At 34.2% G+C, this 121,896-nt stretch overlaps 8 protein-coding genes and 1 pseudogene across 19 annotated transcripts; 7 read left to right on the top strand and 2 right to left on the bottom strand.

The window, feature by feature from the left end:
• Window positions 1-1,614: 1,614 nt before the first annotated feature.
• LOC128242812 (anoctamin-10-like) lies at window positions 1,615-40,535 on the bottom strand. Of its 4 annotated transcripts, XM_052960154.1 has the most exons (16): window positions 40,461-40,535; window positions 28,374-28,623; window positions 22,176-22,311; window positions 21,584-21,721; window positions 20,773-20,889; window positions 16,084-16,216; window positions 15,256-15,553; window positions 14,489-14,630; window positions 13,250-13,305; window positions 11,637-11,711; window positions 11,211-11,420; window positions 10,421-10,612; window positions 9,992-10,126; window positions 9,508-9,624; window positions 6,321-6,341; window positions 1,615-4,364 (listed from the first exon to the last, which is right to left on the bottom strand). In XM_052960154.1, the coding sequence occupies exons 2-15, from the start codon at window positions 28,563-28,565 to the stop codon at window positions 6,324-6,326; spliced, it is 1,959 nt and encodes a 652-aa protein (XP_052816114.1). In that variant the 5' UTR covers window positions 28,566-28,623; window positions 40,461-40,535; the 3' UTR covers window positions 1,615-4,364; window positions 6,321-6,323. The 4 variants fall into 4 exon arrangements, with proteins under 4 accessions (XP_052816114.1, XP_052816111.1, XP_052816113.1 ...); XM_052960151.1 differs by lacking the exon at window positions 6,321-6,341; XM_052960153.1 differs by lacking the exons at window positions 6,321-6,341; window positions 40,461-40,535 and adding an exon at window positions 29,770-29,788.
• On the top strand, window positions 30,203-36,061 carry LOC128242811 (platelet glycoprotein V-like). The gene is made up of 2 exons (XM_052960149.1): window positions 30,203-30,536; window positions 32,284-36,061. Exons 1-2 carry the CDS (start codon window positions 30,445-30,447, stop codon window positions 34,223-34,225), a joined length of 2,034 nt encoding a protein of 677 aa, XP_052816109.1. The 5' UTR covers window positions 30,203-30,444; the 3' UTR covers window positions 34,226-36,061.
• Window positions 40,536-43,867: 3,332 nt separating the features above from the next.
• On the bottom strand, window positions 43,868-64,511 carry LOC128242542 (apoptotic chromatin condensation inducer in the nucleus-like). 4 transcript variants are annotated; one of them, XM_052959728.1, is made up of 25 exons: window positions 64,365-64,511; window positions 63,095-63,131; window positions 62,085-62,110; window positions 61,308-61,392; window positions 59,947-60,129; window positions 59,652-59,811; window positions 59,125-59,219; window positions 57,075-57,611; window positions 56,644-56,767; window positions 56,330-56,485; window positions 55,994-56,089; window positions 55,128-55,271; window positions 54,770-54,815; window positions 52,757-52,826; window positions 51,692-51,852; window positions 50,944-51,150; window positions 50,514-50,672; window positions 49,514-49,667; window positions 49,014-49,255; window positions 48,697-48,804; window positions 47,983-48,132; window positions 47,472-47,688; window positions 46,996-47,099; window positions 46,315-46,464; window positions 43,868-45,391 (listed from the first exon to the last, which is right to left on the bottom strand). In XM_052959728.1, the coding sequence occupies exons 1-25, from the start codon at window positions 64,500-64,502 to the stop codon at window positions 45,311-45,313; spliced, it is 3,630 nt and encodes a 1,209-aa protein (XP_052815688.1). In that variant the 5' UTR covers window positions 64,503-64,511; the 3' UTR covers window positions 43,868-45,310. The 4 variants fall into 4 exon arrangements, with proteins under 4 accessions (XP_052815688.1, XP_052815690.1, XP_052815689.1 ...); XM_052959730.1 differs by having other exon boundaries at window positions 55,994-56,086; XM_052959729.1 differs by having other exon boundaries at window positions 56,644-56,764.
• Window positions 64,512-64,640: 129 nt separating this feature from the next.
• LOC128242543 (VPS9 domain-containing protein 1-like) lies at window positions 64,641-76,651 on the top strand. Its single transcript, XM_052959732.1, has 15 exons — window positions 64,641-64,813; window positions 66,656-66,728; window positions 68,419-68,514; window positions 68,853-69,090; window positions 69,415-69,520; window positions 70,378-70,440; window positions 70,769-70,821; window positions 71,056-71,143; window positions 71,408-71,493; window positions 72,246-73,116; window positions 73,253-73,371; window positions 73,759-74,084; window positions 74,381-74,453; window positions 74,819-74,923; window positions 75,637-76,651. Exons 1-15 carry the CDS (start codon window positions 64,715-64,717, stop codon window positions 75,731-75,733), a joined length of 2,493 nt encoding a protein of 830 aa, XP_052815692.1. The 5' UTR covers window positions 64,641-64,714; the 3' UTR covers window positions 75,734-76,651.
• Window positions 76,652-77,655: 1,004 nt separating this feature from the next.
• On the top strand, window positions 77,656-80,983 carry LOC128243911 (RING finger protein 151-like). 5 transcript variants are annotated; one of them, XM_052961921.1, is made up of 2 exons: window positions 77,656-77,749; window positions 79,429-80,983. In XM_052961921.1, exon 2 carries the CDS (start codon window positions 79,463-79,465, stop codon window positions 80,303-80,305), a length of 843 nt encoding a protein of 280 aa, XP_052817881.1. In that variant the 5' UTR covers window positions 77,656-77,749; window positions 79,429-79,462; the 3' UTR covers window positions 80,306-80,983. The 5 variants fall into 5 exon arrangements, with proteins under 5 accessions (XP_052817881.1, XP_052817879.1, XP_052817878.1 ...); XM_052961919.1 differs by having other exon boundaries at window positions 77,748-77,857; XM_052961918.1 differs by lacking the exon at window positions 77,656-77,749 and adding an exon at window positions 77,765-77,853 and having other exon boundaries at window positions 79,429-80,982.
• An 829-nt stretch (window positions 80,984-81,812) lies between these two features.
• On the top strand, window positions 81,813-85,596 carry LOC128245120 (uncharacterized). The gene is made up of 2 exons (XM_052963356.1): window positions 81,813-81,932; window positions 83,238-85,596. Exon 2 carries the CDS (start codon window positions 83,254-83,256, stop codon window positions 84,157-84,159), a length of 906 nt encoding a protein of 301 aa, XP_052819316.1. The 5' UTR covers window positions 81,813-81,932; window positions 83,238-83,253; the 3' UTR covers window positions 84,160-85,596.
• A 3,751-nt stretch (window positions 85,597-89,347) lies between these two features.
• On the top strand, window positions 89,348-94,848 carry LOC128245093 (uncharacterized; annotated as a pseudogene).
• A 2,253-nt stretch (window positions 94,849-97,101) lies between these two features.
• LOC128242425 (uncharacterized) lies at window positions 97,102-100,087 on the top strand. The gene is made up of 2 exons (XM_052959571.1): window positions 97,102-97,240; window positions 98,339-100,087. The coding sequence occupies exon 2, from the start codon at window positions 98,355-98,357 to the stop codon at window positions 99,255-99,257; it is 903 nt and encodes a 300-aa protein (XP_052815531.1). The 5' UTR covers window positions 97,102-97,240; window positions 98,339-98,354; the 3' UTR covers window positions 99,258-100,087.
• Window positions 100,088-103,104: 3,017 nt separating this feature from the next.
• Window positions 103,105-106,335, top strand: LOC128243516 (uncharacterized). 2 transcript variants are annotated; one of them, XM_052961324.1, is made up of 2 exons: window positions 103,105-103,228; window positions 104,852-106,335. In XM_052961324.1, exon 2 carries the CDS (start codon window positions 104,868-104,870, stop codon window positions 105,801-105,803), a length of 936 nt encoding a protein of 311 aa, XP_052817284.1. In that variant the 5' UTR covers window positions 103,105-103,228; window positions 104,852-104,867; the 3' UTR covers window positions 105,804-106,335. The 2 variants fall into 2 exon arrangements, with proteins under 2 accessions (XP_052817284.1, XP_052817285.1); XM_052961325.1 differs by lacking the exon at window positions 103,105-103,228 and adding an exon at window positions 103,503-103,587.
• Window positions 106,336-121,896: the final 15,561 nt, after the last annotated feature.

Below are 121,896 nucleotides of genomic sequence, written 5' to 3'. Positions count from 1 at the left end.
AGAGACATGGGTCTTGCACGTGACACGTCGTCTTGGTCACAGTGGCTTGAATGTTTCATGTTACAGTATAGGGTATTTTTGAATTTTGTCAAATTTCATGTTATGTTTATGGCAATGTATTATATTGAAAATATACATGTTCAAGTATGTATAAAATATAATTTTGGCTGGTTGAAATTATTTTTTGTGACTTAAATGAGTCTTTGTCATCAAGCCACTGTGGTCTTGGTATGTCAAACACATGTGGCAAGTTATTTTAAAATCTGTCCATACAAGAAAAAGTTACAGCCCGGACTTGACAACCTATACTCTATGTCCTTATATGAAGCATTCCATTGTGAATAGACACCTAAGTGTGACCTTGACCTTGAAGGTAGAGACACGTTGTCTTGGTATGTCAAACACATGTGGCAAGTTATTTTAAAATCTGTCCATACAAAAGAAAGTTACAGCCCAGACACAAGTAATTTAGCTGTAATTTTAAAAATAATTAAAATTGAACCGTCCGTCCCTTAGTCTGTTTTTCCATGTCGGTGATGTGTCACGGGCAAGACCCTGACGACCTTACCTTAGAGTTCAAGGTCACACTGAAGATTTTTAAATATAATAGAATGATTCATATATGCACACAGAGAAAAGATGGTTTTGTCCTAGCTAAAGGTAAGTTTCTGCAAGTCACTGATTCCAACAACCACACCTGAAGGCTGCTGTGACGAAACTGCAACCTTTCTTCAAAAAACAGACCAGCTAAAAAAGACCAAAATGACCATGACCTTGTCCACCTTCTGTAACTACAGTTACGGTTTCAGTTGTGACCATGACCTTGTCTAACTTTTGTAACTACAGTTACGGTTTCAGTTGTGACCATGACCTTGTCCACCTTCTGTAACTACAGTTACGGTTTCAGTTGTGACCATGACCTTGTCTAACTTTTGTAACTACAGTTATGGTTTCAGTTGTGACCATGACCTTGTCTAACTTTTGTAACTACAGTTATGGTTTCAGTTGCGACCATGACCTTGTCTAACTTTTGTAACTACAGTTATGGTTTTAGTTGTGACCATGACCTTGTCTAACTTTTGTAACTACAGTTATGGTTTCAGTTGTGACCATGACCTTGTCTAACTTTTGTAACTACAGTTATGGTTTCAGTTGTGACCATGACCTTGTCTAACATTTGTAACTACAGTTATGGTTTCAGTTGTGACCATGACCTTGTCTAACATTTGTAACTACAGTTATGGTTTTAGTTGTGACCATGACCTTGTCCACCTTCTGTAACTACAGTTATGGTTTCAGTTGTGACCATGACCTTGTCTAACATTTGTAACTACAGTTACGGTTTCAGTTGTGACCATGACCTTGTCCACCTTCTGTAACTACAGTTACGGTTTCAGTTGTGACCATGACCTTGTCTAACTTTTGTAACTACAGTTACGGTTTCAGTTGTGACCATGACCTTGTCTAACATTTGTAACTACAGTTATGGTTTCAGTTGTAAGTGTACCGTGGACCAAGGAATCTGTTAGGAAGATTGGATACAACCAAGAGGACATTGCCATTAATTGAATAAATAGTTCAAGGATGAATAAAGAGAAGACCACACCCTTTTAAACATTTATAAGATTTATTTCATAACATAAGTGTGATTACAGTTTGGTAAAATTGGTTTAATAGAATAATTAAAAATATATCAATCTATAATATTTAATGTAAACAATATTTAAAACTAATTAACACAGCATGGCTGAACATTAAAAAAATATTATTTGTTCATGTTTGAATACACTACAGACTCTATTGGATTATATGGGTAAGACTATTCTATCAGTAATGTTAAACAGTATGTGCCTTAACCAACACAATAGTAGTTTAAATTGTCTTTAAATTTATTTTGTCAAATACGGTAAGCTTTCATTTTGTACCGTAGATTAATTTGTTTCCTTGTTTACCGTAAATGCTTTGACTGCTTTATTAAATGTAAAACATTGACAAGAAATGTAACCAAGAAATGCAGAACAAGACTATGAATACATTCAGTAAATATTGCACAAATAATTGATATATTTATATAAGTAAATTTGTTCAAACCAAAAAAATATAAAGAATGAAAATCAAAACAAATTCAACCAAGATATGTAATATAATTGGAACAGAATCATAGGTTTGAATATGCTATGTTTGTTTGAATACAACTGAAGAGACCACAGCACCAAAACAATGTTGATTTTAACTCGTCTTACAAACCACCAACAAACAACTTAAATATTATTTTGATAGTGAAATTAAAAGCTTCCATTCAACATAACAGTGATGTCTAGATTTTTCACTACTCTACACTATATGTCAAGAAAGTTTATGAAGGGTAGAAACAGTTTAAACAGTGCCACAAAATCTAGTTAGGATAACAAATTCCGACAGAGGAGATCAAGTTATTGTTGTATTTTCAAAATTCTGGCCTTAAGCTTAAATATGGTAGTGATGGAAAAATGTTCATGAATACTTCCGAGGTAACTATATGCTTTGATACAGTGCAATGAGTTACAAATTAAAATGATGTATGCTTACTCTTGAGTATTACTTTAAATTTGGCGTATTTCTGATATCACAAATCATCACATACATTACAACATGCATGAATCTTCTAAAATAAGATAAACACTGGTTATGTGTGTAGTCATGTAAGATATAAAACAATACTGTGAAATCATTAATGTTCGTGGGCATGAAATTTCGTGGTTTGCCGAAAAAAAACAATTTCGTGGGTACTTGAATTCGTGGATTTTCATTTTTGAAAAAAATAAAAATCGAAGATGCGATCGTCCTAGATCGTCTGCATAATATCCACGCGTGATTTCCGTCTTCTACGTCACTCGGTTTATGACACTCACTAATGTGGTACGACATGCCAATTAGCGCATATACCCATGTCACTTATCGATTTAATTGGGAATAAAGGTAATAAAAGAAGATGTACCTGATCATAAATACAGATAGGGGAAGCCATTGAATGCCAAATAAGAATTTTGCAAACTGTGAAAACACCGAAAAGGTGCGTATATTGTCACGTTCGGTGCTTAGTAACCTTCAATATACTAGTTATCGATTAATTATTTTATTAAATAAAAAAATCGAGTATGGACACTCATCACGCACATCTTGTAAACTTGGAGATTTTCATTAACAGCACACGTTTAAACACGTGCTTATAACTGTCATTTGCTGCATAAAACACATTTAATTGATTTGGTTGATTATATGTTAAAGGCAGTTATAATATATTAACAGAATAATGATCGTAAGTTATATAGTGAGACAGGTTTTAACACTGTATACTGCGCTCTCTGTAAAGAATATACTAGAGTATGTACGTAACAAGGCAATTGAAAAAAATGAATAAAGGGTTTATATTTCGTGGGATCTTGAATTCGTGGATCACCCAACCCACGAAAACCACGAACATTAATGCCCCACGAACATTAATGATTTCACAGTATTCATCTTCACAGGAAAGAATCAACAAATCTTTAAAATGTGACATGCACTGGTCAACTACAGTTTTAAAGCAGCTCTAGATGAGTGAAAATGTAAAATATTGTTAAAAAATAAAAATAGAAACACATTCGAGTCAGTAACAACACAAGGGCTTCTCTTCGTAGAAAGACAGTTAAAAAGGCAATAGATTGGTTTAATAGACACTTATGGCAGATACTGTTGTTAGCTGTTATTGCAAAAAAAGTTGTTGTTTTTTGTCTTTACTGTGGTCATTAGTTCAAAATGCAACAGGCTGCAAAAACAAAAAGGACTATAACCCCCCCCCCCCCCCAATATAATAATCTCTGACCTATAAAACATTTAAACATATAATCGAACAAAATACCTTAATCACCTTTAGCATAGCTAATATAAAGAGTCATGTAAATTAAAGACCTATGTGTAAAATTACATATTGCAAATAGATTTTGTAACAAATCAGATCTATATATAACATTAACTGTGTAACAACCCACAAAAAAATGGATTCTAATGAATGCTTCTTTCTTTTTAACCACTTTTTACAACAACAAAACATTAGAATTAAGGCAGTGGTAAAACAACTGGGAAATATATTGTTGCAATGACAAAACTATAACAAAGTAAATACATCCTGTAAATATAAAGTAACAACTTCCTTAGTTAGTGTCGGTAAAACAGTCTCCTATTTTATATCGAGTAATACTTTGTAATTGCCCTCAAAAATGTTATTTTTTGCTGGTATAGTGTTAAACATTGATGTCACACAATTCTGTATCCCAGATGTCACAGGGTTGCTATAGGGTGCTGGTTACTTCATGGCGCTTCTTTTGCAGATTTCTTGCAAGTTGCTGAAACAGAAAGTAAAGAAATATGTGAAATATTTGTCCTGTTGCATATAAAGCAATATTAGTAAAACTGAACTTGAGGTCAGAAATAATGAGCAGTGTGTTTAAAATGTAGTTACGTAATACTACATTAAATTATCAGAACATTTATAACCAAAATAAAACATGCAAAAACAAACATAGTTCACAATAACAAATAAGAGAGTATCAGGTTTGCATACAGTTGCGGTGAACATTAGTGCATGCACATTGAGCATGAATTATATAAAATGTTGTGCCTTTACATCAAGCATTTAGGCCATTGCATATAACATACAAAATTCTTAACATTACTATCTCTTCATACAATCATATCAATGCCAGTGGTCGAAATTAACACAAGCCTGCAAGCCCTGCACTGATAAAATATCTTTCAGGTTTGCTCAAATTTTTAATTTTATATAGCAGGGCTTGTTCAAAAATTTGATGCCAAACAATACTATTATAATTATAAGAATTTGGGGCTAGTTCATCCAAAAGTCTAATTTCGATGACTGCAATGCATGGACTTGACTTTACTTGAGAGCCTTGGTACTTATGAATTTTACATCAGTGGTCAATGAAATAAAGAGTTCATGACCTTCACTAAGGTTTAAATAAAAAAAAATCCTAGCACTAAAATGGGGTAATAATATAGGTTTGAGCTATCTCCGCCATCCTATGATCCATACGATGACATTTCTATAATAATTATATAGTGTTTCAATGTACTTTCATGAAATAAGTTATGCTTAACTTAAAGTGACACTCTTATTCAAAATCAATACATACACATGTCTATCAAACATCAATTTTGAATGATTAACCTCAAACTACTTACCAAATAATGCATTTATGGAAAATATTAATTACTGATAACAAGATTGTAACTGTAATTTAATAGCAGAAAGTGCAAAAATATTAAATGATTGGTGAAAGCTAAACGATTTACTGTGGTCTACTATAGTTTTATATGGTAGAAATTCCATGTTTTATGCTCATTTCTTTCAAATTCAACTAGGTATCCTTCATAAGAACCATTGTTTTCGACATGTATTCATCCTTTTTGAATATCAAAACAATATTATTAATTGTGGTAAATCTTATTTGGGAGTAAGAGTGCATCTTTAAACTAAACATGATACAGATCATAACCTAGGCAGTGTCATTCCACATAGACAGATAAGCAGAATGATCGTCTTTTCTACGAGAGATAAGCTGATCATCACCCATTCTCTGCATACCTGTCCACTATGCAATAGATTTGGATAAAAGGGAGGTTTGACGTGTTTTTACCACTTATATTGCAATGGCTTTATATCAATTAAGGTGCATTATATAAAACGTGAGTAATATAAGGTGCATGTACATTGAATATGAAATAAAATCAACTATGGTCCATGTATACTGATTATTGACCTCAGACAATCTTTTGTTAAAAAATTAGCAATGTCGTAAAGCGCCATAAAGAGACACAAAATAGCAAATTAAATTGAAATAACTAAGAAATACAGAACCAAAAATTCAAACTCTCTTTGAATAAATTTTAAATGAATTAATATTCCTAAAATATTTCACATATTCAAGTTTGGCCAAAAATACTTAAAGCAGTCACTACTTCATAATACAACACTACATTGGTTTGTTAAAGGAATGGATATTTTCTATGTAACATGAACAAACTATATTTACAAATAAAAATGTTCTCAGGAATAAAAAATATCTTTATATGACTGTATAATTTACTATTAGGAATGTTTTCTACCAAAAAATATTCTTCTATGTAAAATATATGTATATAAATGTTTTCTTTAAAAAAAATATGTATATTTGTATAATTTACAAATAGAAATGCTCTCTGTAAAAAAAACATCCTTAGCAAAAAAACAAAGGAAAGAAGAAAAAACGGAAGAAAAAGAAATAAGAACAGTGATTACTTACAAGCTACAAATGGTTAGATCGCTGAAAGTTAGATTCAAGGAAAACAAGACATAATTGTGTTTATTGAAGGTACAATATATTTAGAAAAGAAAAAAACAAAACAAAATGCTATATTATAGACTGGTTAAAGAAAAACAAACCAAATGCTATATTATAGCCTGGTTAAACAAAAACAAACCAAATGCTATATTATAGACTGGTTAAACAAAAACAAATCAAAACATGTACAATGAGTGATAACTTTTTAGTCTTAACCTACAATAAGATACTAAAACATGTTTGCCCATTGCGAATATAAAATTCTCCCAACATATATTAAAAATATTACCTGAATTATGAATCAGAGGATGGTAGGGAATGATGATTGAAATTGTTAAGGCAAACTCAAATGTCATACACCAGCTCATGTTAATTATTTCTGTGAAGTATCAGAAAGATGCAGCATAAAGTGTAGAGGTAAGCTGCTCCACAAATTTTGACACAGCCAAACATGGCCGCCAGTCCACCATTTTGAAAGCAATTTGAGAACTATTTTTGTACGAGTTATTGTGCCAAAGAAAGTAATCCATTTGATCATGTTCTGGATATTACTGCAGACAATGACCTCTATTTTCACTGTATGTAAAAGCAATGGGCTATAACTCTCTTAAAACAGACACAACAAGGTCAATGCCAATGTTTATTTACAACTAGGTTTGGTACTTATCATTCCTGTGAAGTTTCATCAAAATCCCTTGTATAGTTTTGGAGATTTCGGACAAACTAGTGACTATATGTAAAAAAATTCAAAGGTCCATAATTATCATTCCTGAGCAGGAAACACTGATGTTAATGACCAACTTGAGTTGGTACTTATCATTCCTGTAAAGTTTTATAAAAATCTGTCCAGCAGTTTTGGAGATTATGCACGGACAAACATTGTGAAATCCATCTAGACTGCCAACATTAACTCAAAATGTCTCTACAACTATGGGAGAAGACATTATAACACTTGAGCTACTTAAGCTAGAACTGTTTCCAGGAAATACATGTTTCACTTGGTCAAGTGATGAGAGCACTGTACTGTAGGCAGGTTTCCAATATTGTGTCAACCAACTATCATCATTTACAGAGTTGTGTGTTTTGTTACACATGTGCTTAATGTTGATGGCACCATATGCACATAGTTTCATGTGGATATCTTGAACATGTTTTGAGTACCATAGTATGGTATAGGTCAAAACTTAAACCTGACATTGCCAAAGCCAACAAAACCAAAGGTCCCAATACATGGACATTTCCTTTAAAGAACAAATTAGCAAGAAAAATTATGCTTATTGCGGATTAGTTTTTGACTGTCGTAAAGTTTTGACCTCATGTGAGGCTATATGAATTTTATTACCCATTACATTGAAGTTCTATTTGAAGGGGGACATGAACAAGAGGCCCAAAAGGGCCTATGCTCTACTGGCATGGCTTTTGTGGTCATATCAATCCAGAGCATGTATGTATGGGTAAAAGGCAACAGACATATAGTTGATGTTTTGTGTTTGGGTTACCTGAAAACGTAGCACGTTCAACATCTGAGCCCAGAAAGTATTGTAAGCAGATTAGTTGCATGAACTATTTTAATATGTGCCAAGTAAAAGTCATCTGTCAAAAAAAATGCTTTCAAAACTGTACTCATAGTAAAATTTTCTGTAGTTTTAAAAGTTAAAAAAAGTTGGTCAAAAGGTCAAAGTCAAGGGCATCCTAGGACAACATTGATCAATTTGAACAAACATTCACAATCAATTGTGCTGAGATGGATGCACGAACACACAAAAAGATTTTTAAACCTTTCCAGATTTATGTTTACCAAACCTGTGAACCCTGGGTGTGGCCAGTAATGACACCAGGTGCATAACTTAAACATTCACAACCAATTTTGTTAAGATGAATGCGCAAACTACAGAACTTAAAGCTAAAAAATGGCCTTTGGGCTTTCAACAAGAACAAGGCAGAGTAATTCACAAAATCAACTGCAGAAGCAAAAAGCAAATTGTCTCTCAAAATCCTAGACTTGCAAATTGTCTCCCTTAACTCTAGACTTGAATTAATATATACATGTAAACTTGGCTAAAAATAGAATTCGCTCATGCAGACCTGGCTAAAAATAGAAAGCATTTCTTTAAAACTTTCATGGCCCATAATCTAGGCATTCATGGGCGGATCTTGCTGGTTTTCGAAAGGAACCAAGCTTTAATGGATATCTAGATACTGTACAAGTTTCATCGAGATATAATCAAAACTGAAGACTGTATCGTGTTCACAACCAATTGTTTACACAATAGCATTTTTTTATACTATCAAGGGCCATAATCTAGGCATGCATGGTCGGATCTGGCTGGTTTTCAAAAGAAACCGAGCTCTAATGGATATCTAGATACTGTACAAGTTTCATCGAGATACAATCAAAACTGAAGACTGTATCATGTTCACAAGCAATTGTTTACAGACGCACGACCGCACGGACGCACGGATGCACATACTACGTACACATTACCATCGCATAAGCTCTTCTGGCCTTTGGCCAGTAGAGCTAAAAACCATGTGACATTTCCTTTATCTTCAATATATCATTTGTTTCAATTCTAAATCTAAGCCGAAAAACAGGCTAAAAAGAGTAATCAAGGATTCTGTCAGAGTAAAAATATAACAAGAACACACAAAATACCAACCCCAGTCTTCTTAACACCAACCTTTGTCTACAATAAAGGTTTGATTGAAAAACAGGGTTGAATATATCGAAAGAAGTACTGAGTAAATGTGAATTACTTCAAATTCAGCTCCATGGAATTTGGAGCATAAAAGTGAACTTAACATTGGAGTTAAAGATTAAAACCTCAAGGAAATCATTTACTCAATTGCAAGTTGGTAGAATTTTTGAAAAATGTGCTTCAAATTTATACTTTTTTTACCGTTCGCCTGTGCAACTTATCCAGTAAATTAGTCCACAGATTTCTTTGGGCATTTTGGGAAAGATGACCCTTTCTCGTCATAATTAAATGGAATTTTTGTTTCAACTGCTAAAATTTCTACATTCTGTTTCATTTTAGAGTGTATATTCTTCAGCCAATTTGAGAAATTATGATATAAATTTTGCATGACATTATATTTTACACCACACTAGTGTAGATACAATTTTTGCTTGTAAGTAGATCTTTACCTCCTTTTGAAGAGCAAGTTTAGACTGGTATGCTATTTTGGCCATCTCAATCTCCACCCAGCCTGGCACATCGGGGATAAAGTAGGCGACACTAACTCTCACAGCTAGCAGCAGATGCTAGAACAGAGATTATGAGTTCTATCTGTTTTCAATATGTATTCAGTCTAATATGAAATATTTTTTTAAGGGGCACATGTAACATCAGAAAATAATCATAACATCAATGATCTAGAAAAAACACTTTTCATATTCTTTTATGACCTAACTATGTATTTCCTAATCAAAAACTTGGCTGTAAGTGTTTGAAACTCGGATAACTTGATAACTTAATGAAGATTTCTAAACCTGAAAAAGGGGTTTTTCAAAATAGTTTTAAATCAATAAATCGAGTTACATCCTTGCAAAACCTTTACTTACCTCGATGGCAACGAAGACAATCACAATATTGACGGCTGTGATATCGCTAGGCAAAACCTTTACTTACCTCGATGGCAACGAAGACAATCACAATATTGACGGCTGTGATATCGCTAGGCAGAAGCTTCTGTACTTCTGGGTTCATGCCGATCAGCGCACAGTTTGTCATTACAGCCATTACACTAACCACTTCAAATGCGATCTGTAATATATAGGCAAAAGGTATCAAAGTCTTTATATATTTACCAGAAATAACCTCGTACTGAAGGCTTGATTGACTCAATTAAGGACAGACATCATTAGCTCTATTTTTGAAAGTTTTAAAAATGGGTTTAAACTTTTACAATTGCATTTCTGAAACTTTTTTCAAAAACACATATACAAAAGAGCCATATTTATTTTAAAGTCTGAGTTTCTTATAATATATATGCTTTCAATGTATGGCATTGTTTCATAAACAAGAACCAACTTTACACTTTCATAGTATCTTACAAACCTGCCAAGCCCCGATATTAGAAGCCGATTCAGCAAATGGCCGTTGAAAGACGCGACACATCTTGAAGGCGTCGGAGCGTATCTCCGTAAAGTTGTTAAGGAGGGCCCAAACTGCGGCCAGTGGAAACACGGATGAGAAGAGAAATACATAACCAAACTGCAGAAACATCTCCAGGTAGTCATCTAGGGTACCCTAAAGAAAAGTTCTGTCGTTAACAATTTGTGGCTTAAAAAAAAAATGGTTCAGCTTCTGTAAAATTAAAAAGGGCTTGTTTTGGGGCAGTTCTGAGCTTATAAAATTAGAAATTTTAGATTACTGAAGCATATGGACTATTTAAGGACAAACTCCCCTTTCAGGAAAGCACCTAAAACATTTTGAATTCTATGCCCATATACTTGAGTCTAAATGGACTTCAGCTTGCCTTGGCTGTGTTCTAAAAAAAACAAATCTTTGGTACACCAGTCACTGCCAGTTTCAAACTGAAGCTAGTGATCCACTGGTAAACTGTATGAAAAGCAATTTGTTTTAAAAAGAACTCTGAAAAAAAGAAAAGAAATATTGTTGGGAGAAATAAAAAGGATTTTATTGAAAAAATAGGGCTTTTTTAGGTTATATTTTTTAACCTTTTCTTTAGGAAATTTATTAAAGCTTAATTTCTTTCGGATTTAAAATGAATTTGAGGGCCACTGGAAAGCCTGAAACACCTCAGTTAGGGAAAGGGGCACTGGGGGTTACAAACCACTGCACAAGCATGTTCGTGTTATTACCTTTCATTTAAATATTTACTCACATTGTACACATCCATTGTGCTTTCGATGCTGACTTGCTTCTGCAGGTCGGTGGAAACCTCGCCATTGTAAAACTCCACCTTTTGCAAGGTGTCAAATTTACTCATAGCCTTATCGAGACGATTAGCACGACGTCGGTGAAACAAGAATGGCAAGATCGATTCCTGTATCTGCCCAAGCAGTTGGGTTGTGATCAGCAGAGCTGCCAAGTGCTAGAAATTAAGGGGTAAAGCTAGATTAAAATGTTTATTGATGCTTATTAACTAAAACAAGACAGAGGCTGGAAACTGCAATTGAGGAACCATTTAAATTAATGAACCATTTATTTGCATATCACACAGAGGTTCTATTTGGTAAGAGGATGTGAAGTGTCAATAACATGGTCATGATAATTTAACTCATGCAAAGAATTCAGACCAAGTACTCACAGATTTGAGCAGTCTCATGTCTTGGAGGTAGAACGCCACGTAAAACAACGACATAAAGCAGTTGATGAACTCAAACTGGAAAAGAGAACCAGAGAACCGGATGTAGGGATAATCATTGGTCTGTTCTTCCCCAAAATTGATCAAGAGGCATAATGCAACTGTTAATTTAGCAATTGTAAGGTGTCATAGTACATGCAGAGAACCATATGTAGAAGAAGCTTGTCAAGAGGCGTAAAGCAACTGTTAATATAACCACTGTAGCAGTGTGTGTATACCACGTGATATATTGCGTCATAAATGCTATGTCGGAAGGCAATATTTTGATTTGAAAAAATACTTTAAACAAAGATAACTTCACTATTTCTTTATCAGTTTAAATGAAAGATAGCGCAGTCTACACCACTTACGGAGCTGCGCCTTCGGTCTTTTACCAGAGTTTAACTGAGAGTTTAGTTTCTTTAAACACTTTGGCAAACCTTTTTACAATACGGCCATCTGACAGAGCACTGTCAAAACGGATTTTGGAAACAGGTTTGTCCAAGTGTTTGATGAAACTAATGACTTTATCAAATTTCGGTGATAAAAAAAATGTGGGGCTCTTAAAGGGGCATAGACTGCCCTTTGTTTCATTAAAAAGGTGTTATACAAGAAAAGTTATCTTTGATTAAAGTCTTTATTTTAAGCAAAATGTTGCCTTCCGACGTAGCATATATGACATAATTTATCACGTGGTATACACACACTGTGTAGTGCGACATTTCTGTTATTACCTCTAATAAGTTCCAAGTTTCAGGAAGGTATCCTGAACAGAATCAGGGTCAATGCTAAGAACCATACATTGACAATTGCATACAAGATCCAACATGAAAATAGCAGAACTGTTTTATTCTAGGATTAATTCCTTTGCTGCATAAAAACTGTCAATTACGGTCCACGATGGTTTGTTAAAAAAGATGAAATGATATCACAACTATGTTGAAGCAATATATTTATCGCACGATTTTTCAATTGACATTGATTTTAATTAATACGTTAAGTCAATTTTATCATACATTTGTTAATAATAAAAAAATTGAATATAGTGCTAGGTTAATATTTGTGATCAAAGAAAATTATGCACAAGTACACGCTTTATTATTTCATATGATCCCTCAAGGAATTAAAATATTGAACTTATGCCTGTAATTATTTATATTCTCTAATTCTCATATTAATAGTTCTTGGAAATTTTCACATCGCAGGATAAATCAATACCTTTTATTAAACCTAGCCAAGAAAAGTATCAGATTCTCTCAATTTTCCTTATTTGAATCAATGAACTTTCTCGATTAAAAGAAACAATAAGTCTCTTATAGGATTTTACATTATTAAAAAGTGAAAGGTAAAAGATTTTTTTTGGTTTTCTTCTTAAACAGTTTGGGAAGTAAATTAGTACCTTTCCCTCTCAATACTTCTCTGAATTTTTAAAGACGTTTAAATACCACAAATTTCACATTTGAAAGCTTGAAAGCCTTTCCACACCGCCTGCCGCTCCACCAACCCACCAAACTGGGACTTCTCGGAGATTTTTTCCTATACTACGTGTTCATAGTTTCATTACCAAAAAAACGTACCATAATGAGCTTCAATATCATGTTGTTATCATAAGATGTCTGTAGCCGGTGATTTTCTGCAAGAGAAGTACGATAATTTAAGGTTTAAGGTGTTCTATCCACTATAAAAAAAAAGCCTGGTCAACTCTTGTAATTTTCATTTCATTTAAAATATTAAAAGTAAAAATCAAACTATGGCATAGAAACAATTTAAGATGGCTTAATGATCAACATAATTGAATAAGCGTCAATGGCCTGAACATTGCTGATAATCGATTTTGATAATTTCTTTCCTCTTTTTTTTTTGATCAATTTTTTTGTTTTACTTAAAAACCATGAAATATATGTTATAATATCGTATGTTGAGGCATGAAACAATATATTGTAGGTGTTAGGTCCTACAAATGTACACACAACAATTATCTTTTTTTATTCCTTTGTCATTTAATATGTTGGGCCAATTTTGATAGAAGTTAACATTAATGATATGAGCCGCATCACGCGATTTTGTGCCTTCGGACATATATATGCTATTATTATGTTTTAAGGTATTTGAATGAAGTGATATTTCAGGAAGAAATTATGAAAAATTCATGATGATATCACTTAAATTGTGTAAGATACGTGTTTTCAAGTGAGACCGTGTATTGTGCATTTTGAATCATTCACATGACGTCATTACAAAAGCACATCATTCAAATGATGTGCAAAATTAACGTATCAATAATACGACTAGCTTATTTAAATTATTTTCTTAACAAAGAATTTTTAAGGAAAATAAATTAAGATAAAAATGTTGAATATTTTTTGTATCTTTAATACATTTGGCCATTTTAAACGCAGTCAAAATTAGTCGGCACAAAATCCATGGTTGCTATGGAAACATTTCATGACCAATGGTCATAAATCGTCGAGAAAATGATGCACCAATGACAAACCTTTATAAGAAAGAAGTCTGGAAGAAATTGATATACACGCGTGATGTGGCTCATATTCATACCAATATTAAGTATGGAAATACTCTTCTGATTATTTCTAATTCCACAATCAATTATGGTTGTACATTTCGATTTGATAATCAATTATGTTTATCCAACATTAAACACAATGTCAGCTACAACTGAGTATTGGCTGAAAGACTGTAAACTCTGAGATCATATATCTTTTTCACGATGCGAACATCTGCGGACAAGTAGCTCTGATAGCCTTACATTGTTTAACTGCATCTATATTCGATTACATTAATAACTAATTACGTACCAAACTCGTTTAAGCGGACGGCAACTTTCCTGTAGATAGCGTTGAGTATGGCGATGACGATGGCGTACACGACGGTCGGCATGAAAGTGTCAAACAGGTTCAGCCAGCTCTTATCCTCCAGGTACCACTTGTCAACCTTTGCCTAAGATGCCAACATTTATAACAAATTGCCACATCTATATTTGTTTTTGTTTTCACAGTAGTTCAAGGGTGAAAGCATTAAATCAGCTTCTATTGACTAATGTTACTTGAAACCTACTTCACTATTTGAAATACTATTTAAGTAAAAATTAAATTATAATTATGTTAAACATTTCTAATTGTTTATAGAATGTACTGTATTTCAATGAAGCATTGGTATTTATAGCAGTGTTTTAGATTCAACAATTACAAAAATTTTTAGAACAAAGAGCCCTTCCATCATACACACATATTTGGAAGATAATTATGACAACCGACAATGATATTCACCAGCATGGAAATGTATTGAGCATTACAATGACTATATATAGTATCTTTCATGCGTTTCTCTGATACAGGTGGAAAAATCCAACACAAGGGCATGGGCGGAAGATGGGAACAAGGCTTACAGAGTTTGAACAATTTTGAAATGTTATTTTTTTCAATAGCTTTTATTTGATTTTTTAAATTTTAACTGCCATGTTGTTGTGGGTGACTTATTTTCCACTGGGGTGAAAGTTCATTTTTTCCATCCGTGGTTACATAACTGGAAACACTTGTCTGGAAAAAAGTATACATGGTCTTACCTGAAGCCAGAAGTAGCCCAGCATAGCATAGAACGCTACAGTAAGACACAAGCACAAGACAGGCACAGTTACGCCGTAAAATCTCATATACTGTTGAGATTTCGGGAAAACAGGTTCAGGTTTTCCTGTCACAGGGTTTTTACCCATTCGCCCGTGGTAGTTTGCCCTGGGCTCTTCAGAGTTGGTGGAGACAAAGTCCATACAGCCCCATTTAAAGGCAAGCTCGGCACAGTAACGCTTCCATGCTTCCAGGAATATTGTCGCCCAGACTAAGTTGAACACTGCAAACAGCGCCTCCCTGGATTCAGATATAAATGGAAAGTTAGAATTTACCTTTTTTAAATGTCCATGTAGCTTGTCAAAATAGCTATCATTCATTATTTCATACACTTTTGTTAACAACACTGGATTTAGGCCAAACATTATTTAAAAAAAATATATTTGGTGCAATTCATAACAGCACTATTAAATATTATGGCATTTCTGAATGATCATATCACTGATTTTCTACCTATTGCAGTACTGTGAAATCATTTATATTCGTTGGCATGAAATTTTGTGGTTTTCTAAAAATTTACATTTTCGTGGGTACTTAAATTCCTAATTTTTTATTTTTAAAAAATCTGAAACTGTGATCGTCCTAAATCGTCTGACCTGGGCACGTGATTTCCGTCTTCTACGTCACATGGTTTATGACATTCGCTATCGTGGGTATGACATCCCAATTAGTGCATATACCCATGTCAATTATCTTAAACTATTTTTAACATTACAGAATGGTACATGAGTCTATTCTTTTCACATACACATAAGTGACATAATCCATACCTGTAGAGGTTTTGCCATGAGGTAATCCAGTATAGCACGCCCAATATAGCTGGAGGGATAAGGGCCACTGTGTAGAAACCCAGAAAGGCAAAATACAGGGCGATCTTCTCACCAAAATAGTGCTGAATCTTCTCTGAAATGGAGAATTATATTTATTTATATAGAAGACGAATTATGGTTGCATCAGTTCAACATGACTTATCAAATCATTTGTTTACACCTTTAGTTACACTTTGCAGTGTTAAAGGCTGATTTAAACGTTGATTTTTCTCAATCTCTATATACATTTTATTGCTGTAGTCATTGTAGCCAAAATAAAATGTAAACAAAAGTGCCGCAGAACAATTATCAATGCTCGTCTGTTCTTGATTTTTCAATCGAACAAGGAGCGTAACCCAACTATTATTAAAGCCAGAGATATGAGCCTTCCTATACATGTGCATATCATAGATTAATACATATGTTACTATATATAGTAACACATTTGTACAGGGATTTCGTGATTATTTGCATGACTCAGCGATTATCAGTTTTGCGGCCCGGGCCGATTTTCGATTATTACTTTGTGGCCCGAAGAACGTTCGCACGTGAAATAAATTTTCGCCTTTTAACCCATTTCATTCGGGATACACCTTTTGGTGTAGTTACCCTTTACATGCGGGATACACCAAAAGGTGTAGTTTTTGACGTACTGAACTTTCACTTTATTTACTTTCGTTTTGACTGTATTGTTTCCGGTTTATACGTTTTCCGGAATGACCGGATGTTATGCGCAGATAGATGCGCAGAAAATTTTAATGAAGAAATAATTTTAAAACTCAAAAATCGAGTTAAATTTAAGCTTTTTATTGCGATTTTGATGCAAATTTTGGTTGAAATGGATAGGACTCTCGACCACAGTGACGATAGTGATATTGGGATGGTTATAATGACGAAGTTTATGTGAATTTGTTTGATACAAACAGAAGACATATTAAAACATCGATAGAAATCACAAACTATGACATTTGCATTATTTGGTGGAGTTTTTATGACGATTTTGAGGAGTTCTAGAATGATTGAATGACAAAGAGGATCACCCCAAGGTTTCCAAGTGGGAATACAAAAAATGGTGGTCCTAAAGAACAATATGACCCAAGAAAGCCAGGATATTGCATTACTGTCATTTATCAATAAAACTGTTATGGGGGCAAGACTTCTGGACCTTACTGGTCGAGGATTCAAACTGCTATTCCAACCAACATCGCGATGAACATCCACCCGCCCGATTTGCTCCGAAGTGGACATGGGATGATATAAACTGTTATAACTTTTTATAGATTTGAAATATATGCATAATTCTTTCTGCATTTTAAAGACAGATTAATTTAGAAACTTTCATACATTGGATTATGTGACATTTGAAAAAAATTATGTGTGCTTTTTTTGCTTTCAATTTGTGCATATTTATTTTTTGGTGTTTTTTTTTTTCATCATCACCTGGTTAACTTGCAAAAAATAATTTATTTAAAATCATTTGCTAATAAAACTTACATAAACATGTGCATATTTTTATTTCCTTTCCAAATATGTAATCTTTATTTGGTCTTATACCAATAATAAAGAAGTTATTAGTGTTTATACAACACAATGGTCATAAAAAGGCAGATGGCTTATCAGTTATTGGAAAATGCCCAGATATTCAAGGTATCATATCTAACTGGGTCTCAGAATGAAATGGGTTAATCAATTTTGGCGATTGCAAAATAACGTCTTGACTAAACAAGAGATGTTTGTCAAACATTATGCCCCCTGAGCGCCAAGTTGCCAGAAATATTTGGACAATTGAATGAAATATGCATGGACTGAAATGACAGCTGATTTGTCATTGGATGCATATGAGGCAGGTCATCTACTGGTCATACCTAATCTTCATGTCAAGTTTGATGACCATAGGTCCGGGAATTTTTGAGTTATCACTCGGACAAGCTTTGGTCTTCCAACAGACCGACCGACATGTGCAAAGCAATTATATAACCCCTCTGCTTCGAAGGGGGGCATAATTAAACTAGATGTTCACTGAAAACTGATACTTCAACTCATGCATTTAGTGACATATAAATTTCTACTGTCTACTATATAAGAAAATAAAATATGGACAATCAGAAAACCTTTTTTCAGCTTACAGTCACACTGACCTTGACCTTTGACCCACTGACCTCAAAATCAATAGGGTTCATCTGCTGGTCATGACCAATAAGCCTACCTAGTATGAGGTCCCTGGGTCAAAGCGTTCTCAAGTTATTGATCGGAAACCGTTTTTCATGTTAAGGTCACACTGACCTTGACCTTTGACCCACTGACCTCAAAATCAATAGGGTTCATCTGCTGGTCATGACCAATACACCTACCAAGTATGAGGTTCCTGGGTCAAAGCGTTCTCAAGTTATTGATCGGAAACCGTTTTTCATGTAAAGGTCACACTGACCTTGACCTTTGACCCACTGACCTCAAAATCAATAGGGTTCATCTGCTGGTCATGACCAATAAGCCTACCTAGTATGAGGTCCCTGGGTCAAAGCGTTCTCAAGTTATTGATCGGAAACCGTTTTTCATGTTAAGGTCACACTGACCTTGACCTTTGACCCACTGACCTCAAAATCAATAGGGTTCATCTGCTGGTCATGACCAATACACCTACCAAGTATGAGGTTCCTGGGTCAAAGCGTTCTCAAGTTATTGATCGGAAACCGTTTTTCATGTAAAGGTCACACTGACCTTGACCTTTGACCCACTGACCTCAAAATCAATAGGGTTCATCTGCTGGTGATGACCAATACACATACCAAGTATGAGGTCCCTCGGTCAAAGCGTTCTCAAGTTATTGATCGGAAACCATTTGGTATTCCGACCGACCGACCGACAGACAGACCGACCGACCGACCGACCGACCGACCGACATGTGCAAAACAATATACCCCACTTTTTTCAAAAGGGGGCATAATAAATCAAATTTTAATGATCTGCTTGAACAAATTTATTATTAAAATCCTAATTGCGAAAGCAGTTTAGGAAGATATGCTTGTGTTTGATAACCAGTCTGGACCATTAGGGCGGCGTTTGTTTGAGTACAAACAGTCATTCTACTTGGTAAGTGTTCATGTTTATTGAATTGAATTCAGTTATTCAGGACATAAAGAGACAGATGACAGTGATTCGTTCAGAAAAATTCGGATAGATGTGTTGTGGAATTTTCAAAGTGATCAATTGAAATTGGAATGGGAACATAAAAGTGACAACAAAATGTTGTTTGCCTCTTTGGCTCACTCTCAAAAACTTAATAATAAAAAGTAAATTCACTTTGAGAGTGAGTAAACTCATCGTATTAAAGCGTAAGCAAAATGAGAATGCACAACTCAGGGTTCGAATTTAACTTTGAGGAGCACTCGCAAAATTTTGCGAGTGCTTTTTTTAGGCATCTCCCAAAATGAAAAATCAACTTGCAATTATATTATTTGCTTTATTCCCTTACTGTAAAATTTTGTCAAATTAAAGGAGAAATTTACACCTAAGACGTATTATGAATATTAAAAAGTATCAATCTTGAGTGACTTGACTACAAAGCTGTCCAATAATTTGACATTGTTCACTTTGTACATTTACCCTCACAATCGGGTAATACACATTTGGCAAGCACGCTACAGATTTCATTAAGTCTATAAGTATTAAAAACAATAACATTATAAAATTTAAATCAATAAAAGCAACAGTAAATGTAGTGTGGATGCTTTGGACCATGAAATGTAGCGATCAACGAAGTCTATTCACTTTGATAGTTGGGCGGAAATATATTCAAAGGTTGATGGGGTTTACATATAGTGCGCGAAAGCGCTTAATTTGGCCAATGATTGAGCTAGGTGATTATGTCATATGTATTCACTTTGTATTATGCATGCCTCGGAGCATCCTGGGAAGATTCAAGATAAAACTCGGCCTTTTCCATATTTGTTCTATTTTTGAAAACTTACTAGAGCGTGACTCCGTACTGTCTTCTTTATACTGGTAGTGTTAACATCCCACTTATAGGCTGTTTACACTCGACTACGTAGCGGAGTTATTGAGTAAAGTTCATGTTTATTCTTCTTTCCTTTTTACATTTTGTGGTCTAGAAAAGCCACTTGCAGAATTTTGCGAACTTGAATAAAAGTCACTCGCAATTTGCAAATGTCACTCGCATTTTGCGAGTATGCAAGTCTAAATTCAAACCCTGCAACTGGATTGTAGGTAAACTTTAAAAGCAAACTCTCAAACTAAGAAAAACAAACTTATGTATTAAAGAGGTTAATACACAGCGTAGCCGGGCTGTCGAGTGAAAATTGGCCCTCGTGCTCATAATGTCCCTCGACTACGTCTCGGGCCATTATGAGTCACTCGGGCCAATTATCACTCAACGGACCAGCTACGCTGTGTATTAACCTCTAAATAGTGGACACCATCAACCTTTATCCAAGCACCATACACACTTAAATCTGGGGCTAGTTTGTTAAAGGATTTTACAAAATCATAAATCTGTAGGGACGTCACAGATGGAAAAGAGCTGACTTCTTTCATTTCCTCCACCTTGTTTTCATTCTTGGACTAAGATCTTGAATAAAACAGGCCCCTTAATTTCTACAGTGATCATATGAAACTGTGAGACATAAACTATACCTATAGGTTGACTGGCAACTGGCTTCTTATACCAGTCGGCTCCCATTTTCTTCAGGAACTCCTGGTCGTGGATTGGGAAAAGATTCTTGATCAGATCAGCACTCAGCAGTTTCTTCACTGAAAATAAATTATTAAAACATTAAGTAAATAATGTCTTCATCGAATATGTAAAATGTCAACCATGTTGTAGTTAGGTTGATGTGATAGGACTAAGCCATACATCAAGGTTTTCACGCTTTACCAGTCCTTGAAAACAGACTTTCAAATGAACAAGCCTGAATCCTTATACTATTGCTTGGCATCAAATTTTTGAACAAGCCCTGCTATATAAAATTCAGAATTTGAGCACGTCTGAAAAATATTTTACCAGTGCAGGGCTTGTAGGCTTGTGTTAATTTCGACCACTGGCTTTCCTAATAAGCTTTATCAGAATGTTTTGAATGAACACAGCCATGGTAAAGCATGTCCATATTGATGCTAACTTTATTGAGCTGATAATAATTCCATCACAATATCACTTTTTGTTTATAGAAATATGTAAAAGTGAATTTGTTTGCCTATCTCAAACATTAGTTCGGCACATGGCGGGCGCAGATAAAAAAAGTTACTTATTTTGAAAAAATCACTTTTAATGACTTAATGGAAAACTAGCCATGTTTTTCATCAGAGGCTTTGTAAATGATTAAATAAGAATCCCTCTGGCAATCCCATTGGCGTAGACATAAGCATAGAGATTGACAAGGTAAAATAAACATATTTTGTTCATGTTTTTCAGTTATACCTCATACCACTAAAAAGCAAAATGTCCTACCTATGGTCCTGCCTTGGTATAGCTTGATGAACTCATATCCAGGAACATATTCATCTGAATCCGTGGCCCGAATGTTCTCCAATTCCCGGAATATGATCTTTTGTTTCTCGGCCATTGTCAAGAACATGTCTGGATTCTCTGAAATTAAGCATTTAGAAAAGGTGGTAAAGTGTGACACATAACAAAAAAATAAAATTAAAAAAAAATATCAGAAAAAAACCTTGTCTGTTTAATTAAAATTTTGACCACTTCCAGTTGGTTTATATAGCATGTGTGTTTGGTTAGTGGTTGGTTTGTTGGTTTGGTGGTGACCAAGCTGGTCAAGTGGGTTTTCCCTGGGTACTCTGGTTTCCCCCACAACACAAGACCACACTCTCATGCAACATTGTGCCAACGAAAATGACTTTGTATAAGTTATCATCACTATTTTCACAATCGTTGTAAAATGTAGAATGTTTAAACTATATGGCATGGTGTAAAATTATTAAGTTTTAACTCTATTTAAATCTCACCACAATTTCACAAGGCCTACCCCATCCAAGAAAAGTTACATTATGGGGGAGGAGAAGCTAAAATACCAAACCAAACATACCTCCACCACGGAAGTTACTAATATCTTCCACAGTGAACTCTCGCTGGTTCCCATCCTTATATTCCTTCATCATGTCCATCATCTCGGCTCCCAGCAACAAGCGACTTGTTGAACCACCGATAAACAGAACTGTTTCCTGTAAACGACAGTGGGCAAATTAGCAAGCTTTGCACCAGTCAAAAGTTTGACGGGTTTGGCTAGTGTTTTTTTCAAAGCTAGTGTTTCATAGCTGAATATTTTACAATTTCTTTAGCCAATTAGAAGTGCATAAAATATAATTTACATCACCATTATGAAGGAGTGATAAAAATAATTAGTTTTATAATCATACCAAAAATGAATATTCCCAGCCTTTATAGATTACACTTACTTATTATTATTATTATTTCAACACGCATAGAGCAAACGACAGTTAACCATGAAAAAAAGTAATAAAAATATTTTCATACTAAAATGGAAGGCAATCCGCCTTTTATAAAACTTCATTCACACTTTATAACACTAGATCTATGGACAAATCACTATAAAATATACTGATAAAAATATGATCACATTCACTAAATGATAAGATATGCAAACTCCATACTAATATGTTACACTTTTCTTACATCCACATGAAAACACCAGGATGACAAACCCTGCACACCACCTTGACAGAGGATGATAAATGCTTGATTATTATACGAAGAAAAACAATCCTTATTTGCTACAATCTTCAATATAGCCAAGGAATTGCTGATGTTCAAGGGCGTAAAACTCAAATAAGCACAGGGACCTTGACCAAGCCTGCGAGTGACCTTCACCTTGAAGTGTAAGAATATGGGTGACGTATTGGTATGGTGGTCACTTATTCCAAATTATTCAATATTCAACCATGCATGGCAGTCATGGATAGGGCAGCAACTACTATCATCAGTAATGCTTAGTAACTGATAGTGTGCAGAGCAGGGCTTCTAAAAGTTTGGAACCACAATCGGTCCGGACCCGGAGAAAACTCCCTCCCCCCAAAACCCCCCCCCCCCCCCCCCCCGAAAAAAAGACCTGTTCAAAAGTCGGATTATATAGAAATGTCATACATTTTCGCGACGTGTATTCTGTCAATTTTTTTTTCACTATGTGGCAATTAACAGGGCTCTAGAACCATCAAAGCCGATTTAGATAGTCATTGATACAAGCTTAATTCAAATGAGATTCTCATCGAGTTCTGCGGCGTTTCTAACAAAAACGACTGCGATCGTAATTAACTGCTGCCAACGGGAAGCGGTCAGCTGACAAAAAGTGAAACAGTATTATGTTTTATTTGTTTAATGCTTCTACAGCGAGTCAACATTCAACTGATAATCTTGAATAATAATATATATCTCGATTTATAATCGGGGCTTCAAGCTATAAGTTTGATATCGACAACGAATTTTTTATTACTGTGAATTAAAATGACGTAAGCGGCGCACTCAGCTGTCAGACTCCGTAGTCAATCAAGCGTGTTGCTGTTGATATCCTATATGATAAGGTTAATTAATTTGGAATTTTGGTGCTTTCGCGGATTAACAATGACAATTGCATTTAAATTAATTTATTTAATTGTGTCTTCTGTGACCTACCAATACACGTGATTGGACCGATCACAAGTGTCTGCTAATAAACAGATATCGAAAGTTCAGCGTAGCGGAAAAAGCAGTGGTCACATTGGTCCGATGGTAACTAGGACACTTTTATTGGGGGTAATTCTGAATGTGTGAATGACCCAAGAATGTTTGTGTATAACAATTTTTACTGACTTAGTCGTTTTGGACTGAATTTAAAAAAAAAAATGAGAAAATTTTGGACCGATTTTTTTTACATTTTTTGAAACTGAAATCGGTCTGGCTTGGTCAAAATCAGTCCAGACCGGCAAATTGCCGGTTTTTAGAAGCCCTGGTGCAGAGGTAATCAGTGACCTTGACTATGAAGCCAGAGGACACATAGTCACCCTATGTGGCCACCAGTGAATTTTTTTTCCAAATCCCACCATGAGTGACAAATTTATGGGTCGGCCACAAGCCATTATCATCAGTCACACTTATTTTGCAAAAATTAAGATCTGAGGCAAGCAGTGCCATGACCTTAAAGCTTTGTACCCTGATCTTGGGCATGACATGTCATAATATGGTGGTCACCTCCACCAAATGATTTTAATATCCCATCATGAATGACAAAGTTATTGACCGGACACAAAAGCAGGAGGGAAGGATGGTTGTGACAACGCTCATGATTCTTATAAAGCCACGTCGGTAATAACAAAAGTAAACATACCATGCATAATATCCTTTTCCACAAAAAATCAAACCATTATTGGATGGAATTTCAGATAATTGAAAAACAAAATCATATTTTAACTCCTCAAACTTTCATGCATAACGATTACGTTATTCATCATTGTAAAAAGAAAAAGAAATTGTTCACATTGACAATGAACTAACGTACAAGGACCTAAAGTTGTCACTTTACATTACATTTATAAAAAAGGCATTGTCTGTTTTCAGTGAAATGTACCTGGCTTGCATTAATTTTATAAAGGTATCTTTCCCGCGCATTTCGGTGCTAATAATATTGAATGATTAACTATGCCGTATGTACACCAGGGGTCAGCCTGACAACCATCGGATCCATGGATCTTAAAGTTGTCATCCATGGGCTCCTTAGGTAATCAGGTTGGTGCATGAGATTTAAAATGTAAACAGTTTGGCATATCTCAGTGAAGTTATTATGGAATGTGTTTGCACAATATTTACACATAATTGAGCACAACATGTATGTATGTTGTGGTCCAGAGGTCTTCATGCATGTGGTGCCGGGTCTTGTGCTGACATTATGTTGTCACCTACTGCAAATTTCTCGTCCTTTTAACCAGCACAGTCATGTTTAAAAATATACTTTGATTTACAGCAATTTAAAACTCGATGCTGCTAATATTTCCAAAGCAGGTTCAACTAATGATTGATTGAATCTTTTTTAAATGTAACCTATTGTCATCACTCTGTACCATAAGTCATCACAGAATATATTTACAATTAAAAGGGAAAACAATTGAACTAGAATAATGTAAGATGATATAAAAAATGTAACACAAAAAAATGCATATTTTTGCATGCAAATGGCTTTTGCCCACACAAGTTATGAACAGGGCTTACTTGTTCCCGAGTTTAGGTTCAGTGAAAGAACCAGTTACTAGCTCAACTAATTATTTTGTCATCTACTCCAGTTTAAGAAATTACAATTGTAATTGAATCATGAAGAATGGTTGAGCTAAGCTTTCAATTGTCAGTGGTTTAAATGACCTCAAAGCTTTTATTAGAAGGAAAACAAGACTGTAAAAACTGATGACTTTAGGACCTAGACAACTTTAAGACCTAGGCGTCCTTAACCCCTAGACAACTGAAGGACCTAGATGACTTTATGACCTAGACAACTTAAGTACTTAGATAACTTTAGGACCTAGATGAATTTTGGATCTAGAAGTCTTCAGGATCTAGATGACTCTAAGACCTAGACAACTTTAGGACCTAGACGTCTTTAACCCCTAGACCTAGATGACTTTATGACCTAGACAACTGACCTGGATGAATTTAGGATCTAGAAGTCTTCAGGATCTAGATGACTCTAAGACCTAGACAACTTTAGGACCTAGATGAATTTAGGATCTAGAAGTCTTTAGGATCTAGATGACTCTAAGACCTAGACAACTTTAGGACCTAGATGAATTTAGGATCAATATGAATTTAGGAGCTGGAAAACATTAGTACCAAGACATCTTTAGGACCTAGATAACTTTAGTAAGAGACATCTTTAGGACCTAGATGACTTTAGGACCTAGAGGACATAAAAAACTAGACAACTTTAGGTCCTCGTAACATTACATGTTTATTCAAGTAAAACAAAAAAAATATTTCTATTTGTCCATCCTTATTCAACTGCCTTGGCAATTGTTAAGTTCATTGTCAAATTTCACATTATCAATCAAGACTGATTATTGAACTCTGGAATCAAGACATCAGTGGTATAAAACATTACAACTTCAACCTTTCTATTCTATATGAAAAGTAAGACTGTTAATTTGTATACTGTTACAGCATATTAAAATGCATACCGGGTATATTGATAGTTACATATATAACGGTGTTCTATCATACTCCAAAGCCAAATTATAAAGTGCTGTTTTACTTTTTTGTCATTTTAATACTATTTCTCTGTTAGAAATAAGACTAAATGATATATATCTTTGTACTATTCTATACAATAACAATACTAGTATAATAAATAATTGTATTGTGCCCAACATACACTATGAAAAATTATTGAACCCACAACCCAAGTTTTTAAAATTATACACAAGAGTTTCAAGAAGAGTGTATTATTTCAATCACGAGGGTGTTGGATGAAGCAACTGTTTTGTATCATGTTGTAAAGGATAACACTCAATAACTGGTGAGCCTATCCGAACAATAGTTATAGCATGGTTAAGCTCCGCCTTCTTGTTACCATTCTGATATGGGATTTAATGTATGGACAAAAACAAAAATAACACTCTCCAACATGGTACATGTATATATGCATTTTGTTGAACAATAGCCATTGTCCTTTTACTTTAAATAAATTTAATTGCAATATGATGTTAACAAAACAATTTAGTCAATAACAAATATCATAATACATGACTTTGTGTACATAGAATTAAAATACAACATTTCTTTTGTTCATGCTGTTTTATTCAACGGTATTATATGAAGAGCTGTTATGAATCCCCTTTGCTGTCCATTAGCTGGGTCAAAACCAGTACAAGTGTTACCCTAATATCTTTGCTGGAACAATTAAGAAACTTCTCACAACGAAACAAAGCCAATGTTCCTTAACTCCATAATAAGTTTTATTACGTAGGTTATGGAGTATGGAGACTTTTCACCCCAAAAGTAAATTGTTTGCTTTACTAAACGCTGATTTAAAAGTTCAGTAAAGCAAACATAAACAATAACTATTGCTCGGTGTCCATTTTGAGAGCTCAAGAACAATGACTGGAGCCTAAGCCCCTACTGGAGGACTGCCTTTTGGTCAAGATGGACATGTAACCCTAACAACTAGATATTTTTTTTATTGTGCATTAACTTTAAATATTGTACAAAATCTGTATGGAGCTATTTCTAAGTTGACTGTTAGTGCTTATACTGTAATGTATGGGCAACTTGAGCACAATATTCATGCTGGTACTTACTGAAGTCTCCTGAAAAATCATTCACCAAGAAATATTAATATTTCCTTAATAATTATCAATATCTTTATTTATACATCTTCCTTTGTGTTTTGTTGCTTCTCCTTGTTGTCGAGAAAAAAATAAACCCCTGCAAACTAGTCCCTTCATTATGAAACACTACACACTCCGTTTTAGTTCCTCTAAAAAAATATGTATGTAAGGCAAACATATAACATTATAATATATTTTCTAGATTTCTTACCTGGTATTGTATTGAAGGCGCACAAGACAGGTTGATACAAAAAATATTTATTTTTATTAAATTGCATTATCATGTTTAACTCATTCATCTTTAACGATAAAAACAACAAAAAAACCCATATGATTTAGGTAAATGTAAAACAATATTAGCCTTTATCAATGTTTTTTTTTTATTAATTAACAAGACACAAACGGCCAAGATATCGTTACTATTCTTTTATCTGTACCTAAAACATATACATTTTTGTTTTGATCATTAAATTTAAACGTTAACACAGAATGCATTAATCAAATTAAAATGTGCTTTTTTGCATAACCTATATTTAGCCCTATTAAATGCATCAAAATGCTTGTTAATTTGGTAGAAATTGAGATTTATTTTACGGATATTTTAATAATACAAGACCAGTGCCAGCTGCAATCAACACTTGTGATCGTTCATCAAGGGGCATAACTCACCAATTGTTAAGGCCATGGTTATGGGATATGCAACATACTTTAGCATTTTGTTACTTATAATATGTGTACTTCATTTATGTGAATATCTTGAATGGTATTGGTAGTTATGACCATGGTAAACATTTCTAATCAGAACCGAAACCAAGGTTACGACAATACCTTTTTCTTTTCTGAAGCTAACAAAACAAAACTTTACATTTCGAATCTTTTAGTTATTTACAAACCATTGCTACTATCTATATATATCTTCATACCTGGTTATGTTGCATGACCATAGCCGAAACACAAAGGTCCGCCCCACTCTTGTCTGCGGGGGCTTGCAACTTGGCAATCATCCATTCAATCGCTGCCTGCTTGGTGTTCACAGCAAACTCCAGCACCTCCAAAGGCTCAAATCCAGCACCACCTGCTGTCGTCGTTGTTGTTGCAGAACCGACTTCCTCCATTGTGATAATTGTTTCAAAGCTATCGGCTATGTTGGTTTATTTATTGTGGATATCAGAACTGAAATTCAAAAAGTGTAAAACTTAAGAATATAACAGTCTTTATAAATTATATTTAAAAGTGCATTAAGCCTGAATTTCCATATCTTTATGCTAGCTAAAAATGATACTCGCCAAACTCTATATAATTCATAGGAATATTGAATTTTTCTACTAGCCCCAAAACACACTTAATGGTTTTTACCTTTGAGCATGTATGCTAAAACCATATTCCATTTTTGCAACAAATTTAAAGCATTTATACAAAGGTAACACTTATTGAAGCAATTTGTGAATGTCAAAAACAGAATCTAGTATACACTGACAAAGTTTAGGAATGTCAATATTTTTATATCCTTTATTGAAAATCATGGTTGCAAACACGACCCATGATAAATAGTACTAGATTAGTATACAAGTAACACTGCATACATAATATTAAGCAATATTTTAACTGTCATTTATCTGTTGCTGAATAAAGCTTAAATCACATTTACAATCATATTATACTTATAGATGGATTTTAATAAAAACACTAACATAATTATCTTACATTTTCTTACATTTCTTTCTTTATTGATATTTTGCTTACTTGTTGTATTAATTTTCACTTATTTTTTTTGTTTAAACAATTACAACTGTGTTTTTTTTCCACAAAACCTTACTTTTCTTAAGTAACAAAACAAAACATGAAACATTTCCATCTTATGTGCAACATACACCAATATCAAATTTGGTGTATATATCACATTTTTTTTTTTTTATCAACATCAATATTTTAAAAAATATCTACAAAACCCTACCATAAAACTGCTTATTTCATACAGCATTAAATAAATGACAGTGCTATAAAATGTACATGCATAGTTTGCAACTATTTATCATATTTACAACTGTGACAGTTTAGAATGTGTTTCATGAAAATACCTGAAGAAAATGATGAATAAAACACTGCGTTAGACATTCCAATATAAATTTCACTGAATGAATATATACTTGTGTAAGCCCGCTTGCTATGATATAGATTTTCTCTGGTATACATCTGAACCATCACTAATATACCAACTTTATAGTAAATCTGTCGACATCATATTTTTATTGCGAATGTCTTCTCGTATACAAACGTTTAGTTTAGTGTTTATATGGTGTTAAAAAAACCAATTCATACCTTCACTTTGATTCTAATCAAAAAATCAAATGTTGCAATTATAGAGGTATATACATGTACACATCATCATTAACTATTTAGCATAAAATAGTATAGATAATTGATATAGCTAGTGGTAAAAATAATGTGAAAAATAAAAATAAAATTCAGTTTACTATATAAGCCTCAAAAGATATTTATTATCAAGGACTAAAAATTGGGCAGTTTTTAGCTAGAAATACACAAATATCAACTGTGTATTTATTAGTCATCCATCTCATCATACAGTAGCTTTCCACTGTAACTGACATTAAAATCCTGCCTACCCTTTCCTTAAATGGTTTAGTCCAGATGTGCAATACACAGGTGATGTGTCCTATATATGGGTCATATCATAAATATGCAATGAACAGGTAAGTCCATTACATAATAGGTTATAATGACATTGTTTAATGTGAAAGTCTACTAACACATAAATAGAACATATCTATTGAATGGTTTGTCAGTACATTAGCATAAACTGTTTTTACTAAATAGCCAAAAGGCATAAACATTAGCCACTGAATATTGGATAAATATTTATATAAATGTGACCCACATAGAGGGAAAATACCTGACTTAACCTTAACTAAATATGGCGGCTACTATCACTTACAAGGTTGCGATCTACCTTGTCAATAGAGCTATTTAGCGTACATGACTTTTTATCGGTGTTTACAATGTGCAACCATTTGGATTAAAAACTATTTAAATAATTTTTTCAAAGACATGGGAATTCTAAAAACCAGGTATTTTGCATTCTCTTGTAAATTGAAAGCGGGGTAAAAGCGTCTGTCACATTGTTTTGATTTTGATAAGATAAATATTTTGATGTAACATAATGTAACTTGAATAACTTAGGTATGTGCTTTTGGTATATCAAATTGCTGACAATTGACATGTCCTTATTCGTGTTATGTAATTGGATAAAAAATAACTTAAAACAAAAAATAACAACAAATAGAGAGTCCCTATTGTTTTAGGGTATTTTTCATTAAGGTAACTTGAATGGACAACATTTAAATTCATGTTTTGTCATGAGGTAAATACCCCTGTATGGTATATCAGTATCATAACAGAAAAACCAGAGGAAACCAGTTTAAATAGCATATCATTTTACCCACTGTTTTTTTAAAGTATCTGAAAGGGTAATCTAAGACTTTCTTAACCACTAGGTCACACACAGACAGAAAGACGGAATTTTCCCAGTCAGGAAGGCCACCCAATTTGGCAAAATGGTGGAAAAACACTAGACAGACAGATACACAGACAAACAGAAATATAAAACATTACAGACAAGACAAGAAAGACATCCATACAAGACAAGACAAGACAAGACAAGAAAGACATCCATACAAGACAAGACAAGAAAGACATCCATACAAGACAAGACAAGAAAGACATCCATACAAGACAAGACAAGAAAGACATCCATACAAGACAAGAAAGACATCCATACCAGACAAGACAAGAAAGACATCCATACAAGACAAGACAAGAAAGACATCCATACAAGACAAGACAAGAAAGACATCCATACAAGACAAGACAAGAAAGACATCCATACAAGACAAGACAAGAAAGACATCCATACAAGACAAGAAAGACATCCATACAAGACAAGAAAGACATCCATACCAGACAAGACAAGAAAGACATCCATACAAGACAAGACAAGAAAGACATCCATACAAGACAAGACAAGAAAGACATCCATACAAGACAAGACAAGAAAGACATCCATACAAGACAAGACAAGAAAGACATCCATACAAGACAAGACAAGAAAGACATACAAGACAAGACAAGAAAGACATCCATACAAGACAAAATCGTAGACAAGACATACATACAAGACATGACACATAGACAAGTCAAAACATGCATACAAACTAGACAGAAAGACAAGACAAACATGTACACAAGACAAGACAGATATACAAGACATACATAGAAGAAAAGACAGATATACAAGACATACAATACAAGCTTCATGTAAAGACATACATACAGACAAGACAGGCACTTTATATACATACATTGTATATTGCACCTTTAATGTTGAATTAATTCGTTATTGTTATGGAAATTTCAAATTCAATTCAGGCTTTTAGAAAGACCATCTGCTTGAACATGTTTTTTTACAAGTCAATTATTTAAGCAAGAAGGCTTTTTACATGCAATATTAATGAGAATTCGATGTACATCGGTGTTAAATCATCTGTTTCCACAGTGCAGAACATGGCAGTACTCCAAAAAGGATGGGGTTTTTGTCCTTATTTACATATCTACATTGTATGCCTGTGCATACATTTTAAATAAGACATAGCTATTGGACATATAGGTTAAGTAGCTAGAAATATTAGTATCGTCCTCTGCATGATTTGAATGTTTTATTGAATGCTTGGTGTTGTCATCATACGCCCAAAATATATTCTCATATCAAATGCATCTTGGAAACAACACAATAATAATTGTCTGCTCATTTATTTCCAGGCTGACAATGATAACCAGCATCGCCTTTGTGCTTCTATTGCTCCAATTTGCCCATGGGTCCATTTCATGTCCCCTGGGGTGCAGCTGCAAAGGATTCAAGGTCAACTGCTCCCTTGTCATAAACCTTTACCCCCTTGGACAGACCCTGCCCCCGGAAACCGCTACCCTGGAGATACTTCGCAGCCCATTTGAGGATGTCATGGAATTTGATTTTGCCACGACGCCAGCAGTACAATTAAGCACGCTTTTGATTAATTTTGGAAACCTTACAGAAATTCATGACAATGCTTTTTCGACACTTGGTGAATTGATGACACTTGATCTCAGCCACAATAAAATAGAAAGAGTTGGTCGAGACGCGTTCATGAATCTGAAAATGTTACGCAGACTGGACTTATCTTACAATAAGATACAGCATTTAGCCAGTGCCAACATCTTGAAGCCCCTGATTGAAGTAGTTGAGGTGGATTTTAAAAACAACCAACTTGTGGATTTTCCAAGTGGATTTTTCTCATCGCAATCCCATCTGCAGGAATTAAATATTGGCTACAATGAATTTGTGAACCTGAAGGGATCTTCATTCCAAGGTGTCCCAAACTTGAAGAAATTCCGAACGCCTTCATGTAATATCCAAACACTGGAAAACGATTTATTTAAGTCATTACGCAGCATTGAAGAATTTGATCTATCATACAACCAGCTTAGATTTCTACCACTGAAAGGTGAACTGTCACAACTTATTAACTTGAGAAACCTGAATATTCGGGGGAACAGTTTAGTATCACTTTCAGACAATCAGTTTGAAGGGCTCAATATCAATAAGTTAGACCTATCCAACAATGCAATTAGCAGTGTCACCAACAACACGTTCATGCATATGGAAGGATTAAACTACTTAGATATTTCCAACAACAATCTCAAATCGCTGCCATCATTTTTTCTTCAACCAATCGCAAATAGCCTAACAAGACTTAAAATGAACAGCAATCAACAGTTGACAAGTTTACCACCAACTTTATTCGATGGACTTAACAAATTAGTAGAGTTGAATTTATCCTCGTGTGGGTTACTTGAACTCAACTATCGACATTTTGAATATCTTACTAGTATACAACATGTTGATTTATCAGCCAATCAGCTAACTTTCTTGCCGGATAGTTTCTTCGCAGCGACCAGTAAAATATCCATGCAGTTTGTACGACTGGATCATAATCAGTGGTATTGTAACTGTCGAATAAACACATTTCGAGAATGGTTAAATGATAAGCAAACCTCATCTATACTGTTTTGCCAAGATAAAGATAAAATTTCCTTTCGTAAAGACTGTCTAATGCCAATGTGTTCAACGCCGTCTAGGCTTGTGGGTTCCCAAATTGATAAGTTGACAGAAGATGTTTTAGACAACTGTGAAAATACCGGAAAAAATTCAGCATCAGGCAATGCAGGGGTGATCGTGGGTGTGGTAGTCGGTATTATTGTAGTTTTTATGATTTTAGTTGTTGTTATCATATTGTGCCTTTATAAACGTCACAGGCAAGGTAAACATATACCCTGTGCTACAAAAGAAGAAGACAACCAGGAATTGAGAGGTCTTAAAAAGCCAAGCAATATTGTTCGCAATCCTGAAAAGCCGTTGAATAGACCCAAGAAACCAAAGAAAAGGAAGGAAAACAAATATTTTAAAGAAAAGAAAGAAAAAAGAAGCATAGATCCAGAAATAGGGTCATTAAATGAATCGGACAAAGATTACATAGTCAGAAATTATTTTAGATCAATGACACCTGACGTGGATGAGGTGTCTGAAGGCACTCAGTCAATGACTCGGAAAAGTTCCGTGGAGAGTCTTTCACAGTCTGGTTACGGCTATGGCTCAAGACATGGGTCACAAGATTCAAGTCAATACAGCCTTAATGCGGGCTGCAAGTTTGAGTCTGCTGTTTAGCGTTCTAGTCTAGATATTTACTAATGGAGACACTTGGCCATATGATATCGAACAAAAAATTCATTTACACACAAATTGTCCTAAAGCTGAATAAAGGAATATTTTGATAGATACATCAAAGACGAATTTTCTATCATTTCAAGAGGAATGTAATAAATGCAATTATTACCTACCTTGATTACTGATATATGAGTTCATCAAAGTCAGTCATATTTTAAGCATGGTGCTTTATATATTGGCAAGTGTAAAATGTCAAAATGACTGTCAGGGGTGTAGCCAGGCTTTACTGAATGTTACACACAAATGTGGGAGGGTATAGGAGGGGCATATCCCTGTAACTGTCAGGGGTTCAGGGGGGGCAGCTCCCCAGGGATAAAATGGAAAATGGAACTAACATGTTAAGCACTGATGTGTATTTGGAGGGATTTAAAGGTTTGAGGCTGCCGACTGTAGTTACCAAGTGATTTTTAGGCTCTGTAAGCTATCTAGCACAGAAAAACAATGCTTTCTATAGCTGATCTTCTCTTTATTCTTATGTCAAAACATAGCTTAGCCCTCGACTTTGATGCTATATTTAGCCATTTTTTATTCATTTTTCAAATTAATGTAACACATGTGCGTAAGTGCGTAAGGCTGGCTACGCCCCTGAAAGTGGTTAACCTTATAAATGGAAAAACATGTTGTAAGTGATTTGACAGAATATATTAATATTTTAACATAACAGTATAAGCTTTAAAAATTCAATGTGAAAATACATTTATGAGCACACAAAACTGCCAGATGCCAGAGTGTCTCTTTCATTCATTGATCATATTATCAATAAGCATATTAATGTGCTTATTCAAAAGGTGAGAGTTAATGTAGTTGCTCAATGTACAATTGTAACCTACCAATTTTCTTGACAAACAGTTTGTTTGCTATAATTGTTTTTGCATTTTTAACAAGCATGATCTATTACAAATATTCAGGGCTGCAGCTATTTTTGAATAGTGATATTATCACTTACATGTATATGCCATCATGCACAAATGTATTGATGAAATGAACTTTTAATAATTTTGTAACAATTTGTAAATATAAAAGCTTTGCACATTTATGTATTTGCTTTAAATGTTAGGTTTTAATAACATTTTTTATAGATATTGATAATGATTGATCAAATGCATTACCTAGTGCCTATATCCTATAACATACATGCAAAATCTCTTGGTGCAATACATGTATATTTTCCAGTGTGCCATAAGGTATGACCCACCTAATAGATGCCAAAGATATGAGAATGCATGAGAGATGTCGGGGCTGTCTGTCTGTTATTGCAGAAATTAGTCTTTTGAATGAACAAGCCTGAATCCATAAACTACTGCTTGGCATTACATTTTTGAACAAGCGCTGCTGTATAAAACAAAGAATTTGAGGAAAGAATTTCAGCAAGCGCCAAAAGCATTTTACCAGTGCAGGGCTGGGGGCTTGTGCTAATATCGACCACTGCAGTTGTGGGGAATAGTACCAAGCCCTTCTAAAGACAAAATGTCACTGTGAAAAGGAATTTTAATTCACCAAAATATTAGTTATTCAACAATCATGAAATCACTTTAATGTATTGCTGTATCATAGTAGAGAATCACAATCATATAAAGCTTAAGTATTGAGTGATGGCACATTGCAGAAAAAATGCCTTTTATACTACTAAAGGCAGAAAGTCACTAAAAAGACAGCCCTTAGGATATGAACATTAAAATTATTTTTATGTTTAAGTTACAATGATTCTAACTAAACATTTTAAATCTTTAAATGAGACATTAGCAAATTGAACTGGTGTATGAGGTGGGTCAGCACCTTAAAAAGCAGTTAAAATAAATACATGTTCTTGTAAATGGAGCAAATGTTTGTGATCTTACTTCAGAATGCATTTTGGCATTCACTATATGTTATTCTTTATAATTATGATTTGAAAATTCAACAATATAAAAAAGATGTATATATTCAGTTGTTAAATTATGATTTTTTGTATATTTTCCTTGTTGTAAAACATATCATTTTAAAATGGCACAATCAATATATACATAACATACACTTATATGTAACAATAGCTTAGTACTTGCAACTGATTTATACGAATAGAAATATTTATATAACTTCATGTCAAGATATGCACTGAACAGTTTGTACTATTATATAAAATAAAATTTGACAGTGTGCCACTCTTTTTTGTTCTTTAGATGATGAACATCAAGAATAATGATTCAATTAATTTATCATTTGAGTAGGGGCCTGTAAAGGACTTCAAGTAGGTAGCAGTGGCCCTAAAAAAATGATTCATCCCCTAGGCCCCTTCTATTTATCCTTTAAATAGATTGAGGAGAAATGGTTTACAGTTAAATGGTGTTCTTTTATTGAGTCTTATTAAGGGACTACAGGGCTTTTTCTATAGTACCCACGGGTCCGACTATCGGACCCATTCCCAAAGCAAATATAAGATATCTTTCCCAATCTTCAGAAAAAATCCCAATCCAAAAAAAAATTTTTTTTTTTTTTTTTTAGAAATTCTTTTAACCTGTACTGGTTCATTTTCAGCATCATAAAAAATTATGTTATGTGAAGTTTTTTTGGGAATTGGACTCAGAAATCATTGATTTTCATCACTTTCAGAGATCTGAAATATTATCTGTCATGATTTATTGCAATAGATATTTACACCCCAAGGATTGATATTTTAGCCATGGTGGGTCTTTTGAAAGGAAAATAAACTAATATTAAATCATTTCCTAATTCGCAGGAGACTAGACAGCTTTTTCTTTTAACTGTAAAATTTCCCAATTTCGGCATTTTCACAACGCAAAATTTCCCAAAATGTCTAGGGTCTTTTTCCCAAAATGGGCAGAAAAAGCCCTGGACTAATTCATGATTCAGCAATCAAACAAATGTATTCCGTGTGACACGTGAATGAAATTCATTCTTTCAAGGATAAAACATCTTCAAAAGTTCAAAGAACTCCATTGTTGAAATGTGACAGAAAATGTGTTTAAGTAATGAAATTTAAAATCTAATCATTTAAGGTCAGGATTTTCAAAAATTTATTTAAATGAGTTTCAGTCAGTTGCTGTTTGGTGTTTGTCCATAAGATATGTAAAATAACTCAAATTTCAACAAAATGTAAAAAATCATTGCTAACGTAAAATACGTAAAAGGCTATGTGTCATACCTCAGGCTTAAAAAAAATATATCTCTTTTTCCCATCATAGTGTTGAGTTCTTTGTATCTTTATTTTTGTCTTTACAAATTAATCTCCTTTCTTTTGACCCCCACCCCCACCTCCAAAGTTTCGAAGTTGTACACTCTGCACATAAATATATACATACAATACAATTATAAAATAGGTCAAGCTGTGTATAAGTATTAAGAAAACACAACAACACTATTATCTATCTTCTGAAGTATATTAAGACTAGTATTTTTTTATCTAATTTAACAAAAATATCTTATTTTAAAATTTAAGGGAGAGTAGGGGCACTGTTATTTATTTGTCTGCAAACATTTGATGTCAAACCCATGTAGAGTAGACATAAATTGCATGTTTGGTTTTAATACCCAGCCAAGGGCACTGCCATGAAGATACCAGCTGTCATACTAGCACCAAAGGACTAAAGGTATGATATGGCGGTTGATTGAAAATGTGACCACCAAGACTTGTTTTTTCTTCTCTACCAAAATTGGGCCAAATATTGAGACCCTCCCCCCCCCAAAAAAAAAGAATATTTTTTAACATTATAAGGAAAGTCTACAATTTTTATTTAAAAATAATTATATTTTGCGTCATTTTTCACATTGTTTTTGTTAATGGACTTGTGTTCCATTTGTAATTTTGGCATTCTGAAGTCATAGCATGCAATTCAATATATAATCCCCACTTCAAGCACTTTTAACATGTATAATACACATTGATTTTAAATGCTCTGATTTGATTATGTTGCAATTTTCAAAGTTTACCAGGGCCCGAAAACAAATCACAAAAAAACCACTGCACACAAGAAATGTTATAACTACCGTTACATAGCAGGCAAAACCGCAATGATATGATAATTCACAGATGAACACGTAGTAAACACTAGACTAAGAGGAAAGTGCTGCTGCACAGGGCTCAAACCGCGACTGTTTGAATAATAGCACAGCACTCTCAGACCCTAGCTACATTAATGAGTGATCTGGGATAGTTTTTTTTATTATTTTGACATTTCATGTGTATCCTTGTCTCGAGTCTGCCATGGTAAAAAAATCCTCAAAAGACTCATTGACGGCCATTTAGGTGGACTATCTTGTAGCCCAAGTAATTGTATGTTTACGGATTTTTTTACGTTTTTTGATATGGCAAATCCTTCACGTACAAATTGTTTAGTATCAAATGTGGGTAGTTATTCCGATCGGGATTCCGGGTTAAAGCATTTAACATCTAAAAAATATCATAAAAAAACAAGAAATATTACCAGATAATGATATTTTATATCAGTTCCATACATAACAAGAGCCGTCGTAAGACAGCGAGCTCGACAACGCCGCTTTGACTTAGAATACAATAACGATGTAATAATACCAAGTTTGGTCTCTTTATGTTAAACCTAACTAAAATTATTCAATACATTTTATTAAGTGCATTTAATGAACGGTATAGAAGTTTTTTTAATTAAAATCCCAACTTGCCCTTAACTTTTTGCCTAAAACTTTAACATAAGTCAATCAGGGGCCATAACTTGTATTAAGGATATGGAGTTATGTAACCTCATTGGGTGATGGTCCTGAACAATTGTGTGAAGTATTAAGTCAATTGAATGAAGGGTATAGAAGTTATTAAACAATATCCCAACCTGCCCTAAAACTTTAACCTAAGTTCCATAGTCAATCAGGGGCCATAATTTGTATAAAAGATAATATGGAGTTATTTAACCTCATTATGTGATGGCTCTGAACATCTGTGTGAAGTATTAAGTTAATTGAATGAATGGTATTGGAGTTTTAAGTGAAAATCCCAACTTGCCCTAAAATTTTAACCTGCCCTAAAATTTTAACCTAAGTCAATCAGGGGCCATAACTTGTATTTAGGATAATATGGAGTTATGTAACCACATTGTGTGATGGTCCTGAACAACTGTGTGAAGTATTAAGTCAATTGAACAAAGGATATAGAAGTTATTAATAAATATTTCAACTTGCCCTAAAACTTTAACCTAAGTTCCATAGTCAATCAGGGGCCATAATCTGTGTAAATAATAATATGGAGTTATCTAACCTCTTCATGTGATGGCCCTGAACAACTGCATGAAGTATTAAGTCAATTGAATGTAGGGTACTGGACTCATAAGTGAAAATCCCAACTTGCCCTAAAACTTTAACCGGACGCGGACACGAGTAGTATAGCACACCTATTCTTTGAATAGTCGAGCTAAAAATGTCATATCCTATGAATAATTAAGAGTTTGACGTGTCTTGCTGTCAAAACATAGCGATATATAAATGAAGGGCACCTGCAAGGCTTCAGGGCACAATTTTTAAACAATTGGAACATTTCGGCCAGGGCCGAGTTGTTACGATTGTATTTACGAGGTCTATCACGAAGCTTGTCGGAGGTGGCAGAGTTATTACGATTGGGTCGAGTTGTTCCACTTGGCATAATTGTTGTCTGTGTTAGTCAACTTTCGTTTTATTGGAAAGGTAAATAATGTGTTTTAATGCATTAAATGCTTGTTTTGTGCAAAATAACTTCTCACCTACATGGTAAAATATGAATATAAACCTTTATGATCAATGCAAACCATAAAATACTACACTTAATACAATTTCAATATTTTTCAAAACACCCCTGGTTTTTGCACATTCCCGTTTAGACGTTAGGGATTGGAATCCTGTATAACACGTCTATAATTTAGTATAATTTTAGACTAGATTATCTCGGACCCCAGCAATCTATATAACTGAGCTAACCTGTAGCTTTGCTGACGCACGTTTTCGTTAATAATGAAAGGACATCTCTAAAGAAGCCCAGTTATTAATTGTTTAAAGTGCAAAATTTCGAGCTTAAACTATGATAAAGTCGGCCACACCTAATCCGAAATTTTGCATCCGAATTCTATCGCACTTCAAAATAAAGTTATTGCATTTTGTACAAAAATCAGTGAAATAATACGATTTGCAAATTAAAAAAGTAAATATGACTCCAGGTGAAATGAAAATGTATTGAATATACCTTGTGAACGGTTAAAACACCTGATGATTCCAAGCGTCAAAATCAAGAAATTAGCCCGTCATGAAAATAGCAAATGCAGTTAGTCAAATCGAAAAAAGAGAAGTGCAAACTCCGCGCAGTGTTACTTCCCTTACTGTACTGCAAGGGAAGTAACACTGCGCGGAGTTTGAGAGAAGTGTTGTAAACGAATAAGACTTACCGATTTAAAGAAGTAAACAGGCATGAATTAAATAATCGTTATACATGTTAAAATAGCAACTCGCTGAAATCTCTCAATTATTATCTAAACTTTTCGGTATATACTTAAACATTTATCTTTTGATCAATTTATAATCCTTTTATGACATCAATCTGAGGTGACCTGGACAAAACACCGCAACAGGCTACAGCAGCCCAACAAAGTTCGTTATGGGCTAATGGACATAGCAGCAACCACCTTGTTGGGGGCCAAGCGCTGGTGAAACAGAGGAAGAATAAAAAAATGAAAGTACTGGCCCAAATATCACAAAAATACTCAAGTCCAATATCAATCTCAACTCATTTGACCACATACTTTTTAAAAACGTATTTAGTAATAGTAGTAAATCGTCACCTAATGTAGTTCTTAACATAGGTGACAAACTGTGTTTTGACGCTAAAACAATAGCAAATCATTTTAATCATTTTTTTACAACGGTCGCATCAGTTCTAGTGGAAAAACTGCCTGTTGCAACAAATTTGTTCAGTGTTTCATCTAGTGTTTTTCAAAACTTCTACAAGCAGAGAAACCCTGAGTCAAAATCCTTTAAACTACATACTGTTTCAGAGCAATTTGTCCTGAATGAATTATCCAAACTAAATCGTTCAAAAAGCACTGGGCTTGATGATATTCCTGCTAGATTTCTAAAGGATGCAGCTCCTTTTATTAAGATACATATCACATTTTTAATAAATAGTTCTATTGTTAATGAAAGCGTGCCAAATGATTTAAAGATGCCAAGGTCAAACCGCTTTTTAAGAAAAATAGTAGGTCAGAAGTTTCAAATTATAGGCCTGTTAGCATTTTATCAATTGTGTCCAAAATTCTTGAGCGAGCTATCTACACTCAGCTGGAATCCTTCTTAGTAAAAAATGGTTTGTTGTATGAATATCAAAGCGGGTTCCATGGTAACTACTCTACCGACTCCTGCCTAATACACCTTACAGATTATATACGTAGACAATCTTCTAAAGATTTATTTACGGGCATGATCATGTTTGATCTACAAAAAGCTTTCGATACAGTAGATCATATTTTATGCCGCAAGCTACAGGTCTTGGGTGTGGAGTCGGTGGAGTGGTTTCGCTCATACCTAACCGACAGAAAACAGTCTGTTCATTTTAACAATACCAAATCAGATTTTGATTAAGTTGTGTGTGGTGTACCTATATTAGGTCCTCTGCTGTTTTTATGCTACATTAATGACATGAATACAAGCATCAGTTCTAAATGCAAACTTATACTTCAGCGCTATCTTATTTTCTCATAAAGACCCTGATATTATTAGACAAGTTCTTGGTCAAGAATTGATAAACTGCAGCATGTGGTTAACTGATAACAAATTATCCCTTCATTTAGGAAAGACCGACTTTTTGGCTCCAAACGTAAACTTGGCAAAATAGGGGATTTCAGCATTCAATGTAATGGCCATGAAATCAAGTCTCAAGATTCAGTCAAATATCTTGGGTCAATTTTGGACTCTTATTTGTCAGGTACATCTACTGTGAACAATATTGTTAAGAAGGTTAACTCGAGAATCAAATTTTTATATAGACAACGTGAATTTTTAAACAAATCTCTTAGGAAAACTCTTTGTAATGCATTAGTTCAATGTCATCTTGACTAGTTCATCATCTTGGTACTGTGGCCTTACCATGAAGTCTAATAATAGACTCCAGGTGGCACAAAATAAAATTGTTTGTTTTATTAATAATTCTTATTGTAGAACCTCGCTTTCAGTGGCAAGTTTTGCTGATCTTGGTTTTTTAAATGTCGAACAAAGATGTAGACAACTTAGGCTAAATCATACACAAAATATCTTATAACAAGTGTCCAAGTTACATGAAGGATAATTTTGCCAAATGTAACAAAGTTCACTCATATGGCAGTAGATCCAACTTAAAATTTCATGTCCCACATAATGGTGGTTTTACAGCAGCTTCTTTATATTTTAATGGTATACGGGATTGGAACATGCTTCCAAATAACATCAAAGACACAGAATCAAAGTATGTTTTTAAGAAATTAGTCAAAACTCACCTCTTAAATGAGATGGAGAAGTTTGAAAAGTCTGTCTTTTTGTATTCATAATTTTTATGTATTAGATAAATATAAGTGCGCTTTCTAAGAATACGCACAATTTTTATATAGTTGCTTTGGTATTTTTTAAATATTCCTTAACTATTTGTATAATTGTGTGGTATATTATATAATTATGTGATACTGATAGTAATTTATTTGTGATGAATGTCATATATTAATTTAATTCATCTGAGTATATGATATAATGTTATATAATACTGTTCACTAAATCATTAAATGCCAACTTTAATACCTTAGACATGGACCCCGTTGGAAATAAGCTTTTGTACTTGTGCAAATCTTTACGGGTTATCCTGTGCAATGTCATTTATTATGTTAAACTTTATTTGGTAATAAATTAGAAAGCTTTATCATTAACACCAGAAGTAATACTTGTTTTAGTAGATCTAGTATTATGTATTTCATGTTAAACTTTCTGTGATATAACTTATTAGGACTCTAAATATCATGCAAATACAATATGTGATATATCTTATATTGATGTAAAATGTACTGTTATTGACATAATGCACGAATAAAACTACTATTACTACTACTACCCAATAACCTACAAGCAAAAACTGCTGACAAAATAACCTTTTTTCCAAAAAATCTTGTGACATCCCCCAATTGTTGACAAATAATAACAGTTGTAACATCCAAATGTTAACAAATTCCTTTAAATGTTGACAATTTTGTACTTGTGTTTAAGTCTTTCATAAATCCCTCTCAGAATAACTTTGTTCCGTGGTGAAATGGATATCTTCCCCAACTGCAAACCCAGAACCCAGGTTTGAATCCTTCTGCTAGCAAATTTGGATAGTTTCTAATTAACTTTTACTCAACTTATACCATATTTTTATAACAAATTTTCAAAAATATTTACCTTTGAATAGCTTAGTCTTAGGATTCAATGGGCAAATATTGCAATCCGTGGACATGAAAATCCTTTTATTCCCAAAATATCAAAAGAAATTCATTGATCTGATCTGTTGATTGTTATCTTTGGGTAAAATGGTCTTTAATGCTTCTCCGCCAGATTTCTTCAAGCTAAATATGCAGGACCAAAGAATGAGATAAGAACATATAATTAGACATTCATCATTTATTATCAAATTCAACTACACAAAATGAACAACTGTAAGATGGTTAGAGAAATGGAAAATAAACATGATTGGATTCCAGTCCTTTAAACATTCAAAACTTAAAACCAAATATTCTATTTGAATAGCTAGGAAATGCAGTCAATTAAATGAAAACCAATAAACATTTTCCAACTTAACATCATACTTTTAATATGTTTATTCCAATTGGAGTATGCAAAGTACAATATACACGTTTATTCCTGCTCTTTAAATAAACAAATATAAAACATGATTTCCACAAAACTGAGTTTGAGAAAGATAAAAGAGGGACACTATTATTATGTTATTGACTTGAAGCCAAAAGGTGTTATCAGCTTGCTTTGATTATACATAGATTGCACCTTCATGCTTTTAACAATGATGTACATGTACATTCTACTTTTTAAAATGTTAATTAGTATCTGAGCCCTAATCTTTGATATAAACTGTTTGGTAAGTGTTCCATTTAAGGCATAACATTGTAAATAGCAATCTGAGCATACTTACACACAAACATTAGAGATAGATGTAGTCTGCAATATATTTTGCAAAGATTTTTGCCTGAGAGACTTGATAAATATGTTTTAAAAAATCTGGAACTGCTCGTATTTGGTTCATTGATTCTCGAAATGTTAACTAACACCAAAACAGGTATTTTTCACAGGGGTTCTAACAGCTAATGTCAATCATGAAAACTGACCTGGGCTCTGTTTCAGTATTTACAGCATTCATGCCCAAAGCTTGGTAAACCTTTTGAAATTGTGTAAGTAGTTCATATTCATTTTAAGGTACTTCATACTGTTTGTGATGCAAATGTCCTGGCAAAAAAGCAATCTTTACATCGGTAAAGTAGTCTGAAGTTAAAAGCTCTCAACCATAAATCCCTGTGTTTACAATATGCAGAACCTTAATAAAAGTATTTTAATTACATGACATGATCTCTCAAGGCACAGTAAAATTAAAACAGTATCATTAGTATTAAACATGAAATTCAAGGTACAAGTCTTATATCTAAGACCTTTTACTAATGCAACTGATTAGTCAAATGAGAATTCTTCTAAATTATGCAGAATTCAAAATTTTAAAATACATTCTTATTCCAGGATTTTAGCTGTTATTTTCCTAAATTTACATAAGAAATTCTAGAAAAAGGTCTGCATGTTCATATTTTTTTTTCATCTTGATTTCTTTCTGATTATGAACTTTAATTTCAAATTCCAATCAAACAAAAACTGTTATCCTGACCAGATTTTCCTTCTTATATAAAAAAGTTGCCTTCCTTCTAACTTCTAATAATAAGAACATTTTCCTTCTAATAATGATCAGATATATAAAACTCCATAAAAACAATATTGTCAGCTGCACTATTTTCCACGAGTAGTCATTTTCCCAAGTGACCCAATAACTCATCGTCGTCTTCTTCTGTCGTCTGGGCTTGACTCTTGACGCCGTCTTGGTGGCAGAGATGGTCTTTTCTCTACTCTCTCCTGTATAACAGTTAAATAAATGTAAGATTGAATTTACAATATTTAAGAAACAGAATATAACCAGAATGTGAACAGCAAACTGCTGCTACTGTACTTTCCTTCTTTCATTAAAATTATGCTGTCTGACAGATATAAATTAAAGAAAGTCTGATCGAGAATGTTACTGTTTCCTTCATTTACAGTAATGAGCTGCAGAATAGAACTATCCGCACATAGACAGGGCATGTTATGATAACATAACCTGCATTTTCCCGTCAGTTACCAGAAGCCGATTATGAAGCAATACATTATCTAGATCCAAAGGTAGTTGGCTTTAAATTTGCAGTAGTGCTTGAATTTTGGATATGACCATCCCTACAAGGTTTAGCATTGTGACGCACCACACCTATATGAAATACTTCCATATGAGAGGCTATCCATATAAACTCTTACTTCCTAAGTTTGTCATATATTATTCAGCGAAAATTTGAAATCTTGCGAAGATGGTATCAATAATATCCACAAGAGCACCATGAAATGAAAACCAATGTTTGTCTGTTTTTTCTTAGGGGCATAACTCAGCATTTATTAAAGTTATGTGTACACTGTAATGAGTACACATGTCACCAGAGACAATACATATCTGTACACTGTAATGAGTACACATGTCACCAGAGACAATACATATCTGTACACTGTAATGAGTACACATGTCACCAGAGACAATACATATCTGTACACTGTAATGAGTACACATGTCACCAGAGACAATACATATCTGTACACTGTAATGAGTACACATGTCACCAGAGACAATACATATCTGTACACTGTACAGATATGTATTGTCTCTGGTGACATGTGTACTCATTTGAATACCTTTAAATGTTATTTGAGTTGTGGTGAAGGACAAGACTGTTGTTTTGACAATTATAGTTTATTACCTGTAAACGAGTGTCCTTGACAGCTGGTTTCCTCTGTTCCGCCTGCCTCTGCTCTTCTGTAAGTTCCCGTATTGGACTGTGCTTGTCACCGTTCACTGACCGTTGACGTAACTTTGGTCGGATGTAACCCGCCTTTTCCCGTGCCTGAATCTGAAATGAAGTTGGAGAAGTATTATTATGCTTTTGGCAAAACAGAACATGAGGAGGGTGAACATTTCTCAATGAGTCTACAATAAACAAGCCACATTCTTTTGCACCCTATCTATGACAATACATGAACTTGAGGGTTTTAGCTTGCAGCACTCTTTTTTTTTTGTAGCACCAATCTGCCCTCATGGAAACCAGCATGGGCTACCTACTGCCTTCATAGAATGAAAAGATAATACTGTAAAAAACTTCTTTCGTTTTTTTTTTTTATCAAAACTTGTAAAATGATTATAAATACATGCAGACTTTGCATGGTTGCCAGGTGAAACCTTATATTACTTCAATTAAACACAATTTATATTGGTTGGGTTGAATTCATAATGTTCAAGTCCTTCACATCCCAAAACAAGGTGCTCTTTTCTCCCTTAGCAGCCTGTCCCTCTTTCACAGCACCCTGTCCATTTTAAAACCTGGTTAACATTACTTCTTTCCCTTCACCCTACCCCTACAGAATATATTGAATTTCTACACTACCTGTGGTTCTGTGAGTGGTAGCCAGTATATACATGGTGTGGCTTTAGTTTTCTTGAAGAGATCATCTAATAGTCGGGCAGGGGGTTCCTCCTCCTTCTTCACTTCTGTAATAAGCATTGATATAGTGTGATTATAACAGCATACAAATTCCCTAATTTCAATTAACATACATGCCCATCAACTTATGATGGATGCTTTTGTATTAACACACATAAATTTACAAATTCACACATAAGTAGATGTTAACTTAAGTATGGTCCAATTTGATATAAGTCTACTGTTTTGATTTTAAACAGCTACTTGCTGATGTGTATCATCATGTATTTTCTTGTGTTGAAACCAATATTGATATATGTATTGAAAGACCTTGAATGTTCTCCTAGTAAGAATCAAACCTGACTTCTTGGGTACAAAGGGGACACCTTTATATGTATACCACTATTTGTTTTAAGAGGTTATGTTCCCGCTACACAAACCTTTCTTATCCTGATCCCGGCGATCTAACCTCTCCCGAGATCGTTCACTGGTCCTACGTTCCAGCGGGGACGCCGACCTCCTACCCCTGGGTGACCTTTGACCTCTAGGTGACCTTGACCTAGATTTCTGGAGGGCGGGGTCCCAGTCCTCCCGGGTCTTTTTGTCACGGTCCCATTCCCTCACCGGCTTCCGAGCCTTTTCTCTTTCTTCTCTTTCCTTGGTAAAGTTTAGATTACATTTTGCTTGAAATTTGTGTATATGAAGATTTAATATATTATTCTTATTGTTTTATCAATGTTATCCTTATGATGACTATGATAATTATCACTTAGTTTAGTATTTGTCACACAATTATGGGATGGAAAACAGACAGTATTTTTCTTTTAAATATATTTCATGAAATGATAATTTCAAATTCCTGACATACTCAAATAACATATGTAAGTAAAAATAGACCCAAGCAAATATAACAGCAAACTACTTGTACATACGTTATGCAAATAAAATAACCTTCAATCGTTTCTCCCTTTCACGCTGCCTCTCTGTCTCCCGTTCTGCTCGTTCTCGCTCCCGTGCACTTTCCCGTCGCACATCAGGTTTTGCCGCTGGCTTTTTCTCAGCAGGTGGGATTGGCTTCATACCACCGAGGTAGTAGTTCAGCTATTTAATATGAAACAGTTTTTATAAGTATGGATTTCAGCACTGAATGACACTTATAATAGGTTTTGGTTTCCATTTCAAGAGATAATATAGCTTATTTGGTTATTCTATAATTTGGTAGAAAAAATTACAACAGAGCCATCACAAACAACAAATTTATTTCCATTGCCAGTCTTTATGTATTAGGTTAAATACACAGATATCATATATTCTTATTTTTAACTTTGATTTCAAAAACATTTATGAAAATGATCAATTTGAATATGCCTATTTGCATTATTATCAGTAGAAAAAGAAATGACCATTAAAGGCCTTATGTGGTCATTTTTAAGAGGATCAATACCTGACAAATAGGAAAATTTTACATGAAGATGTTAAAAACTGGGACTCTAAAAGACACATATTACAATAGATTGAATGTAGAAAAGCAGGAGACATATCGATCCATAGTTCAATAAATGTTTTTTGCTCAATAGCCTTATCTTTAGCCAAATTGGACCATAATTTTTATTTATAATTTCAAACGTATTATATCAGCTTGTAATTTTGCAGTTGTACAATTACCTGTTCCTGTGATGCAAAGTCCACAAGCAGGGTTTTGGGGTTGGACTGTGGCCACTTAGTGTTGTGGAGGGCCTGTCTTGTAGCTGCAGCTTCGTCATCAGTTTCATACTGGGGACAGGTGAAAGACAGGTATTCATAATAATACATAATACCCAAATCACAGACAAGAGCATTGAAAACTAGCGCTAACCTTCATCTGTTTTTGCATTCGAGGATAATAACAAATTATTTCATTTAGTTATTATGGTTTAAATGCATTTCAATAGATTTATAGATCCATAACATGTACCACTAGAAATCCTCCCAAAAAAACTTACCGTAACAAAACAATGCGACTTAATCTTATCAATCCAGAAATCTGAAGGGCCAAATGTCCCTGTTCTCCCAAGCAGTTCTTTAAGCTGATTTAACGTAAATGGTCGCACGAGGTTTCGAACATGAACAATCCGGCTAACAGGATTTCTAGCTGGTGACGGGGAACGACCCACTCTTTCAGGTTCGTCAGCTTTTATTAACGCCAAACCACCAGACTCAAGGCGACGTATGACCTTTATTTCCTCTGAAAAACAAATAGATAATGCTTTAATATAACTAACAATTTATAGATACATAATAACCTAAAGAACAGCCCATGATTTATTATGGATATTTTCAAGTTCAGTATGGATTTTTTCAATGTCATGTCAAACTATTTCCAAGTACATAATAATAATAATAATCTATCTATTAACTCTATTATTTTATTTAACAAACACTTTGTTGGTAAATTAATACTACAGAGTTTATACCATGGTACTTCTATACAATGTAAACTCACTATTTCTATCCCTTTTTTCCTTCTTGGTTTTTTTAACGGGCTTAGCTGCCTGTGCGACTTTAACCTTTTGTTCGCTCTTAGCCTCATCCCCCTCTTCCTTGGCTTCAGGGCGGGGTTTCACCTCTCTCTTGGGCTCCTCATCACATTCCTCAACCTGAAAATAATATAATCTATCTTTGCAGACAAACTCATGATAAGATTGAATAAATGCTTTAAGTGCCACATGTGTTTTTAGTGCTAATTTTTTATATTATATTTTCCTTGTCAGACCTTTAATTCATACTCTCCCAACATGTTTGAAATTCCTTTCTCAATCCTACAATTAGATCCTTCCCAGATGAGCGAAGATTTTCATAATCCCATGATTAATGGAGTCAAGCTTGTATGATTTTTGGTACTTTACAACAGAATATAGAAATTTAGCATATTGCATTAAATTCTCAATTTCAAAGATTGTTTACTTAATAACCTCTTCTCTTCACTATCCTTTCCATTTAACACTCCCCCTTCAACCCTTCCATTTTAGACTTCCCTTTCACCCCTTCAGTTTAACACTCCCTCTTCACCTCTTAAATTTAACACTCCCCCCTTCACCTTAACACTCCCCACTCACCCCTTCAGTTGAACACTCCCCCTTCAGTTAAACACTCCCCCCTTCACCCCTTCAGTTGAACACTTCCCCCTTCAGGTTTTTAACTTCTTAACTCACCCCTTCAATATTTGCCTTCCTGTCAACTCCTTCATCCGCTGCCCTTCTCAGCCCGACTCTTCCTTTTCCACTCATTCAGTTTGACATGTATATTTCCTTATTCATCCGCTAATTACATACTTCCCTAATCACCTGTTTAATTTAATTTTAACCAAATCACCTGTTTAATTATATTACACAAGTCACCTGTTTAATTGTATATTACTCAATTCACCTGTTTAGTTATATACTGTTCCCACTTCAGGTTATACTTCCCTATCAACCTTTTCAGATTTACACTTCCAAACTCACCATCTCTTCCTCACTGGATCCACCTTTCTCTTCAGGCTCTTCTTCCCCTTCTTTCTTCTCAACATCTCCCTCCTCCTCATCATCATCATCTTCACTTTCCTGCCCGCTTTCCTCACTTCCAGATTCATCCTTTTTTGCCTTGGTTGATTTGGTCACATCCTGAAAACATTTTCAGAAATGGTCAAGATATATTCAATTAAGGATGCTGATATATTTCAGCACTCTGACAAAATAAAGGCATACACACTAAAGATTACAATATACTTTGCACCAGCACTGAAATGCATGCCTTTACGACCAAAAACAATAAACCATGAACAGATTGCCTTTGATACCTGGATTTCTTATATTGCATTATACAACTAAATGATCTTGCAATGACTTAATTCATATACTCCATCCTATGTTTCTAAATAGACCATGAACACACCTGTGTTATGGTTCTCTGTATTATCACTGCTCTGGTATCCTGCTTTTTTTGCTTCTCCTCTAGCTCCGTGGAGTCTGGCTGCTCCATGGATGGTGGATCCACTACGGCTTGCTCCGCAGTAGTGTCATCCTCATAATCCATCTCATCATCCATAATTGGCTCTGGAGCAAGTTTCAAAGTAGCCTGCTTTATCTCTGGAATCAGCTCCTGAAAAACATAACATTCAATTAAGATTTCCATTTGTGTAAGTCACACTCCTATCAGGGCCTTTAGTGATCTCACAGTTGCTTCAATTTAACTTCAATGTTTTTCTTTATTGCAAGCTCAAAGTGTGAACTAAGCCTTGTGGTGATTGTTTTTTTTATTAACCATTTCCCATGCAAAAGACCTCATAACACATTGACATGGGTTTAAATTCACTAATAATAGGGTGTTTAATTACTGAAATGCCATTTTTACATTGCATCATATCGGTGAAATATTTTCCAAACACTGAATTCAGTATAAATACTGAAAACTATTCAAGGGATTTAAAGAGTCAGTTCAAGAGACATTTCAAGACATGAAAAATCTTAGATAAGGAAAATCTAAACAGTCATTGTAACTTGAATTTATGAACCTACAAGAATACAGCTGTAACTATAACAAGCTGTTCTTTACAGGAATGGTATTTTCAGTAAAATCAGCAAGCGTGTCACAAGTGCAGACTTGTGCATTTAACCTGCTGTTTTTTGTTCTACATCAGTACCTTGAGACTATCTGTAGATATGGATATACTGGTGGCCTTCCTGGGTTTGGGTTGGGAGAGGGATGTCGCAGACCGGGAGCCCCATTTCCTCTTCTTCACAGCAGGCTTCTCCTCCACCGCTTCGGGCTTCTCTTCGCCGCCTTCATCATCCAGGGGTCGCCCTAGAGTGAAGCAGGGTGATTGTGGAAAGATAGATAGAACTGACATTGTCTGCAAAATCAAGTCCTGTGGAATTCACCTTATCAAGAACATTATATTTTTTTCACACTGTCTGATTGAAAAGCAAATGATCTTAATGTGTAAAATTGCACTAGCAATAAATTTGATTCACTACCAAATAACTGCTTTGCCTGATCAGTCGGCAAAATATTTCGTTATTAACATAATTGTTATTTTTTTACTTTTCAAGCAAGGCAAGAGATATACTGTATTTGCATTGATAAAAAAAATAAACTTGATACAACTTAGGTTATTATTAAAAGTTAGATAAAACACCAAATTGTACAGTGTGACCAATGACTTCTTATTTGTGAAATTGCGGAACTGAGTAATTATTCCTTTTCACTTTTCCCTTATTTTCATCATATGGAGGATATGTGTTGAGTTTTGGTAAAAAAATGAAATTCTTTTCAAAGAGTGATCACGCAAAACAATGTTTTCACCGGTCATGCAGCCAAGAGTGAAAATGTAATTTTCCATGATTACAAGTGAAATGGATATCAGTCTTACATAGAATTCAACAAGTATTATTTTTCTTTTATGCTTAAATTTCAAAATAACTGTCAATTTAACTGGTGTTAAGAAGTGGAAACTTGTGAGATAAACCTTATGTTGTGACATCATCTTTGTGATGTTATTTCTGAAATTTTAATGTGAGCACAGTGAACCCTATATTACATTTATTAAGCAACACAGGAGCCAAAACCTAGAAGAGAGTGAATAATATTATATAATGTATATTTCATAGAAAACCATAAAACATCTTTAATAGTTTTGATTACTGGAAGACAGGTCTGCAGCATAATAATACAAAGAAGTTATTCGAGCACCACCTGGTATACTTACGATTAAGAGATATTTTCTTTGTGACCTTGATTTCCTTTGCTTCAGGTTGAACTTTGGAGTCGGTAGATTCCTACAAAATAGTCCCGATGAAATGGAAATTTATAACTAGAAGGTGATGGTAATGTTTTAAACTAATAGTTCCATAGTTTCTCTCATTATAAAAGTTACAGATGCTGTAATTCATGATAAAGGTAAACGCTTTTTTAATTTAATTTATCATTAAAATAAATGTTTTTTTTGTTTGTTTTTTTAAATATTAAACAGTCAAATTAGTTGCAACAGCTTTTTAAAAAAATACAAAATGCATGTTACATATGACAATATGTTTCATTAATTTCATAACTTTGAAACCTAACAATGAAATGTCCACACAATAATCATTCATTAACATCAATTAGTCAAACTATTTCTTTAGGCTTAAAAATATGAACAAAAACAAAATAAAACCTGAAAAAGAAGGACGCTTTAATTAGCACATGTTAAAACCATGATATTTATCCTAGATACCAACTGCCCATACTCTCTGATAGCGATGCCATGCCGTCTCGCCAGGCGGGTGGGGTAATATCGTACAGACGGGATTTAGTGTACCAGTGCTACTTTATATCTCCACCCAATGAACCCTGAAGATCCAACGGTGATATGACTGTAGAATTCAGAGCACAACAGTTGAACTTAGTCATAGTTCTGTGTTTTTGTTACAGAAAAACTTCTTGTTTGAAAGTCTCATTTATCATGTTGGTTTTGGCATGATGGTAGCTAGTTTTTTGACAGTATAGAATGCTGGCTTACACGCTCAAGTAAGGTTTATGTTTTTTTTTTTATGTGTTTTTACTCCAGGTGGCATACAGCATACAATAAAACATATATTTTAGTCCATTTTCCAACTGTTAAGCTAATTTGAAGCAAGATTCCACAATTATCACTGCTAAAGAGTCCTTCAAAACATGTGCATGTCAGCCTTCCAACACAAATGGGATTTGCTACTTCAACAAGGAATGGTGTTCCATACAAGCCGTTTTGTCCACATATTTGAATGCGCACTTTGGTAGTCCTTAAGAATAAATGTGCACTGACATACACCAAGGTAAAAATTTAATCCAAAAGTTCCTTTGTAGATCATATGGCATTCACTTAAAACACACACAAGCATAAGTAGAAACAATTGTCAACAGGGTCAGCAGTTGGTATAAATAGAAGATTGTCCTGCACTTTTTCCGAGATGTAAGAATGGTTTTCACAAAGTTTGGTTCACTTCTTAACAAAGTCCTTCGTTTGGATCGTACATTTTAAATAGTAGAGCATCCGCTGTCTGTGGTGGGTTCATTGGGGACTTTGGGAGGGCACTGGATTTTTTGTCCGGGGCGTAAATTTGGCATCGCAATCTCTACATCCTGACGTATCGCCTTCACTATCACTGGATCATCAGATAATCATATACAGCAAGAAGGAGGTTACGAGAAGGAGTTTTTTGTATGTTGTAAATTTAATGTAGTTGATTAGAGTTCTGAAGATGCAGGTTCATATTTTTACTGATGGTTAATTACAACTTTTAAATCCCATGAAATATACATGCTCAATATATCTTCTCATAAATCAAAGAATTTATGAAAAAATAGTGTTTTATTATTTTTCCTGTTTTTCATTATGCCATTCAAAACTCTTTGATCAAACAACCATTTATTTTATGTGAATAAAATGCTTGTGAAAAATAGCATTATACTTGATATTTAAACTCAAACTTAATATTCCTTTACAATGCTATGAATGTAACACATCATATATTTTTTATAAATGATAAAACTTTCTAATTAACTACCTTAACACAATTTTATAGATTTTCTTGTTCTTTCCACAGTATAACTTAATTCCAGGCTACCTTATAAAGAGTAAGAAATAGCCTTATTTTTTACTAAACATGAAAAAAATTAGTCATATGTCCAAGAAATGATTTTCAGTGATAAAACTCCTTCTCCACTAAGACAGATTTTCCTGCCTAGAAGTTTTACCTACCTTGGTTTCTTTCATTTCAGCATCTGCACTTTCTCCTGGGGTCGACCTGAAAGATGAGAAATGAAATAAAGACCATGAAAAAATAATTTTTATAAAATAGGAACCATTTTTGCAAAAGTGATACATATCATAAACATTAACTATCAAGAAGCTTCATTTAATAAACTCTGACAGAATAAAACGGGACATTTAACTGTGGTATTGTGTTGAGAAGCCTGAGTGTTTCAATACAAAAACTAGGCTTTACTCAATACAAAAACTAGGCTTTACTCTGCAGAATTTGGCAACCATCCATAACCCCAACACTGACTCCCAGCCCCAAAACACCACCAATTTGTGAACAACATTGATCCCTTACTTTTCCTCTACTTTTTTTTCTGCCTTTTCGTCAGCCGTGGGGACAGTGTCCATTTTCTCCTCAGGGCTGGCAGACCTTGACCTCTGACCTGTTACCTTGACCTCCTTGGTTGTGGTTGGCTCTTTTGATTTCTGAACCTCATCACTAAAACATGAAAATACAATTATAAACCTACATTTATTTTAAAGATTTTACTAACATTTGCCCCTGAGCAGTAAGATTATTTAATATGTATAATTACTGTTGTTTTTATTATTTATGGAAATATGATATTACACCTGTAAAATTATTCTTAAATTAACAATAATTTGTTTTTCATGAAAAAGGACCAAGTTCACATCATCTACATGACTTAGATCTTGATTTCTTTTAAATCCAGCCAGATACTAACATAGATAAGAAACATTTCAGAACAAGAGATGTTTGTCAAACATTATGCCCATTCAGCACCACTTTGTCAGACACATATGGAGATTATTCAGTCAAGATGTTAGAAGAAAAATGCACAGATTATTGCCTTTTCACCTAATGACATCAACATAAAAAAGAATCATTTGCAGATTACATACCACTGAAATTTGATAATGGTAGGTCAAACAGTCAAATTTGTATTAAAATTTTAACTGTGACCTTTGCCCTACTGACCTCAAAAACAATATAAGGTCATCTACATGTCAAGGACAGCCTACCACTGGTGTTACGGTCCTAGTTGAAAAGTGAAATTTTTGTGCAGAAGTTTTGACACAGACAGTGGGAATGATATATGCCATCCCTCAGGGACATAAAAATAAAACAATACAATTCAGCATATTCTTTTTTTTTTTAAACTTAATCTTCAAGATTAAAGGTATACAAACTATACATACTCTGCTTGTTTTCTAAGGCGTTTAGGCTCTGGGGACCGAGATCGGCTTCGAGATTTTGAACTACTGGACTTTCTCTGTTGACCAGGCTTCTGTCTGCTTGTATTAGAAATAGCATTACAATGTGGCATTTCTTTTAATGACATAGCTTTTGTTACAAAAAAAACAACATTTTGAAACAATCATGCCATATATTTTTTACTTATATCAATAATATAAGGCTTGGGAGAATAAGAAATCTCTTCAAAAATAAACTGAACTCCAGAGTTGACATGCAATTATTAATTTCTTTAAGATCTCCCTGCTCAACAAAAAAAATCAATAATCAGCATACTGTACCTCTGTGATGACGAAATCTTTGATTTCCTCTCATCTGGTGACCTTGATGAGCTTGAAGATGATGATGACCTCCCACGACCTCCTGACTCTGACGATGAACTGGAAGATGAACTTGACCTTGAACGCCTTGATCTTCCTGGCTTTTGTGCCCTTATCCTGTAATAAGAAAGGAAGCCCAAAAATAATGACCCATATTATGGTCTTGACCTTCTCTTGCTTCTGCGGATCAAACATGACAGCTTGAAGAATGTCAAGTAACATTACTTAGGAGTTTTCCTTCTGTTAATAAGATTTAATTCCAATAACAATCTTACCTTGTGTCAGACTTTTCCTGTACTAACTCTTGTGTCTTTGTTTCTGGTTCTGTTTCTATAGCAACTGGCTCTGTTTCCATAGCAACTGGTTCCGTCTTCTTTGCGATAGTTTCTGCCTCATCTGCTAGGAGTAAAGTATAAATGAAAACAAATCATGTGGCAACTATGAAAATAACCATATCAGATTTTTTTTTACATTTAAGACATTCATTACGAAAGTTCCTGGAAATTAGAAATAGGGTTAAAAACTAATCATTTAAAAATTATAACATGGTTCTCAGTTATTAATATTTTGCAGTTTGTAAAGCTACACTACCTCTTTTGGACTCAGTTTTTTAGAAGGTAGGACTCATCCTTTTACTGACTTTTGGCACTAATTTTTTTCAAATTCCTGTAAGAACCCTGAGTAAAAACTATTTTCTTTATCTCACCTTTACTTTCCTCTTTTCCAGTTTCTTCTTTCTTCTTATCATCTTTATCTTCTTTCTTCATCTCTTCGGTCTCTGTTCCATCTTTCCCCTTCATCTTATCACTATGGTCTATTTCCTGCTCAACAGGTTTAGCAGTTTCCATAGGCTCTTCATCTTTCCCTTGATCCATCTCTTTAACAGTTTCTGTCTTTTCAACTTCAGTGTCACTCTCCTTTCTCCCTTTTCCACTCCCCCTCACATCTTTTTCCTGCTCAACAGATTTTGCAGTTTCTGATGTTGCTTCTTCCTTTTCAGTACCCATTTCTTTTACAGTTTCTTTCTTTGCTCCATCTTTTCCCTTTGTTTTCGTATCTTTTTCTAAATCAGCAGAATTTGCAGCTGCAACAGGCTCTTCTTTCTCCACTTCTTTCTGTGAATTACCTTTGGTTTCTTCAACTACTGGTTCAGTAGCTTTTTCTGGCTCTTCTTTAGGTTTCTCAGTAAGTTTTACAGCTTCAGACTGTGGTTGACTTATTTCTAGAGGTGGTTCAGCGCCTGCTTAAAAACATGAGTAGAGAAAATTGCTTTTATTGAAATAACAAAGTCTGATCTAGATTGTTTTGTAGTTTTCTAAATGAGTATTATTAGCTTATTCAGTGCTGCTGATGTATGTTTTAATATACTATGAGTCTTTTGTATGTGCTTTTCAATTTTCTTTATAACAAGAGCTGTCACAGAGACAGCGCGCTTGACTATTCCGCCGCTTTTCAGTGTAAGGATTGAAAGTTTTGGCAAAACATGCATGGATCAATGTTAGATTTGATTCCAATGCAATACATGATGTGCTGAGGTATTAACATAAATGTGGTTACATGCAAAATTTTAACCAGAATTTTTAAGTGTAATAATAAAGGCCCATTATTTGCAAAATACAGTTATCTAACTTGGTTATTCAATTAGGTTGGGTGGTGAATACCATTGTATAAAGTCTCAATGCAATACATGAAGTAATTGCTGAGATAATATCCTATGTGTGCTAACATGCAAGACCTTAACCAGAATTTCTTACGTCGCATAATAAAGGGGCAAAAATTATATAATATGAAAGATAGAGTTATCTAATTTGATTAAATAAGAGGATTAAATCGTTGGGAGCCTGTGTGTAAAGTTTCAATGCAATACATGATGTATTCGCTGAGGTATTGACTTAAAAGTGGTTACATGCAAAACCTTAACAAGAATTTCTATGTCGAATAAAAAAAAGCCATTATTTGAATTGAATGCAAACTAGAGTTATCTTACTTTGTTACTTAAGTAGATTGGATGGTTGAGTACCATTTTATAACGTCTCAATGCAATACATCCAGTAGTTGCTGAGATATTAACCTATGTGTGCTTGCATGCAAAACCTTAACCAGAATTTCTATGTCAAATAATAAAGGCCTATTATTTGCATTAAATGAAAACTAGAGTTATCTTACTTGGTTAATTAAGTAGGTTGGATGGTTGAGTACCATTGTAAAAAGTCTCAATGCAATATCTCAAGTAGTTGCTGAGATATTAACCTATGTGTGCTTGCATGCAAAACCTTAACCAAGGGGTGCGCCAACGCTTGGGTGAGTAGTATAGCTCTCCTTATTCTTCAAATAGTCGAGCTAAAAACCACACCACCAAAAGGGAAGCTTCAGGTCTTGCAACACATTTTTCCCTAATTTCATGGGAATAATTTTTTTTTAGAGGAGTGGTCAGGGTTAAAGTTTTGTTTTATGCATGATGCCGATTCTGCTGATAACAACACAAATGCTATGAATGCTGTTCAGAATGTAAACTTCTTCTTAAAATCTCCAACGATGTCTCTCTTAAGACACCATACTGAAGTACTGACCTTTAAGAGCCTTTTTTGTTACAGTGTTCTATTAATTCAATATAAACTGTAAGGGCTCTTAATCTGCCCCTCTAAAAAATAATCTTATTCCCTAAAAATAGTCCATTACCCCAACTATTTTGGGATTTCAAAAAGTATACAAAAGTCCCTCAAGTACAGTAAAGGCCATAAAACTATACTACCAACCTGCGGGCTCATCATGCTCTGAGTGTGAACTTCTTGACCTTCTGCTACTTCGCCTCTCATGGGGCCTGTCTGCTTCAGCGGCTTCCTTCTCCTCACTGAAACACAATGGTATTGGCCCTACCAATTATAATATTTTATTAGTGGCTGTAATGCTTGCTGTCTTATAGAATTGAATCTCCTCTTTATTGTTTGTTTGGTCTTTATCCTTGTGCTGGTTTAGGTTTGGGGGGCTTGTCCCTCTAGTTTCCCTTTCTTATGTTAGAGGACACTCTTTCAACTCTCGAGCTGTCTGAGAGTGAAACCTAACTATTAAGGAGAAATTAGAGTGGAAAATGGATAGAGTAATGGCTGAATTGTTAAAGGAGCCATTCTGACAAATCTCTACAGCCTGAACAGTTTCATTCAGATCAACACTTCAGTTAAACCTAAGTTCAAGCCTACTTATCATACTTATACTCCTCACAACATTCTTTTTAATTCTAGTTATATAAATTAAACTAAGGTATCCATTTATAGATAATCTATACCTTTCAGCGGCTGGTTCAAGTCTTGTCAATTTCCGTCGTCCACGACCCATGGCAGGACTTTGTTCAGTCGATATTTCTCCCTCGATAACAGCCTGTGGAGTGTCCTTTACACCATTACTGGCAGGATCTTCTGGTGACTTATCCTGCACAGGACTACCACCTGCAAAAACAATTCTAGATAAAAAGGGTGCTTAAAGTCTTCCTTTGTAGTTTTTTTGACAAACTAAGGGAGGCATAAGATTGAAAAACGAATACTACAAATTAATCAAACTATTAGGTTATCACTACAATGTACCTTGCAGGGTCTTTGATGTTGCTTCACTGATCTCTGTAGGGGCATCATCGGCCGGTTTGTTTATCGCGACAGGCACTGGTTTTTCGGGCGACACCTCAAGTGGTGGGGATTGGATCTGCGGGGAGTCCGCCTTCCGTTTCTTTGGTGACTCTTCACTATCACTTTCTTGACTGGAGCTATTTACTGGAAAAAATTGAAAACAGATCTCCTATTACACTGTAAGTCAACCAAATTTCATATAGATTGATTGTGAAGAAAGTTGATAAACAATAGCTTATCTATAGAATCATGCCCTAAATTTTAACCTCAAAAGAAACCAATCCTAGAGGTGTTTATGCAAATGTACCCATGTAAGGGCTCTTAACCATTCAATTTAAGACCTTTTGAGTTGAGAGTGACTTTACCATTGACTTCTAACATTTTAATCTTGACAGTTTATTAACTTCTATATTGCAAGAAATCCTACCGTCCTTGGAATCTACACACAAAACAAATTTATTAACTGTAAGATTTGAAGCCACACAGTGATACTGAACACTCGTCAATATCACTTCCTTTAAAGAGTCAGAGATAATTTATCATCAGCCTTGTACTATTGTCACAAATTTACAATGCATGGCACAAAACAAGGACTCCATCAAGTGTTTCAAATGCTTATTTTTATCTCCCAGAATGCTCTCTTGTAAAGCTGAAACACACAATATTTCAATAGACAATAAAAGGAAATCTGAACCCACTGCCAATAATTCACATAAACACCATATATCTTAAACCAGCTTAGACAATGTTTATAACAGATACTGCTGAAACACATTTTCCAATAATGCTGTACAATACCAAGAAAGTGTTCATTTCCAACGCATAGATGTCTTCTCCGAGCACTAAACTAGACATACACATTGTAGGTAAGGATTTTTGTGACTGGGGTTTTCTTATTGATTATATTTGACGGAGTTAGAATGTTACACATATACAGGTTTCCACTTTACTCTTATTTGACAGTCCTTGAACTTGAAACTGTCAGTATGGTGTCTAACAGATATTATGAATGTCATATTAAACAAAAAAAGATGGACTGTTACTTTAGATTGAAGTGAGCACTTTTTAAATTGACCAGTCGCTTAAGTATTTTTTTAACCTTGTCAAGATCAATCAGTAAAGGTTGAGCACTTATTCCTATGGAATCTGCAAGTATGATAGTTCTTTATTTACAAAATATAATCATATCATTTGTAAACTGATTGATTGACAACTGGTGACTGGTCAATCTTTATCACTGCAGCTAGCTACAAGGAGATGCATGTGCTTGTGTTCTGTAAAATACAACATCAAAGTATATAATAGTATTTTATCCAACTTACAAGAGCTCTCTGCATTCTCTATAAGCTGCTTCTGCTGGGCCAGGTACTGTTTGATGAACTCATTTTGACAGTCCTCTTTTTCCAGCTGTGAGATTTAAAAGAGGATCTTTTCTAAGTAAGCCTAAAGGCACAACAAACATGACAAAGATTCGCCAATTTTAAACTGGTAAAGAAGAAGACTATTAATTACATGAGCAAAGAAACGTACACCATACAATTTTTTCATTAATACAGAGATAAGCATAATCAAATTTGCTATTTTCTCCTGATATAACAGGGATGGTTAAACCATAGGTGTTGTCCAATATGACGGTATATTGATGTTGCATGTATCTCTGAAAGTTTAATAATTAGTTCAAGTTTACATCATAATAACAATGATAAGGAACAAAGATAATCACTCATAATTAGTTACAGTGGCAGTGTTTTTTCTTTATCTAATATGGGGTATAATAATGCCCCATGCACAATTACAAAATAATTTCTTTTCACAAAAGTAGGAGAAACATTCACAAATCAGAAATATATTATACAATGCATTCATTTTCTTCATTATATCAATCATGTACTTTTTTGTAAAAAATTTCCAGTAAGTGTAGTTAGAATTAAATGTACAGTAAGCAATTTGATATACCCTGGTAAACCCCATCTGTAAGCACCACATGTATTTAATAATCAATATTGTCAAAAATCTTAAAAATTTAGTTCCACTATGGGCCCCACTCTTGTCATCAAAAAGGTGAGAAAACAATAAATAGGTTAAGTAGTAGTACCTACCATTTTGTTTGGACCTGCTCCTGTCCCTGTAAAATAGATAGTATGTACAGATTTAAACTGTAGGAAGCCAAGGAAACACACACTATTTGAACTGATTACACATTCTTGTTCCATAAGGCCTAAAAAAGGTTTGTTTCTGGTTACATGCCCTATATAATATAGGATGGTAGGTAGGGTTGATAGGGCATGTTATGTTAAATAACTGTCATGGTTATACAGAATACACTACTAATTAATTTCCCTATACATTTCAACACAAACAGGCAATACTTCAGATTAGAAAAATTACCTTTTCTAACATTTTCTTTAAATTCGGTTCAAACCCAATTAATTTAAACAATAAAAAGGTACCGGTATGTCATATTTCTCCTATGAAAATTAGCTACCTTCTAAATTTTGCAAAGTTAATTTTTCAAGAAATCAATGCTTCATCAGGTCGGAAGACTAGCCAAGTTATGGTCTAGTAAAAAAATATCTGATCTCTGGGATATTCATGTTGTTGTTTTTCTCTCTGAGTGCAGGTATTGGACTAAATTTAGAAGTTAATTACTATAAAATAAATTATGAGCATCAATCATACTCAAAAACAACAACACCAATTTGAAGTAGTATTCTCAATCTTAAATAAAGAGGGCAACCTGGACCACATCCTGGTACTTAGCATTTAATTATAACGTACCTCAAAGGGCAGTTTTCACTGTAATATGCACAAACAGCTGATACAATTGTTTGAAGCTAAAAAATATCTAGTTGTAAAATTAGCAAATGCAATATTTTCAAACACTAAATTCTGACACTACTTTCTTCTTAAAAAAAAATTGAGTTGGTGGAAAAAATAAATAGTGTTGGACGGGTAACCAGAAACAAACCTTATTTTTAAGACCTTATTGAAAATATCAGGTTTGGTAAGTTTACATATCTTATATCAATTCTATATTAATGAGTATTCGCATCCAAAGTCAAAAATTACGTAAAAAAAGCACAAAAAAAAGCATATCAATCATTCTTACCAGATGTTTCATTGTCTGGGTTCTCAAAAAGAAGTTGCTGAAAATGCAAATAGAAATCGATCATTAATAAAAAAATAACAATAATCTTCATGCAGACAAAATTCACTGGCGATAGTTTTGTAATTGTATTTGTATTTCTTTAGACCTTGTGGTCAAAGATAACCCGTGAAAGTGCAAGCACTTATTTCCGGAAGTCTGAGTGCGATACCCTAGCTCTTTTTCGACGAGACCCCTTGGTTCTTTTATGTGCTAGGTGCAGAGCACCTATACACAGGGTACAACTCTCCTGGGTTAAACCAGTACTGAGTACACTACTTTTCCAAGCACTACCATTTAAATGCCGAGCGCCAGGCAAGGGAGCTTTTTTTAACGTTTTTTGTATGATGCGGCCAGGGTTCGAACCCACAACCTCCCGCTCCGTAGGTGTACGCTTAACCACTAGGCCTCGGAGACAGTTAACCATTAACAGTTAACGGATAACAGTTTAGTTCCCATTACCACTCCATTGTCTCAAAATCAAGTGACCAACTGTTATTAGATATTTACATGATTACAATATTTTTTGATGATTCAAGGCGGTCATCTCAATAAAACTGCCGCCTCTGACAAATTAACACAAACTATGATACATAAATGTTTTGTAGGATTAAAAAGAAATAATGGAAGGTTTGCAAGTTTTTTTTTTTTTACTTTATATAAAACAAATCTGACGCATCTACTGAAAATGTGACATTCAACTAGCTGTCAGGCTGGCATTCTAGAGCTTGTGGTTTGATCCAAACCACATGAATGCTCTCAGAAATGACACTACTGGTTTCTGCCCAAGAAATTGACATATGGTGAAAGCAGTCATTATTTGGGATGTCATGCTAACATTTCCTGAACAGACTAAAGGTGGATTCATTTCACATAACAGCTGTCTTGATAGTCAAGCTTAAATAAATTGGTATAAACTAGATTTATAAATGAAGAGGTATGGTTGTCTCCATTACATACATTTATGGTTGTGTGTAACCTTCTTTTGCTGATTTCAGATTGTAACACATTTTCGTGGCATAACAAAAGATCGACAATGAATGCCAATCGAGAATGAATACAAGACACACATTTAGTTTATTAATCAAATACTAATTATCCGTTTATTTCAACTACTGGGTCATTCTATTGTTTAAATTAAAGTAATGAACGTAAGTTTCGAAACGTCGAAATATTTGTAGGTGATTCCACCTTAGAAATTGCTGAAATTACAAAACTTTGCAATAATAAATACCGTTTTTAGCCTTTCAACGAGATGACTCTTGCTTCCACTCTTTGACAGTCCTCTTTTATCACATTCTTTCTTAAGATCTACCACCCTAAGTGATGAAAGAGGCTTTCCATTTACGAACAGTTCTTCTTCGTCCGCCATTTTGATGCATGTACGCTTCCGACTGTTTCCGGAAATATCCGGAAAATTATGCTATGATTGTTGAAAATGATACGGATATAGATATATATATACGGAAATAGACGAAGATGATCGGCGCCATCGGAATCTTACGGAAACTGCCGGAAATGGAGCAAGAGTTTGACACTTCCTTGTTTTTGGATCAACAATTACAATAACAATTGAGAAGAAAAATGGCTCTGTCAGCTCGCAGCAACTTGTCTGTTCAGCTAATATCCATCATGAAAGATGTAACAGCTGCTTTGGACTATGACAGCAAGGATAGAAATGAGGTAATGACAAAACATTTTCATTCATACCAGGCTGGAAGAAAGTATCTAGGCATTTAAATGTTAAATTAACACCTGACCAAATATTTGTTGTCGAATAATTAGATTGAATATAAAGTGCATTTCGCACATTCTTAAAAAACCTTAAGCCTTAAGCTTGAGATGCCAACGTGTAGAACCACATTCACCCCACATCACTTTTCTGCATGTGTTGTTAATGTGTGGAATCAGCAAATAACAGAGTTTTCGTACCAATACCATTATGGTACTTATAGAATTTTTACTATTCAGCTAGAGAGATCATACCACAATATTAAAAGGGGGGAATGTTTTCGAAAACAAAAATATTTTTTTGCAAAAGTAAATATTTACATGATCTCAGTTGTTACATGCAAGTTAATAGTGATAAGGCTGCTTTCGAATGGGCATAGTGAGAATAGCGAACGAGTCCTTCTTCTTCTTAAAGGTTACCTTCATGTTATCTTACTGACTTAGAATACAACATCATTGGCTGATACATTGTCAACGCAAAATCGGATGCAGGGAACGTGTTTCGCATGATTGGCAGTAGGCAGATCTGTAAACCCGCGTGAAAGTTAGATTCTTAATGATTAAGTCTACTACTTAATGGTTGCCTATCTGCAATTTCATTGGCTGAATAGGTAGGTTGTATTCTAAGAATGGTACGATATTGAAGCGGTACGATGTTGCAGTGTTATGAAGTAAACCACATTGGAATCAGCTGCCATAGGATGATGTTGAGGCCAAAGATGTAGAAAGCTTCAAGATCTTGTTTGATCTGCATGCACAGAAAAGACAATATGATTTATCATACAGAAATAACTATATATGTGCTGTTAAGACAAACTTTTACATGACAAAACAATACGCAGCTCTTCACCATACTTCTAAAACATTTAAAACTCAACACAACCGCAAGGGAAATTTCTGCTATACCTATTGTACAGAAAGATAGGTTTTAAAAGCCCATAAGGGTCCTTTATACAGAACCTTCGAATATTCTACAGGTATTCTACTGATATTAATTAATTGAGTAGTAAATGAAAGATCTTAGCTTCTGTTGAAAAAAGTTTTGAAGTGTATTGCTAATTCCTACAAATAAGCTGAAACTTACAAAATTTCTGTAACACTTTATTTTGGAAAAAAACTTACAAAGGTGGAATATCAAAAAATGATGTCAATGCTTTTTTATGGTGTCAATATCAATAAGTCAGAAAGTAAACTAAATTATTTGAATTCAACTTTGTAAAGTTTTTCATAGTTGCAATAATTTATTTTTCAAAGAATAGTTGAGCAATAGTAGTACATTGTAAATGAGTAATAATATTTTTGGTGTGAGACAGACTTTAATTTCCACATTTAAGGAAAAAACTTCCTAAATTTATGGCAAGGAAGTTCATACTTCCAGTTTTAAATTCTTAATGGAAGCCCTGATAATGTGTAACACTGACTCACAAATTGATATGTACATTTAATGGTTTGTATTGTATATGTATGCTCTTTTGTTTGTGTATGGGTCTGATGCCTTCATACAATAAACTTGATTAGGATCGATGCAACAACATGCAGGTGGACACTTCTATAAAAGTGAGAAAGGATGACAATTTTCTTTTTCTCATGCAATTGCATCATTTGGTGTCTAGTCCCTTTAAAGAGTATACTACATATAGTGTCATATGTTACATGCTGTTGTGTAGAGACTCTAATTTGAACAAAAAGTCATCAATGTTTAACATTACACTAATTGGTATAAGATATATGTAGTTAATCTATAAAGGTAATGGCTTGACAAAATGTGATAAAACTGAAAGTTTTTATTTCCAGGATGCCTACAGGAAGTATATGGAGTGTGTGCTTAAAGTGACGACCAGCCTGTTGAAGACTCTACATGCAGATGGTAGAAACATAACTGGCAACACTGTCATTACCTCATTTCTCATAGTGCATAGTTACACTTTGTTTCCAATACACTGTACTTTAGTCTATATAGATATGAAACTTAGAACATACATATCGTACAATCACTTTTTTGAATATATGTTTGTAAGTAGACATACAATCTTTTTGAAACTAAAAGCTTTATTGGTCAGGTTTGCTATTCAAAGTTCAATTATCATACTAATAACAAGGTCATAATATTGAACTGAAATTTTGACCTTACACTTTATTGTCGCGGGCTCGTTGATAAGATCCCCCCATTTTCTGTATAAAAATATCTTTATAAAACAGTGCTTTATAATATCTTATAATAGAGCTAATTTTATGTATAGATAGTTTAACAATACATTAACACGCCTATTGCCTTATATAAATCAAATTAATCAGGTTTAAAAATTTCAAAATAATACATTTATAAATTGTTTTTTATCTTGGCCAACTTACGCTAATATCTCAGTAAAAATAGACTCAAAAAAAAAAATGTCTTAAATTAGCACAAGCACCATATTTGTAGTTAAATCATGTGATGTAGTATTAGCACAAGCACCATATTTGTAGTTAAATCATGTGATGTAGTATTAGCACAAGCACCATATTTGTAGTTAAATCATGTGATGTAGTATTGGTGGTAGTATTGTCAGGTGGCCGTGTGCCGCCTTCAGGTGGCCGTGTGCCGCCTTCAGGTGGCCGTGCACCGCCTTCAGGTGGCTGTGTGCCGCCTTTTATTCTTATCCAAATTACATTACTTATGTAGTTGACAGACGCCGACTCCACACACAAAATTTTAACATATGTAAACATTTCTTCCCTTGTGCAGTTTTTCCGTAACACAGTTTTATGTTTAGAAATAAAACATTGTTTTTCTGATTTAATTGCATTTTTTTTAAAGTTTGTAGGTCAAGGTTTTGTTTTAGATGAAGCTGTGTCTGAATATCATTTTCACAGTTAAAGCTGTCACGGCTTGGTCAGGACTCTGGATTAACATTTACAAGAGGACTCTAGTAAAACAATACATTTATGCGTCTTTCAAAAGGAAGAACCAACAAAAATGATATATATTCTAATGGAGAAAACATTCACAGCTACAACAAAATTGAGCGGTGGCATAAAAAAATTAAGGTCGTTGCAAAAATAAGGGTCAGTCAGGAAACCAGAAATAAACTTTTCTGATAAGCCCTACAAATTACGTCAGAATCGCAATACTTGCCTGTAGGATGGGAATTTTCCCTAAATAGGCGCTATCTGGCAACCTATGTCATAATGAGACAGTCCCTTGTAATAAAAACTGGTACACATAATTTTATGTTAAATAGAGCAACAGCTTGAGAAGTTGAGATCTTAATACATTTTTGACTGCCAATATATATAACAATGTGTATAATTACATGTACAATGTTAAACAACAGCTGGCAGCCTTATACATGTCTTATGCCTAGATTTATTCATATATGTGGCAGTAGTTGGTCTTTTGTGCTTTGAATTTATATTCCACCAGTGTTTGAACAGTTAGAGAATAGCAATTCCTTTGAATTAACCAGTGAACATATTAGCAAGGATGATACGCTAATTTTTAATAGGAATCTTCACATAATTAATAAAAGTGTTTGATTCTTCTGTCTGAATATCTATTTTTACATTTCTTGACTTAGAGGGTCATCTGAAGGTGAACCAGGATGTCCAGAAAATGATTCGTCTGGGACAGCAGTGTATGGACCGGGCAGCAAACATCATCGGTGCTAAAATGGGTAACTCCTACATTTCTTTTCTTTTTGTTCGGTTTGTTGCTACTCTTCTATATAACATAATGGTTTTGTCATAACTGTTCCATATGTGTCAACATTGCTGTTTTCGGTGTGTGTGTATGGGGGGGGGGGGGGTTGACTACCAGTCTTCCCTTGGTTTAACTGGTATACTGAGTCTCTTTATAGCAAAGGAGATATTGTTTACCATTTATAAATGATTTTCAGTATGAGGCATGTGTAAACTGTGAAAATCTGCTTCCTTAATTGTTCTTCCACTGAGCAATCGTGTTTTAGGCGGTGAAACATTAGTTTTATGACAATTTTTTTTTTTTGTACTTCAGATAAAACACCAACTAAAGGAATGAATCTACCTCTTAGTACCTACCCTGTTTCTACACCATCAGGAACAGTAACTCCTGCTACTCCTGGCCAAAGGGGGATAACTACATCAAGGGGAACAACTCCTACAGCACAAGTTACCTCCCCTGCCCAGTCCTTTGGTTCTGAGCATTTAGCAAGACTTGGGAAGGATAAATCTGATGGAAGTGTATCTCTGAGAATATCTTATGGTGGAAGCAGGTAGTTATTGTTTTGTCATTTTAATCCTTTTCACATATTGACGTATCTCTAATTTTTTGGTTTATGATTTTATTGCAAGTTTGTTAAAAATAAATCAGGCTCCACAAATGTTGAGCTGCCCAAATGTTTCATAAACCAATAAACCTTGCACTAATACTAAATTTTTAATCCCTAAATTCTGCTTACAGAAAAAAAAATTTTGGTTAGTGAAAATCATTTTGGTTTGAAGGGAAGCATTACCAACTTCTTATGTTAAGGACATGATACAAGCAAAAGTAATTATGTAAAGGCTTGTTCCATACCCAGCTTTCTTTTCCCTTACAGGAAGCTATCACCTATGGAGATTGCTAGTCTACAGAACCAGCAACTTTTGGCGGCATTCCGACGGCGACAGACGCAAACAACTACTAAATCAGCCTCTGCCACTCTGGTAAGGAAATAAACTCCCTATTCTTTAGCCTCAGTGTGTGTATACCATGTGATAAATCCGTGATAAATGCGTCATAAATGCTACGTCGGAAGGCAATATTTTGATTTGAAAAAAGACTTTGAACAAAGATAACTTCACTATTCCCTCACCTTCGGTCTTTTACCAGAATTCGATTGCGAGTTTAGTTTCTTAAAACACTTCGACAAACTTTTTCACAATACGGCCGTCTGACAGACACTGTCAAAACATTATTCTGGAAACTTGTTTTTCGAAGTGTTTTAAGAAACTAATGACTTTATCAAATTTCGGAAATAAAACAAATGCGGGGCTCTATAAATGCAGGTAATTTATCACGTGGTATACACACACTGAGCCTATTGGCCACAAAATTATGTTGATATTTTTTTCGTAGATACACAGGTAACTCTAAGTTGATGCAAAACTTATATTTGATATAACCAATAAAACACATGGTCACGTAACAAGGTGATGTCATAATATGCTATGTTACACATGCATTATGGACCAATACGTTCTGCTGTAGGCAGAAGTGCTTTTATAGAACCTTGATGTATGTGGTTGGTAATATGCAAATTGGCATAACTAGTTCTCCATGTGGAGGTTATATATCAAATACATAATAAATGTTATCCGGGCTCAGGACTACATGATTCCGGTAACATTACACATGCTCTACGCAAAATTTGAAATAGTTCAAAAATTCACCACAACATAAGATTGGTTTGCCATGCTTGTAATGGAATCTTGAGCCCTGTCTTAATAAATAGTTTTACATGAACTTGTTTTTCGAAAGCTTATTAATACTGATCTCAACCATTTATATCGCTGTCTTACAGAGCTTGACCATACAAAGAAAGATGGCTGAAAATCTTGCCATTGGTCGAGCACAGGAGGTGGCTGTATCCTTTTTAATACTGTGACAACTTCACCCATAAGCCCTGTAGCCAAAAGTTTAACAAAGAACCTATTAAGAGGCACAAGGCTGAGGTGTATGTTTTGATTATTGTAAGATTTGACAATTAACAGTTTGTTTTGCTTATTTACATTTTTAAGTTTATCCTCTTTGCTATTATTAAATCTAACCTTATACATATTAACCGTAGTAAGATATGAAAATAGCACTAAAATATCACTTTTAAATTTGTAATCTGATATTCAATAGTATAATCATCATTTGTTGAAAGAAGTAAAAAAGTGGTGTCATGCTTTTCCTGAACTCTGAAATAGCTCGCCAAGAAGATGGCTGAACGACAGGCAAGACTTGAAGAACAGGCAACAAGGTGACACTTATTTATTGTGTTATGCCCCTTGTTGATTGGAAAACAACAGAAGATTGTTGTCTTTCTGTCCATGGCGCTCTTGTTATATCTTCACAAATCTATGATTTAGTAAATTAACCCATTTTTTATTCGTCAACACCTTCAAAAAGGTACCATATATTATATTCATATTTTGTAATAAATTGTGAAGGTTTCTTTGATGGACACATAATAGTATATTGTAATTGTTTTTAGACGTTTTCACGCTCCAATGGGATTATCAAAAGAGGAACAGCATCAACGACAAGTGTACAAGAAAGTCCTGGAGTTTGAACAAGATCAGGTACATTGTGTCTTAATCATGTTAAACAGCAAAATACCTTTAACAAAGGTACGATTCAATGAGAGATTATGATAGAAAATGAAGATAATATGATATAAGTTCAAATTGTAAATAATCAATAATAACTTCTTAAAATAGATGCTTTCAATTTTGCCAAGAAAAGTTTAAGAGATTATTGTAATATGATGAAAAGGTATGATTGCTGTTTTGACAATTATTGATAAGTGTTTCACAATGCAGTCAACTAAGCCTTATTTGTTGCAGACTTGGTTTGTTGGCCTAAGGATGGAACTAGATGAAAGCCCAACAGACATTACAGTCATAAGTAGACTAGTTGCTGCTGTTATAGGGTTAGTTCTAGAAAATTTATTGTCTTTCATAAAGCCGTTACTAAAAATTGTTCCTTAAAGCCGCCAGACAGAGTCACTTGAAATTCATTGACTTAATTCTTTTCATGACCATTTTAAATTGGAGGGTGCACGAAAGTTTATAAGCTGTTGACAAATGATCCCCCAACATACACATTCTGTGTCGAGCCACTTTAAACCAAAATCTTTTTAAACATCAAACCTTATTTAGATACAAAAATATAAAAGGTTAGAACAAAATTTGTGTTAAAGTTGTTAATATGTTCTTTCTGCTGGAACAAATATTAGTAATAGATTAGAGAAAATTGTTTTTAGTTCCTCATCATCACTTGCACTTGTCTGATGCCTGCGTTTTACAAAAAAATGGCTTTCATGATAAGTGGTAAAAACCTAGCTTCAACTTGTTTAATCTTAATTTACCAAACATAAATAAGTTTATCGTGAGTATTTTTAAGCAATTTCCTTTAAAAGAAAGATACACATTTAATACCAAAACAAAAACAGGCAGCTTAGCTCCATCCTGTTATAAGGGATTAAAGATTGTTTGAAAATTTATACATACCACAAGCTTTCTTACTAAAGACATTAATCCTGCCCCTTGCCACTTAAAAAAAGATGAGAATATAGAAATTATTTTCCTTGGCCTTGTCCAATTGTACTGGTTCAAAATTTGTCGAGATCTTTTGAGAAAAAGGTTAGCATTTATGACTGAAATTACAATTGTTTGTTTTCAGATGTGCAAGCCATCCTGTCACAGAAGAGCTTTCTAAATATCAAAACAAAATCCTAGATAAGTTGACAGCCATAGTGGAAGGCAAATCATCACAAGTTAAAGAAATATCAGTTCCACTACCTAAAAAACTGTATGCAACTATTAGAACTTTTAAGCTAGATATAGAACGATCCAAACAATCTAAAAAGTTGGATATTGAAGAGCTTAATGAGACAAAAATGGAGAGTGAGATTGATTCTCAAGAAGAATCAGATGGAGAAACTGCAATTGTTGATGATATGTTAAAAGATCTAAATCTTTCTGAAAATGATATTGATAAGCAGCACCTTAACACTGGTATTGATAGTGTAACAGAAATTATTAAGGGTGATATTGATAAAGCCTTGGAAAAAGGGAAAGATGTTGAGAGAAAGCTGGAAAAGCAAAACAAATTTGCCAAGTCTTTGACAATACAATCGGCTGAAGAATATGAAAAGTACAATCAAGAGAATATGGATGATTTGTTTGATAGTGATAATGATATGGATGATAGTGAAGCTGAACAGGAAATGAACAAATTAGATCAAGATAAAGAAAAAGGAAATAATGTTGAAATTGAGGTTAAAGACAAGTTGGAATCAAGTATAGGACTGTCTAGTACAAATGATAATAATGATAAAGAAGAAGAAGAAAAAGAAGCTAATGACTTTGTTGAGAAAAAGAACAGAACTGATCAGTCAAATGATAAAAATAACAAAAGTAAACCAAAACTGCGTAAAAACTCTAGTGCTTACGATTTAGAACAGATGATATCATCCCTTAAAGATGAGGCACTCACAAGACACTTGGATGGAATAACTGAAGAAATTATATCCAGTTTAGAAAGGATTCAGGTATATATTTGGCCTAATATAGTGAAGATTCTCTTATAATGAGATTAATGCAGTAGAATTAGGTGAGACAAAAGACATATTCTGAATATTGTAGATATTTGCTAGATATAACTGAACTTAAATATTTCTTCTGTAGGTATTGTTCATGATTGTGTACGAGGGTTTAAACAGTGGTGAGGGGCGGGACCAATGTAATGCACACATCGAGGACGCTTTCTTCCCGCAAATCTGGCCACACCTTTTCCTTCTCTTCAGGTACTGTAGGACTGTTGTTTTTTTGCAAAGTTTGTTGTTTTCATTCACCAGCTTTTTATTTGAAGTAGAAATATGACCTTGGACCAATAACAAAATCCTACCTACCAGAAATATGACTGTAAAGGAAACTGTGCTTTTTGTGTTGTGTCTGAAAAGCCTAGATATTTGATGTTCAAAATTATAATTTTTTAAACAATTACTGTTTCTTATTGTCATGGAATATAGAAATCAAATTCTTCACTTTGCTATGCTGTGATGATGCTATTCTTATTGTCCCTTTATACCAAAACAAATATCAAAAAAATTGAATTGAAGTGAATAATGATTAATTCTTTTTGGAAAGCATTCTTAATATTTTGAACATTTTTTGTCAAATGATTATTTTAGACTGGCTAACAAGCACAAAGAAGTGTGTTTGGCATCTGTTATGACGGAGAACATGTCCAGTTCCCCAAGAGACTTTGACATTAGGACAGAACTCTGTCTGGTTGCTATGGAAACAGAGAGTGATGATGTTACCATTGAAATAAAACACAGAGAAGAAACGTTAGCAACAGGGGATTTATCTGGTACCACTACAACTGAGAAAGAGGTTAAAGGTTTAGCAGTAATGGAGTTGGACAAAAAAGAGGAAATTCCATACCAGTCTGCGGTAAAAGAGCTGGCTAGTATTTCAAATTTATCCACCATGATGGCAAAATTGGAGGTTTTAGGTAGGTAGCTAGGTATGCTTTTAATAGCAAATAAAGGTCTTGTACATTGACAGTTGGGATATGATGAATATAAATTATTTTAACATTATATGATTTGATCTAATTGATCAAACTCTTTGTTTGTCAAACCCAATTATCATTTGGGACTTCTTGTCTACAACAACAAAAAAACATGTTAGAAAAAAATAGGTGAGATGGTGTGTATTTTTCTGTTGTCTGTTTAAGTTTACTATGTGTAATATAGAACAATGAACACTTGAGATATATCATCAATATTTTATGTCTATATTTTTCAGTGCGGACATCTAAGGAGATTGTAAACTGTGTGGAAGAATATCATACCAAACTCGGCAACTCTGTACCAGGAATGTGAGTAAAATTTGAAGTCAAGGGTGTTTTCGGTGCTGAATGGAATCAGCAAAATTATTTGATGTTGGTGGGAAAATAACATTTAAATACTTACTGTAAATTATTACTTAGCTTCACTATTTTCTTGACCGACTGTCATGGTTTAGTGGTACGGTATGTATATTTGTTTGCCTTTGATAGAGGTCAAGATTTAAGCTCCTCCATGGCACTTTCTCTCAGCCTAATAAAATGGACAACAGTACTGAGTTTTACGCAGAAAACATTGTTGATTTGGTTTACATCAGCCTATAGCTGTTATCACAAACAGGCAATAAGTGCTTTTAAACAGTAAATATACGAAATAACTAGTGTTAGATCAATTTCAGTGGAGCTGATGACTTGTTGCCAATTTTGTGCTACGTAGTTACCCGCAGTCAGCAACCACAGCTTCTGTCAGAATGCATAGCTGTTGAACGATTCATTCACGAAGGGTTGGTATTTCTGAAATAGACTTTAACCTACGATATTCCAAAGCTCCTGTCATGAGTGCCTAGCTGTTGAACGATTCATTCATGATGGATGGTTATTTGTCGAAGACCAAATTATTCCGAAGGATCTTGGCAAAGTATCTACTAATCTGTTAAATTATTTTTTCAGGAAGGGTTGGTATTATTCTGTCAGTGTCCAGCAGTTGAATGATTTATTCTTGAAAGCTGGGAAGAATGAAAATAATTTACCAAAATTATTCCGAATAATATAACTCAGAAAAACTCACTCTTGAATGATTCATTCATGGTGGGTGGGTATTGGATGCAAAATATCTCTGTTATCTAAAGAAAACTTGAGTGAAAAGCCAGAGCATCATCAAGAATCATATGGACAATCTAAGCCATCGATACATTACTATTTGGCTATGAAGATCAGTTGTAAGGAAAATTAAATTTTGAACAAGCATGCATGCAAATATTTGTTATTTTGACTGCTCAGATGTTTTTTGGAATTCAAAAGTACAAACTGTGTTTTCCAACTTTGCGTTTTTCTTGTGCAAAGCTGTACAAATGAACCAATTGAAATCAAAATGAAAAAAAGGTTAAAGATGGTGAGGTTCACATTCAACATTAAAAAAGGTCATTAATTATGCGGTAGCAGGCATGTCACTGTTGTTAGAAAGTGGTGAAGTTTGAAAATGTTAATCTTTTTATAGGTACATGTTTGGTGAAGAGGGTTATTGCTTGACATCATTCCAGACTGCCATCAACTACCTGGTTGCTAGGGGCCTACATCGTAGCAACCAATCCTGACCTTGACATCAAGTGGAACATTTTAACCTTTACATTTTGAAAAAGAACTATAAAACCAAAAACAAAGTCTTGAAACCGATAATGAATGATACCTAAAAAAAACGAAAAAAGGAGGATAATTGTTTGCTTTAGTGCAAGATCCTATTATTCTCACCGAGTGACCACTAAAAGTTGTATTTCATAAGTAGGGTAGCCATATATGTATTCACTTTTGGTGTTCACAAGGTAAAATATACATTGATATTCACCAGAAGGGAAAACTTTACACATAAATTTTGACACTGCCATTACAGCTTTAATCCTCATACATTCAAACAAGCTTATGTTTTTTTGGACTGCTGTTGTCGTCCCTGGAGTTAACATGTACCTTAATTTTCCATAGAATACTAGTAGTTGATATTGACACTTTGCGGTTAATACACACAATATATTGGCATGTACATTTTAAGTGGAAACTTGATGGAGCATTCATATCTGAGAAATGGTAATTCATCATTTGATTGTGATCTAATAAGTACAGCACTCAAAACCAGAGTTATTGACATTTAAGAATGTTTACTATTACTCACGAGGTTGCGGTTTCGTAATGTTTTGTACCATGTTGTCAAGGACAACGTTCAATAAATAGCATGGGGTATAAGTGATATAAGTGATTATACTCACGGTAGTTATAGAACGGTAACGCCAATTCTTGTTATCTCTCCAATATAGGAATTAATGCGTCTACAGCAAAAAGAAACCCTCTCAATCATGGTACAAGGCTTTATTATGTGCCATAAAAAAGTAATGACTCGTCTTTCATAATTTTGTTGCAGTTTTATGCAATAAGCAGAAATGCTATTATCTAGTATTGTTTTCTTTTGTTACTTGGTTAAATGTTCATGTATTCAAATATTTATCTGATAATAAATTTTAAAAATGCAATTTGATAGTCTTCTCCTTGAGCATAATATCCTTTCCGCCAAGGTAGTAAAATGTATTGAAACTCAAATGTGTCCGACAATAAATAAAACAAAACTTTAAGTAAAGTATTATAACAATGATAAATACAATCCATGCGCACTTTTACAAAAATATGTACGCTGAGACCCTGTCCGTATGCAAAATGTCTTCTCCTTCCGCATGTTCAGTGTAGCTGAACGTGTATGAGTCCTTTCCATGGAAATGGCCATTTCCTACAACACGAGCGATTATCAAAATTGGTAAACGAATTTACCATGCGTTATTAAGGAAATAATACAATTATTCTTTACGTTCATTTTTAACTGGTGTTGTTTTTTAATTGAAAGTTTTCCTATCATTTTGTTTGACTTTTATTTCATACTGAGTGTGTTGGACAGACGGTCATCATCTGTGTATTGGAAGTAATATGTTAACTTAATACACAATTAGTTTTCATCAACAATCATGGCTTACGTTTTGAATATGATGTCATATTCCTAATTATTTAAAGCTATTTTTTATTTATTGACTTCTTTTTTGAAAGTGAAATGGAGTCCGGTTCATAACACAGTTGGTTGATGACAAGGCTCATTAAAGTCACAATAAATAATTTCAATTAGCCAAAATGATATTTTATACATACTTGAACATGTATATCATCAATATAATACATTGCCATAAACATAAAATGGGATTTGACAAAATTCAAAAATACCCTATACTGTAATACTTTGTCATCAAGCCACTGTGGTTCATGATTAATACGGATGATCGTTCTCTTAAGTCGCATTGGCCATAATGACCGATTTAGTAGGTTTAATCTCGGCGGTATGAAGTACAATTAAGATTTATTAGTACGCAAAATCCTTCATAAAAGGATTCATTGATCAATAGTCTGACTGTCCGTTGGCAGACGACATATCGCACCCGGTACTTTCATTCCTTTTATGCTACCTAACGAAAGCACTTGTCAAACTTAACAATATGCTATTTCATAATATTGAAATTAAACAAAACTGTAGGCAATATCCCTTTGTTTCAAACGTTCCTAAGCCTGGCATGGAACCAACTCTGGTGGGTCATAATCGACTTATTATTTAGGTCATAATGCGTATATCTTGAATCAGTGATAGTTGATTTTCGGCGGATAAATACTCAATGTGGGATGGATTGATTCGGTGGGTGAGATATTTTTTCTACTTTATGGCATATTTATTCTTTCTTGGCATTGTTTTTGTGTGTTGGGTTTGCAATGAAAGCAGTCTTAAGTAATGGCAGAGCCCTGGCGTCGTTGTCGTCGTCGTTGTTTGTGTTCAGCTGTGTCGACTATCAAGTCCCACAACTCTGCGTCAACTATTTGTGGAGCTATACACCTCGATCAATGAGAAAAAAACATACCCCTCAAATATACACATCAAAACAGTTACTAACAGTAATGACTGTTAGCGTTAAGTGAACGCATCGGTGTTTTATGAAAACTATGATTTTGTTATGCATACTCGAAGACGCTGTTTTCTTGAATCAAGAAATTATTTAGATAACCTCTTGCCTAACCCAATCACCAGTTTTGATATAAGCATCGGCATTTGAACAAGGAGCTCCTGTTTGAGGAATATTGTAACTTGTATGAACACATTATATACTATTTATTATGTACCCATCATAAATCCACTGGAAAAAAAACAAAAGATAAAATGCAAACGCCATAAAACAAAAAAGTGCGTCTTAAAAATCACATTTATTATAAAACCATTTCTTTTTAGATGAATTAAACAAGTTATGTATATAGTTAAAGGGCCGTTAGTACGGCGTTTTGATCCCGAATCCCGTGTATTTTGATTCCACTCGGCTAGCCCCCTTTAAATATGAATAAAAAATCCATGAAATCGAATCAAAACGCAGTAGTAATAAACCTATTTTTTTACTTTTAAGTTTGGAAGACTTGTGATGTGATGGGAGTGGGAGATTAAAACGCAGACCACGTACTTGATGCATTTATATGGATGTAATGCTACCCACAGATATCATATTGATAGTCATTGTTCATTTTTCGAAATGTTTCATCCCAATAATGCTGTTCAAACACAGATTTTCAATTATTCAAAAGCAATAAAAACTTTTGAGATTGGATTCGAATTTCGTTCAATTAATTCTTAATATGATATACATTAAAAAGATATTACAATTTCGTTTTTGCTAGTAAGCAATACGCCTTTTGAATTTCATTTGAATATCGGCTTTATTGAGCAAGATGGATGTTTAATTGTATTTACTTTATGTAGAATATCTCGAGTGTATGGACAAATAAACACTTACAACAAATATTTGCATTTGCAAATATGATATTATAGCCTAAACTAAATGTACATACAAGCAATTAACACCCAGTGTCGGGATCTTCGGAATTCCATGGTAAAGCCTAAATGCGCAAATTACATTTAAACCTGCGCGATATTTTGTTCCTACTTTGTGACTAAATTTCGTTTCAAGAGAATGGAATCCTATGGATGTTTTAATTTTAAGTAAACAGTTACCAACAGTTAATTTTAAATGAACATTTAAGAAATAAAGACACTGAAGATATGCTAATGTTGACGTCACGATGTTTCAATAATAAAACGAGCCGGTGACAGTTGTAGTATGAAAGCAGTAAAAACTAAAAACAAAACGTTTCCAAACATCTGTGCTAGTCAGGAATGATGTGAATTCAGATATATTCTTTAGTCATAACCGTGGTAAACTTCGTATTTCAGAAACTTGTACAATTTCTGCTAACCAGATATCGGTATGGGCTTTGACACAGATCGGTTTCTTTCACCCGTCAATGACGCACTCACGTGCTGCATCTGCCGCGATGTGCTCGAGGACCCCGTGCAGGCCCCGTGCGAGCACGCGTACTGCCGCTCGTGCATAGAAGCGTGGCTCGTGCATGAAACCACGTGTCCCGAGGACCGACGCCCGCTTAGTATATCGTCACTCCGCCCTCTCTTCAGGTACATGCGCAATGACTTGAACAGATTACAGCTCCGTTGCCGAAATCGGGCTTACGGTTGTGAGCACGACGGCGTGCTGGAGTTTATGCAGTCGCACGAGAGCACATGTACTTTTGAGCGGCTGAAATGTCCGAACGAGAGGTGCACGTTTTTCGCGGCACGTCGTGTGGTCGACGATCACGTCAGGTGTTGTGAATATAGCCGGAAGGAATGTCCAAACGGATGCGGCCTGCTGATCACGCGACCGGCGGAAGCGGATCATAATTGTATCCAAGAATTGCGCACGTCACTTGAAGTGTTACGCTCCGAGCTTACGTGTAAACATGAAGAACAGAAAAACGAACTTGAACTTCGTCTTGACATGCAGAGAAATCACATGATCCAAAAAGAGTCAACGCTTCAGAGTCAGATAGACGCTTTAGTTCTTGAAAATTCGCGCCTATCTCAAAACATCAAGTTTCTTATGGATATGGAGCTAAGCAGACGACAGGAAATCGAGAGCCTCGAACTTGAGAAACGCGAGCTCATGGAACTACTGCGCAAGTCTGTGGGAACTTCCGCCGGCAGTGAGAAGGTTACAAGGGGATCGCAGCTCAAACGATCAAATACGATACAAGGGAAGATATCAACCGTCTAAGAATTTCATGTCCTTTATGTAACAATGAATTGTGTGTGCATATATGTTTAATAATGTTATAATAACTCGGGTTGATATATAAAATTATACATAGAAGCATAGATCTACTTCTGTTTTGAGTTGCTGAATGGTTGCCAAGTGTTAGGTGAAAAAGGAATCGTTAAAAAAAGATGTCCTTTAAATTTCAAGATTGTATATTTCTTATCTTCTCACACTCGTCCTTTCTTGTATTATTTATAAAACTATACATACGTTCTTCAATGACGACTATCGTAGTGCGAAAATACCTAATAATTATATTAAATAATTATAGTTTCTGCTGTTATACATTAGACAGATGATTTATGAAGTGAGTAGGCATTCGATGCTAAATAGTCCTGATTCAACGACTTTTTTAAACATTCCACGATTCCATTTATTCTGTAGAAAAAACAACAACATCGGAATAGGTTATTCTATGCTTAACGTGTCCTCCTATTCACTTGTATTCTTCAACTGTAATGATTGTTGTCACTGTTTGTTTAAAAATAAATGAATACTGTAATAAAATTGTATGTATTCCACAAAAACAAACAACAGCATATTTAAAGGGTCGAGATTATACGGTGTGCCTTTCACACAACAAGGCCGTAGGTTTAAGCGAATCCCAGTTATAGTAGGCGACTGTAAATTCATTGTTGGATTTTCACACCCGCCCGACCCCTCTTGTTTCACCGCCCCTTATTTTTTTATTGGCTCAAATAAAAATGTTGAACTAGTGTTTGTATTTGCGTATCGGTCTCACTAGCGGTATAAGAGGGCGGTGCCCCCGGCTCGCACACCCCCTAAAATCGTCTCAGTTCACTTTGTGTTTCAATATCGGAGAAAATGGTAATAAAATACGCTCAAAATGCAACATTTCCAACTAAAAATTGTGATAAATTTCTTGAGGGAGACCCACGTAAGTATTTAATGTCATATGCTTTCGGTACCGAGGGAGGTGTACATGTCTAAAGGTTGGGCCCCTTAGTTAAGCCCCAGTTCTAACGTCAATTCCTGGGCCCGCCCCTGAGTCCGGTCGTACAGTCCGGGAACGACTTTTATTCCTACCTACGTACAGTGTCGATGTTTAAAGCAATCACATGTAAAAAAGAGGAATTGTTACCACGTGGTTCGTCAAAACACATGTATTTGGTCCCTTATGCAATAAGAAGGAGCATGAACACATATTCCACGATAAAGCAGGCGTCTTTGAAAAAAAAATCACCCCACCCCATTCAAAAAATGGATGAAAATCTAGCTACAAATTTATATATATATTATATATTGGCCATAAATTTTCGCCCATACTATTAAAATACAGCTGGCCAAATGCAAAGTTTAATCTCAGAAAGGGTATGCAACAGTTTAGTTCTGACAGCTTCAGAATACTTCAATATACATATGTGTGTGTGTGTGTGTGTGTGTGTGTGTTTGTGTCACACATTTTGGATCATCCCTCTAATGAATTTTGTGTGTTACCAAGGGAAGCTACTCTACTGGTATTTAACTATTGTTTTTGTTTTTATCCGAGTTAACAGGATACACCTCTACAGAATATTTCATAATTTGTTTGTGTTTATGAATTGCTAAGCGTTTTTGGTGTATGGTAAGTTGATTTAGTTTAATTTGTGGGGGGTATTTTCACAGTCATGATCGAAATATAGGTATTTCGTAAGGTTTTCTGCTCTGATTTCAATTTTGTGTTGTACTTCCTGTTTCCCATACTGTACAACGGGATGAACTTTGAATGGTAAATTAAATCGAAATGAAAATCACGGATCTAAAGATTGAACTATATTTTTGTCTTAAATCTATGAATTATGTGTTCAAAATGATAGTAATACAGTAATACAGTAAAGGTACCAATTACGCCGAACAAAGATTATCAAAGCACTGAAAGGAATGTTTGGGAGTGTGTTGTTCGATAGCGTTTGGTTCGTAACTGGGAAATGTGTGTACATACTGTTACAGTATATTTATAGAATAAATACCGAGATGAACAACGACGTCTTAATGCTGAAATTTTAAAGATGAATTTGCTTTGCCATTTATGTTATCAAACTGTGTAATGCAAAACTATGGTTTTAACATTGTTACATTTAAGAGTCAAAACCCGTGATACCAATTATAGTTCTATTATCTGATAGCATTTTCTTTCACAAGGCTAGCGTCATAGAGAAGACTTCTTATTAAATGCTTGTGATATACGATTTAAATATATTCTAATGCCTTTTGACTTTTTAAGTACCTTTTCCCCAAGAGACTCACGGTAACTTTTTTCAGAGAAACAACCAACTTTTTTAAAAAATGTGTATTATTTCCGATTTGCTGAGCAGTTGAATACTAATTTCTTGAATTGTCATAAAGTGATAAAGATATTTGCACATGTGTTGATGGCGCATACTATAGATTGATGCAAAAAGGTCAGTTTTGATATTTTAATGGATAATCATGTTTAACTCATTTGATTTCCAAGATCAAAGAAAGAAAGTAAATGATAGTGTACAGATAAAAATATGAGCGATATTTTTGCGGTTGTCAGTTTAACTGGATATTTGTAGCCATGAAGCTATAAATTAAGTTATAAATCCAATTATAAAGGCTACTATTTTTATCTGTAAATATTATTTAGTTCATGAATATCAAAAGTCCGGTTTATTCGCATAATGGATAACAACTGGAATACTCAATGCCTGCCTTACAATGTGAATACAAAATATTATTTCAATTGCTTATTGAATCACATGCTGATTTTCAAAATAAATAAATAGGATGTGTAAACATAGCTCAAATTAGTTACAAATCTTACCACTAACAATATGCGATGGTATAGATTTCCTTTTATACGATACACTCCGAAACACTTTTTATTTAAAAAAAATATAAATGTTTCTTTCTCTCCTATTTCCAGATTACTGATCCTTAAGATGGCCAGTCAGCATCGAAAAAAAGAAATTATAACGGAGGCAGACTGGAAAAGTAAAGACTACACGAAGCAAGGCAGGAAAACTTTAATTGTTTACTTTTCTCAGCTGAATCCCATTGGAACCTTACAACATGCAAAACAAAAGGAAGATGTACAAACCGTAGCATCTACGCTCTACCAAGATGAGGTTGACGTTGATATCGCCGCATTAGAGCAGTTCTTCGCCGATATATACGAACAGCGGCATTTGGAAGTTAAACTTTGTCGCAACCATTTAGCAAGCGAAATAGAGGAATATCTGGTAACGCTTGCTGAAGATGGTTGGAAGTACGAAGCCTTCTATTTCGTATTTCTAACATATCTACAGATTGGAGCACACGGTGACGTTCAAATACAGGTCTATGACAAGGCTGTACCCCTAGACTTCGTATTCAACCGCATAAAGGACCTTCCATCAATGGCACTTAAACCGAAGATTTTCCTTATACAAGCGGATAACCTACGAATGCTTTATCCGACACAAATAGTGAAGGCGATTCCAACCGAAATAGAAATAAAAAAGATACCTACTGATGCTGATCGACTGGTAATACTGTCAACAATTCCACAGGCACTGTCGCCATTAGCAGATGCGGTACGAGAAACATCTCTGGTAAATGAACCGTATGCTCCCCAAGGTGTTCAGCCGGCTGCTCCCAGATTGCGAACATCTGTTTTAATCCGGGCGTTTATTAAAGTAATGAACGACCATGTGTACAGAGATGAAAACTTACTTACAAATTCTACACGAATACTTGGGGAAGTTTGCCATTTGATTGACCCTTTGCAGAGAACTCCCGACTATGAAAGTTATGATATCCCATTGCCGTTGGTCACAAGTACCCTTACAAAGCGGTATTTTCTTTGATTCATACGTTGACCTTTGAGCCGACCGAAGATGTATACAAAAGATAGAATAACTCTAAGGCATGGCATTTCTTTAAAAAAATGCATATGAAGTTGACGCTAGCTGAAAAACGAATGTTGACAATGAAATACACATAAATTATGTTATTATATAAGACGATGTTCTTTGTGTCTTGCTAGAATATGGTAAAATTAGATTGAACATCCAATTGAAGAAAAGTATTAGTCCATTCCTCTACGCCGTGCATAAATAAGGGAATTATATATCGGGTATCGAATGTACAACTTTTATGTATGAGTTATATATAGATGTTAGATTGTGAATACATGTTCATGGATATGATATTTATGGAATAGGTAAGATGTACAATAACGAGTATTTAAATTTATAAATACTAGATTGTGTTTTACAATATATTTCTGTAAAAAAGTATTTGTTATGTGCCACAATTTTTGGATAGTTAAGCACACTTATTATATCTCTCCAATATATTGAGAGACATATTGTTTTTGCTTGAGTTGCCTGTATGTCCGTTCGTCCGTCCGTCTGTCCGTCAAAAATCGTGTCCGTTCCATAATTCTTGAACCGTTTGAAGGATTTTGAAATAACTCGAAACAAATGCTCACCGTATTGAAACGATGTGATGAACCCACGTAACAGCCAGCTCGATCAACGGTCATATGTCACACTATGGGGTCAAATGTCAAATGACTTTAATATGTCTATTTTTCGTGTCCGCTCCTTGTCTTGAAAAACGACTCGCCTCAAAATTTTACCATTTTAAGACAATGTGCAGAGTATATGTTCCAATTAGCTGGATTCAAGGTCAATGACAGGTCAAAGGTCATATGCAGGTCAGTAATATACTAACATGGTATTGAACGTTTCCCTACCCGGGTCGCGTAATATTATTATCGTGGGTTAGTATATTATACAGTACAAAGTGCATATTTAAAAAAAAAAAAACATATTCGGTATTAGAATTTTTAGTAAGGAATTATAAGATTTTTTTTGATTTTTTTAAAAAATGATTGAGTTTGAAAATCCGGTGCCAGTGTATTGAATATAGCCTAAGAATATGTACACTCTGTAATCAAGATTTAATAGGAGATTAACCACTTCAATGATTATAGGTAGAAATGTATGTCTTATAACTATTTCAACCATCCCAATATGTATGAAGTCGATGTTCTAATGAATACTAACAATAAAACCAGACTATTAAATTTAGCTTTATTTTCTAAGATCATCTTGTCCAAATCAAGTAATTTCGTTCTTCTTTATATCATTGATTTTGCATAAGAAATTTCTGATATTTTCTTTAGTGTCCATGTAATGTCAATTGTTTGTGTACATTGCTCTGGTGTTTGGTGTTTGAACCGTTTCTTTGTTGTTAAATGTTAAATGTGTTTATTTGATTAAACGCCTGTTTCTATATTCAATGGCGTTGTACACTAATATGAAATTTGAACATATATTGATATAAAAACAATATAAAGCAGTTAAACAACATGATATTAAAACTTGCAACATTCATTCCATTAAAGGTGACTGAAGTAGTGGTATATGTACATTAAGTAAAATAATAATTGGTCAAAGCAAACGATAAAAAATGTAAAAAAAAACAAACTCGGGGACACTTCTTTGTTGTTAATCAGTTGTTATATCATATGTGTATTATATGCCTTGATACAAATAAACTTGAAAAAAAAAACTAGAAACTTGGGCACTGATAAAACAAGTATGCAAACATTCATGTCACAGACCACTAAATAAATTTTCTATATAACATTAAAAAACGTTAGAAAAAAGTTACGTTTGTCATAAGATAATAAAAAATGGTTGAACGTAACAACTGTGTATTCGGTAAATTGACAATATCCGGTGTACGTGGACAAACAATGCAGTGAAAATGTAAACAATTAAAAGTAGATCAAGTTGATTCAGACTGTTTCTGAAATCACAACCCATTCAGCTTCAAAACCTATAAATATGGAAGGTAACCAATGATCTGAGATGGGATAACGATGCTTTGATTCATTGTCGTTTGTCAATAAAACTAAATAGGGCATGCAGCAAATACTACCGAATGGTGTAATTTCCCCCCAAAAATAATCGTTTAGTTTTTGTTTTGATAAAACTTTATTATTTACATGTGAAAATCATCAGCCTGTTTTTGAAAACACAAACCATTCAGTTTCAAAACCTATAAATGTGGAAGGTAGCCAATTGTCTGAGGTGGTATAACGATGCTTTGAATCACTGTCATGTGTCTATTAAAAAAATGCACGTAACAATGAGAAGGCACTTGCGAATTGGTGAAATTTGCCCTTTTAAGGTTCAATATGCAAGACATACTTCTATGAACAATTGGCCAAATGAAGTTAAACAAGTGATGAATGCTGCAGGTTTAAAGGTTTTACTGAATCTAAATATGTTGTTTCCAACGTTGATAACCGTTTTCATGACTTATACAGTAGAAAATGTTAGACAGATGTGCAGCATATATTCTAAACTGAAAACATGTAAACCAAAGACACATTTAAGGTAGAATATTACATCAACTTGGGCAAAACTGAACGTTCTGTATTGTGTCAGTTCAGGTGTTTACGTTTGCCACTTCGGATAGAAACAGGTCGGTTTGTTAGTGATCCGGCGGAGCAAAAACTAGTGAATGTCCGTCCATAGAAGAAGGAGATTTTTGTTTGACCGAAGCCTATACAGAAATTTGGGAAATGTACACTACTATGATTATTTCGACCAGGATAATGCCCTGAACGTTAGTGAAAACCTTTCATGAAAATTTATCCACATAGGCTTGCTTAATTTATTGTGTATGCTTTCTTAATTAGAAACATAACTATGTTCAGGCAGTTAGAATATCCATCGATATAAATGTCTGGTGGTAAAGTAGCAGTGTTATGAAAATCTTTGGATAGATAAGTGCAAACTGCAAAGCTCTCAAAACAACTACACTATACTATGTACTTCACAGTTGTATATACTACCGAAGACTTACATGTTGTTTAAGGACAATCTTCCGCTTAGATTCCCAGATCGACCCATCGAGACTACATACAATTCAAGCACAGAAAATACTAAATGTTAAAAATAGTTTCAGGTGCAAAATTGTTTGGCACTGTCCAATCAACAATTTAATGTGGCTTTGTGGTATGTGCATTTTTTTACCTCGAGTTTTTATATATATTTAAACACATCATTAATAACCCACTATACATGTTAAATGGATAGTCTGGAAAATTGTGATACAAAATCATATGTATAATGTCGACATACGTTTCCGTTTGAAAAGAAATGAAATATGAATATATAAAAAATCTACTTGGATAAATAAGCGGACTTCAGAAAAAGTGAATCAATGCTTTATTGTCTAGTTATTGTACAAAACATTGTAGCTAAGCATGTCAGTTTTACGCCTGCAAAAAATTGTACACATGTACTTCAAAACTAAACGTAAAATAAGATAATACCGCATATTTTGTTCTTCCAAAACTGTAGAAGGTCCAATCAAGTTTAGGGTTTGTATTTAACAAAATCCTTTAAATAAAATTATCATCATGAAATGTTCAACATTGCTTCCCTGAATGTCAAATATTTAGAATGTTCAATTAAACAAGGAAAGCAAATGTTCTATGTCTAAAGACCAAACATTCGTAAAAATATGTCGCATCTATTTTTAATTTTATACTGAAAACGTGGGGTATCAGTTTGGACAAATTCAATGAATAATTCGCAAAATTATTACATCCGAAGTTGTCGGATAACATACATATAAAAAACAAAACCTGTTTAAATGTGAAATGCTTTGACATTCAATGTACTAGAATGATGCGATGACAGACTTTGATACAATCAAGAGATTATGAACCAGTCAATTGTAACCACGTCCCCAAGGTGCGGAGAATAGTGGGGACTTTGAATTACGGCCCAGCCAACCCCGGTAAAATCTCCGCCCAGCGGGGACAAACTGCTGGTAAAATCCCTGCCACCCCAGGGGCATCCTATATTAGGCCCATTCCCCGCTATTTTCGGCGCGAAATCACAACCACCACAGTCACTCGGCACTACGGGGCCACCTGGAAAGTAAAAACACGGCCCTTCTCCCCTGTTTTCCCCGTTATACTCCCGGACCTGTGGGGACCGTGGTTACAATTGACTGGCTCATTATTATACTAAATTTGACTTATACACAAGATCAATACGATTTACAATAAAGATAGAATATTTATACTTAAACCCATTGAAGAGTTTGACATTCCATTCTTCGTAGAAATATCAAACGACATGTATAGACATTATTTAATGATTTTCGTTATATTGAATTAAGGTCACCACTCCAGCTGATTTCTTTTTTATATAATCACTGACATTTATGTCCATGTTATATAAGGCCGAATAGCAAATACTCGAACTTATGTTTTGTTTCTATGTTTGGTGTTCATGGAACACGCAACACAACTAAATTTTGTATTCCATTTATTCATGTACATCTGTTCACCAAGAACGCAGAAAGATAACTGCATGTGTGATTCCAAGGTTTCAAGGTTAATTAAAACTCCAGGCATAATGATTAGCACCGTAGAACAGTATAATTATACAGGCGGGGTTATCATATTACTTAATTTATGCGCCTACAGAGCTGGAGGTCGTGGGTTCGATCCCTGGCCGCGTCATACCGAAAGACGTTAAACGTTGGTACAAGTAGCTTCATTGCATGGCGCTCGGCATTTAAAGGGTAGTGTTTGGAAAAGTGGTGTACTGGATAAACCAGAAAAGTTGTACCCCGTGTATCGGTGCTTCACACTGAGCACGTAAAAGAACCTAGGGGTCTCTTCGAAAAGAAGAGCCCGGACTTCCTTGTATCCCACCACTGTTTCTTACGCGTGCTATTCCTTCAGCAAAAAACACACAAAAGACCCCGTTGGAAATAAGTGCTTGCAGTTTCACGGGTTATCCTTGACCGCCAGGTTTACAGAAATATATACATACATACATACATACATACATACATACAAGTTGTACATTAGATATCCGAAATGTTTTCAAAGAGGGTTTTTTTTACCCGAATAAACAATATAAAACTTACAGCTCAAGAATACTTCAGATATAAGAGGGTTTTTTAAGTTTACCATTGACACAGAATGACTTTGGATCATCCCTCAAATGATTTTTGTGCTAAAGGGAAGTTACTCAATTAAACTGTTATTTTTGTTTTGATCCAAATCGAAAGTTACATCGATTGAACATTATGTTTATGTACTGTCAAGTGCTGTATTATGTCTGGTAAGTTATTTTTTTTAACTTGTTGGATTACTTACAGAATCATACTCGAAGTATAGTTATTTGTTAAGGTTTACTGTACTATTTTTCCAACATTCTGTTGTAGTTTCGGTTTCCTATATCCAACCACGTGATGATTGACGAACCTTGAATGGTAAATTAAATGGAAATAAATGTGACGGATCTAAAATTGAACTATATTTTTATCTGAAATATGTTAATAATTGGTTTAAATTGATAGTTTTACTGGAAAGATACAATATGCCCTAAAACAGATTAACGATAATCAAAGCACTGAAAGTAATGGTTGGGATGGGGTTATTGATAACGTCAGGTTAATAATTGGAAAACTTCTGTTTATACTTCTACATTTATAGAACACTATCCCATGATGTTCGACGACGAATCAATGATTTAAGTGAATTTGTTATGACCGTTGTGTCACATCAAAACATACCTGTAATGCTTTTACATTCCGTTTGCAAAACAATGTCTTTTAAACAGTTAAGCTTCGACAAAAGTTAAACCTTTTTTTATAAGAGGTGACCAATAAGTGACTGAGTGAATGTGGTTATGATCCATTCTTACAAATAAGGCTGAAACAACTGTGTATTTCACGAAGATTATAAACCCGGTCCGTACACATAGAATAGAAGGAAACGAAAACGTTTGGTTCGTAACTGGAACTCGTGTGTACATACTGTTATATTTTTAGAATAAAAACCGAGATGAACAACGACGTCTTAATGCTGAAATGTTATAGATGAATTTGCTTTGCCATTTATGTAATTATTATTAGTTATGTTAGCTGGTAGCGTTTTCTTTCACAAGGCTTGCGTCATACAGTAGACTTCTTAATAAGGGTTTGTGATGTACGATTTAAATATATTTTGATTCCTTTAAAGTACATTTTCCAGAGTGACTTTTTCAAAGAAACAACTAGCTTTTTAAAAAATGAAAGATGTTTTATTTTCGCCTTGCTAAGCAGTTAAATACTACAGTCGAAACTGGTTAGGTCGACTTTGTCGGGACCTAGGGAAAAGGGTCGAGATAACGAACATTCGACACATCCGAATTACAAGAAAACGATCACCGATCCCAACACATTTGAGTTCGATTTATGTCCAATGTCCGACTTCTGCAATTGACCGGTCTTGTTATATATTACCGTCGTGAAAACAGCAAACGTATTATTGGAAGATAGAGTTGTTTTTTTATTTGTGTCAAATTCATTTAATTCACGTATATGGAATACGCAAAACAGATATAAAACCACAATCACATACACTTGTACATTGTAAAAAAAACAGTATAGCATATATGAGAACAACTTTGATGAAATAGCACATTCATGATATAATACACAGCAATATAGCACATTCTCAAAAATTACATTCAAGCACTATTTTGCACATGAAGATACCATTTGAACTGGTTTAAAAAAGGCTGTCATGCCTGTATATTTTTTACATGCAGTGTAAAGAATTTTATTCGTCACGTAACTTTCAATGTTGTCGAATTTTCACATAATGTCATCCGCGTTCTTGTGCGTTTCAATAAATAGCTTGAGCAATAAATGCCCCTTGAATCAAAAACATAAACAAACAACTTTAATTATTCACACTTATCAATTACCCTCCAATTATGACAGTTTGTTAATCTGACACGCACGGTAATTTAGTGACATGCCGCAAACCGTCATGAATATTTTCGCACCTACAACTCATTTACAGTTCGACATAAGGAACAAAAAAGATGTAAGAAATTCGACCACAGGGACTGAAATAGGAGGTCGACATACCGAAAAAATCGAGATAGAAAAATCGACACAAGCAGATTTATTTTATATAGAATAAGGAGGAATAAATTCGGGACCGTAGAAAAAAGTCGACACAACCGAAAAATCGAGATATCCGACGTCGACATAGCGCTTTAGACTACCGATAGCCTAACATTTTCTATGAGTTGTCATATATTGATCTTTGCATGTGTATTGATGGCGCATACTATAGATTGATGCAAAAATGGATAATCATATTTAAATCATTTGATTTTCATGAGCAAAACAAGAAAGTATATGATTGTGTACCGATAAAAATATGAGCGATTTTTTGCGGTTGTCAGTTAAACTGGGGATTACTAGCCACGTAGCTATAAATTAAGTTATAAATCCAATTTATAAAGGTTACTATTTTTATCTGTAAATACTATTTAGTTCATGAATATCATAAACCCGGTTTGCACGCATGATGGATAACAACTGGAATACACAATGCCTGCCTTACAATGTGAATACAATCTATAATTTCAATCGCTTATTGAATCACATGCTGATTTTCAAAAACAGTAAAAAAAGAGGTGTAAACATAGCTCTAATTAGTAACACATCTTACCGCTAACAATATGCGATGGTATATATTTCCTTTTATTCGATATACTCCGAAACACTTTTTATTTTAAAAAATAAAAATGTTTCTTTCCTATTTCCAGATGACTTATCCTTAAGATGGCCAGTCAGCATCGAAAAAAAGAAATTATAACGGAGGCAGACTGGGAAAGTAAAGACTACACGAAGCAAGGCAGGAAAACTTTAGTTGTTTACTTTTCTCAGCTGAATCCCATTGGAACCTTACAACATGCAAAACAAAAGGAAGTTGTACAAACCCGAGAATCTACTCTCTACCAAGATGAGGTTGACGTTGATATCGCCGCATTAGAGCAGTTCTTCGCCGATATATACGAACCGCGACATTTGGAAGTTAAACATTGTTGCAACCATTTAGCAAGCGAAATAGAGAAATATCTGAAAACGCTTGCTGAAGATGGTTGGAACTACGAAGCCTTCTATTTCGTATTTCTAACATATCTACAGATTTGAGAACACGGTGACGTTCAAATACATGTCTATGACACGGCTGTACCCCTAGACTTCGTATTCAACCAAATAAAAGACCTTCCATCCATGGCACTTAAACCGAAGATTTTCCTTATACAAGCGGATAACCTAAGAATGCTTTATCCGACACAAATAGTTAAGGCGACTCCAACCAAAATAGAAATAAAAAAGATACCTACTGATGCTGATCGACTGGTAATACTGTCAACAATTCCACAGGCACTGTCGCCATTGGCAGATGCGGTACGAGAAACACCTCCGGTAAATGAACCGAATGCTCCCCAAGGTGTTCAGCCGGCTGCTCCCAGATTGCGAACATCTGTTTTAATCCGGGCGTTTATTAAAGTAATGAACGACCATGTGTACAGAGATGAAAACTTACTTAAAAATTCTACACGAATACTTGGGGAAGTTTGCGATTTGATTGACCCTTTGCAGAGAACTTCGGACTATGAAAGTTATAAAATCCCGTTGCCGTTGGTGACAAGTACCCTTACAAAGTGGTATTTTCTTTGATTCATACGCGGACCTTTGAGTCGGCCGAAGATGTATACAAAAGATAGAATTAGTCTGAGGCATAGCTACTCTTTTGTAAGACGATGTTCTTGTGTCTTGCTAGAACATGGTCAATTGAAAAAAAGTAATAGTCCATTCCTCATTGTTATACGCCTGCTATCTTAAAGCTGCACCCTCACATATTTACCATTTTTACAACTTTTTTTATTTTTTGTCTTGGAAAGAGCAAACTTTTGGGTAAACATCTTCAAACTAATGATATAAGATTGCTGACAAAAAATCATATCGCTGTTTTTCATATTTCCGTTCGAAAATTAATGTTGTATGGCTTAAACCGTTACTCACGGTTTAAGAAAAATGCATAAAACATCAATTTTCGAACTTAAATATACATATCTGCGATCTAATTGTTTGTCAGCAGTCGTATATTAAACTGGTTTCCATGGATTTGCGCAAAAAAATGCTCGTTCCAAGACAAAAAAATAAAGAAGTTTTCAAAACGTTCAATCTGTGAGAGTGCAGCTTTAAGGGTGGAATAAAGAGTTATAAGTAGATGTTAGTTTGTAAGTACATAGGTGTATTATAAATGGAATAGGTATTATGTACAATTAAAAGGAGTTTAAATTGATAAATAGTAGATTGTGTTTTTCAATATATTTCTGAAAAAAGGTATTTGTAATGTATCTCACTTTTTGGATAGTTAAGCACACTAAGTATGTCACCCCAATAGATGGAGAGACATATTGATTTTGCTCCAGTTGTCTGTATGTCTGTCTTTCGTGTCCGCTCCATAATTCTTGAACCGTTTGAAGGATTTTAAAATAACTCGCAAAAATGTTCACCGTATTGAAACGATGTGAAAACCCCACCGAACAGCCAGCTCGGTCAAAGGTCATACGAGTCATAAAAGAACTGGACCGCTAGTGTATGTGACATGCTGTGTAATTTTGGGTTCAATGAGGTATGGTTAACACAAGGTGTTGGTGATATAAATGTATTTTTCAGCTTGTTTAAGCAAAGAGTCAAAGATAACTTTATTCAAAATCTTAATAGTCGGATAAAATGATTCATCAAGAGCAACGTTTTATATATCTTTCGGTAGATTTGAATACCAAGCATACTTGAATATTGTTAATGTAGAAAAATATAGAATTACTATGTCACGGTTAAGACTTAGTTCTCATCGTTTACTAATAGAAACTGGACGATGATCTAATGCACCAAGAGAAGATAGGATCTGTATTTTATGCCAAGTACTTGAAGATGAATATCATTTTTTGATGGAATGTAATCTTTATAATACTTTTAGATATTATAGACTTAGGTCTAGTATGTATAAGACTGTTCAACTTTTGCAGTCCGAAAGAAACTTATCAGCATACATATATCATGCTTTTGAATTAAGAAAATTAAGTGTGAGTGTAAACACGACTTAGTGTACGGTTACATTGTATTTGAATAACGGTACTGTTTATGCTAGACGTACAGTGTATATCTGAATACAATAGATTAATAAATTATTCGGAATAAGTTGACACACATTAAATTAACCGGATAGTATCGATGACAACCATGCATATTTGTACGTACAAGCCTTTTTTGTATTCCATAGACTATTTTCTGTTAAAAACTAAGTCCAAACTAGCAGAACATTATTGAAGTTATTTGCACATAATAAGTATAGTAGTAACGAGAATGCTAATTAAAATTCATGGTATCATTGTAGTGTTGTGCATAAGTCATACGGTTGACAGATATACAGTTAAGTTATAACTCATAATCGATCAAGACAATCTTATTTAATTATATGAATAAAGTTGTAAAATCTGTGAATATATAAATAGAAACAATCAATTTGTTCCACCATACATGTATATATAAGTCATTGTATTACATTTATTTGATCACGGGTCATGTTGGCCGATTTTAAATATGAATTGTGTGATATATTTCTTTGAATAAACTTTCTTCTTCTATTTCTTCTATGTCACAGTTGGGGGTCAAATGTCAAATATTTTTAATATGCCTATTTTTCGTGTCCGCTTCTTGTCTTGAACAATAACTCGCCTCAAATTTTCACTATTTTAAGACAATGTGCAGAGTGTATGTTACAATTAGCTGGGTTCAAGGTCAAGGACACACATACAGGTCAAAGGTCATCTGCAATGAATATGACTATTATTCGTATCCAATCTATAACTCCTGAACCCCTTGAAGGATTTTGAACATCAATAAACACCATATTGAGACGATGCGCAGATCTCATATGACAACAGCAGTTTTCACTGAGGCCAATTAGTCATATGTTAATTGTTGCATAATACTTTGCTTTCTCTTCATAATAATATCACCATCTCTCCATGGATATTTTTTTGTAAAAAACAGTTTAGATGAACTCGGTTTATTTGAATACTTTGTTAACCAATTTGTACCATTTATAATTTTTCGTTAAATCAAGATTACTTGACCAATGTGTACAACAATGGTTTATTTCTGTTGACACTTCGACAAAATGCATAATCTATCCAATGAATACGAAAGAATATTGTTTTGAAAAAATCTTGGATAACTTGCCAAAGCTTTATGAAAATTAAGAATAATTAATCATTTTTAACATATTGATTTTTTTTTTATATTCAGTCAAAAAAATGTACACTCTGCAATCTAGATTTGATAGGAGATGTAACATTTCAGTGGTAACAGGGATAGAAGTTTATGTCTCATTACTATTTAACATATCCCAATACATATAAAATTGACGATCTAATAAATAATAGCAGTAAAACCAGACTTCTAAAATAAGTCTTATTTTCTAAGATCATCATGTCCAAATCAAGTAATTTCATTCTTCTTTATATCTGTATCATTGATTTTGCATAATAAATTTCTTATGTTTTCTTTAGTGTGACATAATGTCAATTGTTTGAGTACAATGCACTGGGGTTCGTTGTTTGAACTGTTTCTTTGTTGTTTATCAGTTGTTATATATAAAATACATATTATATGCCTTGATACAAATTAACTTGAAACTTGGATGAGCACTGATAAACTATTATGCAGGTATTCTTGTCATAGACCACTAATATTTTTTCTATATAACATTAAACAACGTTAGAAAAAAATACGTTGAATAAATCTACTTGAATAAATAAGCGGCCTTCAGAAAAGTGAATCAATGCTTTATTGTCTAGTTATTGTACACACTATTGTAGCAAAGCATGCCTGTTTTACTCTTGCAAAATAGTGTACCTCAGACCTAAAGGTAAAATCAAATCGGAAAACGCACATTTGGTTCTTCTCCAACCCTAATGTATTGTGGAAAGTCAAATTAAGCTTAGGGTTTGTATTTAACAAAATCCTTTAAATAAAATTATCATCATGAAATGTTCAACATTGCTTCGCTGAATGTCAACAAGTTTGAATGTTCAATTAAACAAACAAAAAACAAACAATTGTACTATGTCTAAATACCAACCATTCGTAATTACCCTGTCGCATCTAATTTTAATTTTATACTGAAAACGTCAATTAAATGAATTAACCGCAAAATTAATTCAACCGAAGTCGTTGGATTACATACGTATAAAAGACCTGTTTAAATGCGAAATGCTTTGACATTTCAAAGTACTAGAATAATGCGATGACAGACATTGATACATTAAAACGATTTACTGAATTTGACTTACATTCAAGATCATCACGATTTACAATATAGATCGAATATTAATATTTAAACCTTTTTAAGAGTTTGACATTCCATTCTTTGTAGAAATATCAAACGATATATATAAGCATTATTTAACGATTTTTGTGATATTGAATTTAGATCACCGCTCTAGCTTATTTCTGTTTTTTATTATCACTGACATATATGTCCGTGTTATGATGAATAGCAAATACCCGAACATATGTTTCGATATTATGTTTGGTGTTTATGGAACGCGCAAAACAACTAAATTTTGTTTTCCATTTATTCATTTTCATTTGTTCACCAAGAACGCTGAAAGATAACTGCATGTGTGATTTCAAGGTTTATTAAAACTCAAGGCTTAAATTTTTGCTGTAGAACAATATAATTCTTCAGGCGGTTAATCATAATTACTAATTAATAAGTTGTACATCAGATATTTCGAAATGTTTTTCACCTGAATAAACAATATAGAACTGACAGCTACAGAATACTTCAGATATAAGAGGGGTTTTAAGCGTTTACAATTGACACAAAATGACTTTGGATCACCCCTCGAATGAAGTTGTATTAAAGGGAAGTTACTCATTTAACTCTTATTTTTGTTTTGATCCGTACCGGAAAAAGATACATCGACTGAACATTATGTTTATGTACGGTTAGGTGCTGAGTTTTGTTTGGTAAGTTAATCTTGTTTAATTTGTTGGGTTATTTACAAAATCATACTCGAAGTATAGTTATTTGTTATCGTTTAATATACTGTTTTTCCAACTTTTGTTTTAACTTTCGGTTTCCTATATCGAAACACATGATGATTGACGAACATTGAATGGTAAATTAAATTGAAATGAATATAACGGATCTAAAATTGAACTATATATTAATCTCAAATGTATCAATAATAAGTTTCAATTGATAGTTATACTTGAAATAAACAATATATTCTGAAACAGATTTACTATAATCAAAGCACTGAAAGTAATGGTTGGGATGGGGTTATTAATAACGGCAGGTTAATAATTGGAACACTTGTGTATATACTTTTACATTTATAGAACACTATCCCAAGATGTACAACGACGAATCAATGATTTAATGTTATAAATGAATTTGTAGTGACTATTGTTTCATTGAAATATGTATGTAATTCATTTACATTCTTTTCAAAACAATGTCTTTTAATTTTAAAACAGTTTAAAGCGTCAACAACAGTTATACCAACAATTCAAGTATCGTATCCAGACAAATATTATTTTTTTCTAAGACTCGAAACAAGTATATTTAAGACGAAACACTCAACAAAATGGTTCTGAAAAAGGCATATTATTATCGTAGTAAGCAATCGAATATGGGTACGTATGACATAATGTAGGCATTGTCATTTGGGCATTTAAGATTTGCCTTAAACATGTAGAATGCATACTCTTTTTTATAAAAGATGAGCAATAAGTGGCTGAGTGAATGTGGTTATGATCCATCCTGATAAATATGGCTGAAACAACTGTGTTTCATTAAGATTATAAACTCGGTCCGTACAAATTGTGGATAACAATTAATACTCAACGTATGCCTTACAATTTGAATAAAAATAAATATATGGCTTCACTTCATTATCGAATAACATGCTTAATCTTATAAATAATGATAGTTGTAAACATCTCAAATTAGTACAAAATCAAGCCGCTCCTTAATTTAAAGAAATTGTAGTGATTTACTTAACCACGAAATACAAAACATCTGACTATTTATTTGAAAATATTTCTGTCATCTATTTTTAGATCACATATCCTTAAGATGAATCAACGACTTGACCCCACACACATTATTACGAATGAAGACTTGGCAAGTAAAGACTACCGTGGCGGAAGAACTTTAGTCGTATATTTTTCACAGTTGAATCCAATTGGAACCCAACAACATGCGAAGAAAAAGGCAGAAGTATTATCACCAAGCTCTACGCTCTTTGAAGAAGAGGTTGACGTTGATATCGTCGCATTAGATCAGTTTTTCATCGATAGATACGATTCGCAGCATTTGGAAGTTAAACTTTGTCGCAACAAGTTGAAAAGGGAAATAGAAGAATATCTGGTAACTCTTGCTGAAGATGGTTGGAAATACAAATCCTTCTTTTTCATATTTCTTTCATATCTGCAGGATGGAGAACACGAAGATGTTAGAATACAGTTGTATGACAAGGCCATACCCGTGGACTTTATATTCAACCGAATTAAAGACCTTCCATCAATGGCACTTAAACCGAAGATTTTTCTTATACAAGCGGATGACCTTAGAATGCTGTATCCAACACAAATAGATAAAGCGATTCCGGAAAATATAGAAATAAAAAAGATACCCACTGACGCTGATCGACTGGTCATATTGTCAACAATACCACAGGCACTGTCGCCATTAGCAGATGCGGTACGAGAAACAACTCCGGTAAATGAACCCAATGCTTCCCGAGGTGTTCAGCCGACTCCTCCCAGATTGGAGACATCTGTTTTAATCCGGGCGTTTCTCACAGTAATGAATGACCATGTGCATAGGGATGAGAATTTACTTACAAGTTCTACACGAATACTTGGGAAAGTTGACAATTTGATTGACCCTTTGCAGAAGACTGACGACTATGAAAATTATGATATCCCTTTGCCGTTGGTGACAAGTACCCTTACAAAGCGCTATTTTCTTACATAAACTGATATGTATAAGACATGACGTGCGTGCTTGATGTTGGCTGAAAAAATAATTAATTGGAAATCGCAATACATCAATGGGTAAATTTACTCAGATAATTAACTTGTGTATTATGCAGAAAATGAGTTTCATCGGCCGATGAAAAAAAAAATGAGTGCACTCCACTGTGTAATACGTCTGCTGTCAATAAGGTTAAAGACGTATTTAGTTCGATACAGATTAAAGTGTTTAAAATACAAAACGTAAATATTGTGGAATAGATGGAATAATGAAAATGTACAAGTACCATAAGTTAAAAATTATGAAATGCTTGTTGTGTTATATAATTTTATTATAAAAAAGGGTAATAGTTTCATTTGAATAGTTGTGTATATTCTTTCTTTTATGAGTATGGTCGATTATTTGGTCGTCGATGTGTGCATATATGTTTTGTGTATTTATGCCTTATGATAATGGTTTGTTAAATGTTATGATACATAGAGGGTATTATTATCGGTTGTTTTTTTCTGACGTCCTGAATCAAGACCAATTCAATTATTACCATTTCGTCAATCTGCGCAGCGGTCAAATTTATTTCCTTTTTTGATGTACTAAACTTTATCTTAACATGTACATACTTAACTCATTTTGTAGTATAAAACTACGCTTACCCTTTATTTCGCTATATGGTTTTTAAAAAATGAAGAAAACCATGCCCCAGTTGTATTGTCCATGATTAGTGAAATACAGAGTTTATAACATCAGATCTAAAACCAGAAAGTGTGCATCTGCAATAAAATTTGCAATAGAACAATTGTATTAAAAGGAAGAATAAATGTTACAAATTAGAACGCTTGATGTGTTTGTATGTTTGATATCCTTTACATATATGCGTTATCCCTTTAAACGCTTTGTATGATTAAATCGATTTTGCTCCTTTTGTACCCACCAGTTATACAGCTTTCTTATGGTTGTCGATATGGACTAAGGTGTAATATTCAAACAAGCCCAGATTTCATCTCATGAAGGCGAAACTTTATATACTTAACATAATAGTATGTAATATAATATTTTAAACGTTTAAAGTGAAGATAAATCGTCTATTCATTCTATTGTATCGAGGACGTGAAGGTATTAAGTCTTCTATCCCTTCCATGTCTTAACAAGGGTGTTATTTTTTAAAACATGCAAGCTATACAGCAATGTTTATGAATTTCGTTGATACTACTGTGCAGTGCCTTATTAAAGCTGCACTCTCACAGATTAACCGATTTGACAACCGTTTAATTTTTTGTCTCAGAATCAGCTGATTTTGGCTTTCAGTGCTATGAATTCAGTCATATAAGATAACTCGCAATAGAACGTATCTTTGGTTGGAAAATTGTCGAATTTCTCTTAAAATAGTCATTATTTCAAAGCGATAGTAATGCGTTTTGCCATAGAACATCAATTTTCTTGCGTAAATATGAAAAAAGCGATCTGATCTTTTGTTAGCAGGCATATATCACTGGATTTCAGACATTTACGCAAAAATTGGCCCTTTCCAAAACTAAAAAAAAAAGGTCAATACAAGACGGTCAATCTGTGAATGCGCAGCTTTAAAAGCTATAATCAAGCATGCACTTGAATCTTAACGTGTAGAAAAAATACCATGTTTAGATCAGCCATGAAAAGGATAGGCGGGGGCAGTCCATCGTATGTTTTCGCTCTCCAACTAGACATTTCAATCTTGAGAAAACAGTATATATCGGCAAAATATATCGCATATGTTCGATATATAGCATACTCACTGCAACAACCCCTTGATTTGTCAACATTTTTAATAATTGATAAGACTTGGGGTGGTATTCTATATTGATCTTAAATGGATCTAAGAACGATGTAGCTAATCCGCTTACTTGTTATTTATAACTGACCAACAGAGTGAATGAAGTCAATCATGTATGACCATAAGATTTACTTAAGTTGAATATTGAATACCACCCTTGGTTACGTGTTGGCAACGCTTACCGATGGCGATATATTGGTGTTTGATCTTAAAAGCATTTTGTCTCTTTTATTGTGTTTGATCGGCTTTCATGATATTGGAAGAAGACTGAATTTCAATTAAGCAATATGTGTATGTGGTTTAAATGTATTCTGAAGCAAAGATTAAGGCAAAAACATACATGTATCTTAAAATGTTATGATTAATTTATTACAAAACCGAATAATAATGATATTAACGGTATCATACGTCTGTTAATGTAGGAAAAAAACCAGCTACTAATATTTATTTTTTTCCAGAATTCATAGTCAGTTTAATAATGTTATATATAACGTCTTTTATTCTTTCCGAAAAAACAACAACATTAATGACATACTTATAAAACTGCAAATTTCGTGCCGTAATATTTCTTATTTGTAAATAAGAAAAATAATGCAGTTCTAATTATGGCATATTTTTCTGTATAAATGGCTTACGTGCACAAATATATCATTCCAATCAAGTAATGTGAACAGCCATGTTTAGTGCGAAAATGTCTGTACCAAAGAAATTAATCACCCTTTCACTCACATAAAATTGATTTATTTTTGACCGCTATAAAACTTTAAAAGCTTGTCTCTTGCTTCTACGTCTAGATGAATAACTACATTAAATTGCCCTCAATAATATTGCAGGGATGGTGGAATGTTAATAAATGGAATTACATAACCGTTTTAAATGCCAGACAGCACATCCCCAATAGCTTCAAAAGTATGTTTTCAGAACTGTACACACTTTTCGAATCTTCTCTTAACCAAGTTATCAGACAATTAAATCTTTCAATTTTTAACATACATCAGTACACATTAGCACCTAGAAACCCAACGAAACAGTTTGTAAAAGTCCAGTAATTATCATAATCACCCTCCAAAGGCTGACTTTCTGTCAATGTGAACAAAAAATAGTCATATTGAAATACAAATATTTAACAGACACCAAATTGAAATTCTAAAAATAAAGTTAATTAAATGTTTCAAGTTTATTTTCGGGACAAAGTTATGAACGCAAAACAAAAGCTAAAATTCAAATAGACCAAACGCCCAATGTCTCTTCTTACGAACAACACATTTAACCATCAGTTATATATCGAAATATAAATCCAAAAACCTGTGTATAATTGTATATGCAACAATCTACGAAACCGCAGTAAAATAACATCTGTTAAAATATTCATCATGACACAAAACAGATACTAAATGTGAATGAAATCGACAGTCAAATTTGTTGACAGGTTAGTCCGGGTTTCAAGGTTAAAAAATGAAATATAATGGAATTTACAGCACCCCTCTGCAATACAAAATATCTTTAAATTATATTTAAGGTTAAAGTTTAGAGGTAATGAAACGTGAGTTTGACCACTTGGAGGCTCTTGCGAAAAGGAGATCCAAGATGGCACCCAAGATAGCCGCAATAATTTCCTTTTCAACACAAATACTATGATCGAATATTGTTATATTCACCAAGTAACTAAGAGGGATTATTCACATGGATAATACTTTTATAATAAAGTACTTCAAATGGAGATAAGGCACTTCAAGGACAAGGTATAAAAAAAAACACAAAAAATATAGTTTTCCTCTTTACTTGTCTTTTATAAATTTTTTATGTTCAGATTGGTTTTAATATGTACATGAAATCCCAGAACATGTTTTGAAAAAAGTTGTTTCCTCGAATAAACAGTATAAAACTGACGGCTACAGAAAACTACATATACAAGTTTATTAAGCTTTGCATTGGCCGACATTGACTTTGGATCATCCCTCTAATTAATGTGTGTAACCAAGGGAGGTTACTAAATTAAACTGTTATTTTTGTTTATTTGATTTATTCATGAAGCAGACGTGGTAGCCGAATTCGGGGAAGAAGTAATAGTGTAATGTAACCAAACCTGCATGTGTTTTTTTCTTCTTTTAATTTACCCATTATCTCGCGAGTAAAGGCTGTTTTGTTCGTTTATTAATGAAAGGTAATTGATGAAATATTAGTAAGGTTGATCGTTTGGGTGCCTTTGTAGGCATGTTGTTCTTAGCTGTCACATTTCGATGAAATTGGAGTTGTTTCACTTTAGTCTATTTAGACAAATCGAGATTTTCTGACTTTGTAAAAGTGCCGTAATTCATAGTTATTTATGCTAGATAGTTGGTATGAGTGACCCCTTTGATGAATCTGAAGAAAAAAAAAATATATTTTAGGTTATTTTAGGTAAAATTTCACTAAATTTTTTTAGAGGTCAAAATTCAGCACATTCCCTTCAAGTCACTGTGGAAATGAATTACCTCTTTAGTATGTTTTGTTAATAAATTGTTAAGTGTTGGATTGTGTCTGGTAAGTTCATTTGATACAGTTGGTTATGTATACAATCATACTCGTTATATAGTATTTTGCTTTCTGTACATTTTTTCTAACTTGTTTTTCGGTGTACTTTCTGTTTCCTATGTCCAACAACACGATGAACTTTGAATGATAAATTATCTCGAAATGAGTATCACGGATCTGAAATTAAAACATATATTCATCTCATATCGATTATTTTTTGGTTAAAATAGTTAGTTTTACAATAAAATACAATTTACCTTTGAACATATTTAAAACAAAGATAATCAAAGCACTGAAAGGAATGGATGGGATGGGGTTATTAAAACGTTTGGTTATATTAATTGGAAAACTTGTAAAAATACTTTTACATTTTTAGAACACTATACCGAGATGCATTATGACGACTTTATCCTTTAATATAATAAATGAATTTGCTGTGGTATGTAGGATATCAAATATATCTGTAATGCATTAACATACTGTACCCAAGTATTTTTTTTAAAAAGTAAATAGTCATAATCCGTGATACAAACAACAGTTATTTCATCGTGCTTAGCAGTTTAATAGTTCTACCTATAACATATTTCATTCTTTGGGTTTTGTCATTTGTTGATGCAGATATTTTCACGTGTATTGAATCTTTTTTTTTTTCGTATTGTGAAGTTATGTCTCTTTTGTTGACTTCGGCAGGCATTGAAACATTGCTTCTGAACAGGTCATCGTTTAGTTGTAGACTACTCGGCTTGTCTCTGTAGTTTTCATATTTTTCACGATATCCAAACTAGTTGTGACTGACTAATCAAAACATTAAAAACCCAGATCGAAAGTAAATTTATATTATATAATATTTCATTAATTCAGTATTGTATCCACATTCTTGCTTTAAGTTTGCTTTGACGTTAAGCTTTCATCTTCGTACAAATCTTCAATTAATTCCCGATCATTTGCTAATACTTTTTGACATATTTGAGGTAAGTTGCAAGCTACCGTAAAAGATCAGTGTATAAACTCGGTCTGTACACATTGTGGATGAAGAAACGAACTACTCAATGCCTGCCTTACAATCTGAATAGAAAATTAACAGAAGTTTCCTTTGCATGTTTACTCATGTAAATGTTTGTTTTTATTTATTTTTTATTAGAGGCATATGAAAATGGTCACAAATCTTACCGTGACCTTTATTTCACAATATGCTATGGTTGGGATTTTCTTTGAAACGGTAAACACTGATGCACTATTTATGTTAAATTATTATGTCATATTTTAATTACAGATGGCTAATCCTTAAGATGGCTAATCAGAATCGAAAGAAAGCAATTACTACGAAGGAAGATTGGGAAAGTTTAAATTATCCAAAACATGGAAAGAAAACTTTAGTAGTTTACTTTTCACAGTTGAATCCCATTGGCAGGGAATGCCATGCGAAGGTAAAGGAAGAGGTAGTAACAGAAGCATCTAAGCTCGTCGGAGAAGAGGTTGACATTGATATCGCCAAATTAGATGAATTCCTTGTCGATATATACGGCAAGGATAAAATGGAAGTTAAGTTTTATCGCAACCAAAAAGCAAGTGAAATAGAAAACCGTCTGGTCAAGCTTGCTAAAAACGGTTGGGAATACGAAGCCTTCTTTTTCGTATTTTTAACATATCTGGATGATGAAAAACAAAGTGGCGTTCGAATACAGGCCTATGACAAGGCCATACACTTAGACTTCTTATTCAACCCAATAAAGAACGCCCCATCAATGGCACTAAAACCAAAGATTTTCCTGATACAAGCTGATGACATAGGAATGCTTTATCCTACACATGTTGAAAAGGCGATTCCTGACCATATAGAAGTAAAAAAGATACCTACTGATGCTGATCGACTGGTGATACTGTCAACAATTCCACAGAAGCTTACGCCATTAGCAGATAAAGAAAGAGATAAAGAAAAGGGAAAACAAACTCCGGAAAATGATTCGGATTCGCACCAAAATATTCGGGCAGGGCCTGTTCAGTCGGTTGTTCCCAGATTTGATACATCTGTTTTAATTCGGGCATTTCTCACAGTTATGAATAACGATGATTACAGGGGTGAAAATTTACTTTCAAATTCTACACGAATACTAGGAGAAGTTTGCAATATAGTCGAACCTCTGCAGAATACTACCGACTATGACAATTATGATATCCCGTTGCCATTGGTTACCAGTACCCTTACAAAGCTATATTTTCTTTGATTCAAACAACCGCGATGTCACGGCTGTAATAAATGAATCACCACGGAGCCGCCACTTCTCAAACTATTAACTCATGCGGATACGAAACAGAATTAAATAAATCGAGGTTAATGCATGCTAAAATTGTTTATTATATTAGAAATTACATACACATAAATAAATTGTTATGTGTTTTTTTGGACGATGTACTAATGTCGTTTGTCAAATGATTTAAAAACCAATGGAAGAAAACAGTAAAGCTCATTTATATTTGTTATATATGCTATAGACGTGAGTCAAATATCGATTTAAGTAACATGTTAAGAAATAAACGGTCATAGTAGTGAATAGATGGTGTAATGAAAATATTCAATTACTAGGGGTTTAAATTTTGGTTGTGTAATGTAATATTGTTATATTATCGGTTTTATATATTTGCCAAAACGGTCTTGTATATGTTGAATTTTGCTGGTATATTTTTTCTTTTTGGAATTGCCAAGCATGACAATCCGTTTATTCATTCCAAATAATCACATAGACAAAAAAGTATGAATATGCATTCTTTACATGTCGTATCTTGAAATTACATATGAATAGTAGCTTAAGTACATTTTACAAAATCATCTAAAACGAGATGATACATTTTTGTTTGAATAATGACTTTGGAGAACAATTAGATCGTAGTACAAATAATTTAGTATATTAACATTAACTGATCTTCGTTCGCTTACAAAATATGTCTTATGGATACAGTACGCTATTTGGCTAAGGACAACCTTTACAGCATTATAATCTTTTTGGTCTAATTTATAGCTGGTATATTAAAAATATTGTCTATGTTTTAAACATTGACTTTCATCGGCCGCGATAATACATCCCAACACGCTGCACGCTGACATTTCTCTGGTACCACTTGATTTGACGTTTTTTGACAGTCCTTCCACGAAAATCCTCTAAGAATAGTTGAATCTTCTTTTACATCGAGAAAGTTACTTCAAAACATTTACAATGATATTTTATGGGACGCTTTCATAAAAAATTGTGTGAACGTTGATACACTGAATCAACAACTTTTCTTTTTATTTTGTCCATTTATCTTGTTGTTTTATTTCAATATATTTCCCCGCTGGAGTAAATTTTGTTTGACGACAGTCCCTTTCTATGGCCTCTGCGAAAGGGATGCGAACTGCGGCATAACCGCTGTGTCAAGGTTGTTCTTATTCGCGCTAGTAGTATGTCCACTAAAAAAGTTTCACACTTTATGGAAATGGTTGTTGCATGTTTTCAGAAATAAATTACCATCCGTAGGAGTTTTCTCATTGTTATTTGCTTTTAAATATTATGTATGTCTGTTATTCATGTCGGAAAATAACTCATTGAGCTAATGTTTCTTGTTAAGAAATACCCGACTTATAAAATAGAATAAAGATTCTTGTATCTTGTATCTTGATTCTTCTTGTATCATTGTACTAGCAAACCATCACGCTTTAAATAATATTATCGAACACCTAACTAGCGGTCATACATAGTATCTATTTACCTCCAGTTGTTCAGCAGTAAGGCCCCATATGAGATCACAATCATGTACATCAAACTACCGAACTGGCGCCGAAGTCGCTGACTACCAGCTAAAAAGAGAAGCATAAGGCGGTAAATAGATTATATCAAATAAGACCACCTCCTTCACCCTACCCAAACACTCCACAAACAACAACAGCAACTACAAGAACAACATCATTAACAACAACATACAAACTCACTCCAAGAATCACAACATGTTCATCATCATTAAATAAATAAACCCCTTTATATTTTGAAAAGATAATAAATATTTATTTGTTTGAAATAAAGTGAACAACACCACAGTTGTAAAATGCATGCAGATGCCAGTTTTATAATTAGTCATACCGGATATATAAAATGTAGAAGTATAAAAAGACTTTGTGAAGTCAACGGCAATTACCATTTACACGGATTTCATTTCTTGCTTATCTTATGTCCGTAAATGGAATTGAGAAAGAAAACGCACATTTTCTTGACAACATTCAAAGCGAAATTTGTCCTTGTCGACCCGCTTCTGTTCCAGTTTGCTTTTCATGTTTACCCTGTTATTTGAAACGGCTCGCAGTACTACACTTGTGCCTGTAAACCGATTCGATGCGGGGAAACAATATTGGGCTCACTAATTTAAGAGACTGATCTGGATACTAGACCGAGAAACGTATTGAATGTTTAGCCACGCGCGCTATTGATTTAAACCACCAGCGGGTTGTATGCACTTTAATAGTGTCATAATATGAAACATTATGTATTTGACACACTACAGATTAATACAGCAATAACTTGGTCATGTAATGTTGTTGTAGCCGAAGCATTTATTAATCAGGATACTCTGATGCATGGGTTGTCGTTCGTTCTCATTTGTGGTATTGTTTCTCATGGAGTGATATATCTATAAACATGGTCGTTGTTATTTTTGGCTATAGGGATTGTCCATGTAGTCTGTATTGTACAGCTATATATGAAGTAAATTGACAAAGTGACGACGCACTCGCTCACTATATAACGGTTTACATTGAACAATGCAGTTAAACTTATGTATATCTTTAATAGCTTTGTTTTATGGTAATAAATGTAACAAGTCTATCCCACATATTAACACATATAGCGCAAACAAGTATTTTCATTGTTATTGTTAGTCTATATATAAAAACAAGTTATCATGTGTTGGTGCTACTTTGCAACGCCAATGACATAGCACAGAAGCAAACATTCACAAACCAGAAACACGACACAACAACACATTACATCCATAACATATAAAACTAGGGGTGTTTATCAACGATTATTATTAAACTTTGGAAACTACAAGAACAAGTCCATTAGCGTCAAACTTAACCAAGATCATGTTAGAAGACTAGATAATCAAGGTCAAAGGAACGCAACACAAGATAAACAACGCTACGAGACAACTTACATTAAACAAATATCAAACTATTAAGTGAAAGAAGTTTTAGTAATATCAAATTGTTAAATTGTAATTCCATTAGGGACATTACTACTTAAACGTTTAGTTCGAAGGATGATCCTGCATGTCAGCAATGTGTTATCTATCATATATCCATGATCAATGCAATTTTCTGCAGTACTTGATTGTGATTTCCAATAATAACTTGATAAGTAATGTAGATAAGTTAAACATTTGCGTATGCTTATGGAAAGTTTTCGCTTCAAAAACAAAACCATAATGACACAGAAATCAATCTCGATTGTTGAGACACTACCTCTTGTCGTGGTATACTAATTTCCACTATTACCCTTATCATAGCGTCTTTGGCGAGGCGAAATCTTAGACGTATCAACACAGAAAGTGAAATAACGGAATTTGAATCGATCGTATCGAGTGTGGAATTAAGAATTTTAGGCTTATAAAATTTTCTTGTAGGAAGAATGCATACTTAGATAAGATTTACCTTTTGCGTTTTATCTTTATTAAGGATTGTTGGGATAAGAGTGAGGTTTGTGCACATAAACTGGTTTAAACCCCCAGTAAATTAACATTTTACTGACCGTTCCAAGGCGGTACCTAACAATTCTTGATAAACATACCTATTTTTTTATATATAGTATGTATGCACTGTGCTTTTTGTGGAGTTTTGTGCTGTTTTTCTATGTTTCTTGTTTATGATTTTATGTTTTATGTCTTTGGCGTTTACCGAGTGCCACTTAACCGGATTTATGTTTAAACCTTATGCTACTGAGCTTGTTTCTGTAGCTTTTTGCATAAATATTATAAAATTTTCTTGTAGGAAGAGACTGAGTAGAAGCTAGAAATCTGAAAGCACTGTCAAGTATAATATTGTTCTACCGACTGAAATTCAAGCAGCGTGAAACGCGATGACATGCGAACTGAATGGATCGATGTTATTGCCGTTGAGTTTTAACATCAATGCATCTCCTTTTGACATATGCCATATTTCATTGTTTAAAACACATTCACTCGAAGTAACTCGTGAAGTGTTTGTTAAATGAAAGTAATCACGCGCACTAACTTTATGGGGAAGTTCAATCTAGTTAATCTTTTTAATATTTCAAAATCATTTTCGACTCGATGGTTGCTGTTTTATTTTTTAATGCATTGAAACGAATGTCTTAATGCAAATAGAAACATGGATTTTGTTTAAAACTAGAACAACCACTTATTCTGTATAAAGATTTATTTTCTACTGTTGAAATATCATTCACATGTCACTAAGAAATCGCGAACAGTCACGGTGCCAAAAAAACCTTTAAACGATGTAGGTTAAATAAATGTTTGCATTTCTTAGACTCATGTTACTGTTTTTGTTATTACATAAAGAATGTCGTCTTCAAATAGCTTGTAACACGCCTTATGTCAATTGTGGTCGACGGCTAATAATAAGGCAACTATGTGAGTAAAGCTTTTAAAACGGACATCCTTTATTTTGATTTTCGGATATAGTCCTGATTTTTTATCTTTCATACAAATTATAAGAATTGAGATATACGGAATGAGATTCACTATTTAAGTACGATTTGGACAAAGACAATATCACGTTTCATGGCATTTCTTTGACACGCTGCATAAGTAAGTGTGTATTAAGTATGTTCATAAGGAAGAAAGGTCAACGAAGACGTAAACAACTGTGATGGTTTGCGATCCAATGCACTGGTAGATTGTTCAGTTTATCAATGGTTTATTAACTGTATAAATTGCCAAAACGTTAGTCATACTTATCCGTCTAGGCAATATTTGGCTTATACAAGTCTTGTGTTTGGCAAACACGTAATGCCATCTGAAGTATCTCGTACACCCCAAATGTATCCAAAGACATATTATTTGAATCACCAACACTACTGGTTGGAGTACTCTAATGATTTTATTTGTTTTGTAGCAGTTTTACGGATATCTATGATTAGACATGGTTATTTATTTACAACAAAACTTTGCAAATAACGAAATAAGTAAACACACAATGATAAACGACCATTCACTAAGAATTATACATGTATTTCGGGTTCTTCTTAACATAACAATGACTTTTCTTTGGAAATTTAGAAATGTTTCTTATATCCATATTTCGAAAAAGCTACCTTTAGTAAGTGAGCAGGTTATTCATCAATTGCTGCATTTCACGATTATTTCGAGTTGAACAATTATCCAATCTATGTTGATATAGGCGCAGTTTTTTTTATTTGTGACACACAAAAAAATTGTCGCAATCTCTAAGGTGTCCACCATTTCTAAAAACAGAAATAATAAACAATTATTAATGTTTTGCTAGAATTAACTTCCTTTCCCGTATTTGTACAAAACTGCTCAATTACAAACTGTTGTTGTAATTGTAGCGCTGTATCAGCGCAGAAATACACCTTCGGCGAATATTTTACATTATATCACCGATTTCATTTGTAATAAATATCCCAGTTACACAGCTCTCAGTAACATCGTTTATAGTTTGTCTATAAACAGTGTACTTATTGTCGCACTAAATGATCTCCTTGTCGGGTCTCTATAGTGCATTTGAAGTCCTCGGAGACAAACCAACAATCATGTTTATCTTTACGTACGGCAATCATCATAAAGACATTTAAATTCCCGATGAACATGTTTTGCAATGATTAACAGTGTTATGTAAAGTAACAACTTAGGGGAATTTATCAAACAAAGTATTACAGTGGTAAATATTAAAATGTCTAACCATGATAGAGTGATAAAATTGATATATTTGTTTTTATTAAAGGGAAGTTTTTTTTATCAACTTGTTCTACATCAATTCTCTCGATGCTTTTGACCTCTGTTGTTGAATTGTAGATGTTTTTGGGGGCTAATATGTCTGGAAAATTGAAGCCGTCAATGCAAACGCTATCATTATTGGTTAATTGGCTCAGTTTTATTTTGTTTTAAAAAGCGACAACATCCAAAAGACAGACAACCGTCTGAAGTATTGAAATACGTAAAGAAATGCGAAAAAATATTATACTTTGTGATGGCTCAAAAGAAATTTAGATACAGTTTTTATGCTAGATCTTTCCAATCCGGACCACACTTTGTGTGTGCTTCATTGATATCAATTAAGGCATTATTGGCTCAAACTTTGTATATTTCTTTGAAGTTTTTATTTGCACAAGCAATATCGCATCTGTCATATAATTCATAGGGTAAGATAGACAGAAAGTGAGAATAAGAAGGAAAGTGGTCTATCGGTATTCACTTCTCATACAAGACGTACATGGTTCAAGCCCGACCATTGTCATATTCTCACGCCCTCTTAAAACTCACGTGCACTTATCAAGCCAGTAAAAAATATCGAGTTTGGCTCCTAGCATCTTGTGACCATCTTCACAGCCGAGCTTTATACATAATTAATATAGACAAATGTTTAATGAAGAGAACTACTATATTTCCAGAAGCGACCCTCTTTTATGGCGCGTGGATGATGAAAAATGAGTTGGCAAATACACCCTTCAATAATTGTTTCCAGACAATATGCACAGTCAGTCCATCTGTCGACTGTCAGGCCCTTAGACAACACCTGTCGTCTTTTAAAAGGAAGTTGCTTGCAACAGGAAATTATACTATGTTGTCCATCCTTTCGAACGTTTAAACCTGTGTTGGAGGCGTTGGCGGTATTGAAAGAGTTGTACCTACCACTGTTGCCAATGAAAATATATTCTTATCATTGTACTTAGTGCGTATTTTGTGCTTCCAACGGAGCTCTCTCTGTCTTAGTTATAGGATTGCTTAAACAACGTTTGCGTGCTGCTTATTGGCTGAGCTCCCGGTATATGTCTAGCAACTCTCATCGTTATTTTCAACCGTCTGGACACAAGACACCCGATATGCTTTGCTGTATTGAAATTGACGCTATCAAATTGTGTTTTGGAGTTGTTTTTAAGGTTTTTAAAGAAACGAAAGTGAATTACATGTAAACAATATGTTAAGTGCTGATATTAAGTGTGGACAGTCCCCTCAAGTTCTTTTCTCTTCTTTCGGTCAATAAAAACGCGAAAAATACTAAAATGAACTTCCCCGTCTAAATGTTTTGAAAACCATAACCAAAGTGCTTCGTATAAAAATGGATTTACACCTTCACAATTCTTGTAAAAACAGAAAAACAATCGTGTAAAGAAAATTGTGCATACTTAGTAGACCTTTACCTTATCAAAATAATATGTAAAATCAAACAAATGTATGCGGCGATTGACAATGCCGTCCTGAAACTCACGCGATGAATTTCGTATTAGTATCATGTTTCTGGAATTGTTATACTTGAACGGATTATATTGATAATACCATACTTCAGTGCAGCTGTATTTCTATTCTAATACTTATGTGAAAAACTACAGAAACATGCTCAGGATGCTTTTATTCAGACGTGATAAAGATATGTAAGTTTATCTCAAAGCTTGGGACATCCTTGAGAAATGATGTATAATGATGCAGGGCAGCTGTATTACTTCTACTATGTGTATGCGTCCTGAGTTAAATTATGATGGGCAGCTGAATTGCTAATATTAGCCCATGGTGACTCCTTATAAATAACGTTTTCTAAGTCTGCATGACTATTCAAATAAATGAACAACAAAATGCCAGTTATTTAATGTCTTAAGTGAAACTGACGAATATCAAAGGCCACACTGATTTCCCTTTTTTTATATTATCATTTAATTAATGATTGACCAACTTTTGTAAACATTTGGCTCTACGCCTTATTCCTGTGCTGTCCATTGTTTTTTTGCTATCCTATGTGCAGATAAGTGTAATTAAAGCCTAATATTACTCTTAAAAATAATAAAGGGTAATAAGTTCTGTTTTCAGCATCACACAGTGGCGTTACGAATCCCACGTTGCCATAACGAATGTAAATGAATTTGAACAGAAGCTGATATCGTAAATATGTGCATATCAAATGAATCTGCAACAGTTAAATAGAGTTTCGTTCACCATATTTGTAAATTACATGACAACTCATCCAAATAATTGAAGTTAAAAGCAAAGTGCGAGTTTAATCACCTCTGATTACCATTGTTCGAGATTTCATTTGGTACCGTTGTATTTGCTAGCTATAAGTTAACTGCTATTTAGGACCAATGGCTATTCAGGCAATATAGGCAACAATTGTTTGTGGAGTTTTGTGCCGTTCTTCCATGTTCCTTGTTTGTGATTTAATGTTCTATGTCTTTGGCGTTTACCCAGTGCCATTAAACCGGGTTTATGTTTAAACTTTTTGCTACTGAGATTGTTTCTGTAGCTTTTCGTATGAATATGTGAACATTTTGGGACCAAAATTTAATTTACAGTTTGATGAAACCGCAATGGGCGTCGCTTTATTATGTAAAATGATCACTGTTTAATACAATTGCTAAGAATTCTATGTGGTAGGATTCATGCAATATGGATGATTCATTTTTACTACATTTCCATTCAGACAGACGGAATCTTTTAATCATATTTAGAATAAAAAGAGGATACTTGTTGATTTCAAGTAAAGCCACTTCCGTCAAATAGAGCATTACTGACGGATGCCATGCCATCAAATTACCATTTCGTAAAAAAATCTCTTGCAATGAATTAAGACGCTGAACATCAAATTCAAGATATGAATGAAAATAATACGATAAGATTGTCTGACAGCCCGTTCTCATTCATAGTACATCGGAATATACAGCCTAGACACATGTCATCTTGGATGAACTTGTACATTATAGGACTTTACCGTAGTTCATATGGACGCCTCTCATCTAGGTATGGGTTCTGTCCCTTTCAAGGAGCAGGAGGGCGGAGAGCGCGTTATTGTCCTCGGGGATTTCGAGTAATTGAGCGGAATTTGGAGCCACCAGACAACTTATCCAAATAATTTAAAGTTAAAGCAAAATGCGTGTTTAATCACGTCTGATTATCATTTTCCGAGATTTGCTAGTTCAAGTTAACTGCTATAAACGACGTCATGGCGTTTAAATATAACAAATATATTACATTAATGTAGATCATGTTGACGCCTCAAGTTTAAGCCTGTTTTTTTCTGTTTATGAATCAGGGATGTATAGAGCGGAATTACCCCGCTTATGAGGTTGAATTCCTTGCAAAGAAGTGGGAAAACATAAACAAGTTCAATGATAACCTGTATTATAAGTCTCGTTCGTGCTATATAAAAATAACTCGTTCAGATATGTCCTTACCAGTGCGAATATGAATGCCAGACAACATAATTTGGTGCCAACGTCTAGGCGTAGAATCTGACAATGTGGGGCAGGAACTAACTGGCTGACTTTGGGAAAGGAGTCCCTAAGACACTTTAAATATCCTTTCCGATTGATCCAGTCCAACTTGAGATTCGGAAAAGCCTTTTATGTACTTGGCAACGTAACGTTCTGCTTTGTTTCTTTTCATTTCTACAGGGAGATGTTACGCAGTATGAGTCAGAGATTAGAGTGAATCCAGGAACGATTATTGGTCGTCAACGGAGTGATACTTACGTCGGACGTCGATCTTTCAGTTCCACTTCTGTGTGGTCCCTTGAAAAATTTTCCAGTTGATAAGCCCATCCCGTGACATTCAGCCAATCTCTAGGAATGAATTAGTTCTTACAGTCTGCGTGAGGGAACGACAGAACATCATGCTTACCATAATGATAGTCTGTCCCTCAACCGAAACGAATACCGACTGGCATATTACCGGCGGCACTTCCGGAATGTTCCCGCATCCGGCACGTTATAGAAGACCCCTTATAGCTATGGACAATGGGCTACACAGCGTTCCGTTCAGAGAGATTGTGTGTATAACGTTTAGTATATTTTACTATGCTTAAATTAAAATTTAGTCCCGAGGGGAATGCTACATTGATATAGTGTTGTAATGGTTTACTTTTAGTAGCCTGTAACCTAGTGAATTGGATTTCGTAGTAGCATTATATATATACTACTCAAAATTTGATAGGGATCATGTTTTTTAATATAAAGTACATACGTATTTCAAGAAAACGATATATCAACACTAAATATTATCAAATGGCATTGTTTCAGGTTTCAAATGTCATAAGATATCAGTACCAAACCCATTCCGTTCAAGTGTAACGGACTCCTAAGCATGATAGGGATCAAAAGCAGGCGTATATCAGGTTGTCAACAAATTTGGAAAATCAACAGAATATCTTTGAACTTTTCTAAAGCCAATGTTAGTAGCGTGTGATGTCCACGAGCGTCAATAACAGCTTGACATCGCCTCCGCATGTTGCTGATAAGCCTCCGGAGCTGTTGCTGTGGGAGTCTGGCCCATTCCTCCTGAAGCGCTGTTCTGAGCTGAGGAACCGTTGTTGGCTGGACCGGACGAGCAGAAATAGCTTTCTGAAGCATGTCCCAGGCATGCTCGATCGGGTTCATGTCGAGGGAACGAGCTGGCCAGTCCATTCTCTCGATGGTAGCATTTTCCAGAAATTGTTTTGTGATGTTTGCTCTGTTTGGGCTAGCATTATCATCCATGAGAATGAAATCAGGACCGATTGCACCTACATACGGTCGAACATAAACGTCCAGGATCTCGTTACAATAACGAACAGCCGTCAACGTACCGTTTTCAATTACGTGTAAGACTGTTTTCCCGTTCATGCTGATTCTGGCCAATACCATGACTGAGCCCTTGCCATAACGGTCATGTTCGGCGACACAAACTGGAGCAAAACGTTCATTACGTCCCCTCCACACTCTGGAACGTTGATCTTTAAAGTCAATACAAAACTTTGACTCGTCTGTAAAAAGCACTGTGGTCCAATCGTTTAACGTCCATCCAACGTGTTGACGTGCCCAGTCCAAACGCTCCTGGATGTGGTATCGGGTCAATGGGATGCGATTTGCCGGTCGTCGTGCCATCAAGCCAGCACTATGCAAACGATTTCTGATCGTTTGCGTTGAAACTCTTACGTTTGTGGCGTTCTGAAAGTCATTGCGTAAAGAAGTGGCGTTACGAAAGCGGTTACGTCTGGCTAAAACCGCAATGTAACGATCCTGAACGTCAGATGTAGCCTTTGCACGACCACCACCATGTCGATGTTGAGCATTTCCATTCGTTTGATAACGATTCCAGATCCTGCAAACTACACTTTGTGACACATTCAGGTGTTCTGTCCTTTGAGACAACCCTGCCACCAGCATTCCAATGCCAACATGCATTTCATCAGGAGTTAAACGTCTTCTGTTTAGCATTTTGAAAACAATGTGGTAGATGGTCCGAGTAAAAATCGAATACACGAAGCGGAAAACAAGAAATGACCACATGTTTAAGTTGTTACATGTATGCCAAAACGCCTTATTTCGTGGGTATGCAGTATTCCGTGCCGCCTTTGCACGCTCTGGTATCAATACAATCAAAATCATCGAGCATTCTAGAGGCCTACAAAGGGATAAAACTAATGCTTTGAAATTAAATAAGCATGCTTATTTGGTTAAGTTTTAACAAATATCTAATCAAGTGACCCTTATAAAATTTTGAGTAATATATATATATATATATATATATATATATATATATATATATATATATATATATATATATATATATATATATATATAGCAATGCTTCAGGTAAGTGTTTTAGGAGAGTGTTATCGGAAATGTCTTTTACCATAAATGCAATTCACTTAATTCGAGGACGAATTTCACTTATGAGGAAATATTTTGCAATATGCTAGTCAGGGCAGATCGAAACAAACAATACAATAATATTCCTTTGGATTACATGGATTGAGCCATGCAGATATGCAATATAATTATACAGACTTCTGTACATACTTATGATTTCTTACAATTCTGTCCTACTTCTGAGTTTTTCCCCAAGAATAATCGTGTCATGAAAGCGTCGCCAAAGGTAATTGTCATTCCTTTCTATGACGCGAACGAGTTTCTGATACGTTATTTATGCTAAACTTGTCCGCTGGACCATATTGCACACATTTTATGTGTTTCCGCAATATTCTTTAAAGCCTTTATTGCTTTTTACTGAATATTGTGTTTATTTCGAGAAGGATTTATTCACACGCACATTTTCTCACGCCGCTAAAGAATATAGTCTTAAGGGTAGAATGCTGTGAGTTGGATTAAAAGGGAGATTTGTCTAGTAGTTCTGCCTCTCAAACAAGAGGTAGAGTTTTCGATCCTTACCGTCGGAACATTTCCCTACTCTCTGAAAATCGACGTCAGTTCTATTTCTACCCAAAAATTGTTTTTTTTATCAGTTTGTCGCTAACTTCAGAAACGCGCGTATTTAGATGAATCGGTTTACACACATGTTTAATGCAAAGGGTCCTGTAATTATAGTAGTTCGTTGACATATTGAGCGGAGTGTAGAATTCAACCTCATTGTATGACACATTGTCAACGCAAAATCTTACGCAGAGAGTATGTACCGGATGAGTGGCAAAAGGCGCACTTTTAAAATTCTTAAAGATTAGGTCTTTGACAGTATTGCCCTGAAATTTGATGTCTCAATTAAACATGATACTGCTAGTTTTACAGTTTTTGCAATGCTTCATGATTGTTCCCTCTAACAGAATGTGTCTATTTTGGAAATTTTGAATTGGAATTGAGAACATAATTATTATGCTTCTTTTATTACTTATTACTGGACAAGAATTACATACAAATATTTCCCCCTCTTAGGACTAATACAAACGCTCATTAAACTACACTTGGAACTGAAATCGCAAACCAGAATGTTTCGTATAAAATTTACATCTTTGAATTTTCTTGTACAACATAAAACATTAAACTATCGTGCGAAGTAAATTGCGCCTTGTTTATAGCTCACGCTTTTAATCAAATTCATTATCTGTTCAATCAGATAATTGTATGCGGCATCTGAAAACTTCGACATGGAACTCGAGCGAATCTTTATGGAGTAGCTGACAGTTGATTTAGTTTCGCTTCTCGTCGTTGATTGGAATTTGTATTTAGATCTTCTATGAAATATCAATCTCGCGGGAGTTCTAACCAATACAAATGTTTTGTGTACATGTCATGTCAAGATATTTGTTACATGGAATTTATATCAAGCCCTCAAGGTCAGTCGACAGAAATTTTACAAAAGGTTAACTGCATTGTAATTTCAAGCCCTTATGGTCACAATGATAGATACATAATAAAGAAATAATGCATAACCTGTTTTCAAGCTTTAAAGGGGCTGTCTCACGTTTGATAAAATAGCGAAAAAAAGAAGAAAATTGTCGAAAACTGACATAAACTTGGCATCGATGTGTACAATGCATGGAAACTGAAGTACCACATAGTTTACAATTCATTTAAGTTTAGCAGTTATTTCGTATTTTTCCATTAAAGAAGATTACTGGGTATGTCTACTAGGTAGAATTCATTCCTTATGCGTGATTGGCTAGTCGGTGTTATCACGTGACATTACCGATGTGTATAGAATATAGAATCAGCCTTTGTAGCTCAGTGAGTAAGACGCTGGGCTTCAACTTTGGCGACGCGGGTTCGAACCCGGTCTCCGACACAATTTATTTTTACATTTTGGTACTTTTTTACAATTATGATATCAAAGCGTAACACATTATATTAGATAATTAAAAAAAAAATTGGTGCCAATCTGTAACACAGTCCCTTTAAAGGTCACTTGTTAGATATTTAACAAAGGGCAACTGTATTGTTATTTCAAGTCATATAGGTCACTTGTTAGATATTTAACAAAGGGCAACTGTATTGTTATTTCAAGGTCATTTTATGGAAACGTGATAAAGGGGTTCTGTTAACTGAATTTCCTGTTTCTCTTTTACCTTGAATAATAAAAAAATAATAATGGGCATCTCTATTGCGTTTTTAGTCTTTAGGCAACCCTTGGCAAATAAGTAATTGCAGCTCTATTATTATTTGAAGCCGAAGATGACGGTCTCGAAAAGAAGCATATTAGCGTTTGGGGACCAAGAACATAAAGAAACAGCATCGTATAGCTGCCATGACCGTGATTATATCTCCCTGACTTTAATTCATTCTCGTACGTTTACGCAGTATTGGCAAATCACTATGGAAATAGTTCCATTTATATGTGAAAAAAACTCTACGGCAAAACTATTGTGTAAACGCCGTTGACGTTCCGCACATACATTTACATCCAACTTTTCACAGACAACTCATTGCTATCAGTGGCCAAAATCAAGCCTGTCTTTTCGTATATCGCGGCATGTCGCGTGAAATATAGTGGCATAATGAAATGAGTATAAAAGGTCAGTTAGTGCGATAGTTCTGGACACGAATTAACCTTATTGGAGTGGGAGGGGTTAGGTTTTGTATCAGATGCAAGCAACTTTCATCGAACAGTTTCACGTACCATAGAAAACGCCGCAAAACGTATATTTTGATTTTTGCTAAATTGTTATTGGACAGAAGTAAATTTGTCAAAACTATGCTTGTAGGGACCCTCTTTCTTAGATATATCCTTCACTTCTGAAGCGTTTTGATTACTCTTTGGATAAAAAGGATGCGTTGGTATAGACATGTTATGTACACCAAGGCATAGCGCAACGCAGTCTTACCTCCTTCTATTTTCATATATAATTAGCTTCGATATATGGTGTGATCTGGCTAACTGCTTGAACTTGAATGATATACATACGCATTCTTTATATCATCTTTACCTGTTTTCTATAACTTGTAAAGAACAATTATGAAGGTGACTGCAGTGACTAAGGATTGCAGATTCAAAGATTTTGATTGATTAAATTGTTGGGCATAATAATACTTGGAAAACCAAAGTGGTGCTACTTGTTTACACGTCAAATCGTATTTTTTTATTCTTAAGACACACTCCTAGAACACAATCTTAGCTCAGTTGTATAACTCATTCATTTTTATTGACCTATTTCTCAAATTATACGCAAATGCAAGACGTAATATAGTTGTTTGACATAGGCGTAAACGGGATACTCTCAGGGTAATTGATTTGTCGGAATTACCGTTTAACGATTACTTTAGAATATTCCTGTCTTGGGCAGATTGGTATCACCGTTGTCTGAGGGCTGAATGCTATCCTAGTACAAATAAGTGAGAATTGGAGAGTGTGTGGCATGTCCGCTTTCATAAATGATTTCTCTATAAGAGTTTTTAAAAGAGTTGATGTTAAATAAAATTTGTTCATGGTAAACAACTAAACACTTGTCAGACTAGATTATCAAAGAAACATATATTTTTAATGCAATAAAGTAATTAAACAATCTTGAATGCAACAGGTTGTGAATGTGAGAAGGTTTACGTAATTAGTTGTATTATAATGTATTGAAAGTAAATAATACTGTATCCAAAATCTTTGCAAAGACACAAGAGTAAAATACTACAGTTTAACTAGTATTCTAGTCACACTTGCGATTTAAGGAATCTACGTATGGATGCAGATTTGGCGTTGTTCATCTGTCCGTCTGTCTGCCGTTCGAACTCCCGTAGCCATTTTTGTGTAGCTACATATTAACTATTGAAACTTAGTTAATTGTTTATTTGGCGTTGTTCATCTGTCCGTTTGTCTGACGTTTGACCACCCGCAGCCATTCTTGTGTAGCTACATATAAACTATTGAAACTTATGTCGATTTTATCATCTTTCCGTCTGTCTGCCATTCGAACGTCCGCAGCCATTTTTGTGTAGCTATATATAAACTATTGAAACTTATGTCGAGTTGGCGTTGTTCATCTGTATGTCTGTCTGCCGTTCGACCGCCCGCAGCCATTTTTGTGTAGCTACATATAAACTATTGAAACTTATGACAAGTGTTCATAGCCATAGTTCACTGGTGTACGCGTACTATTTGTCTGGATCAGGAAAGTAACAAAAGACTTATTGTCCCTTAATAGTTAAGGAAAAATAAAACTGATTTTGCCGGCACCAGTTCTATGTAAGATAAATTATTTAAGTTCGAATTATTATATTGCAGTGGTGCATGCTCAAGATGAGTTTACCTTGTACCAGTCAAGCAAGAGTTATTGCCCTTTAAACATTAAAAAAGGCTAAAATGTGTCCGTCTAGAGCCATTTCTATGTAACTAATTGGCAGAAATTAATAATATCTATATAAAAAACTACAGAAACAAGCTCAGTAG

Source organism: Mya arenaria, chromosome 8, assembly GCF_026914265.1.
Source record: "Mya arenaria isolate MELC-2E11 chromosome 8, ASM2691426v1".
Lineage (NCBI taxonomy): Eukaryota > Metazoa > Mollusca > Bivalvia > Myida > Myidae > Mya > Mya arenaria.
This window is presented reverse-complemented; position numbering and strand designations above follow the sequence as displayed.

Coding starts and splice junctions, on each gene's coding strand:
- LOC128242812 (XM_052960151.1), bottom strand. CDS start 28,565: ATGGAGGAAGTCGGTTCTGCAACAACAACGACGACAGCAGGTGGTGCT. Junction 22,312..28,373: donor TGGTCATGCAACATAACCAG/GTATGAAGATAT, acceptor TGTCGTTTACAG/GAAACAGTTCTGTTTATCGG. Junction 4,365..9,507: donor AACTTGCTCTTCAAAAGGAG/GTAAAGATCTAC, acceptor TTTCTGTTTCAG/CAACTTGCAAGAAATCTGCA.
- LOC128242811 (XM_052960149.1), top strand. CDS start 30,445: ATGACTTTTTATCGGTGTTTACAATGTGCAACCATTTGGATTAAAAAC. Junction 30,537..32,283: donor ATGGGAATTCTAAAAACCAG/GTATTTTGCATT, acceptor ATTTATTTCCAG/GCTGACAATGATAACCAGCA.
- LOC128242542 (XM_052959728.1), bottom strand. CDS start 64,502: ATGGCGGACGAAGAAGAACTGTTCGTAAATGGAAAGCCTCTTTCATCA. Junction 59,812..59,946: donor AACATCAAAGACCCTGCAAG/GTACATTGTAGT, acceptor TTGTTTTTGCAG/GTGGTAGTCCTGTGCAGGAT. Junction 47,689..47,982: donor AAAGGGAGAAACGATTGAAG/GTTATTTTATTT, acceptor AACTTTACCAAG/GAAAGAGAAGAAAGAGAAAA.
- LOC128242543 (XM_052959732.1), top strand. CDS start 64,715: ATGGCTCTGTCAGCTCGCAGCAACTTGTCTGTTCAGCTAATATCCATC. Junction 71,144..71,407: donor TGGAGTTTGAACAAGATCAG/GTACATTGTGTC, acceptor TATTTGTTGCAG/ACTTGGTTTGTTGGCCTAAG. Junction 74,454..74,818: donor GGCAACTCTGTACCAGGAAT/GTGAGTAAAATT, acceptor GATCAATTTCAG/TGGAGCTGATGACTTGTTGC.
- LOC128243911 (XM_052961921.1), top strand. CDS start 79,463: ATGGGCTTTGACACAGATCGGTTTCTTTCACCCGTCAATGACGCACTC.
- LOC128245120 (XM_052963356.1), top strand. CDS start 83,254: ATGGCCAGTCAGCATCGAAAAAAAGAAATTATAACGGAGGCAGACTGG.
- LOC128242425 (XM_052959571.1), top strand. CDS start 98,355: ATGAATCAACGACTTGACCCCACACACATTATTACGAATGAAGACTTG.
- LOC128243516 (XM_052961324.1), top strand. CDS start 104,868: ATGGCTAATCAGAATCGAAAGAAAGCAATTACTACGAAGGAAGATTGG.